Below are 144,179 nucleotides of genomic sequence, written 5' to 3'. Positions count from 1 at the left end.
CCTCTTCATGAACTGAATCATCTGTAAACTTTTCAGTTGTTTTGGACGGAAAAATCTTTTTGATTCAATTTGATTCCTTATTGGAACTTTTGGACAGAGGCCATTTTCATTTATTTGCACATTATATTTTCATTTTAAAAAATGTTATTCACTTTAATATACATTGTTTATTTGATATTTATTGTGATGGCAACATTAAAGTTAAAAATACATTTGATTAGTTTCAAACTTATATTTTTATGGGTGATTTTAATTTTTTAATTGTGAGAAGAGAAAACAAGGTGATATTAACAGGTGGGCAGGCTTGAACAGGTGAGGTAAGATTGAAATAATCGTTGACTAATTGATAAAATAATTTACAGATTATTCGACTATCAAAATAATCTTTAGTTGCAGCCCTACTAGCCACAGGCTAATTTGCAGCCCCCATCTCTGGTTAGACTTTTGAATCCAAGCAAACAAATTAATACAAGTTAATAATATAAATAAAAGGTGTTCCAATTTAGTACTAGTAAGGTATACCTAATAAAGTATCCGGTGAGTGTACGTTGCACCTATAAAACAAATGTTATCATTTAGGTTAAAGCACTGCACCTTTGCATGCCTGTAGACCTTCAGTCGTTTTAATTAATGTTCTTGTGACCTTTCATTCTAACATGAACACTTAAGGTTGTAATAGTCCACTGCACACATTTTAAATATTTTTCCTGGATTTTTAAATCTGTAAAAGTTACTGCCAGAGCACCAGGCTTCATAGTAAGGCAGATATGTAGACATCAGTTAATGAACTGATCACAGAAATGGCAAGCAGTGTTTCTGTAACCCCGTGTCATAAAATCTGTTCCTCTGGGTTCATTTAAATGTATTTATATATCCTCCAAAACAGGTTCTGCCAAAGTCTGTGTTTATGTGAAGTCATTTTCTGCAGCTGTAATTCTTTAATAGACCTGCGGATGTGAATCATGATACAGAAATACTGCTGTGCTTCACAGAGATTCATAAATCTTTAAAGGTTTTATGCATGGTAATCATTCATACACCGGGGAGTCTGCAAAGCTAGCAGTGCTATGTATTCCACCAAACAAATGTACAGGGTCATGCTCTGTCTGTATGCTAGCTTGTGGGAGGATGCTTATTCTAATTGCCCTTTGGAGGCCTTGTTTCTGGCCTGTAGTTTAATCAGTGCAAAGAGCTTCAGATACTCCTGATGCCTCTTAAGCAAGTGAACGAATTCATTGGCTTGCAAAGAAGGTATTGTGTCACAGCAGCTAGTACCACATAGCTGCAGATTTCTCAGCATTCTGTAAGACCAGAAGAACTGGAGGAAACTTCAAAGAAGTAATTCAATTTGAAATCACCTTGTAGTCAAATATTCACAGTGAATGTAAAATAGGAGTAGAAACTCGATATTTATAATTAATTAATTAGATTCAGATTATTTTTAAGCGTACAAGAGTCAGTAGTCTGATTTGTAACAATCTTGTGGACAAATGATTCAGAAAATTATATTTGGTGAACATGATCAATATAAGGTTAAAAGTAATTCTTATGCACTCATGATAATGATGGTAACGTATATTATTATGACTAATCTATAATAACATAATCCACATGAGGAACTAAGAAGCTCTCAGTGTTGTGAATCATCTTATCTGCTGCACAGGCAATCTGTGCTGAAAAAACAGAATCAGCATATCAGTTATTCAGTCTTCCACTTTGAAAACACTGATGATTAAAAGACTTCCAAACCTAGTTAATGCTATATATATATATATATATATATATATATATATATATATATATATATATATATATATATATATATATATATATATAATATCTGTGCACAGAGACATGGTGTTCAGATTTCTGTTTAAATTTCTATGGGTATTTTTGCTGATCTTTGTTCCTGTGTGTGTGTGTAAAAGCTAATCTGGCAGCCTCACTTATATCATGGTAAATATTGCATGTCATAAATGTGTAAAGAGATGTTTTTCTTGAGCTGGAGCCATAACATAAGCATGCAGGTTTGATTTTCAGTTTGCACAGCAGGAGTACCTAATACATTAATACATGCAGAGGAATGTGCTTCCCAGGCACAGGTTAGCACTGTAGCTATTCCAAGTCCACCAGTGAACCTCCTGTTTCACCTATCAGCATAGCCTATATAGGATATCCTGGCCTACAGCAGGGAATATGGTAATCTACCAATGACTCATTCTAAAGGAGATTATTGCAAATCCCTAGCGGAGGCAGGAGGAAACCCCCCATAATACCTATCCGTCACCATTGCTTATTGCATGCTCAGACCTGGAGGGTGGGACTCTGCACTTCCTCCAGCTCCTGACTCCAAAATATAATGATTTATTTCACAACTAGTGTTACTACAAAAAGGTCATGTTACCAGGTATTCTGTAATCCTGAAACAAAATGCAGAGGCAGTGAGCACATATCACAGCTACTGGTGCAATTACATCTCATGCCAAGAATCCGGTGTGTCATTATTTTTGTTATTCTGTGAACTCTGGCTTTTTTACTCATTAAACTAGATCATGTCTGCCCTGCAGCAGGAAACGGGCACATATGGGAATAGTTTAGTGCTGCAGGGCAGATTGGGGCTGGTTGAATGTTGGTTCAGTGGAGTCACATTAGATGGTGCTGTGCAATGAGGTTTATACCAAGCATACACCATCTGGTGTAAGGGTCATTTCTTTGATAAACACTGAAGCTGTGAGGGAAATGTCTCTGTTGTTGTTGTTGTTGTTTTTGTTTGTTTCATAGCTTTAATTATTTTTTTACTAGAGATTCTGACTCACACATAGCCAGGCTACCTGATGTTGCAACCTGCAAATGCTTGGCTATTCATAGTGGCCCAAATTCATAGTCCATGAATAATGAATAAATCAGGAGCTGCAAAGTAATTTTAGGGTTATCTATGGGATTAACAGGATAGTATACAATAATGGTGTTAGACGTTTTTTTCCCAGTCTTCACATTTTATGTATAGTTTGATATACAAAACCATGTAAGTCTAATGGCAAAAGTCTTGAGCCACCCCTCATTTCTTTATATTTTGCTGTGAAACAAGGGGGTAGATGCATCAATTTATTGAAACGTGCAAACATCCATGGAAATAAAGTATGTACAATGCTAACAAGCTTGACAGTCAGTATTTGGTGCAAACACCTTTATTCTTCAACACTGCCTGAACTCTCTTTTGTAAGCTTTCTTATAATTTCTTTAAGTAGTCTTCAGGAATAGTTCTCCAGGCTTCTTTAAGGACATTCAAAGCTCTTCTTTGGATGTTGGCTGCCTTTGGTTCAGTTCTCTGTCAGGATGATCCCACACTGCTTTAATAATGTTGAGTTACAGGCTCTGGGGAAGCTAATCTATGACTGATTGAGTACCATTGTCTGTTTTTGGCAGTGTCTTTGTGATCATTGTCGTACTGGAAAAATAAAGCCTTTGTCAATCAGATGTTTTCCAGATGGTATTGCATGATGGATCAAAATCTGAAGGTATTTTTCTGCATTCATAATTCCAACAATTTTGACAAGATCTCCAACACCACTGGCTTTATATTGTAGGGTTTTACCTTACAATACAAAGCGTCTTCAAGCGACTGTTTGTTGTGATTTGGCGCTATATAAATAGAATTTAACTGAATTCAACTGAATTGAAATGCAGCACCAAACCATGACAGAGCCTCCACTGTGTTTTACAGTTGGCTGTATACACTCACTGTTGTACCTCTCTCCTGACCTCCTCCACACAATTTGAATTCAACTTTTCAAATCTGGATTCATCACACCATATGACCTGTTGCTACTGATTTTCAGTCCAGTTCTTGTGTAACTTGGCATAACTCAGCCTTTTCTCCCTGTTTCCCTTCATTAAGAATGGCTTCTTGACAGCCACCCTTCCACTGAGACAGTTTCTGTTGAAGCTTCAGTGAACAGTAGATGGATCAACTAAAGGCCCAGATGCATCTCTCAGCAATAAATAAACACACAACATGCAACAGGATTTGAGTACTTTGTTGTATTTGAAGGGGTTTATTAATGATTTCCTAAACAGACAAGAATTCTGAGGCAGCTAACCTGTTGGTGTCCCTTTTTATCTGAAAGGAAACTTTAAACGTGTTGCACACAACAGAAATGATCATTCATCTCAGTATAATTTAAAAATGAGCACAAAGATGGCAGATTTTTCTTTTACTTCCTACATCATCAGTAGCAGATGAAGTTACTCCATTGTGTTGTTCTTGTGCCCTTTTCTATATTGCTTACACAACTGAGACAGTTACTGAGTTCTGATGCTGTTGCAGCTCTCATTGCTTTCATTACTCCAGCTGACAAGTGATGGTATTGTAGAAGCTCTGGCCTTTCCTGATCAATGCTAAACTTATCAAAGCTTCCCTATCGGCTGTAAGTTGATTAACAGCACTTAAGTGCAATTCATAAACATCCTGTGAACTCCCTTCAGGGGAACACAGAAGCCGGTCATTTTCCTGCTGATCAAATTGACTCTCACCTTTTCAGTTTTGCCCTGCAGCTCATCCACCTGTTAAGATTACACTGACTTCTTCGCATTACAGCACATCACTGCTTACTATTTATATTTCCTCTAGAGTGGAGTGGAGTCAAAACTGATTGGAGAGATACCAGGAGAACTTTTTGAATCCCTCTGTGACCCCATCGAAGTTTAGAAAACTATTAACGCTAGAGAATGACAGCTTAAGAAATGACAAACAGCGACTTTACTAACTGGACTATTTTTAAAAAAAAATAGTCCTTGCAGCATATGTCTGTTTGTATACTTATGGACACATTTTGTCTGTAATATGTTACAACTGTGCAAAATATAGCACGCCTGTAAACTCCTGAAACACACAGACATGGAACTGCACTCAGACTGAAAGTCAAATTTGACTGAAGACTCATTCTGAAGAACTGAGTAAAGAATGCCCTGTCCTGCATTTTTATAATGTAATAATTGAACTCCCAAAATAAGGCATCTTTTTGTGGTGTATGAACATAATAAACAATATAACAAAATACATACAAAATTATACAAATCAATACTCAAAAGTTTGGGGTCGCTCGTCTCCTTTTTGAAAGAATACACCATTCATCATAAATTATTTATCATGAGTGATTCTGTTTGTTCTTAATTTTTATTAACATATTTCTGATTTCTCTCTCTAAATCAATCAAACAAACAAATCTTCAAAGTGACCCTAAAGATTTGCACAGTAGTGTAGATAATACATTGAAAGGCCTATTTGTGTATCTTATCTCCATCACTGAACATTGGAGACACTTACAGTTAACATTCACTCTGCTGTCTGGCTGCAAGACACATCACAAATAAACTGAGGAGTCAGAGTGGATTCTGGTACTTCACCTGCTTCCACGATGTACCCAGAAGAAGATAAGATCTGAAGAAGTTTTCAGATATTTTATTTACATATAAATTATTTTTTTAATTACAAAGCTATATGCATTTTAAGGTATTTATTTATAATAATTTATTTTTTATTTTTTATAAAGCATCTTTTGAGTAAATTGAGTGGATTTATTTGACATCAGGTGGGGGGAAAAACTCAAAAACCAGCCCTGCTCATGGCTGTATAAACCACATAATCATAACCCCTGCCCGTCCTTGTTGGATGTATTTGGTTGATGTTTTGTTTTTGTTTTATGAAACTGAGATGATGGCCACAAGCTGAGATAAAAATTTGTTCTGTATGCTCAAATTGGTGCTGGAGCGTTTACTTCTTAAAATCAAGCTTACAGTGCTGCGTGTTCATGGCCAGACAGCTCTTCATTCATCAGACCAAAAGACCAAGATAGTTGTTCAGCTGTGCTGTCTCAAAGACAGTTCCCTCACAGTTCTGTTTTCACACAGACACCATCAGGTCCAAGAGCTTACGTTAGACACCACTGTTCCTTTTCTAATTATGATCAGTCAGCCAGGCACCTTTGAGCTAAAGTTACACAAGCATCACAAAGACCAGTCATAGAAGTACAATGTGCCAGAGATCAACTGTAAGTGTGTCAGAAAAGGATTTGAATGCCTTCTTCTTTAAAATATATAACAAAACACAACAAACATTAAAAGAAAATGAAAAATCAGCAGTCTGAAGGATAATAAGTGTGGGAAACTCGTAAGGGTCTGATAATCTTCTGAATCTACTGTTTTTTTTACTGGTGAGCTGCAAAATTTCCAAGGGTTCCCTGGTATTTTCTTTCTTTTTCTGCCTTTGCTGCTCTTGGATAGTGCAGGTTATTAAATTTTAATGCATGTCATCCTTATTAAATGTTAATTATCTGTCAGTCACTGGTATTTCCTGCTGACACTCACACACTCACATATTGTACAGTTAGTACAGTCGTACAATAATTGATTTTCACGTCATAAAACACAGACACGAGACAGAAACATGATATAATCACTTAAAAAATATGATACCTTTAACTTCCATCTGCCTTAGTCATAGCTTTCCTTTTAGATGCATTTGAGCAAAGAAAATTAAATCATGTAACGATATACATACATACAAATATTTAGCCTTTACTTTTTAAATTTTGTATAATTTTAAAAACCTCAAACCATATAAAATCATAGTAATATTAGCTTTTTATAGTGTTAAAATGACTCTTAAGTGCTCTGAAAATGTTTTATTCATGGTGCATTTTTAGCCTCAAGTGAACACAGATGTTGTGCACAAATAGCCACAAGATGGCGCCTGAAACTTACGGCTGGGGTTTGACATCTGCCTTTGAGATGACAGGGCAAATGAAGTGATAAAAAATTGTTTCCAAACTGGTGGGATGGGGTAGAAATTATGGATAATATGTTTCACTCTTACAGTCTTTGGATATTAGAGGCTCTGCAGCATGACTGGTTATTTATCTTGCATGGGTTAGCATTTGACTGAGTGAGTAAGTGCTGTAAAAGGCGATGCTGATAATTCTCTTTGATTTCTCTTACCAAAATAGAAACTAAGTAGTTGTTTAAACTTGACAAAATCACATTTTCTCTGTTTGTCTTTCTGAGCTGAGGGGCTGTCTTTTGTGATGTGTTGCTCATGTTTTCTTAATGTCATTGTACTTTTATAGCCCATTAAATATTCCTTATATTGATTAAATTAAAAGTTTTTTTTTTCCTTTGCTCAATATATATATGGTATAACAATACTGTGTAGATCAGTGGCTTTTTGCTTCTAACACCTGCCTAATTAGCAATCATTTCTTTTATACTGATCATTTTCTGCTCTCTTCTTTCTGACATGTAGAAAACAACACATCACTCCTATTTTCAGAGAGCAGCGCTTAGGCAGAGAGTAGAAGTCCATCATCATCTCCTCATTTCCTGCAGCTATTTAAGACTGTGCCTCTCCAAAATAGGTGCCCAATGACCGCAGTCAGAGCTATCTGGGGATGTGCTTCCAAAATAATTCAAGGATATTAGGATGTCTCCGTTTTGTTTTGACATTTCTATACCTTCGTCGGCCGTTGTGTGCGCAAAGCGTGTGCCATCTGACTTAATGCCATTTCAGAAGTCATCTCAGATGCTTTTCGGTTTCCATAACTATATATTGTACATCTTGAGTGCTTTATAATTTCTGTGCTGCACATTGTTATTTTGGAAATGTACTCAAAACCCAAAGTAAGGTTTAACTGACAGACAGGTCACACACACACACACACACACACACACACACACACACACACACACACACACACACACACACACACAGAGTGCAACTCAGTGAGTCCAGTCCTATGACATCCCGCCCAAAGGTTATATTCTCTCTGAAATGTTGGGTGTGTAGTAAAATACATGCTCCACACTGTCTGGCTCTACTAATGAAGGGGTTTATGAGTGGCAGTCCTGTGTTTGTACCATGTATCATGCACTGCCCTATCACTGGATACAAGGTCAGATCACATCTCATCTTATATATGTCAGCTATCCCTGATCTCAGTCTATGCAACACTTGGACATATATCCAGGACACAAAATAACTATTTTTAATGTGATTTTGATATATCTTAAGACATGGGAGTAGATTTTAATACAGTTTGGAGGCTTTTTCTGCTCTTATTGTTGGTAAATTTGGAACCAGTACATAATGGAGTTTTAACAAAAAAAGTCTCTCTTTTGTTATTGTGAATCAGACACATTTGCATGTGGCTAACCTTGTCAGACTGCGAGCTTTCAGCACCCACAGTGTTAATGTATAATGTCAACGCAGGAGGGAGCCTTGTTAAAAAGCAATTAAGCCAAAATGATTTAAACATTGTGCGGTTTGGCCACTGGCGAGCCTTGAGGTACACACTGTGTTGTTGTCTTAAAATGAGAATTTCACTGTCTGCTCACACAGAAAACCGCTATTTGTGTGAGTGTAGCTCTAACCACACTTTCCCACACCCGCCAAACCATACCAAACCACAGACTTCAGATCAGCACGCACACACACACACACACACACACGCACACACACACACACACATGCGCACACACACGAAGAGTAATTGAGGGGTTTGAATAGTTTTTGGTGCATTAAAACAGTAGCTGTCTTAAATGACAGGGGCTGAGACATACTTGCATTGATGTCTGCAAGGCTGGTAAAGATGGCTGATTACTCAAAGAGGACGTGGCATTCAGTAACTCTTGTTATATTCCTTTTTTATTCAGTGGAGTTTGACTGAATCGCATCATTTAAGCTGTTCCTGACAGTAATACATTCTTAATCCATGGCTTTCTCGCTCAGTACATTCATTTCTTGAGTGATTTCAGCCACAAGCCTTTCTGCAAACAGTGTTATACTTGGTCTTATTTCTGATGATCAAAACATTGCTGCTGAGAGTCTTCAGCAGGCATACATGAGGTATTAAGTTGTTCGCCCTGTTTCCAAAGCAACAGCTCATCCCGTATTCCATGTGATAATTTGCCATTATATGTGAGTGTCTCCCAGTAAGTCTACCAGAATTACGTAAGCAGCTTCAATTTTAGTTCCAGTGGCCGTTGTCTTAGACAAAGATTAGTGCTAGGACACATTTTAGCTGTTGGCAGATTGTTAGCTTACACTATGTGTGCAAATGTGCTCATCACAGCCAGACTGCTTGGATGTGGTTTGGAACATCTGTGTGGTCCTCACTCTAGAAGAAGACAGACAGGGGAGAGGGTGAAGAACAGGAGATGGGGAGGGGTTGTGGGACCCCAGGGCTGTTCAGAAAGAAGCCCTCAGTTTTTCCATCACTGCTGTCGCCACCACCATGGTGGTAGGGTTGTCTCTGAGTAGAGCCCGGGGACAGTGTGCGGCAGATGCAAGATGTGTGCGTGGGAGAAGAAGAGAAAGAAAGATGTAGGAGAGAAAGCAAGACTGGGACAAAGCAACTGTGTGGGGAGCTGTCAGTCTAGTCGATGACTTATGAAGTTGAAGGTTACGTCTGGCAATCGTGGAGCTGCTGGCGGGGGTGGGGAGAGGGGCGTTGAAAAGAGTTTTGGTCCAAACCTGCGGTCAACTCCCCCACTACTAGCAGCAGCAGCAGCACCACAGCTCAGCTCCCTGCCTGTATGCCTGTGGTGTTTATTTACGAGCCCGTTTAACCACGGCGCGGTCCCTGTGGTGGACTGACACAAGATGACAGCAGCCTAAATGTCTTGCCCTTTAAATCCAGCCTAATGGTCGCTTAGTGCTGTGGAGACAGGCACTGGGATAGGCGCCTGGGGTCTTTTCACAGGGGCCCTCTGAGTAACACATCAGCTAACACATCTATGGGCCACCATCCAGAGCCTTATTACTACCTGCTTCTGTGGCTGTGGCGCCACTGATTTAGCTATGGCTGTGTGTGGAGGGACAATGCGAATATGGCATTATGCCCCTATTTCATGCTGCTCTAACAATGATTCGGGATGTTGATGTCTTTTTAATATCTGCATATGTCGCCACTGGACGGCCAGTTATATATAGAGTTAACAAAAACAACTGTTTAATATGATGTTTTGGACGTCTGCATTCCAGAGGAACTGAATTTTATAATTCTAAACCTACAATTGAAAATTTTGGGCACAAAAACTGCAGTGTTTTGTTGTTGTTGTTTTTGCTGTCCAGACTAGAACACAAAGCGTTAAGCCCTTGTGTTTTCGCCTGAAGTAACTCTGTGGTAAGTTAATAGCAGACGTGAGTGTTATTGGGCAAATTATATGCAATATGAGAGCAAACATACACTTCACATAAAAACGACCTGCGTAAACACACCATTCATAACTGCACACCATTCTGTGTGGGCTTACCAGCCAATGCAATTAGATGCTTTCTGAGAGGAAGAAAAGATTATCATCCAAAACCTTGTGCCTTGCTCAATTCATGTGAAAAAGGGAGAGATGTTTATTGTGAGTCAGATTCTGCCTGTCAATAATCCACAACAGATCTTAGTTAAAGTCATTCTGATCACACCTCTGGGATCTGAGAGAGGAAATAGGCAGAGGGGAAAAAAGTTGGCCACAAATCCCATGGGAATCCACTTCTGCAGAAGTGTCTGCTCAATCACCTGTTGCCCTGAATTTCTGTTGGTACACTAACCTCAGCTTGTTGCTCAACACACACACACACACACACATAAAGGTTGTGGTGGTGGTGGTGGTGGGGAGCTTTGAGCTTCAATCTGCATGTTTCGGTCCTGTGCAAACACAGACCAGACCGTACTCATTGGGCCGTGTCTCTGGCACTCATCAGGCTGTTTGTACTGCAATTTCCTCCCTGCTCTTATCCGTGTTTTGTCCACTGCCATTCCAGCGGGATTATGGGATGCTTTCATCATGCAGGAACATCAACTGAGGCAGTGAGAGAAATGCAAAGGAAGCATCTTGTTTTGCGCCTCTCATCAAGCATAGTGTTATCATCACATGCCATAATGAATGCTGCAGTCTGGAGTTATCCGTGGAGTTAATTATTATTTTGTAGCTGCTCTCCTGTCCATCTAAACAAGTACTGTATTTAAACTGGTATTCATTCCACTTCTTATAACCACTGAAAATATTGCAAATATTGTACATATCATATGACAGATGTAGCAACAGAATGTTTTGGCCACATAGCATTTGCATACACTGCTCCAAATGACTGCAACTTGTTACAGAGAACACTGAAAGTGACTACCCTCATCTCAGTATTCACCTTTAAGAGACAGATAAAAAATGTTCTTAAGGATGTTTGTAGCTGTTTTACGTAATGTGGCTAGATTCATTTTATGATTGTTATTGTTGTACGCTGTCTTGTAATTTTACTGTTACTATTTTTTTTTTTTAAATTCTTTTATTCCTTTCCCTTCAAAAGGCTTCCCCTTTTGCCAGGCCACAGTTGTAAATAAGAATTTGTTCTTAATCTGTTCGCCTGGTTAAATAACAGTTTAAATAAAAATAAAAAAATAAAATGTGAAAATACTGTAGTAATATTGTGATCCCCACAATTAGGCCTTATTTATTGCAATATATTACATAGATTTTAATATTTTGTGGGATTTCAATGTGCAGGACTGGAGATCACTGCAAACCTGCAAATGTTAAACAGTGTTTTTAAATTATCATTATTACAGCTGCTCCTGAGTTTTTAATTTATTTGTTTAGTTATACATTTTGCATGTCTCATTATAACCCCCCCCCCCCCCCCCCCCCCCCCCCCCCCCCATTATATAGAGTCTATTTCCTTTTGCCTAGTTGAGTTATTTATGAACAAATCTAAGATAAATCTAATAATAATAATATATTATTTTGCCAACTATACTTTATGTCACCTATTAAATTTAATAATTCTAATGCTGTGTATAGTAGGCCCTTGATGATGTGCTTAATCAAAAAATTCATTATGCAACCTAGATATTTGTAATTGTTTGAAACTAGCTGTCAGTTATGGAAAATCATTGCACCATTGGCTCAGTTTAAAATTTATTTTACTGCTTTGAGGTTTGTGTAGTTCTGACACATTCCATACTGCAAAGCTTGAGTGGCACACCTTTAATAGCCACTAGATTTACAACTACACATAATCTCTCCTGCATGTCTCTTAAATTAACTGCTTGCAGAGCACAAATCTGAATTATGTTTGTCACTAAAAAACAGCTTAAAACCAGCAGGCCTTTGGGAAACAATCGATGTGTTTTTACTTTACTGTCACCATTTGTTTTTATTGTCAGCTGGCGTGTTTATTTCTGTACTTGTGTAACTATGTTTAACTGTGGGGGTGCAAATAAACATTGTTTTTTTTTTCCATTCAAGCATATGCATGCCTCTCTGCGTAATATACTTTCTAAACTGGACCCAGTGATGTCAATACACTCATTTGCAAGTCTTTAGAATAAGTCATCAGAGTAGATTAAGGCTCTGTCTAGACACAATCTGTGGTTAGTTTAGTGTTTTCTCTTCTTATTAGTTGAGGTTAAGATTATCCTATTGCTTTGAGGCTTCAGCCGCTCGTGGTTCTAATCTGTGGGGGGACACTTTAGTTGATTTAGTCTTTGATGAGGTGGCCTCCGTCTCCAATACTGATGAGCTGTTAGTCGTCACCACTGCCCAGCCTTGCTGATGTGGTCTGGGGCTGCCGCCTCCCTTCCATCCAAGAGCCTCATTCATCCCAAGACAAATACAGTCATTACAATTAAGCAGTGCTATTAATGGGACAGGCTACTGGCAGATTAAGAGAGGAGAAATGAAGTGGCTCCTTGTGTTATTGCAAGCAGTTGACTCATTAATGACTGGGAGTTTTGTTTGTTGTCCATGCATCTTAATATACTTATTAGCTTGCATGTGTAAATTTATGCACAAAACCACACTCATGGAAAAAAAAAAAAGCAAAAGCTTTACAACCAAAGAAGTTTTTCTAAGTTGAAATTGTGTCACTTTTGCAGCTTAGTGTCTGAAGAGCAAATGAAAACAAACCAGACACTGAGGGCTCAGACTCAGTCCTTAAGGGGCCTTGAGACTTGAAGGATTAAGATTATGGGGGAGGTACTTTAAATGACTGATAGCACAAAGTGAGCGAGCGAGCAAGGCAGGGCAGGACAGGAGTCTGTGTGGCGGACCAGCAGCAGCTTTACTCTTCAATCAGTGAGATGAAAATTGCCACTCGTCTCAAAGTAGAGGTGTTTACTGAAAGGAGGATAAGGGAGAAAAAGAGATGGAGATAGAAATCTCAAGAGAGAGAGTTATGCAACCTGTATGGTCTATTTTCCCCTGGAGCACGGCTACTAAATTTGACCAATCAACCTCTCCAAGTGTGCAGGCAGAAATAGGAGAGGTGTTGAGGAGCACGATTTAATATTATCCTGAAATTATGTTTATTGATACAAAACCAAATTGCAGATCTCTGAGCTGTAGTTTTCCCAGGAATAAAAGTGGGATTTCAAAGTGTTGGGCAGGTAAGACTTACTCTGGATCTCTTGGAGAAAGTAATTCTACAAGACAGCAGTAACAGTGAGCACGTGAATCACCAGAAAACTGCTGAAGGCTAGGCTGCTGACAGGTATAATGTCACTCGTGAGCTCAGCTTTTAATCATTTAAAGGAGTACTCAGGAGTAGCTTAGTATGGTTTGGTAGCATGGTGGTCTCAGTAGTAATTTATGATACAGTAGGACATTGTGGCAATGCTGCCCATTGTGCATTCTGTACAGTGTCTTTCGAGATTTCATTGATTGCTGTTGAGATGGAGATGCTGCAGTCAGGCGTGTTTGTCAGAGCTGGGATGTCGTTGTTTGGGACTTCAAGCAGCAATGATGATTCATAAAGTTTTATGACCTCCGTGGCCTTTGTTGTTTGTAAAATGTATATTTAAATGTGAGTTCCTCTCAAATTTAAGCTTTCCTGCTTATTAAAGAATGCTGTGGCCACCATAATTCAGAGCAATTTGCAATTTGATGTCACCAAGAAAGGCCGCTACATTAAATGCTCATCCATTCAGCTTTTTAGCGAACGCGGATCAAATTTTTGTGGAGTGCATTTTGACATTTTCATAAATCAGCCTAATCACAGGGCTGTGGTACACTCCTGCCTTGTTTATGTCTTTGTTAATGCCATTCACATGTGACCAATGACATGCTTGCATAGGTAAGTGAGGGCAAGCGCACCATCTGAGCCAGTAATATGTGAGGATCATGCCAGACATTGTTTGGATGTGAGGGGGTTTGGAATAAAGCAAAAATGTTTTAGTTCATCTTTCATTTGATCACCTGACAAAGCCATTTTCTTTCCTTTGCACATTACACATTATACATTGGCTGTTTTAATCTTGAGTGTTGTGTAGATTTTACTCTGTCAATTTACACAGCAGAATGTGAGTTTGTCCTGATAGAAGAACTCTAGGAATACCTTATTGCAGTAATATATATTTCCAGGAAAATCTTGACTTGCTTCAGGCTAAACACAGCTGTGCGCCATATGCCTCATATCTGTGTTCCCTGAACCATTCAGAGACAAGATATTGCTCCCCACTCAAATTCACTTCACTGACCAGTCCAGACTGCAAGTATTTGGATATTTCCACTTTTTTTGTGTGTGTGTGTGTGTGTGTGTGTGTGCGCGCGCGTGTCTGGCTATGTGCTTCAGTAAATTTAGTTTGAAATACTTTGTCAGGAGTATGTTTATGTGAGTGCTGACAGAATTGCTTGAAACATTTTGGCATTTTTACACACAGTGGTCAAATGGCAAATTAAAATATGCAATGTTAGTGTTAGATTTTGTTCAAAGAGAAGTCCCACATCGCTCAGTGTTTACTGAAACTTGCTGTTTAGATTAAGGTGCAGTTGGCTGTCATTATGATGAGGTAAAAGGAGACCATGTCGGAGAACAAGATAATAATGATGTTCGTAGCAAAACACAACTGAGAAAGGGCAAACTCATTTGTAGACTGAGGAGCAGGAGTCATGTGAATGACCAGACCAGAAATGAATTAATTTGCACTGTGAAGAAGAAGGAGGAAAAAAAAGAATTTGTGATCCTTCAGGCTTACCAGAACCTTAGAGGATTCGCGACAAGCTGCAAACCACTGATAAGCCTAAAAAACAGAAAGGCCAAGCACCAGTTGGCAAAACATACCAAGAAGAAACAGGTAGAGTTCTGCAACTAAGTTCTGGGACTGGTGTAACAAAACTCAATCTCCATAAAGATGATGGAAAGAACAAAGTATGGGGAAAAGACTGGAGCTCAAAACCCTAAGCACCACCTCATCTGTCAAATATATGATTCTTTTACATAGGTGGAAGTGTAGGGTGAACGCTGCCATTCAATGAAGACCTCACTGCTGACAGAAGTGACAATGAATGGAGCGATGTAAGTGTGTTTTGAGATTTGGGAAAATTTGTCAAAAAGATGGAGTACATTTCAGCATTCAGCCGGACAATGATGATGAACAAACAGCAAAGTAGCTAGATGAAATATTGACTGGTTGAGTCAGCCGCCTTACCCAAAACTTGCTGAAAAGCAGATGAAGAAAGAACAACTCCACAGGCGGCTGCAGTGAAAGCCTAGTCCAGTGTGCCCTATCTTTCTGTCATGAAAGACAAAAAGCTTCCGCTGTTGAAAAATATGATGACACTTTAATGTGAACGTGCCTTTCCATAAAATGTCTAATAAGTGAAGTGCTTTTATCTAGACCGTATTTGTGCCGCTCACTCTTATCCTGAGACTGACATTACTCGCTGTATCTCAGGCTGCGCCCATCATCAGACACTGCATTTAAGTTCTATGTCTCTTTAAAGAGATGCATGCTGTCTAAAGTAGAGACAGGCCTTGTTCAGATAGCAGCTGATGAATGCTGGAATGCTTTTGGTCTTATCATGTTTTCATCAAGATCCAACCACAGCCGACCAAGTTCAGGATGCAGGAGCGAGACGGGATGTCTTCTTGAAGAGTTTACTGTATGTGAAGTCAGGCTATATATATATAAACACATCACATGCGAGAAGCCCTTGTGAGAACAACTATGTCACTTCTTTCATAATTGGATGTAGATTCCTCTTTTATTTATGGGGATAAAATGGTTTCTAACCCAGTATGTGAAATATCTATTGCATTTAATAGGGAAAGTTTCTATAATTGCTGACAATATAGTTTACTGAAAAAACAACAAAATTAAAAGAAAAAAAAATCCAGTGGGTGGATACACTCAAACACATACATCAGCCCAGTCACTGAAGTATGTCTAGTGCTTTTTGCACGCTCAAAGCTTTGGCGGCTCAGGCGACAACAGTACGACTGGCTGGCTGTCAACGTTTCCAGCAGTTTGTTGAAGTCTACGGTGAGCGCAGATCTGGTTGTGATTACTATAACGGAGACAGTAAATCATGATGCAGCATGAAACTAATTTGTGGTGGGAAAAAAAAGAGAGCTGGCCGTCCTTTATGGAGTCACAGTCAACTACAAAAGACACATTAACATGTGCAGAAGAACAGTAGTGGCACCAAGGCAGATTAAAGCAGGCATGAAAATGAGAAGAAAATTTGCTATTGTTTGTGTTTATGAAATAAGGGCAACAAATTAGGGCAAGCAGCTCCATAAGGTCACTTCGTTGGGTAGTTTGGCTGTTTGAGTTGCAGTATTTTCTTCAGCTTCTATAGTTCCTGAAAGAAACATTACTCTTCTAAAATATCTACTCTTATTTGATGTATTTATGCAAGTGGTGGAGACTGATTTCAACCTGGATTATCAGTCACTTTAAGAGTTGAGCCCTGTTTTGTGCCAGCAAAGATGCAACATGTATGGTTTAGTCCAGTCTGGGACTGTTGTTACATATCATACTTTCCTCTAGCTCTACCTGTATCCTGTCTTCCTTTTTACTGTCAACTGTTCAATTAAGGTGAAAAAGGCAAAACCCTGCACAAATAATGCTCCCAACTTTGTGGGAACAGTTTGGGGATGGCCCCTTCCTGTTCCAACATGACTGCACACCAGTGCATAAAGCAAGGACTATAAAGACATGGATGAGCGAGTTTGGTGTGGAAGAACTTGACTGGCCTGCACAGAGCCCTGACCTTAACCCGATAGAAAACCTTTGGGATGAATTAGAGCCGAGACTGTGAGCCAGAGCTTCTCATCTAACATCAGTATCTGACCTCACAAATGTGCTTCTGGTCAAGAATTCCCATAAACACACTCCTAAACCTTAAAGATAATTTGTCTTTTATTGAAGCATCTTCTTTTGTTATGTTCCACCACTCATTTATGGAGGAACATAAGCTTTCCTTTAATTTGTGTGTCACTGCAAAAAGTCATGACCCATTACTTGGCCACGTCTACTTAATTACACTAAATTCGACAAGAAAAATTGGAAAAATGCAAATGTCCTCCTGTTTCTGAAGCATGTCAAATAGCATTCAAGTCAGAAATTTCCATTCTGGTTGGAGACCATGTGAGTCAGCATCAATAAAGGAAATCATGTCCTCTGTGAGCTGAACCCCAGTGCTACAAGCAGCAGGCAGATATGGTGGGATTGCCTTGAATATCATCTTTCTAGGACAGCCTGAATGGACCACTGGGTCACTTACTCTTGATTTTGTTTGTTTTGGAGCAAAATGCATTTTCTTTTCTGTCAAACCACAAAATGTTTGACATGACCCAAAGAGCATCCTTCCAGAGAGGCTACAAAGGTAGGGGGGAAACTAATAGTTGTAAAGACTCCTTATTTTTCATGTCTCTCATGCAAGACAAATAATGTTTAAAAAAGTGCTTGGTCTGTCCCTTAATCTTTGCTGTTGAGATGTTTTTGTTTCCACTGGCCTGCTTTTCAGTTTAACTCCTTTGAATCTACCTCTCTGGGTCAAACGATTCCCTGGCTTCACAGCAGTTCTGTGGTGGCTCCACTAATGGCGCTGTAATTTTGCATCTCTTTGAAGTCCTCCCCGACCGTTGTGTTACCTGAAGTCTGCACTTCTCTGAGGTTTTGGGATGGGGCAGGCTAGCTACCCTCTGCAGCCTAATTAAATGTAATTGCTCCATTTTGTAGTGGTGCCCGTGTGGAGAGGGGAAGCCTTGTAATAAGGGAGATTGCGTGAAGGGTCCGAGGATCACAGACGCCAAAGAGGAGCCACGAGGAGACGATCGGAGACGCTTCCCCCTCTGCCGCCTCCTCTGTCCTGAGCAGACCTAGTCATTACCCCTCCACTCATCTCACTCTGGCTCTGTCTCTTCTTTTCTCTGTTGCTCTCCCTGCCTCTGTTTCTCCTTCATCCTCTCTGTCATCATCACTCTTCCTTCCATTCACTGTCATGCACGTGCACAGCAAGAATGTTTTATACAGTAATCCAATCAGCTTCAAGTGCAATTACTTTCTTTTCACCCCTGATCTTAAATTCTGTTAGCTGAAGATGAAATTACCAGTATTTACAGGAAGTGTCTGGTATGATCTGTATGGCATTCCCTCAGGTAGCGTCACAGTTGTGGGTGCAAAAGCAGGAATTCTTGGAATGCTTCGGGCACTTCTGAGACTCTGGAACTGAGTCAGACACTGACATGGGTTGTTTTGCCCCCGACACTAACTGGTAGAGGAACAGGAGACACATTCTTTCCGGGAAAGAGGAGAGGGGAAAAAAAAAAGGAAATTACAGAGCAGGAGAGAGACAACATGACACACAGAGATGGAGCGCCAGCTTGACCGTGACCCTGCGGGATGACAGGCTGACAGGGGATGTGTGATGATGTGTGTGCTGTGGGTACAAAGGTGACTTAGATCTAGGGATAAGCATCATTCTCCCCCTCTCTTGTGTCTTTGTTTGGGGAGGTGCCAGAAAACCTTCCAGTGTGGATGATGACATTCCTTCCTGCTGCATAAGCTCCGTATAGTCCCCCTGCATCAGACCATTGGCCCGTTGGCCTCCCTCATCTTCCTCTGAGTCCTCCTCCTCCACCCGTCTTCTCCACTCTGTGGTGCCAGTGCGTCTGCCACACGGCCCGTTAAGGCTAATGCGACACAGGCTCCATATCACATTTCAGCCTCTCATGAACACCCCCCTTCTTCATTTCCCCTATCCTTGTCCTACACCCCCCCATTTCCTCTCCTCAAAGCTGACTAGGCTTGGCCCAGGATATATATATATATATATATATATATATATATATATATATATATATATATATATATATATATATATATATATTTGATCACAGATCACAGATCAATAAAAGCTAAGAATCCCAAAGCCATCATTTGGTCTTTTATGATCCAGGAAAGTGTCCGCTAAATGATTTCTATGCTTGTTAAAATAGTTGTGTGAAGCTGGAAATGGGTGGCAGTAGCCAAGCTTCTGCTTAGATGGAGAAGGGGCAGAGGGAATGTGTGTGTGTGCGTGTGTGTCTGCTTTCATTGACAGTGAGAGTAGGGGTCTCTCGTGGAGCAATGATAAAAGTTGAGGAGAGAAACATCAAAAGTGTGGTGGAGAACGAGTGTGGTGGGATCACACACAGCGCTGGGCCTGCTGTCTTTCTCATGACCTCCCTGTCATGTGGCTTCCATGAGAACCAAACATCCAGCCACAGTTGTTTCCATACAAAACCAAGCTGCTTTGGTGATCCCAATGCTTTCTCTCTCTTTTTTCGCTACCACAAAGCTAATCGTTTGGATGCTTCTGCAAGGCTGCTTTTTTTTTTTTTTTTTTTTTTTTTTTATCTTATCACGTGTGAAAGTCTCAGTATTACACAAACAGTGGCAGATGTCACATCCCCATTTGTTTTAAGGGCAAGATCACATGTGCTCCGTGCAAACAAATCTATCTGTTCAGCCTCTGTAATACACACTACTCACACATATTCTGGTAAATGCAGTTGAAGGATTGCCCAAAAAAAATACTTCTCCAAAACATCAGTGTTGTGTAGTACCGCTCCATAAATCTGCCAACCTGATCACACTCCCATTCTAAACAGGGGGCATAACCAATTAACGAGGCCTACACAGTAATTAGCTGTCTGCATGTTGAATAACTCCACACTCCCAGTTCCCATTAGTGGCTTATAGCTGCAGAGGTTCATAATTATACCATGAATTGTATATGCGCTTGATTCATAATTATACCATCTATATAATTATAGATTCATGCTTCCTCTGCAACCTGTTTTGACACATATTTTGTGAACTCTTGTGATCAGAGCTATTGGTGTGTAAATGTTATTGAGTCAGGGATTGCAGTAGATCTTTTGGCAAATGTTTGTGTTGTTTCCAAACATTCTTAAAAACTGTTTTGGTATTAAAAAGTGGAAACCCTTCAATCCCTTGTCTCCGAGGAGACTATCCGTGCATGTGATAAAATCAAATAGTTCTCACTCATAAAGAGGCCAATTTGTTTCGTGTATTTTGCTATTCTTAACAAGTACAACATGTTTTTTTTCTTCTCTTCTGAGTTGATGCAACGAGAAGTATTCATAACATGAAACTGCATATTTTCTAACCAAGTGTCTGGTCTATGATTAGAGCCTTTTCATCCACAAAGTATAGTAGGTGCCCTGGAATTAATGTAATTGTTTGAAGTGTAAAGCATCAGATGGTGTTCATCTATGGTCTTATCAAATCCAGATGGAGCTATATTTTATTCAGCATGATTCAAATATCCATCTCTTTGAGTCTGCTTGCAATTAAACCATTCAGTGAATGTTCAACAGCCTGGGAAAAATCTGGTCTTTTGGAATCAGCGGGACAAAAAGCAGGGTGAGCTGTTAACACCAGGAAAGACCACCCCTGATTTTGACTGTTAATGATATTAAACGTCCGTCAGGGCTCAAATCCTACATCAAAGGAAAGGAAACAATGCAATTGTGACTGGTTTTTGCCCTGTGTGAGAAAATCAGGAGTGTTTTGAGTGCTGAAGAGTTAATCTCATCTTTGGATACACAACAGTGATGGCATTCCTCGGGAGATACACTGTAAGAAACATAGCCAATCAGGTGAAAAATGGAGATTGAGCTGGAGGACCAATAAAAAGTGCGTTATGGGAAACTCCAGATGTTTGGTTAGATCCAGAATAACAAGTCCCTGTCAGAAATTGCCCTCTGGCAACAAGGGGTTGTAATTTCAACCCCATTAAGATGCATTACTGTTAATTTGTTTAAAGACAAGGAGCTGTTGTTTTGTGAGAAGAAGGCCTATTGTGTTAAGAACGGGGTGTGGGCAGGGCAAATTAGATTTATCTGCAAATGTTGGCAGATGAAAACATCAGTTCATAATGAATGGAAAAAATATCCGCACACAGCTGATTAAAAGAGAGCAAACGCACAGATAGAAATGATTACAAATGCTGTGGCTAAAGAGAAGAAAAGCAAAGAAATATGTGCAATTTTAATATTAAAGAATAACTGGCTGACAGAATGGGGACAGCCTGTGATACAAATGCACGGGTTAACCACATAATGAGATGGTTTAAATGTTTCTTTGAGGAAGACATGGCTAATCCTAATGACAGCAAATCTATTGTGTATCTTTCTCATGAAGTTCAAAAGGTAATGCTCCTGATCAGGTGATAGTTCCCTCGGAAGCCTGTGCTGAAATCTCTCTTTTATTTTCTTTCAAATACTTTATTTACTCTCCCAAAAGTAGAAAAAAAGCATGATTTACTACTGTATGCATGAATGCATAAAAAACAGAGGAAAATTGCAGTGCAGTTTAATTCTCCTGTTTTTATCCATTGGCATGATTAAAGAGAAAATAATTTAAAAAAATAAAATTATGATAATAGAACCATCTGAGAGATTTGAAGGGAGTAAGTTTTACACAGGGACAGAGGTGGACACTGGAAGACTGGATATCTTCACTTTGGTCAAAAGGGCAACATCTAAATGAAATAAATAAATAAAATGTGTTCTGACCTCTTTCATTAGAGTGCAGTGCACCGTGCGGACTTCCTGGGTTAATAACTGGGATGAGGTTTGCAGTACTTTGTGTCTCAGCAGCAGGAGAGGAACACAACCCTTTAATATAGCAGCTTCAATTACACCACATCAGGAGAATGATGTCCCTTTAGATCCTATTAACAAAAATAATATTCAAACAGTTGTGCATGTGTGCATGTGTTTGATGCTCTGTGTGCGTTTGTGCATGCACGAACTTTAAGTATCTTTTGGAGAGTTGATCTTCCTCTCAGATTGCTCCTGGGTTTAGAATTTTGTTAGAAGCGTCCTTTAGCCTGTGCTGGAAAGACTGATGTGTTTAAAAGCTCTAACTGTGCACCACCATCTGTTAAATTGCTGCCATTGATAATCATCACAACTACTGGCAAATTGCTGCATCTTATCAGGGGCAATTAACAAAATACAGAACTTCTAAAACACCCCCTGGCTGTCTTTTCTCTTCCTGAAATTCTCTCGTTCTTTCTCTGTCCCTCTGTCAGCTGCTCAGACATATGTGGCCTCGTATCAAGGGATGCTTCTTCTAGTGAATGCCCATTGAAGGAAGCTATTTTGTCAAATGCCAAAGCCATTGGGTTGCTTCATATCCTGTCAGATAAGCGACCACAAAGAGCTCCCTTTTTTTCCTGACTTCTAAACTGCTCCCAACATCTTGACATCCTTCTCTCTTCCTCCCCACTCTCCTCCTACTCCTCTTGTTAGTTGATAAAGAGTGTTGTAATGTCAGGAAGGACACACATTCCTGACAATGTACTCAGGGATCTCTGAGGAGCTGGGGTTCACTTCCTTGCAATTTCTGTGACAGATCAGAGGGAAGGCGAGGGAGAAGAAGAAAAGGAAAAGACAGCGAGCGATGAGAGGAACAACTCAACATTTACTTTTTTTTTTTTTAATGACTGAACAGCAAAGTAGATGTGGTAAAATGAAGGACAGAAACTTGTATAAGTTTCAGAGACCAGTCTCTTGTATAAATATAAGAGACTGGTCTCTCCTAATAAGAAAGTAAGTATGACTGGAGCAAATTAGGAAGAGTAAGTGTTTGTATGGAGGAGGTCAATCAGTCTGTTGACGTCACATTTTCTGTTCGACTCCGCTCACTTGGAACACCAGCTAAGTAGGCAATACAAAAGTACCTGGTACCAGATATTACTACCTAATGGAAAACTCTAAAAACTGAGCAGAATCGAGTTGAACCAAGTGGGTGCTAGTAGAAAAGAAGCTCTTGTTATTGTATCCAAGCTATTTCTTTGTGTAAAGCTTTTTTCACAAATGCACTGCACTCCATTTGCAACCTATCTCAACATTCAGTTCGGTCCATACATATTTGGATAATAACACACTGACTGCTTATAAGTTGTATATTAAAGATTTTGAGTTGATTCAAAGTATCGAACTGGTTGGCGGCTGTTTGCTGGAGCTGTCAGCATGAGGTCCAAAGAGCTGTTGATGCAAGTGAAGGTGTCCATCATTAGGCTGAAAAACCAAAATAAACCTACTAGAGAGACAGCAAAAACTCTCTAATCAAATCAACAATCTAGTACATTCTTAAAAAGGAGAATGCACTGGCTGACTCAGTAACATCAAAAATCTTGGAGGAACTTGTAAGACAACTAAAGTGGATGTTCACCGAATTCTTACCTTGGTCAAGAAAAAAATCCCTTTACAGCTGACAAAAAAAAAAAAAAAATCGACAGATGAAACCAAGATAAACTTGTACCAGAATGATGGGAACAGAAAAGTACAACTCAAAGCATACCACATGATCTATCAAAGGAGGCAATGTTATGGCATGGGCATGTATGGCTGCCAGTGGAACCAGGTTAGTAGTGTTCCTTGATGATGTGACTGCTGATAGAAGTAACAGGAATTCTGTAGTGTACAGGGCTATGCTCTCTGCTCAGATTCAGCCAAATGCTGCAAAGCTGATTAGAAAGTGCTTCACAATGCAAATGGATAATGACCCAAAGGACACTGCAAAAGCAACTCAAGACTATCTGAAGGCAAAGAATTGGGATATTCTTCAATGGCCAAGTCAGCCACCTAATTTCAACCAAAGAGAGCATGCTTTTCAGCTGAAAAGACAGAACTGAAGGCAGAGAAACCCAGAAATAAGCAACAACTGAAGGCAGCTGCAATAACGCTCTGGCAGAGCATCTCAAGGGAGGAAACTCAGCATTTGTGATGTCCATGGGTTTTGACTTCAAAGTATTAAAAGCAATACTTTATTCCATTTAAAATTATCTTAGTTTGTCCAAATACTTGTGAGCCTCTGAAATGGGGAAGGGGGGGGGGGGGGGGGTATAAAAATGAAACAGTTAATACTTTTGTTAAACTCCTTATTAAAGCTGAAACTCTGCACTTCAATCCCATCTTTGTTGTTTGATTTAAAATCCGCTGTGGTGGTGCAGCGAAGCAAAATTACAAAAACCGTGTCATTGTCCATATACCTATGATTCTGTAGGCCATGTCATTCAGATCGGAGGACTTGTTGCCAAGTCAAAAATAAGAAACTAAATGAAAAGAAAAATAAACTTTATGTGACTGCCCTGCAGGAGTCAACAGTAGCACATTTTCTTAGTGTATCAGCTTGATTGTAAATTACACGTACAGCACAACAAAAATGCCTCTTGTCTCCAACAAGCCAAAGTTTCCACACCTCCCTTGAGGCAAAATTTGGATGCTTCTCAAGCAGAAGGCTCAATAAAAAGCAGGCTTGGTACTTGGCCCCAAACCATTAGTAGTGAGCTGAGGCGCTCCACGCAGTACACAGGCGTTAACTGCCTCGTCGCTTGTAACTTTGAATCCTTTTTTTTTTTTTTTTTTTTTTCATGCTGGTGTTTTTGTAAACAAGGTTGTTTGAAAACGATCGTTAACACCTGTGTGCTGGGAAATATTGTATGGGATCAGGACACTTGATGCTGAAGAGTCTGTCCTTGGCTGATAAGTGTAATGCTGCCCATGTGTTTGCTCACAGACTAGTGATCTGTGTTATCTCACAAAAGCTCGCGGTTCTTAATGTCCATTTGAAGATCTTTCATCACTTAATACTCTTTCATCTTGGTCACAAGGCTTTAGTTTCTTACTCATCCTCTCTTCCAAACTTGAAACTGGTCTGGAAACTTTCTTCAGCTGTTGTCAGTGAAAACAGGAAGACTACAGGAAACTGTCCAATAATGATGACAAATATAACAATGACAAATTGAATATATTCCCTTAAAGTGGACAAAAACTGAGCTTTTAATTTTGTTTTTCTTTTCTTGCACAAGAAAACTAAAGCTTGTTTAGTAGAATTACTTTTTCATACTATTTTAATTTGAATTGAGTTTATTTTCCTTTTATTTACACATTTTCAGTTTGTCAACAGGAACTATTTCAATTTAGCTGCCCTGCTGATTCTGCAGAAAAGGCTGCTATATGTAGGATGAACAAACACAGCATTACATATGAAGCCTACCCAGTTTGGCTCCTATCAAAATGGTTGAAATGCTTGTGGCTTTGTGATTAAGCTGCTGCAAACCACACAGCCCAGGGAGAGTAAACCCAACATTTAAACCAAAAACCCAGATACAGGCAGCCTGGGCAACAACAGTGGCATATTAGTAATTACCCCAAGACAAAATGTCCGTCATTTGTGTGTAACCCACATTCAGGCAATTCAGCTTCTCAGCACATGGAATTAAGTCTGGGAGGCTTGGAGGGGAGGGTTGAGGTAGTATTATGCAGCCATTTGACAGCCCTGGATTGTCTGGAGGAATTAAGATGACTTGTTGTAAAACATGCGCCTGTGATTAATGTTAGAAGTTCCAGCTGGGTTGCTGCAATGACATTTTTTGTGTTTTTTCTTTGTGTGTGTGTGTGTGTGTGTGTGTGTGTGTGTGTGTGTGTGTGTGTGTGTGTGTGTGTGTGTGTGTCACTGCTCTCTCGCTTCCTGTCTACCCATCTGTCGTTCTATCTCTCATCAATGATCAAATACAGATCACCTGGTAGTTGGACTTCAAAGAGAACAACAATTGGATATCAACAACACCGTTACTTACCAAGTCTCTGTGAATCCCTTTCTGACCAGTGGGACCTTGTCTGGAGGGGAAAATACCCCATCTGTCCAGCAAATGCTTCCATATGGACACAAAGAGCGGGGCACATTCTTGTGGAAATGAAAGCAGCTCCTTTAATCTAAGAGACATAATCAATAATTGATAAGGCCTGTAGCCACAGGGCAAAGTGGTAGTTTGAAGATATCCTAAGACAAGATTGGTGATGGGACAAAATGGGGTGATGGGGGTTATGTTGAATTAAAACATTATGCATGGGGAACTGGCTTGGTAATCATGGGTTCCTATCAGCTCTTTAGATCACTTCCTGCAACCTTAGCTTAGTTGTAGTCCAGTGATCATTGTTTAATCTGGAAAGAATGCTAATTAGTGTGGTAGAGAAGCCAGCCCTTGCCGACATCACCAAAATACACTATGTGGTCAGCTTAAATGAGACACAATGGGATGCCTTCACAACAGCTATTATGCAAAGAAGTACCAATTCAGAATGCAATATCTGTCTAGCAAATATTTACCAACACCCAAAGAAAAGCAGAAAGCAAGCCAAACAGGCAGCTAGAATGGCAAATACTGAGGATAGAGAAGGGCTGAAATGTACATTTCTGAAGCAGGAGGTTAGACTGAGGCTTCTGAGCATAATTCAAGCCCCTTGGGAATGTGCTGATTTGGACCTGTGATGCCTAAGATAACCAACTAATCCTGGTGTCAACCCGAATTTTAGTAGAGATTCAAAAATAACACCAAGGATGGAGGGAGGTTTTAGGTTTGGTTTTGATTTCATGGTACTATAGAGTTAAAAAGCTGAATTATATTGGAGTGCCAGGAGAATTTGTTAATCCCTGGAACTCTTTCTAATGATATGGAATGACCCAGCAGGGTGCCAGTGGTCTTAAAGGCTCTAAAAATAAAGATGCTTATTTGCAATCCTGCATATGGGCCATGCACACAGAGAGTGGCAAACTGCGATACCAAGCAAGGAGAGTGTGTGTGTGTGTGTATATATATATATATATATATATATATATATATATATATATATATATTCGTATTTTTCAATGTTCCCTGTTTATCAAATTAGGGAAAAGCTGTCACGCGTCATAAATTTAACTCTTCGTCTCTAGCTGTGGCTGCGAGTGGGGTGTTTGTATGTCTATGATTTATACCTTTCCCTTCAGTCAGCTGTGAGAGTGACAGTAATATGATGTTTCCCACCCACAATGGAGGAACACACACAGTCAGCAACCTCAACATGGCTGTTTGCTATATCTATAGGCTGTTCCCAATCATTTCCTTACCCACAACATAGACAATGAGCATGCTGTACTATTAAGATTTGGTTCTGTGGATTGAAGGTCCAGGCAGTACATAGCAAAATAAAGCAGATTTGAGGCAGGGTGTAATTCATGGAAATTTTAATGAGTAGAATAAACTTGAGTCTTTTTGATTCCTACACTTTGGACAGATTTAATAGTAAAACCTTGCAATTTGGAGAGGAAGAATCGCCACATATACAGAGCAAAGTGTACTTAACCAGTTTGCTCATTTACATTTGTTTGGTGTTTCCTTTTGTCAGACCATTTAGGTGTCCTTAGATGTTGGTGTAAACAAATCAACATTTAGATAGTGTACTAATGTGTTGCTGAGAAGACTGTCTGAAGATAACTACCTTTGATATGACCCCCTGCCACTCACACTGTCACCAGCTTAGCCCCACCAGCAGAGAGGCAAGACAATCCAATCCATTTGCCCCCTGGAGAGATCAAAGTCTGTACCTCCTCCTCATCTTTAACTATTACCAAGGACTCCACCTTTGAAAAGTCTCTACACAAATTAAATTGTGTGTCAGCCTTTGTCTTTGGTGGGGTTGAAGACAGAGTTTTTCAAATGATGGCGAACAAGCAGGTACATTAAAGAGTTCAGGTGTTGAAGCAAATGAGATTTACTGGGGAGGCAGAGTGGTATGGAAGGAGGTGGCGAGTGGCAAAAAGCTCTGATTAAGGCCTGGTGACTGTTAAGGGACAATGGTTGAACCACTGGGGTCATAACTGTGCCTTTTTCTGATGTTTCCCTGTTGAGCAAAAGCTACATATTACACAACAACTGAGGCTTTTGCTTAGGTCCAGAGATATTTGTTCATGACTCATAAAGAAACACTGTTCCCTGGTTGAAGATGTTTTATGGAATGAACTAAGGGATACGAGACATCTATTTCCTGCCCCTCATAAATGTTTGTCTGCTGTCAGCATACAGGATTAGACACGGTAACTAGCAATACCTACGGATGCCCTAATACTTTTGTTTGCCAGTCACTGGTTAAGCTGTCTCTCCTCAGTACTGTAACTCATTTTTCAAAGTATAGGGTTTCTGTGGTCACCTTTATTCAATCAGCTGTGCTAATTGACTGTGACTCCATAAGCCTGCCATATTTCAGTGTTATATAACTGGATATAATTTTAATTTTTTTACTGAATAGCAACTCAGTCTGCATTAATTTTCCACCAACTCACTCAGCTGCAGTATTTTTTTTTCTGAATTCTTTAAAAACTTTGTAAATAATGAGTAAATTATATGTGTGAAGCAGCTTTGCGCAGTGTGGTTGTGACTGAGGCAGACTGTACATAGCAGCCAGGAGCTGAGCCAGCTCTTGCCCTGGCCCTTGTCCTAGTCCCAGCCCCAGGCCGCCAGCAGCAAGCCTCTGGACCAACCATAATGAAGAGTAGGCATTTTTATCCACAGCTGCAATTCTGCCCCCCTCCTGGTGCATCTGTTCACTGCCTGCTCGTCTGGCAAAGTGGGTATGTATTACATATTGGGATATAATTTGTAAAAACAATGGGCAGATTATTTGTTTACACTGAAGTGGTCACAGCTGTGTGAGCAAAGGATATGTTGCACATGGAGAGAATAGAGAGAGAGAGAAAATCCATCTGAAAGAGACAGGTGGTCGAGGAATCACTGTTTTTTATTAAACAGCCAGCAGCAAAGGGAAAATAAACACGTGTGTAAGTCCAGAAGGCAACAGAGCGTGGCAAAAACACTGGGTGTTGTGGTCAGGTATCTCTTTACTTGAATTCACTCTTTCATATAGTGTTACAGTAACAGGCAGCAATATAACACAGCCACTTGTTTCTGGTTCAGCCCAACATCGACAGATTTTAGGCCTTTATAACGGAAGTCAGAGCACAGAGGTTACCTTCATGTGGTAAATGATGGACTCAGAAGTAGTATGACTTCATCACAGAGGGACCTGAGACCACAGCAGCAGTAACAGATGGAAGGAACACCAGGATGGATCAAACTAGTCATCCATTAGCCTCCCTGGTGAGCGGTGTGTGTCACAGCAGCAAGAAACAGGGGCCTCAGTGTCACCACATGCACATGCCTACACAGATCTCTGAATAAGTGAAAATAAGCATGACACTGACATTACAAATGAATAGTTTAAACTAAAAATATGGTCCTACCCTAAGAGAACCTTGTTTCAAAACTTCTTTCTGAAAGACTGTAACTATGTGGCTAGCTTATGTAAGACCAACATAGGGAAGCAGCTAGTAGGCAGGTATCTAAAGAGCAAGCTATATCATGTTTGTTACATAGGAGTGAAATGTATCTTTTCATCTATATCACTGGGGGAAACTAATAAGCATATTTCAGAAAATGTGAAATTGTATATTTGAGCAAAGAGCTTGGATTTAGCCTAGCTTAGCATAAAGACTGAAAGCAGTGAAGGTTAGGGTGTCACTCTTTAAAGTGAAAATACCCCCCAAAGCTTCTGTAGCTGTGTACTTAACTCTTTTTTTTTCTGCTTGAACAAAAAAACCCCAAAAAACTCAACTGTACCTTTGTTCTTTTTTGTTTTTCTCACTGCTGTATGCCCTCTGTGCAGAACATCATGAAGTCATCATACTACCAAATTTGGCCCCATGGCACTTTTACAAAGACCAGAAAAAAATCTGTGTCATGTCTGGAAAATTATACTACCAAGAACAGCTGAATGAATAGACTATTAAAATTTGGATGAATACATAACTGTTCCGAAATCTGTAGGCAGAGGCAGCCTAACTACAGTGTATCACAAAAGTGAGTACACCCCTCACATGTCTGCATATATTTAAGTATATCTTTTCATGGGACAACACTGACAAAATGACACTTTGACACAATGAAAAATAGTCTGTGTGCAGCTTATATAACAAGTCTTCACGTAGAGCAACAATTCGTCTTTTGAGATCCTCAGAGAGTTCTTTGCCATGAGGTGCCATGTTGGAACTTTCAGTGACCAGTATGAGAGAGTGTGAGAGCTGTACTACAAAGCTGAACACACCTGCTCCCTATGCACACCTGAGACCTAGTAACACTAACGAGTCACATGACATTTTGGAGGGGAAATGACAAGCAGTGCTCAATTTGGACATTTACGGGTGTAGTCTCTTAGGGGTGTACTCACTTTTGTTGCCGCTGGTTTAGACATTAATGGCTGCATATTGAGTTATTTTGAGGGAAGAATAAATTTACACTGTTATATAAGTTGCACACAGACTACTTTTCATTGTGTCAAAGTGTCATTTTGTCAGTGTTGTCCCATGAAAAGATATACTTAAATATATGCAGAAACGTGAGGGGTGTACTTACTTTTGTGATACACTGTGAACATAGTTGGATACCGTTGTGACTGTGAGCAAAGAACTTGTGATCTTGTTGATTTTGAAAGGGTTGCTTTAAAGACAGGGACCAGGCCTGGAACCACTTGCAGTCAGTTGCTGTCTTCATCGCAACTCAGGTGTGTCAAGACAGCGATAAAATGCCAGCAAGCTGGAGTCAGTCTGCTATGAGTTTGCAATTGAATTGCATGAAGCTTATATGCACGTTAAATCTGCTTGAGTTGATATGGCAATTAGCTGTGATAAATCAGCAAAAATTGCAAATTTATTGCCATCTATTGCAAATCTATTGCTGTTTACACACACAGAAATTTAAATTCACTACTTATATTCAGAGTCCAGCCAGAACCTCATAGATTTAAAACTAAATTCAAAATTTCCTCCACAAATAGTGACTTAGTTGCTGCAGGATGGCAATTTAACTGCAAAAAGACATAGACACACTGCAACTTTGCTATTATACAGGAATATAACCAGAATACAACCTGTTTGCAGTCAGGTAAGTTGAGTCTCCTGCTGCAAAGAGATACACACATATTGCAGATGAGTTGCGCTCATGTGCAACAGATTAAGATTAACATTGATTGCAATGTCCTGGCAATCTGTGTTTATAAATTAAATGGTAAATGGACTGGTACTTATATAGCACTTTTCTACTTAATTTGAGCACTTAAAGTGCTTTCTTACTAAAAGCCTCATTCACCCACAAATTTGATAGTGGTCATTTGCAAACCTTCACCAATCTGTCTTGGCATGCTTGCAGTCAGCCTGAGTTGGACCGCAATTGTTTGGAGACAGATCTCCTCCTACCAGGTGACCTTTGCGGTTGCCTTGTGATTGAAAGTGGTTGCCCAGGGGTTGAGGGTGTTGCACACTCAACTTCTGGCTGACCAGCTGGTTGCCAGAACTGCTTGCAGTTGGTCTTTCACAGCAAAAAGAAGTCTGCATTCATCAGGGAACCACTAATTTTTCCTAAGGAGTTTTTGTAAGGAAGCTGCTGTCCTATTTTTTCTCTAGTGTGACTTAGTCATTATACAGAACTGAACTCATTGGATCCTGACTCCGGATCAACACAGCATTGTGTGTAATGTTGACCTTTTCATCTCACTCTTGGAAACAATGCTTATGCTTTTAAATTGGGTTCAAATTCATGCCACGAGCAAGATAGGCAAAGATAAGTGAAACACAATATATAAATAAGTGAGTGAGAACAATTGTCTCTGGTAAATGACCTGGAACGTAACCTGAAACCCAATCATGTCATCAACTCACTCTGTGAAAACCCTTGTTTCCCCTGTTGTGTTGACATCACCTAAGTGTTAAATAAGTGGAACAAACCTGTTCTCCACCTGCATTCACACACTCAACACATTGTGCAGAATGAGTTGTCTTTTGTTTAATTATTATTTCCCAAGGACAGGGAGATTTCCACTTATTGCTCAACTAGGCTGATTGTCATCCCACAAAGATGAATAGTGAGCATTGTACTTCTCTTCTATGAAGCGATCAGTGCCAGCACCCAGAGGTTTGACACCTCCCTGTGAAATGTTGTTTACATAAGAGCTTGGGTTTGATCCGAATGCTCATTCCAGAAGTATGCCATCTTTTTCATCTGACAAAATAACGTGCATTGCGTCTGTGTACTCTGCTTCATTTCTTTACCCTTTCATCTCTTGACGGTTCACTCATGGATTTGTTAACTCAGGGATGTCTGTCAGTGGTGTTTGGCAGCAAAGCTAGAATAACAATGGTTGATATACCAGATATTCAGGCAGATAAAAGCTTTTCTAACTTTTAGATTGTGAAGGTAGATAAGCAAATAATTTCTGTTTTTATTGCCCATTAAGTCTTATTAAAATACTTGAAGAATATCTCTCCGTCTAGATCGGAATCTAGTTTGTTTCATGTTTGAGTTGTGCAAATACACAGGAATGCATAAACAGAAAAGAGAAGTGTTAATCAGTATTTTCATGAATTGCAGTATGCATGTGTGCTGTTAAGATAAGTGTTTGCAGTAGTTACATGTTTCCAGTTTTTGGATGCCTACAGTAGCATGAAAATGCATGCCAGTGGATGTGCTGATTCATTCTTGTGGTATGACAACAGCAAATGTGGGCGAGTATGCTGTTACTCCAAATGTCTCACACCCCAAATTTCACCCCTACAAGAGCTTGCGAATGTGTGTTTGTGCGTGTGCATTGCTGTACATGTGTACAAACTTTTTGGTTGCATGTGGGGACATGACTGTGTCTCTCTCTCTCTCCCTCTCCCTCTCCCTCTCCCTCTCTCTCTCTCTCCCTCTCTCTCTCTCTCTCACTCTCCCTCTCCCTCTCCCTCTCTCTCTCTCTCTCCCTCTCTCTCTCTGTGTGTGTGTGTGTGTGTGTGTGTGTGTGTGTGTGTGTGTGTGTGTGTGTGTGTGTGTGTGTGTGTGTGTGTGTGTGTGTGTGTCTCAGTGCTGTTAGTGTTGAGTTTCTTTCTCTGGACTCCACTAAATGTTCCTTAGCTGCCTGTGTAGAGTGCGCACACACACACAAACAAACACACACAACCTGGCCTTCCTTGAGTTAGGGCACATGCCTGTGGCCTGTGTAAGTCTGTGGTTGGTGTAATGATGACAGGCGCACACACACATACTCACAGATTCCAGGACCCCCACAAACATGACTTGGCTGAGCCTGCATGGTATATTGTGCTGCTGACAATGCTACCATTATTCTTAATTACTCTCAAGAATAGACGCTAAATTATTTAAATGGAGTGTGTCTCTCTGAATGTCTGGCTGCCTCTTGGTCAATGTGCCTATCCTCAGCAGTGGTGGAACAAATACCCAGATCCTTTATTTCAGCAGAATGGCAATACCACAACATTACTATGCCCTAATCATAGAAAATGTGAGTAGTGCAGTTAGTAGGTAGAATTATAAGTACTGTACTCATTATGCTGGGAAAATGGCTCCTGGCTGTGTTTTCTTGTCATATACACTATCTTGATATTATTACTGGTGCATTTACATCTAAATGAGAGCTTTCTTGGATTGTTTAATTTTTTTTTTTATATATATTTTTTTAAAAAAGTTTCAAAACTGGAGAGCCATATGAATGGCTTTGTGCAAGATTTGAGCTGATGTTTTTGTTTTTCCACCACTGATATTCAATGACAGCCAGAGTAAACCTCACCTTGTCTTCCTTGGACAAACTTCAAGCTAATGTCTCTGGATGTAAACAGATGAAGGGGTTATCTGGCTCGGTCAGATATCAAGAGTGTCTTGTGCTCCTTTTGATCTGACAAGAGAATCAAGCAAAAAGTATAGTAATTTCCTCACCGTCTTCTAATCTAAACATGTCTAATTACAGGCACCAAGGCCTATTTGAGTGGATTCATAGCCTACATATTAGAGCACATCAATTGCACAACAGCCAGGAAATGGGGTGTGCTGTGCAATTGGAGAGACTGAGAACCAAGATCCTTTTTTTTTTTTTTTTTGGGTTGCATCACAGAAAAATTGCTGTGGTGCACCTCATTTCATGAACCCTTGTGTAGATTGAGTAAGATGAAATAATTAGAGGCTTTAGCTTGGATAGCTAGCTATCTGCTCTGCTGCACATGAAGGCAGGAGCATCATAATTAGAAACTAGTCAACACCAAAGGTTTAGGTGGCAAACACGTTCGTCAGGACATAGATACTTTGTTATTACTGCTTTGCAGGCATCATTTGATATGGTGGCTTGCCTTCATCTGATGACATAGCTGTGATTGACCATTCTCTGCTTCCACAGCAGGACCTGACGGGTTGAGTCTCCAGCAGTGACTCATTACAGTTGTATGTTTGTTGTAAGTTTGTGAGTGTGTGTGTGTGTGTGTTTGTGTCTTCCTGTAACAACTGTGTTTAGTGAGTCTGCACCAGGTTAAGCACCACAGTGATCGTTTAAACAACTTTTGCTTTTCAGAAGGGGACAGTTGTTGTTTACATTAAACATTTGTGTGTGTGTGTGTGTGTGTGTGTGTGTGTGTGTGTGTGTGTGTGTGTGTGTGTGTGTGTGTGTGTGTGTGTGTGTGTGTGTGCCAGCTATTACATATTAAGACTAAATTATTTAGTCTCTTACTTTTGCCTTCTTAAGCCTTCTTCTTGTGTGTTTTTGCTACAGTAGATTCAAAATGTTTACCAAAAAATGAGCATTAGAAAGAATGAGTTAAGATTATCACATGGCATTTAATAAAACAAATATATTCAAATTTTCAATAGATAACATTTCTTATAAAACATTATATATAACACATTTACAATGCATGCAGCACCATATGTTTATAATACTGGTGTTGACAGAATGTAATAGCTCATTTAAGTGCCACATCCAGGAAAATATATACAATACAGTAATTTACTGCAATAATAATTGTGGCATTTAGTTCCATAAAAAGAGAAACAAAGCAGCTCTGCCATTCCCAACGACATGCATTGATCTTCCTAATACTTCTGAAATGTCACTTCCTAACTTTGGACTCCTCATCTGCTGAGAGGGAACTGGATCAGTCCATCTTGCACTCTTGTATCCCTCTGGGTGTATCACTTTTCCAGGAATCATGTCTATCCTTCCGGGTGATGTGTTTGTGTCAGCAAGTTTGGCAGGAAAGAATGTCTTAGGTGTCTGTGTGTGTATGTGTGTCAGCATCTCCTATGTATGCAAGTGTTTGTCAGTGTCTGTGACTGATTTGTGGGTTTTGCTGGGTGTGTGAGTGTGTATTTTTCTCTTTCTGTATGCATCCGCTCATTCATGTCAGCGTCTCTGACAGGTGTGTAGGTTCCGGGCTGCAGTCCTGCTGACAGTGTGATCTCCTTTCTCTCCTTTCTCCGGTCGGCAGGCCAGGCCTTCGCCACAGTCACAGCGCTGGAACAGCTCCAAGCCATGGTTGCCTTTCCTACGGTGGCGTGTGCACACCTGGCCCACTGTCAGAACAGGCTTACAAATGCGAGACCAGAAGTGTCTGGCACAGCAAAGACCCTCTGAGCAGTCTGCAGATCTCAGGCAGGCATCCCCCTCTTGGCCTAGAGATGGGGAACAAAGTGAAAATATGTTACATGGAACAGACCTCCCTGAAAACTTCCTACTGCTGTTAGATGAACCCAACAGCTAAGACTGGTGATTTTTAACAGCACACTTACCTTTGTCAGCATGAAGCTGGTTGCTATGGGCACTGGGAGGCTTCTTGGCTTGATGTGCCATGGTGTTGTTGTGTGTGTGCCAGGAAGTGGTGAGGGATGCATCTGTACCATCTATGTCACTTGCCTGACAAACACCTGGATAAGTCAAAGGGCAAAATTAACAGTTGCATTTAAGGTTTGTAATTCCCACTGCAGAAAAAAATAAACCCTTAGTTATTTAAGATGTAAATAAATAAAAACAGATACAAGATGACTAAAGAAAACCATTATTTCAGATGAGCTTACCGTTGCTGCAGCGGTTTCCTGCACAACACATTGAGTCCCTTGCGCAACGCTTTCGGTTCTTACGGCAGGGCAGGCAGGCGCCCCGAGCATCGTTGCAGAATTCATCACCTCCGCAGTCTTCATCATCCGTACAAACACCTGAGTTCTATATTATGATTAAAAATGAAAGCAATCTGTCAGGAAGTATATTGCCATATACGACAACTTATATGAGTGCAACATTGTCGTGGCGCACAGACTTGACTTTTACGCACGGCTTAATTAATTACCTGCAAGGTGTCTACGGGTAATTTGTGTCCCACGCTACCGGAAGGTGAGGTGCGAGGACTTGGACTAACACTGTCGGCACCTTTGCCAACCGGAGCACCGGGCAGGTTTTTGATAGCGTTGGAGTTCGTCAGGACTGTACCCGCGTTAACGTCCCCAAGGTATCCAAACAGCGTGAGATACACAGCCAAGAAGCGGCGGGCTGAAGGCATCTTCATGATTCTTTTCTTAAATTGTCCTGCAAACGCACGATAAAATGTCCCTTCTGTTTCGTTAAGAAGATATCTGTGAGCGGCAAAGTCCAAAACGGCCTTGAATCCCGAATCCTAAAGTTTCCAGAGAGTTTCGGAACGATGCTTGGAAGTCTCCTGACTCGCAGTCCTGGGATGATCTCTCTTTATACATGTGGACCTGTTTGTCTTCCCGCCCCTCGCTGTGCACTACAAAGGCGGAGGGGTGGAATTTCAAACAGGGACCCAGTGTACGGAAATGGCCATCTATTCTCCCTGCACAGGACAACGTTTCAGTGTTTGTGATGATAATGACCTGCAAAGTCTGCCTGAATACCCATCACCCACTGGTACACACGGACGCCCCCCCAGTCAGTACGTAACGTACTCTATTTAGTCAGTATAAAATATATACATGAAAAATACTGATTACAAATAAATTCTTCTTTAACATTTTATTTTATCAAGGTTTTTTTTATTATTATTCATTTAAACCCTTACTCAGGAACACGAGTAATAATGCCTTGGGTGCCTTCTTCCTTTGATAGAACTCTAACATGATTTTTATTATATTTCAACACAGAAAATAGAAAATGACAGAGTTTTTCCTTTTTTAATGATCAAATATTTAGATTTTTCAGAATTCATGTGAATTTACCAAACTAAATAGCTAGCTGTTATGATTTTTTTTAATGATTTCCAAAATATTATGGGTGAAATTTTATACATTCAGAACGTTTTATTTTTCTCTTAATGTTGTAGCATATTTCATTTCTGAAATCATTTTGATTTCTAACTGTAGTAGGACAGCATTTCTGGTTATGTCTTAACTGCACATCTTTATAAAAGCCGTTTGCTTATTCCAGTTTCTTTGACATCCTTTGACTGCCCTTTGGCTTTGTGAAGCCAGCGATTGAAGTTACTTAAGTCGATTAACTACTTCATTTGATCCCTCTGATTGCAAAGGGGGCAATTATCCCCCAACGTGTGCTTGATTACACCAGTGGCGGACATCAATGTGTAGGATATGCAGACCATTAAGGGGTGTGAAAACTTTGCCGAATTAATGGACTTCCGTGGAGAGGCCTTTCAGGCTTGACTGGCACTTTGAGATTAAAGGCGACTCTGATCTACCCTGCTCTTTGACCCTGTAGGCTCCACCACTTCAAGAAGGAGAAATGTATTTAAGAATATTCAAATTAAGTCTCAGTGGGCGCTGATGACGCCCCATCACAGTTTCTATGTTATCTTTAAGTTTGGATCTCCAGCCATGCTGCCCCTAAAAATTCCTTCTGATTTATTTTTATTTTTAACTTTAAACCTTTAGTGACACTGATTTCAAGTGAAGTGCGTGATAGAAATAAGAACTTTAGTTTCTCCTTGAAGATAGGTTTGCACTTAGACGTCATCTGCTGGCCACGCATCCTTTATCCGAAGTTTGAGTGTGAGAACGCGTGTACCAGCGATGCGCCGTAGACACCTGACAAACACACTGGCACTTTGCGCATTTGAATTGCTGCATATCTTTTGAAGTAGAGCTTTTATCTCCACTTTACTAAATGTCAGTGCTGGTAAGGTGAGCTCCTTTGATGCACTTTTATCCCCTTTGATCTCGCAGAAGTGTCACCCTGTTGTTATGGCTGAAGCCATTCCCCTGTGCCCCAAACAGATTTGTTGTGCGAACAACACGGAGCCCAGAAAAGCTGAATCATCCGCACTTACCACTAAGTGGATGACATTAACTCTAGGAGTGATTATTAGATATCTGGGAACCGTAAGCAGTTCACATGAGGATGAGGCTCTTGGGTGTCGGGACATTTTTAGTCTTACCAGCAGCTCCCTCGTGTGGCAACTACGGCAAACTCTGCAAAGCACAAGTTTTCCCTTAACCACCCTGAGCTCTTCAAAAGAACACAACAAACACGACTCAAAAGTATTGTTTTTACTCTATAATTTTAAAAATCGTACACGTGGCACTCTGCAAAATAATTTACAGCAGAAAAATAACAACACAAGGCAAATATCAGGTAACTTTGCAGAAGGCAGTCAATAAAAACTCAAAACCAGTTGTTTGGTAAGTTATGACATACATAAGGCTTTGTGAAAACATAACCCGCCCTTAACAAAATAAAACACTTATGGTTTATCTGAAGAATTAAGATTTCTCCTGGTTTACAGTTCTTCATCAATAGATTTATATAACGTGTGTGTTTGACTTCCTGGGGTGAATGAACATGGGAGAATTTTGCCTACAGGACTTCCTCCCTAGACAGACTTTGCAAAACATAGTTAATATTGTCAAAAGGATCATTTTTTACCTTTGTTTCTTTCAAGCCTAACCAAGTTGATTTGTTGCCTAGACAAAACCAAACAACAACTGTAAACTGCAACGCACAAGACAGCGTTTGAAAGGCAAACTTCTCCTCCTAGAGGGGCGAATGAAATATGACTCGAGCTTTTTGAGTTCTATTTAAACCAAACGGTGAAATGAGAATTTTAATCACGACGCATTATGATTAATGCTGTCCAAGATTGTCAAGAGTGGTAAACAAAAGATATTTTCATATTTGTACTGGCAAAATATTAAAAACTGCAAATCATTCTTGCCATCTCTAAAAGCTCTAATGACTGAAACAGGTGATGGATGGTCCTTCTGAGCTATGATTAATGCTCACTGGTGTTTTATATCAGGCCAGTAGTGACTGACTTCAAAAGACCACATTAGATATGTAGAGAAAAGCATGTCATTGCAGCCATATCAGGTATGATAGCTTTTAATCATTTTAAATGTTCCTGTGACATAAATCACAGCCGTAAGCAGGAAATTTATTTCATATATTTTGGCAGCCATCAAATGATTAGAAATTCTCTGTGGTGATTAATGTATTTATTAGCTATAAGAAAGGATGAAAAGCAGCAGACACGTACGTTTTTGAGGTGTATATGTGTTCATGCAGCATTGAGAAGGTCTTGTGATGTAAATTTTGTATGCCATTGACTTAAGGCACTTACATTCCTTTTGACTTTATGCTCTGATTTTTTGGATGTGAGAGGTGACGAGCTGGGCGAGAGATCGTGGTGCTAGTGTTCAACGTTGAGATTTCACAAAATATAATCTTAATTTCTTCCGCTTCTTTCTGTCTCTAGGAGACATTTTAAGATTTCCACATGATCATGTGAAGTCGAGATAGTCTTGCGATAATGCAAATGTGGTAAATCTGAGTTCCAAATGAAGATGAATGAATTGTTGGATTGATGAATTGTTATGGGCAAACTCGACATGGCGGAACCTGTTTAAAAACCTTGACAATACCACAAGTGATTAATCATTGATCAAGTTCACAAATTTATACAAGTCTCCAATTTTCTAAAGAATGCCGTCAAGTACGTTACAAAGTAATCAAGCACAAAAGAAATCACAATACAAAAACAAATAACCAGTACTGTCATCTCAACATCGCTTATTATAATTTATCAACAGCACCAAAGACACCGAAACCATGTTCACAGTTATGTCAGTACTATACAGGAGAGGACGTCCGGTTTGGGTGGCTTGGAGGTGTGACTGAAAAACAAACTGAAGACGGATGTAGGCAGAGGAGCATTCATATGTGTGAATTAAAAAAAAAAAAAAAAAAAGCCTATTACAGAACAGAAAAGTGTGACCTCTACTCAAGCTTAAAAATGAGCTATAACTGTGGATTTTCTCAGTTAATGGTCTTAAGTGCATAAGGACACATTGCTTCATGGAAATACTAGCTGACATTTCATGTGTGCCGATATGTGAGTCATTAAATTTTTAAGCAGGGCACTTTAAGAGTCACGTCTATTTCCACTGAATGCACAGTGTTTGTGCTTTTCAAGGTAGATTAATCTCATAAATTGTACTAAGTATTTGATTTTAGCCCAGAAGTGTTCACGTGTGACAATATATCTCGTAAATTCAAATACTATGTACCATAGATACTGTGTTTTCAATAAGAAGAACCATCTGTGACATTCAGGTTAGTCTTGAGCACTTGGTACCAGTTGTACATGCCATCTGTAATGTGTAGACGTCTACAAAGTATTACAGATTGCAGCAAGCAGCTGCATGTCGATAACCAGGGAGCAACTGCAGTAACATCAAATCCCCTCCCAGAGTCCACCAAATATTTCACTAAAGATTGCAGAAAAACAAATCTATTAAAAAAAAAAAAAATCAATAACCCTCCTCTTCCTCTTTTGAGTGGTTGTCAAAAGAGGAATGTTCACACAGTTTGTTTGTTTTTTAAATTATAGACGCAAAACAAAATTTAAAACATTCATCCATCCACTAAACATCTTTTCACGTTACACTGGGAAAACCTGGCTCCATTATCAGCCTCTGTTGTGTTGTGTTTGTGTGTGTGTGTGTGTTTGTATCCCTGCACTTTCTCTGCCTTTTAGACCCAAGTGTAAAACAACACTGGAGAAGTGCTACAGCAGTCCCATTATAAATGCTTGATCCAGAGCCACAGTGAAATAAAGGCATATTGGTGACCCAGAGGGTTTGCCATCCATCTGTTTATCTTCTTTTCCATATCTTCTCTTTCTTTTTTAATGCAGTTTTTTTTTTTTTTTTTTTTTTTTTTTTAACATTGCACCCATGTCCTCCAATAATGACCAAACCATTAAAAGCCAACAAATAAAGAGTTTCTTCTGGTTTCAAGAGGTGAGGAGGACTTCAAAAATCAACGTCCCAGCCAGAGTTGTCATCAGGAGGTGGGTCTTCATTGTCCTCTGGGAAGCTGTCGAAGTTACTTGTGTCAACTGCTGATGTGACCTGATAAAGACACAAAATAATCTTTCACACACAGAATAAACAACAACAGCGAATGATGAATTTTGAGAGCGAGTGACCGTAAAACAAAAACAACAGTGTGCACTTACGTTAGGGATGATAGGCGGTGTCAGTGTCCCCTTCTTCAAACCTTCCCAGTTAAAGCCCTCAAACCATCTAACAGAAAAATAGCATAAATTCATCATTATACAGAAAACAAATGTCTAAAAATGTTTGGATTAAGTAAAAACATTTTCTCACTTGTGCTTTTGGATGTCTTTGACACCATTTTTCAAGTTTCCCAGTCTTTCAGAAGGATTATCCCTGAAGTAGAAAAAAAAGTATGATTCAACACGCAGGCCACTTAAATGAATTACTATGTGTAAATGTCTACAGGCACAAACACTTACCTGCATAGCTTTTTGATTAGGTTGGCAGCATTTTTGGTAATTTTCTTTGGAAACTCAATCATGTCGATTCCTCTCAAGATGATGTTGTAGGTTTTCATAGGATCGGGGCCAGAGAAAGGAGGACTACACAACAGAGGCCAATGTATTACTTTGAAGTTAAAAGTGCTTAAGTGTGGACAATTTTGTAATCAAGTACTATCAAACTGTTCTGTGTAAATTGTGTATTGAACTGACACATTTTCATTTTCACCAGGTGAATCAACATTTCCAAAATGTTTTGTACAGTGTGTACCATTATTGCAAAAAAAAAAGAAAAGAACAACTTTATAAACAAGTTTGTTAAGGACAAGCCCAGGCCTGTGAGTACCTGCCAGTTAAGAGCTCAAACATAAGGATTCCTAGAGACCAGTAGTCAGCGGAGATGTCGTGGCCCTTGTTCAGAATGATCTCTGGTGCTACATACTCTGGGGTCCCACAGAAGGTCCACGTTTTCTTCCCAAACCCAATCTTCTTGGCAAAGCCAAAGTCCACCTAAAGAAAACAAAGATTTTGTTGTCAGATTTTGGTCATTAGACAAAGAGGAATTTGACTTAAAATCCTCCTCATGCTATTTGGGTTCCTATCAGATCGTGTTCACTCTTATGCACGATGATAATGATGGAAATAGTGGCATCAGTGGGTTTGGAGCTGAGCTGAGTAGCTGGTGGCTGCTCTGCCAAAACAGACAAACTGGTTTCTCCACAAGGAGAAAAGGGAATGGTGGTGTACCTCAAAAAACAGAATCTAAAATAACCTTAGTTGTACTTTTCTTCACACTGTGATTATTCTTTTATTTAAAGCCATTGTATGGCAGTATTCAAAATGATTTTTGACATTTCACTGTACATGAGAGGAAGATGGCATTTCTCTTCTTTTGCATCATTGTATCCATCTCAAAAACACACAAATAGTTTCCATGTTGAGCTCTTACCAGTTTGGCATAACCCCTGTGGTCCAATATAAGGTTCTCTGGCTTAAGGTCTCTGTAGATAATGCCTTTGGAATGCAGGTAAGCAAAAGCCTCCACTACACAGGCTGTGTAAAACCTGGTGGTTGAGTCCTCAAATGAACCCCTGAACAGAGCAGGAGATTAACATTGGATATACATATGGAACTGTAATTTATATCAAATAGTAAAATGTGATACAATGTCAATAATGTAGGTATAAAATCACTAGAAATATTACTTAGAGCAGGACTCAAATATTGTCTTACCAAAATTACCATAACTGCTACACTTTTCTTTGCCATATAATTGTGTGTGTATGACACTAATCAGTTATGTCTGATGTGGGGAAGATGAGCTTACCGGTCTCTAAGAATGGTCCACAGTTCTCCGCCTAAACAGGCTTCCATCAGCATGTAGAGGTATTTGCTGTCCTTGAAGGTTCTATACAGTCTGAAAACACACAGAAGTGTTTGCTGTAAAATGCGTAAACGTGCAACTATAAATGGGCTGAAGAAAAGCAATGAGTTCATTAACCGCTTATCCAATTAGTCAAAATCAAAATTCCTATTATCTATTTTGAACATATGGTAATAATGAAATAAAGCAATCTGTTACAATCTGATACAATTCAGTATATAAAATGTTTGTTAAAATATACATTCACTCTGGACTTGCACTGAGATGAATTTGTAATGCAAATAATTTTGGTAAACCTCAACACTGTACAACAAAACACTCCCAAAGTGTTTTATTAGATTCAAGTCAGGGAACATACTTGGCAGGCCAAGTGTTTACTTTTCGCTTGTTAAAAAAAAATTGTCATATTGCCAAATGTTTCTCCAGCCACGCAGCTTAAGACTGGCTTATGTTGTCATTCAGTATTCCAGTACACAAACTAGCATTCATGATGCCATCTTTATTTAAACTTTCCTTTCTTTCTGTTTGTATCCCCTTATCAGCACTCTCCCACCTTTGTGTTTTATAGTCAGTCACCAGGATGCTCCTGGCCACAAACACGCCAAGGAAGCTGAACCTAAATTATTATAAACTAATTTATTTCACTTGACTCAAGAACGTCAAGCCAGTAGTTGTCATGCTCCTTCTCGTGTTCTTTGCTGTATTTTAACCATGCAGTTCCATCCCACTTCATCAGCAAAGGATTTCTGAAACACTGTTTTCCACAGATAATCACTGTGCCAAGTCAGAAGTACTTAATGGAAAGCAAATTGTGCGTACCTTCATTATTCAAGGGTGACTATTGAACCATCTGTTATTAGTAGCATGGTTTGCCTAAATCTCTTAACCACTGCTGCAGCTGTGTTTTGTTAGCCTGCTGATGCTTGCATCTCCCATCTTAATGAAGTCACACTATCTGGTTTCTTTCTTGTTTAGGCAGTTCTTTATTATTGTTAAGCCATTTTAAATTACATACAACCCAAGCCAAAACTGAGAACACTGTGGTGATGGCAGACTCTTTTTGTAACCATGTTCATTAAATTATCCCTAATAGGAAATGTTGTTTTCAATAGCTTTTACTTTGATCATCATTGAAAATTTGTGTAATACTGTATGCACAGTTTTAATGTGGGATCAAATATTTATTAAGATGAACACTTATTGCCATTATCTATGTTGCATTTTAAGGAAGCTGATGTTAGGAAGCTACCTAACAATGAAGTCAGAGTGGGCCTCTTGCATGATGAGTTTTTCTGAGCGAATGTGCTCTTGCTGTCTTGTGTCGACGATGTGTCGCTTCTTCAGGATTTTCATTGCAAAGGTTTTGTTCTCATCACTCTTGAGCTGAACCTGCAGAGATTGGGAAAGAAAGAGGTTCGGATATGAACGTCGGGCTGTAAATGAACGTGTGCAGCTTGTCAGACAATTCAAGAAATGGGTAAAGATTTTTTCAAATTCATGTTAATGTCACAGTGCAGTGCCTCGTACCAGCTCAACACGTCCAAATCCACCAACCCCCAGAGTGTCAATGATGTTAAAGTCAGCTAGGTTCAGATTGAAGAAAAACGCATTCTCTGCTTCATACCTGTGGGGCCAGGAAAAAAGGGAGGAAAGAACGAAGGGGAACAGGATTAGAGATGAGATGAAGGATGAAAGAAAACATAATCCACTTTCAACAACCTGAGACAAAATATCCGTCTTTCCTTGAGCTCATTTGTTTGCAAATCTTAGAGGATTTAACTCATAGTAATCTATCAAGGATGTTATTGAGGATGTGGAGAATATAAATATGAGCACATGAAAAGGATGTTTTTGAGTTTAAGTATTCTGGCAAATTACTTTGACCTATCTTTGATCACAGACTAACTGTCCCCAGCTTGTCCCAGTTCTTTATAGGAAAGAACAAAGATGGGACATCCGTCACACGAGCTACTCACTACTCAGTTGGCTCAGAAGACATGCCTTGGCTCTGCCAGTGAACTCCACAACATGCCGGCATGCTGGCAGTGGAGATTGTTTCCACGTGTCCACCCCTTATCCCCAGATGCCCCGTGTCTTCTCTGGTTATTGTTTGATCCAGACAGAGTTTCATCAGCTCAGTTTCTGGATCAGTGGGCTTAGGACAGATCCAAGCCCGAATTGGCCTTTCTGGGTCACTCAGAACAGACTACCTCCTCAACGTCAGGCCTCTTCTCTTTCAAAAATATTTTAGCTGTATGTTTATGTAGGCAGCAACTTATCAAAAAATACCTGCACAGAAGACGTGTTTAGATAAGTCAGCAGCCTTCTTTCATGGAGCTGCAGGGATTAAGGTTATTTACATAAAAGTAAGTTAAACACTTTTATGTAAACTGTTGCAGGTCTGAATGTAGGAACTAAAATGCCAAACTGTGTTTGCCTTTCATTCTGGCTTATCTGCCTATTTCAAGTGTAAAAAAGGGAATTGTACTCGTTTCAGATCAGTTACACTGGGAACCTTTTCCCTAAGCTACATGGCAGTGGGCACTTTGGTGGCACGTGTTGGCAGGTTACAGAGCACGATGTTTCTCGGAAACACATCAGGTTACCAGGACACTCATGGTTTATTTGTGTGTATGTATACACTATTACTATCATGGGAGATTTACAGGTTATCCTTTCATCTTTCCTCCCCTACCCTGACCTGGATGCAGGCCCAGGAAACACTTCAAATCCCCAAATAAGCTCTGCTTAAGAAAAGGATGGAGACAAGTAACCAAGAGTACTTGACATACTGTGTGTGGAGCAGTATTATTAAAAAGTCAGTGTGACTGATGCAGGTGTAAACGTGGGCTTTGAGTGTGCACACATGAAAAATATGAGATGTGTACAAGGATGTGTCTGGGCTTTTACAAATTCTGCCAAGATACAGAAGGATGGGAATGAGGAGAGAATTTTACATTGTAAAGGAGCAAAAACTGTTATGTAGCAATAGCAATATACAGCCAGCAGATGGAGGCGTTGCTTCATTATAAGGCATCAGTATCAAAGAGCTGATGAACTCTGTGCAATTCACAGCTGAAGCACAAAATTAATCTTTTTCTATTAGACAAGCAATGAAAGAAGAAATCTGCATCTTCTGTTGTCTACAAAAGATGAACACTTCTTTAGGCGAGTAACAATATAAAACCATTAAGTTGCTTTGCAGTGTAATGAATAATTTTGTCACAGGCAAAACACAATGTCTTAATCAAGGACACAGTCTCTGTAGGAATTAATGAATAATGGAGATATTCACTAAGGCAGCTATACACAATACAGTTTTTTTTTTGTCCAGATAAGCAGAAAACTACACTTGTCTCTATCCATGACTGAGCCATGATATGCCAGAAACTGGAATATGATACCAGGGAGAAGATCCTGTGGGACTGAAAGCACACATCCACCTTAAATAGATGTCTAAACCATGACCTTGAATTAAAGTGAACACAGAGCTCAGCAGCATCTCTCACAATGTGCTGGGCAGCATATGTATTATAAGTTTGAAGTAAGATGTTACTTACAATTGCCATCTTGAAAATCCATTACAAGCTCAGCATTGCAAAGTGTGCCTATGCAGGTCAAGTAGCACCCCAGTGGGTGATAAACTATATCACTGCACGAATGAGGTCATAAAAATGATGCAATCCCCATGTGTCTAAAGTGTGTGTCAGTATTTGTGCAGGAGTGTGTGTGCCATTATCCTCATTTACTTTGCTCCAGTTCTTCTTCATGTGTCTGACTCAAGGGAGTAGAAAGAGGAGAAGAAAGCGCTTCTGACCTTAAACCAGACTTAAATGCCACTTTTATTTATAAGAAATTCCTCACTCTCTCAAAAGATGCAGGACCTGCTGAGTCATAGTGGGTCATATTTTCTCATTAATTTTTAGTTATTAAAGGTTTTCTCGCTGGAAGGGCCTAAACTGCTGATTAACAGTAAGTGGAAATGGCTGCTTGAAAGGACAATTAGAACATTTTAATCACAAAGAGTAGGGAATAAAAACTGGTATTAACCTATTCGAGGGCCATCTAAATGACTTTTTTTTTTTAATTTGCGCTTCGAGAAGCAAAAGATTATTTTTAGGTCATTTTATACCTTTGAAAGAAAGGGTAAGCATAACGCTTCAGGATATATGGGTAACATAATTTCAGATTTCTCGATAAAATATTTAATCTTACGATAAGTCTGCATTGCCAGAGAAATGTTTTTTCTTTTACCTTGTCTTATCTTTAGATTCTCCCTTTGCCTCTGAATATATATATATATATATATATATATATATATATATATATATATATATATATATATATATATATATATGTGGAATAAAGTGAAGTGGCAGCATTGTGTAGTATGTGTGCATACAGCACGTGGCAGGGCTCTAGTCTTTGAAGAAAAGACCTGTGAACCCCACAGAGAGCAGCTGTAATTTCCTGTACAGCAACGGCACAACTGAAATATGCTTATCCACTGTGACCAATCAGAGACAGTTTCTATCACCGTGGGATCCTAACTCAGGCTTTCCTCACCGAGAAGCAAACGTGCTCTGTTGAGTGGGGAGTACCAGCAAGAGACGACACAGCACGCAGCAGGGAAAACTGCCTTAATCAGAGTGATAAGTCAGATTTGAGGAAGCAGAGAAGGTGAGTGGGTCTAATTTGAGGGAACATATTGGCTTGATGATGATGATAAACATTTGTCATGCAAAAGTACAACTTGTTACTCGTTTGCATAAAATTTGCATTGCATAAAACTTGTTTCAGCATATATATATAGATATATATCTATATATATATATATCTATATGTGTGTGTGTGTGTGCGCATGTGCGTGTGTGTGTGTGATGTACTCCTTCTTGGTGGCTCATTATAAAGGCTCAAATTATAGAACCAAGGCTTCTGCTAATACAACACAACAATATTGTGTTGATCATCATTTCATGTTGACAGCCACTGGCTATTATATTATCATATTATCATAGATCTACTGTCTGGCCAAACAATCAACAGTGGAGCCATAGAGGGGATCTAGTCAGGGCTGAAAGCCAGAGGTAAGACACTACACCCCCCCACAGCCCTTATTGCCTCCTTCCAGCTCTGGTGTTATGTTCTGCTGTTGACTGCTCTGCTGACTAAATGGCACTGACTTGCAAAAGATCACTGGCACTTTCAGCTAGAAATCCACAGCATCAGGCAGACGTCTAGTCTGTTTTGTCACCCTCTTGTTCTCTCTCCGTCTCTCTAAATCTATCTACATATGGGATAAGCTGTTCCTGCTCTCTTGCTCCCCGTAAACTGTCATTACTAGGTTCTTGTTTCTACTCACCTTGACTCTCAACATAGCGCTGAATCAGTGGGGTATCAAATTATGCCAAGAGATGGCTGAATGAACCTCTAGATTCCCACCTCAATGCCAAAGTGCCTTCTACAGAGCCATTCTCTTGTTTCCATAGTGAAGACAAATAGAGTACATATTAATTCCTCCAGAAATAGAGGTGAAGGTCATAGCCTATGCTTTCTGTTTCCCACTGGGTGTTGCATTGTTACGTAACGGACCTAAAGGCACAAAGCATTAACAGCTGGCCTGCATGTTTCTTCACGAAACACTGCAGCTGTGTAAAATTCTTAAAATGAAACGTGAGAAAAACAAAACTCAATTTCCAAGTAAAAAGTACTACAATTTGTTTGCATGATTAGTATTTTAATTATTTATGCACAGCGTTATTTTTTCTTTGTCTTACTTGGCTTTGGCATCAGCGTCCTCATGGCCTTTGCTGGATACATCCTCCAAACTGCCAATCAGGTGCTTGAATGAACTGAAACACAGGCAGTAAATGTTAAAACAGCACTTGGTGAAGTATTTCAGAGCATTTAAAATCTACAGTCGATCCAGGTCCAAGTAACAGATACAAATATTCTTATTCATTCTTATTCATTCTAGGTAATGTATACATAGCTTATGTTACAGGGAATAAATCAGTTTATATCTGTATGAGAAGCTGGTGCAAAGTATGACCAGTCTGCCACACACACTCCCAGTTAGTATTAAATATTCATCAGTCTGCTTTTACAGACAAGCCTCTAAAATTGCAGATGAAGACACAGATGAGAAGACAGAGGTACCCAAAGAGGTGTAAAATAGTGTGATGGCAGATGGTGGGTGAGAGGGATTTTTGAGACAAAAGTAGACACTTTGCATAAATATTTAGGGAATAAATTAAAAATTAAAAACACACTGTGCTGAGTGATGAAGAAATCACTGGAAATTATGCAAGTTATTAGTAGGCATGAATGCCCATGACAATATTGTATATCTTTTACAGTACTAAGTAAAGTCCATTAAGTTATTTAGCGGAAAGAAGCAGAGCAACATCTTTTTATCCCTTTATATTTCAAATTATGATAAGAAAAAAGTGTAAATTCTGGAAATTAAAGCATGATATAGAATGTATTAGATGGACCTACAGAACAGTAAGCTGCACATTATAGTTGCTGAAATAATATACTTGCATTTCTTGAAAGAATTGGTACATGAAAAATAACTCCTATGCTTTGGCTCATTTCTCCCTGAAATATGACTCTATGCAAAAAATAAATAAATAAATCCAAACATCCAGGAAGAACAACTGCAGTAGCTGAGACACTTTCCAAGCAGGGCTCTTCAAGCTGTCAGCAAGAAGATGCACTGCATCTGGTGTTTTCTCCTGTTGAGACCATAATGCCTACTAGCTTGGGCTGTTTCTGAGCTGAGCTTTTCTCTAAATGTTTGGCTGCTTATAGTGTCTATTGGACTGAGCCAGTAAATCCCTGCTGCTTCTTTTTTTATTCTCTCTTGCTTTCCCACGGCTCCTGTAATTATCCTTATTTTACCTCTTAACGTGCACACTGTTTCCTTTTTAAGCGACACGCGTGCACGGATATTAAGAAAATAAATAAATGGGCCCAGAAGACCCAAAGGTTCAAAAACAAATATTCTGCACCAAACACAGTCTGGCTGGGTGACACATAAACACACAGACTGAAGCACTTTTGTGGGCTGTGGCAGCATTAGCTGCTTGTATGAAAGGCAGCAGTAATCACCTGCACTGGATGACTCACTCGCTATCCCCTCTGCTAGCTTTGAGGATGGCCCATTTGTGCCTGCTGTGTTCCCTAAGGCCACAGGGAGCCCCTTGGAAAGCTGATTTCCTCTCCCCACCAAACCTCTTTTTAATGCTCGAGACAGAGATGCTAAGAGACTGAATGTTTCCTTACACAGTAAACAGTTATGAACTTTTTCAGCTCTACAAAACTTTTCAACAGCACAATCTTACTATAAAACATGACATCGTAATTAAATGTCAAGTAATATTACTGTAATTAGAGGAAAATAGCAAATGTTTGAGCTCAGACTTGCAGAAAAAAAGATACCGTGAGTTGAAAAAACACCGTTATGCTCTGGGGTAATGTCCTAAAAATCAGTGAAGAAAATAGCAGCTGTTAGCCATTTCTTTGTAAATCTAGCATATATTTAAATTCTTTACTGAAATTGGATTTTGGACATGTTACACCTGGCTTTCTGGCGTAACTTAAAGCAAGTGCAAATAAGTTCATTTCTTTCATTTTTGCATGGAAAATATTAATATGACAATCAAGGAACATAGAAACTGGACAAATTTAGATGATGGTTTGATTACATTTATAACTTTTATCATTTACAAACTTTGATTTAGAGCAGGACTGTTTAACATCGGCTCACAGGCAGTGTCTAAGTGACAAAAATTATACAGTTTTAAATGGAGTGTAATACTAAAACAAGAAAGGAAGACTCATGAAGACAGCAATCTTAAGCAATAACATTTGTATTACAGAAATAAGTGTCAAAGTTTTTCTTTCATTCTAACAACGGCAACCATAAACTGGTCACGCCAGATGAAACAGGGCTCTAAGAGAACACCCTCTGAATGTATTAAAATGAGTAATGTGTAGTTTGATGTTTTTCTTTTAAATCCAGCTTTGAAACTATAATATAAAAAGGATATGCCAATTAACTTGAAACATGCCTCATTACAGAACATTTTTTCACATTTACTGGACTTGTTGAATTTTACTTTAATTTTAGATCTATTTGAAATTTTTATGACAGCTTTGATGTTTTGAGCCAAATGACAACTAAATGTGCCGTGGCCACTTGCAAAGGTGCATGTGCCTTTTTCTTTGTGTATTATGTGTTAATTACCACAAGGAAATTGATTTAGACTTCCGCAGTGAATCTAAATCACTGCATAAAGTAATTATGCACCACACACAGCCATGAATGCTGGCAGCCATGTTGGCCACTTACATAGGTTGTGTTGTTGGCTCTACAGAGATTTCATTGCTGCTCATAACAGACATTTATTCATTGTAAATATTGCAACATCCATTTCTTTTCATGTAGATGAGCACTGACATTGCAGAGGAGTCATTATGTTCTCTGAGGATCAACTTTATTGATACTCACTCTCGATCGATGACTAGACAGGTGACCGCGCCTGCAGCAATAACACTCGCTGTCCTGATGTCCTCCCTGGAGAAAATGAACATACACCACAGTCAGGCACAACTAAAAAACTAGAACTTTGATCAAATACTGTGTTGCCATTATAAAAATACATTTTTATTCATTTTATATCACTTCATATGCAAGCTTGACACAATAAAACATCACTATCAACAGGCAACACACATCACAGCAGAATTTGTATTACTCTTTATCATATTTGACATCACGTTCATCTTCCTCTGATGACAATCCTTCTTCAGAGGAGTCACCCCAATCGCAGGAATCCTCTGAGTCCGAATCCCAATTCTCCATCCTCCAATTTTTTCTCCGCACAGAGTCCCACAGAGATAAGCTCTAAATCTGAACCAGCACACTGCCCAGGGCACCCCCCCAACAAAGGACACCTGTGTAGTACTTCTGTATATGTCTCCAATCCGAGGGTAGTGTTATCCACTTCAATACAAACTAAAAAATGTAAAAAAGACAAGAAATTCTTCGGGAGGTGTCCCATAAGCAAATTATTTCAGGTTGTACCCTTTCAAAAAAGTAAAAAAATAAAATAATAGATTATTTTACTATCCCGAAAGGGAGCAAATCAAAAGCTAAAACGGACTGCTTTCAAGATTTAAAAAGAGTCAACTGAATTCAGCTGAGGCACTAACAGTAACTAGCCTTGAACAAACACCGTCTGTGTCTGGTCTGAACTCAAAGACATATGGCAACCTATTTCAATGAAGTGAGGTGACAATTCCTCCTCATGCCATGTCAGCTCCCTCTGCCTTCCCTCGTCCAAACACACACATGCACAAAACCCCCACACACACTCACGCACATGTTCATACACAATCTGCCTCACTCTTGCTACTGACCCCTTTGAATAAAGGTCACAGCTGGTGGAAGAACAAAAAAACATTGAAAGGTGAGGACTGCAGACGAGAAGGGAGGATAGGGGTATATTAACAGTGGACTACTGAGCCCCTCAAGCTAGCAATGTTACAAAATTTCATTCACCTCTGATAAGCTCCAAGGACCTCTATCCATGCTCTTAATGCAATACCCTGGCCCGCACTCCCCCACCTGTTCTCCAGCTTGGCCTCGATAGTTTTCAAAACAATTGACATAGACATACTTACAGTATTAGCAAGCAGTTTAATGGGTAAAAGAACAGTGGTCTGCAACTCAAAACGCCAGTGATTTAAACACCTTGCAAGTGCACCTATTGTCATCTTTCTCCAGCTGCTCCCTTTAGAGGTCACCACAGCGGATCATCTACTACCATTTCACCCTATCCCTAGCATTCTCTTCTGTCACACCAACGCTCTGCATGTCTTCCTTCATTACATCCGTGAATGTCCTTTGTGGGTCCTCTTTTCCACCTGCCTGGCAGCTCCATATTCAACAACCTTTGTCCAATATATCTACTATCCCTCCTCTGCACATGTCCAAACCATCTCAGCCTTGCCTCTCTAACTTTGTCTCCAAAACAATCAACCTTTCTGTCACAGCATTAAAAAGCTTGATGCTAATATTAAACATGACCAAAGTTTCAAATAATGAGGTCAGCGTCTATGCAAATAGTCCCTGTGAGCAAGTTCAGACTTCAAATTACGCTAAATGCAGAAACCCCACCCACCTAGTGTTCAAAACCTTCTGTTTGAGAGGGCGAGCCAATCTGAAGCAGTTTAACGTGACGATGGCCTAAAAGGAAGTTGCTTGTTTCAGACAGTAGATGAATGGTGTACCAAGGAGCACTAAGGCCCAGTTTAAAATAGATGAGGATTATTTTGAACTGTGAATCATGCAAAGACAGTAAAGTCCAAGAATAACAATATGGAGAAAAGTCATCTCATTACGAACACACACATTACACATATAGCAACACACATAGCAGTAATAATGAGCATCAGTGACATACACAATGTGTTACAAAAGTTAATTTGTCTCATAAAAGGAAGTGTACAATGCATGCGTCATTCACTAACCATGGTGATACAACCAAACAACATAACAGCTTGGGCTATACTGAAATAGTGCTTATGTAAGCATGAATCATCCTTAAGAGACCTCAAGGGTTTCATATTAGACGAAGCCTTTTACACCTGTCCCCTGCTGCTTGACTGTAGCTGAGGAAAACAACTTTGTGTGCCATGGCAGTGATACTGGCGATGTTCTATTTGAAATACAATCCCTAAACAATATTTGTCAGTGTGATTCATTTGCACACTGCTGCGCCTAAGTCATCCACTAAACCAAAGATGGCTCAGTACTTGTTAATTGTGGCACAAGAAGAAATGCACTGGAAAGCAGCCACACACACACTTGCACAAGCACTGTCACACTAAAAACAGCTGCATGCTGTGTCTGGAATGTCCTTTGGACTTACACAGGAGCCTGTGGTGTTGATTTCCAGTAGAGGGCTGAAATGAACATGGTAATTGGACAGTGATCTGGTGTCCAGGGAAGGGGGTTATGAAAATAATATATGCTTGGAATCAAAGAGTGGGGCAGTAGCTATGGGCAGGAGGGAGGGAAGTAAAGCCGGGGTTAAGACTGGGTCAAGATGCACACATTGCTTTGTGCATAATTTCTGTGACTGAGACATTTTCAGGTGTGTTGACTTTCACAAAGTCAGTTTCTTACATACATATTGCATATGATGCCAGCAGCCAGTTTCAAATATATATTGTCTAAATGAGACTTTATTCAAATAGTAAAAAGTCTCATTGAGATTAAAGTTGTCATTTCTGTTGCAACAGCCTCAGGTAGTACAAGCAGCAACCCATTTTAACTAAATACAGCATGCATCCATCTTCTACCTCTAATCTGGGTCTAAGTCTAGGGGGCAGAAATCTAGATGGTCAGAGCTCCCTCTCCTCTGCCAACTCCCCCACCCTTTCATGGGTATTCCCTGGCAGGGTGGTCCTGGGGCTTCCTCCCGATTTGACATGCACAAAAACCTTGGAGGCATCCAGGAGACATCCCGGTCAGGTGCCCAAATCGCTTCAGGTGGTTCTTTTGATGTGAAAAGTGGCTCTACTCTGTGCCCCTAACAAAAGATCAAGCTTGTCACCCTGGAGGAAGCTCCATAGGGTATCTGCCAGCTGTACTGTCAAATCTAATTCTTTCGGTCACTTCCCATTACTCGTGGCTTTAAGAGAGGGGAGGAAGGTGGGTTGATAAATAAATCGACAGCCTCGCCTTTGCGCTCAGCTGTCTTTGCCACAACGGCTAGGTACAAGCATCTATACCAATTTACGTTAAAAAATAGACTTGAAAATGAACAATTCATAAAATTACAACAATATCTGTATCAGTGGTCAAGTGTGTGCATATGAATGTGTCTCCTTCCAAATCAACTACATATACTAGGCAGAACAAAAGCTTTGTTTGAATAGTGTTTCTTTTGCTACATTTATTATGGGATAAGACAATGCTGTAAGTGACCTGCATGTTGATTTCTTGAAACAGGCCTCTGGAAAGCTTTGCATTAAACTCCAGAATCTATTTTAATTTTAAAAACCTTTAGCAAATGACTCTGACAGCATTCGTGCAGCTTTTTAAAATGAAGCACAAATAAAAAAAAAAGTATACCTACTTTCAATGCATGCCACACATTTTTTTGCAGTCATGAATATATTTTCCTAGTATTCCAGGAAGCCGCTCCTCAGTTAAGTCTGAAACACTTCCTTATTGGTACATTAATGGTCTTGTTTGAAGTTATATTTCAGTCATGAGCTACACTATGTTGTTACAAAAACAAAACAGGGACCACACAGCTCATGTTTGGTTATTCTAACAAAGATAATGTGGGAAGTCTCAGATGTCTGAGCTTGCCACGAACACACTAACTCAGCTTGCATTTCTCATGCGGAGCATTTATTTTTGTGGCCGGCACAAAAATAAACCTTTTGTGGTTGGCTTTCTATTTATTATTTCACACGTCAAATCTCTGCTTGGACACACAGTTGACACATCAGTCTGCCAGACTGGTACATACTTAAATATTTAGTCATTTAGCTGTCAGTGCAGGGCTCCAGCAGCAGCCAAGTGTTTCCTCACCTGCACCCAAAATAAAATCTTTGGCCCATGGGAAAAACAAAAGGAGCTGTACTTTTTTTCTTTTTTTTTTTTTTTTTAATATATAACTGCACTGCTACACAATAAAGGTGCATGTTTCCAAAATAATGATTAAAAAAAAAAAAGAATTGTGGAGTTTACGTTGACAAATTGCTTCTAAAGCAGTCTCACAAAGTTTCAAATCTTGGTGAGAACAGTAGCAACATGATGCCTTCAACAACAAAAACTATCTTATAGTTACAAAAAAATGTGAAATATACAGAGAATGCAGGCACAGGAACACAGAAATGTAAAACATACAGAATTATAGTTAATACTAAATGACAGAAGCTAAAGCTATGACTCGGGGAGATCTATTAATAGACGATGGGTATGGCTTGGAGTGAAGGGAAAGTGATGATTCTGTGAAGTAGTGGCAACATATCCGCACTATTACAAACTCTCAAAGTGAATTATCAGCACGCTATTGTTGGCGTGAAGGTGTTCTGACACTGATACCAATCACATTTCTCTCAGTTACATCAGACAGTCTTTTTTTAAACAGCACCTCAAGTCCTTCAGCTGGAACATCCCTACAAACATACCCACACAAAATACACTCAGGATTTGGAGGTCAGATCACACATTGTCTATGCAAGTGACAGTTCAGCTCCTTGACTTAAAGTTCGCACTTCGCAGCGACGGGAAGAATGTGACATCAGATATGCTGCCATTACACACATTACACACATATCATCCTCGAAGTGCATCTCTTCCTGGAACATCCACCTACAGGGATGAGCTACATATATACTGTATTCATTCAGGGCTACACATGTGCAACCCCCTAAGATAAAACTTGTAATCTGATAGTCCTTTCACTGCTTTAACGTACACACATTTCACGCCAGCACTCACACAAGCTCTTACAAACCATTATAGCTGGCAGGGGAACAGACTTTGATTTGTAAATATGCTGTTCTCACAGATCAAAGGCAACGTCTTCAGATGGACAGAGTAGCCTTTGAGTAGGGCCTATTGAGTTTCATGAGCAAGGACATGCACAGTTAACTCCTAATTAGAAAGATGGCCCAGCAGAAGAGCCCTCTGATCAAAAGCCTAGTTCCAAGATGGCCAGCATCTCCATCATTTCAATTTGCGAGACACCCTTGACCATCAAAGGTGTAGTTAAATAAGCTTCTCCAGCTCAAGACACTCCAAGACAAAAGCTGTTTATAACAAGAGACAGTGAGCTAGGGAAAGCAGTTTGTTGAACAAAAGTGTTTTTCTTGATTAAACAAAGCACAAAATGCTCTTAAGCATCCTTTGAAGAGGAGCTGCACACCACTGACTGTATATATTCTGGGAGCCACTGACTATATAGCCTAGTGTATATAGTATGTATGTGCAAAAACCTGATGTAACTATCAAATGTAAGGATATAAGTGAAACATCAGGCATTGCACTAATGTTAAGGCTCATGCTGCACACACTGTCATCAGTGCGTCAAAAAAAAAAAAAAAACTTTTTTTCCTTTAAGTAATTTCAACAGCACTCAACAGAAATCAGTGAATTCCCGGAAATTTCAAACGGTTAAACACAAAAGTATCAGAGCTGCTACACTGCTGCATTCATTAAACCGCAATTTTTTTCTTTCTTTCCTTTTTTTTTTTTTTTACCACATATATGTAAAAGATTCAAATTTTTACTTAAAAACAACAACAGACATCTCTCTCCTCTAAGAAATCAAGCTTTCCACGCCTAACATGCCCCACATGCATTTTAATGCTCTGTCATCTTTTATCCTTTAGTCATTAGCTTTTACATTTAGGGAAAGCCCAACCATCTGTGCAATTCAAGCTGTTGCCTGAACATCATTTAGCAGCTAGAGTTCTCAAAGTGCAGCCCGGAGGCCAGCAGCAGCCCTTGTTAACCTTTCATGTGACAAGAAAGAAGGAATTGCACTGCTTTACATTTAACTGATCTCCAGTTCATGTCAAACTTTGATAAAGTAGAGGACCAAGACAGCATTTCTCTTTAGCTTCAACTCCTCTGTTTAGCATCATAGCAGAATAAACCTTCATAAAACTGAGAAACATAAGACAAGATGTATGCAGCCAAAAAAAATTAACAACCACTTTATGGTATGTGAGTCAACTAACACACAGCATAAAAATCTCTATTACCAACATAAACTACCATCTACTGATAAGGCACACTACAAATACTTAAAGTGTTTGGTGCATGCATTTTTCCTGTGCGGCTCTCAGCAACAGATTAGTGCTTTAAATGTTGGCACTCAGCCATCAAAACTGTAACCCTAAGTATTCCTTTTGAAAATAAACATTATAATCTATTGTTTGACAGGACATAAGCTTAAATATATTTTCCACAGCATGCTGCTTTGAATCGGTCTCTCTGTCTTGAAGTGCTGAAGGGTTTGAGAGCTGATTTGATGTGGACTTTCACATTCGGCAGCCACAAGATGGCGACATCTTCATTATTTTTCATGCTTGCACTGCTGGCTGTATGTATGCACACACTCAAATGTGCATGCATGAGTGCATATCTTCAATGTTTCTACTTAACCCATCCATCCATCCATCCATCCATCCATGTCCACTTATCCTTTTCAGGGTTGCGCAAGAGGCTGGAGCCTATCCCAGCTGTCACAGGGCGAGAGGCACGGTACACTCTGGACAGGTTGCCAGTCTGTCGAAGGGCTAACACAAACAGACAGACAACCATTCACACTCACATTCACAGCTATGGGCAATTTGGAATCACCAGTTAACCTAACCCCACTAACTGCATGTCTCTGGACCATGGGAGGAAATTGGGGTACCCGGAGAAACTACTACTTAATCCCCACAGCCATAATACACTTCAGACTGTTTTCTCTCTCTTCACTCCCTGAGGTTAAATAATACATTGTCCATGGAGAGGCACAGTCCTGACAAGAAAAAACAAACAGCAAGGGTAAAAATATCACTTCAGTGCAATAATCTTGATGCCAGGTTTATAGAATACTGTACACTAAAGTATCTACAGTGAAAGTATTTGAGCACTTAGATCAAGCCAGCTGTTAGAAACAGATATGACTCATTTAATCCACACAAAAAATATTGTACAGTTGCTTAAAACTGGCTTGTGGTGCATCTTCATAGCTAGAATCCACATGGCTGGTTCAGGCCTTTCAAGTACAGAGGTGTGTAATGTTGGAAGTGTGTAATCTTGTTTTATATCTGACTGCTCCAAGTAGACATACACTGCTGCTAGCAACAGTAATTACTTTCCTATAATTCACACAAATGTTCATGAAAGAGAGCAGAAATTCATTAATACAGTCAAGGACAGCGTGAAGATGTCCTTGATATCACAATCAAGACGAACAGAATCTAAGAAGTACGCAGATAATGCTGTTTAAATGAAATAAGACTTGAGCTGGTAACACACTCTGTGACAAACACCAAACTCATAGTCACAATAAATTTTTTTTTCACAGCAGTTTTTTTGTCTGAGTGATGTAGACATGTGCAAAATAGCACAGACGACTTGTCACTTGGTGTTGTTGTGAGGGATCTCCACAGTCACTTAAACATAAACACTTTTTTTCCCTCCCTCTAGATTCAGGTGAAAATAGAACTTGAGAAACATGAATGTGCCACAGTCATTGCATGTGATCTTATTTATACTGTCTTCAACAAAAAGGGGGGGCTGGAGGTGAAATAGCTGCATTTGCAGATAGTTGTTGCTGTTTACGCAGATGGGAAAATTATTACATAACCAAACAAATTAAAATGCTCACTGTGGCAACTTTAGATCAAAATGTGCCTTAATATAGATTGAGATGCATGAAAAAAAAAACACATTTGGATTCAGTGACAGTTTTCATATTATTTTTAACAAGCTTCCATCGATTCGGAGAAATAATTATTGTTTCACATGTTAAAAATTTGCCTTGAACAGCCACAGTAAATCATTTAATATAATGCGCACCCAGCTTTAAGCAATTCTAAACATTTACCAAGTTATCATGGCTGTCCAGAAGAGTGACTTGTAGAAAGGAAGGAGATTGATTAGAGATGGAGGCTAAGATCCACGTTAACACTAAGAGGTAGGGATATAAAATGCTGGGAGTGAAAATTAGAAGGAAAGAGGTGAAAGAATGGAAGACAGGAGATTTAAATTGGAAGAGGCAGAGTTATTAGGAAGACTCTCACCCTTGCAATGCTTTCTCTCCAAACCAGTCTCCTTTTCCGAGACTGCGGAGGTAGACAGGCTCTCCGTTGGGCAAGTCTTCTCTGGTGACATTAACCTGGCAAAAGTAAGGAAATGTAGGAGAAAAGTGAAAGAGAAGAATAGTGAGAGGGAAGGCATATGTGTAGTGAGTAACAAAGATGGATAACATATAATTTAAAGACAAGACTCAATCATCTTTTAAAATGTCAGGTTAATCACGCTGTTACAAACAAGAAAGAAGCACTGCAGTGACATAAGTCTGTTTCAAACAGGTAACTGTCATCGCCATGAAGGATCTGGGAGGCGCCATGAGCCAGATGACACATGAGTGATGGCGCTCTGCTGTGCCGGAAGACTTTACAAATCAAAGTGATGGCAGCTGAGTAGATCTTAGAGGAAGTGAACAGAGGCGATTGTTTTGTCAAATGAAGGATCTTGTCTTCATCCATTAGTCAGCACAGATGTAGCAGCGTATCCAGCACCAGCGTACTGTCTACACCTGAGTGACAGTGTAATTATTCATGTGGGAGCAGACACGAAACAAAGAAAGGAAGTACAGGAGGTACACAGTGTAGGCCAACAGGGCGATTGCGTGCATGCTGGGTGACGTCCAATCTGGTGGAATGTCGTCTGCGCAAAGTAGACTACGTAGAGACAAAGTGAGAGATTTGGAAACAACTAAGCAGAAAGCATTGACAAGGTCAGGTGTGTATATGTGTGTATGTATGTTTATCCCTGCACCTACACGTCCACGGCTGTACTGTTGTGCAGTGTAAGTTTGCTGACCTTGTGAAATTTACAACTTTTGTTTAGTGACAAGTAAAAACCAAAAAAAAAAGACACAAAACATAATATGACAAATATGCTTACATCTCAGATATGTGAACTACTGGAAAATATTAACATAGCAACCACAAAAGAATTGTCAACACATTCTTTTTACTGCATTACAAATGAGGGTTAGAGGGAGCAAACTGTTGGAAAGGCATTATAAAACCATGCCAGGTGTCACTGATTGATCAATTTATCATCATACCTGTTGAAAACAAACATCATGCGAGCTTGTGGATGTAACAGAGAGGAAACAAGCTATGAAGGAAGTACAGGAAATGAATGGAGAAGATGAAGATAACAAGCAGAGAGAAAATGAGGAGGGAGACTTGCAGTCATCCTGGCATCAAAACATGTTCACAAAAAGTATGTGAAAGCCCTCCAACAGTGTTGAAGCCAGACAGGACTGTGTGCAGTGTGAAAGTCAGTGCTGATTACTGAAAAGTGGAGTCAAAATGACTCCATTCTCCTTCCAAGATACTCCCGTCGCTGCTGAAAGAGATGATGAAAGAGGCAGCGCTTCTTTCTGACTTCTCCTTTAACCTATGGTGATTGATGACAACCAACTTCCACCCAAAAGTACCACCCCCTTCCCTCAAAGATAGGTGTCTTTTGCTTCGTGTGCCATGATACCCTGCACTGCGATGTCAGCTTATGATTGTTTTGGTGGTAGACTGGAGGCATTGCCCTTACCTTTCCTTTACTGATGATGAAGAAGGTGTCTCCTCTGGCCCCCTGTCTGATGATGTACTCTCCGTCTTCATAATGTGTCTGTCAGAAGAGAAGAGAAGAGAAGAGAAGAGAAGAGAAGAGAAGAGAAGAGAAGAGAAGAGAAGAGAAGAGAAGAGAAGAGAAGAGAAGAGAAGAGAAGAGAAGAGAAGAGAAGAGAAGAGAAGAGAAGAGAAGAGAAGAGAAGAGAAGAGAAGAGAAGTTATTCAGGCTCACTCTAATTAGTTTGTCTCCTTTCTTATATTGGAAGTGAGACACTCTCACGGGCAACAAAAAGTACTCTACAGAGGAAGAAAACCTGAATTGGGTGCGGTGATACAAATCACAATTCGAATTTTTTTTTTTCTTGTTCAAAATCACAGATTGGCAAACTATCCTGGGTGTTTTGCTTCCTTCCACCCACTGCTTGCTCGGATATGCTCTGTGACCTTGAATATGAATAAGCAGGTAAAGAAAATGAACGAATAAATGAATGCTGCTGCATCAAATATGAAGGGAAATCACAGCTCCTTCCGAAGAGAAAAATTAATACAGGATATCCATCCATCAATCAGTATTTTCTACACCTAGCAATCCTATTCAGGGTTGTAGGTGCCGGAATGGTTGCAGCATGCACTGAGTAGGCTCCATCTCACACATGCAGATGAAGACATTCACACTCACATTCAGGGCTTGTGTTGAAAATAACCTCTAGAGCTAGATAATGCATTTGCTCCAAGGCCAGTTTCTCAGGTTATAGTGAATAACTTATGTAACAGTTTGTACAATGGAAATAATTGAATATCAAATTATGCTATAGTTACATTATGATCCAGAACAATAGCACAAGGACAACAGGCTAACCTTTATCCATTTTTGTTTCGCCGGCACAACACAAAATACTGCACCTCTGGCCACAATTCTAGACAAAAGGCAGAGCTCAATATTTCCTGTTAGATCATAAATAGATTCCACAGAGGGGCTGACATTTGCCAGATTTTTATTCTCACACAATTTCACCCAGGAAAGGTGCCTAATACTTTACACTAAGCAGTGACATGCCTGTCTCCTGTGTGTCATTCAAAAGCAGTTTGTACTTAACAGCATGTTGCAGTGGTGGTGTGTAGTTCAGGTTTAATTATTAATGTGAATAAATGCTTTTTCAAAACCATAATTTTAAGGGGATTAAAAAGAAATTGTAGATCTAAATAACTAAAACTCAAGTCGCAAACCAAAATGATATTTCAGGATCTAGTATAGCACCAGACACAGCACAGGGCAGCGTAATGGATTTAATCAAATGTGAACCAGTGAAATATTATATCTGGTTTGCCCTGAATGGGCCAAATGAAATATGACACATAATTTAAACTGCTAGCTAGATAGTTTGTGCCTGTTAAATGGCTCTGATTTGATCAAGGGGGTGGGAAGGATGTTTGATTGGACTGTGTGGATCACCACAGATGTACTGCCTATCACCACATAGGCTTGTTTATAAATGTAAAAATACTTCAGAATAGTTATTCTTGATGATATCATCAAGAGTAACTCACACCGACAGCAGCTTGAAATTCCAAAATTTCAGCCTACAGTCTATAGCATTAATATTTTGTTCCTTTTATAGTCTGTACGTTGCAATAAGGCAGAATATAAAAAGGAGGCGCAGTGGTTAGCACTGTTGCCTCATAGCTAGATGGTCTGGGCCTTTCTGTGTGGAGTTTGCATGTTCTCCCCGTGTTTGCTTGAGTTTTCTCTGGGTACGCCTGTTTCCTCCCACAGTCCAAAGACATGCAGTTAGTGGAGGTAGGTTCATTGGTGTGAGCGTGAATGGTTGTCTGTCTCTCTGTGTTAGCCCTGTGACAGACTGGCGATGTGTACAGGGCGTACCCTGCCTTTTGTCCTATGACAGCTGGGATAGGCTCCAGCCTCCAACCCTCACAAGGATAAAGAGAAGAGAATAGAATAAAAACCCTCAAAATATTTCCTCAACACAATTCAATAAATCTTTGAGTTTTCTTAATTTCTGACTGTCGTTGCTTACTTTACACGAGTTCTGACAACTTGAATTTTCTTGTTCACCTAATTACAATATTTCTGTGAGGTTAACAATAAAATTCTAGCTTCACTGGCATGCAAAACATTTCAGTACCAGTGAGATGAAACCTTCTCTTTGTGCTCCTTTATTTCCAGCAGCCAATTGATCTGCATATTTGGTTTGGCACAGCTTTTTACATCATATGAAACCCTCCCATTTATCCAGGTTTGGGACCAGCAGGGGTTGTACACTAACTTGTGCTGCACAAAGTTGGCTTTGTGTTTCCTGCCAGTTGCAAACCAGGGATCTTTCACTTATAAGGTGAATGTGTTAACTCCCTACACCAGTGGTTCCCAACGTCAAGAGTGCTGCGGCCCACTTAAAAAAACAGAAAATCCCATGGGCCCCCCTCCCCCTGTGAAATTGTCCTGGCTAGAAACCTGTCTTCACTCTCATCAAAATACAAGAGAAAGTGATGTTTTTCCTTGAAATTTTTATTTTAAAAACATAAACAACACAGGCTGTTGGCTATGAATTGCAAATACTACCCAGTCATATGTAAAGTGCTAATCCCACTTGTGACCCACTTGCCACTAGGACACAAACTTCAATACAAGAGTAAAAGTAATGAGTAATATCACAAACTAACCACCTCCTATTGCCAGTTTTAATTCACTTTTTATATATATAAAAAAATACATTTATGTAAATATGTAACTATGCTTAATATGAGTAATTTCAAACTGAGTTTCTGTTATTACTGCCCCCCACCCCCGCAGTACCTCAGGCGGCCCACCAGGGGGCCATGGCCCACACTTTGGGAACCCCTGCCCTACACTGTGGAAGCACATAATGTTTTTGTTAACTTTCACCAGTGTTCTCATTATTTAATTTATTCCACATTCCTTAGATACATATCATAAAGCAACATAAATATCCTTGAAAGTTTAAAGTATTTTGATAGTGTAGCGGTTAGCATGTTTGCCTAACACATGAAAAGTCCCCAGTTCACAACTAGGGGGAAACACAACCCCATGCAGGTAAAGTCAACAAAAAGAGAAAACTCAAAAACCTTATTGAATCACGTTGACTTGATATTTTGAGTTTTCTCAACTTTTTCTTTTTGATGTGTACATTATAAATTGATGCAATATTTTAACTGACTTTGCTGTTGTAGAAAAACTGTCTCCTTACTCTTTATTACAGTTTAATTTATCCCTACCTTTCATATTGTAATATAGTTTGGGTGAGTACTTACTACTGTCCACAGATTTCTGAACCTCAAGAAATATTTTCTTAGGACTGAAATCCATTCGGAGTCATATATCCCATCTGCTCCTTTATTTTGGAAACTCAAGATTCTTACTATTTATTTCATGAATATCTATCAAATATGTTTTGTTTTTCATTAATGAGATATATTCCTGTGAAGGAAATATCACTGAACAGCTCAAGACTTAATTTAATGTTAACTCAGAGGTACATTCTCAACTCACATCTTTATTTTCCTAAATTCCCCACTTGTACAGGTCGGTTTTAGATTTAGGGGATGTAAATTATAGAACATTTTTTTTCCCATCTGTTATCATTTAACTGCAGGTTTGCAACAGCTTTTTCTGAGGATATCGACTCAGGTGCATTAATATTCCCTTAATTATAACATGCGCTTACTTACAGTACGTACACAGATTCACACACTGCATTTTTTTTATTTTTTTTTATTTTGATGATTGTTATTGCTGCTATAGATTTTAAAAAATTCATTATTCTTAGCTTGCCATTACATTTGTGAAGACATTTTATTTACTGTATGCTAATTTTGTGTTTTTGCATAATCTTTTGACATCTTTACATTTTAAATCATAATAATGACTATAATTAAGCGGAGGCTTCAAAATAAGTCCACTGGATTTTCTGCCACATCCTGCACTGTTTCTTTGTTATGTTGGTCTTTTTTTTTTTTTTTTTTTGCATCATTTAAGTGGTGCAAAATAATAAATTGACATTGCCATTAAAAGTGCACTATATTGCCAAAAGTATTCACTCATCTGCCTTCATGAACTTGAGTGACATCCCATTCGTAATCCAAAATTTGATGTCAGCCCACCCTTTTGCAGCTATAACAACTTCAACACTTCTAGGATGGCTTTCCACAAAGATTAGGAGTGTTTATGGGATTTTGTGACCATTCCTGCCAAAGCGCATTTGTGAGGTCAGACACTGATGTTGGATGAGAAGGCCTGGCTCACAGTCTCCACTCTAATTCATCCCAAAGGTGTTCTATCTGGTTGAGGTCAAGACTCTGTGCAGGTGTACAGCAACTGACTCTGCAGAAAGTTGGCGACCTGTATGCACTTTGTACCTCAGCATCCACTAACCCCACTCTGTGATTTTATGTGGCCTACCACTTCATGGCTGAGTTGCTTTCATTCCTAATCGCTTCTACTTCATTATTTTACCACTAACAGTTGACTAGAATATGTAGCAATGAGGAAATTTCACAACTGAACTTGTTGCACAGGTGGCATCCTATCACAGTGCCACACTGGAATTCACTGAGCACTTGAGAGAAATGTTTGCAGAGGCAGTCTGCATGCCTAGGTGATTGGTTTTATACACCTGTGGCCATGGAAGTGATTGGAACACCTGAATTCAATGATTTGGATGGCTGAGTGAATACTTGTAGTAATATAGTGTAGTTCGGTGTTTGACAGCATTTAAATGTAGGTTTAAAATGTGTCTGTGTGCAGCTTCTACATGGATGATTGCTTGTCAGCTAATTTGTGTTCATTTTATGAAACTAATTTCTAGAACTATTTAGAAAAAAAGTATAGTTTTAAAATGTGTATGCTTGTCTTAACATGTAAGAATGTCCATCCATCCATTTATCAATTTTCTTCTACTTATCCAATTCAGGGTCGCAAGAGAGCTGGAGCCTATCCCAACTGCCATAGAACAAGTTGCCAGTCTGTTGTAGGGCTAACCCAGAGAGACAGACAGCCATTCACACTCACATTCACACCTATGAGCGTATGGGCCTAAAAAAATAATGAAAAGTTCACAAATTCAAACTAATGAAAAGATCACATGTAAATGCAACTCAATACACTGAAAGTCTCAAAATTAGCAGCATCATATGTTTAAATGAGAAAGTGTAACACCTGCAGTTAACATGAACATCAGTGATTTCATGTGCCTTGTCCCAATTAGCAGACTCCAAGTTCCGTTTTGTTAATCCATCACAGTTAACAATGATTCAGCGATAATGCAGTAAAATCTTTTAACAATCAATAAATCTGCTGTTAAATTGTGTTACCAAATACAAAACTGGATTTATTTCTATTTTGGTGGATATTACATTTCGAGCAATGCAAGCGCTAATTTTTTTGTCGTGGGAATGACTGGAAAGTAATGAATGCCACAAAGAAAATATATGGAAAATGCATATCAATATCATATCAATACATGTTATCTTGTATCTGTAGCTTATCTTGCATAGATTGTTTGACCTCATTTGAAAGCTTAAATGGGTTCTACTGAACTGATTTCCTAAAATTCTTCCCTCGGTGAGCCGAAAATTCAGTTTATCATCACACTACCAAACAGATGCCGAAGAGCAACATTTGCTCTGGAGTTCCAATTGTGCACAGCTTGTCCCACCTAACAGCCAAAAATAATCTCTAGGGCGCACATCACCTAGAATCATCTTCATTCCCCTGCCAGCTCCTTTATCTCACCACAATAAATGAATGTGAATGTATGAAAATCATTTTAAATGTCTGAAGTAGGCTGCAGATGTCAGACACAACAAGGTACTTACCTCCTCAAGGACATCAGCGAGCTTGCTCAGAATATCTTCCTGTAGGCCATGGAATGAGGGGACGCTGCAGAAGAAAAAAAGGAGGACTTTTATACAGAATACATAGATTTCTGCATAGTGAAAATATTACTAATTAAGCCCTTTGGTTTTTTTTTTTTTGTTTTTAGATAAAAAAAAAAAAATATGTAGGAAGTAGTGCAGCTGGGGGCTTGGTATACAGCTGAGGGGGAAAAAGCATATACTTTGGAAACTGTAAGCAAAAAAAAAACTTGATCCTCTGAAATAAAACTGAAAAATTATTTTCATATTTTACAGGTCTTTAAAAATGGCAAGAACTTCAAGAAAATAATTTCATGACAGTCTCTGCAGGCAACTCCTACAACCGTTGGTGTCAAAATGCACGTGCCTGTAATCAGAATGAGCCTGCATAAATTTGCATTAACATAAATAACATTAGAGCAAAAATACAGTTCTATGTGTGTCAGAGAAAAGTCACTTTTGTGTTCCTGTTCCTCAAAGCTTCATTCAGACATGCCAAGACAGTGAGGAAGAGCAGCAAGGAATTCCTATAAGGACATTATTTGCTCTGGGCACAAAAGACAAGTTGCACTTGCAGCCATGAGCAAAAACAAATCTCTTAATTTTATTGCAAATTACAAACACTTTGAACAATCACATTACAGAGCTTAGCAACTCACAAAGATGCACAAGAGGATTGTGCAGTTCATTGATCAGGTAATGTGACTACATGCTGTTCAGACACACTGAAAGTATGAAAGAAGTTGAACTGTTGTCATTGACTTTTACTGAAAAGTGGTCAGGGTGCTCGTTCAGACATGAAGGTGACACACTGTAAGATTATTGGAAAGGAGTGGAGGTGTTAGAGGGCATTTGAAGTAGTTTGGCCACAGTGGATACGTGTGATGCAGACCCAAAATGTCTTGGCTTTGAAGCATAGTGTTGGAATTGTTGCTTAGCTGCTCCAGGAGCCGATCCACTGATTCAGTTGTAAAAGAGTGCTTTAAGATAATGTGCTAGGCCATCTGTCCAAAAGTAGAAGCTGAACTGAAACTGGCCCTTTCAAGAGGATGATTATCCTAAGCACACTAGCAAATCCACCAAAGAAAAGCTCAAAAAGAAGAAAAGATGAGTTATGGAGAGGCTCAGTAAAAGATCAGTTACGGGAGACTTGATCGTGGTACGAGCAAAGAAAGCAACTACTGAAATGAGTTATTTCTGTTTACGAACACAATATTGTAATAATCCTCAGGCCAAGCGTGTACTTCCACCAGCACAGTATTACATACTACAAGCATATTTGTTAACAAAGCTTCTTTTAGTGTTGTTCAAGTATATCAGTTTCATCTGTAGGCACTGTATCAAATATTTGTTTTCCAAACATGTCACGTTTTTCCATTAGTGAATATCAGCTGTTAAACTGTTAAATTTGAGCAGGAGTGCTTTCTGGATTCAAATGGTTTTTGCTTGAGGCGCTCTTTGGATGGGATACATATAAGAAATCAAAGAGCTCTTTCAAATAACCTTTGAAATGTCTTTATTCTCATGGCATGGTCATTTTTAACATTAAAAAAAAAGTTTTTCCATGTAAGTCCTCATCTAGGAGTTAAAGAACAACTCTTTTCTAGTCCTTTTCTACCAGAAGGAGTCTTCCACTTCAAAGCAAAAATATGTAATAGCTGCGTTGGTCCACATCACAAAGTATGTACACAAATAAAGGCTCTATAATTGTAAGTTGTTGGTATATTTTTGGCATATTCTGTTTTATTGGCCAATTGCTATCATGTGACTGTCACATTGTTTTTTTCATTGCATCCTGTGTGGTATTTTTATCCTTTCATGTTATTTTTAAACATAGTTTGTTCAATCAAAGCATGACTGTGATCTGAGAACCAACAATTCAGATACAGGCAGCAGAAACACTCAAAATCAATATTTTTCTATGGGAGGCCTGTATTATAGTACTATACGTATAAATTTTCCAGCACAAAAGGGCAACATGAGTAGTTACACAGCTGGGCATCAGATCCTACGGTTGAATACACCAGTACAAGCCTGTAGTATTTGTTCCATTACTTCCCGGCAGCCTGAATGAATGCCGCCTGCTATCAACCCTGCTAAATAAAACTAGCCTAATGTTTATCAAGGAGGAGAGAAAATAACCCCGCGTTGGTGAACAAAGGGCTTATCTCCCCGTATCATCTCACTCTCTCGCTCTCACTCCCCGTTTCTCCATCTCCCCTCCCCCTTAATTTTCCATGTTTTATTACAGTAATCTGAACCATCTTGTCACAGCCAGCGTGCTGATCCTTGTGTTACTGCTTTCTCAACAAAGGCACTAGTTAACCAGCTAGGCAATGAACACGTGACACTTACTGTACATGAAACAGAGTTTCAATCGCGTGAGCTGAGGAGCTGTTGACACAAACAAAAGGCGTCTGTGGCAGCACATTTCTGATTCAACAGCTTAATTATGTTACAGCTGAGTAATTACACAAAGCCAGCGGGGAAGTGTGGTTTTGTTATTCTTCAGGCATTGTTCAATTATACCTGTAATTTTAAAAAATATTCTACTGTAATCCTGTAAACACCGACAAAAACCTATTTTTAAAAAGTGTTTATTTGATAATGTTTGATTATTCCCTCTATGAAAATCTGTGGGCAGATCTTCATTTTTATATGTCTTATAGCTAGATTTTTATCTGAAGTGGAAGGCGGCAGAGGTCTGAATAAAAGCCCACTATTTAAAAAAAAAAAATCTGTTCATAGAAATGTGCATTTTCTAAACCTGGGTGCATTTGTCAGAAAGCTACCTTTGAAATTACTTTTCCCGGAGCAATGCAACGAGAGACTTAAAATACAGACAGCTAACGAATGAAAGGAAAATCCTGAACTTTACCCCTACAGTGACGGGATCGGGTGGTTAGGTGACAAACTCACCTACGTATAGAAATACTAAAACACCAAATGGTTCGATAGGAATGAAAAAGATGTGAATCACATGCTATGGCCTTCATAGTCACCTGATTATCCAAATGAATCCAAATGACACCGACATGTTAAACAATGCTCTCTATACCATCGTTATCAAAGCATCAAACGGGGGATTATCTTCTGAAAGAATGGAGTTCATCCCTCCAGTAAAGTGCCAGAGACTCAGAGTTGTTGAATCAATGTCTAGACAGATTTAAGCTGTTCTACCAGAATATTTTAGCTCATCACTTTACTTAGACATATCATCTTATTTTTCCTTTGATTTGTCACCTGTCTGTACATACTAGGAAGAGATAATAGAAGAGGCACACTTAATTCCCCCATGCACAACGTGGGACTTTTTTTGCCAGTTTTTCATCTTCACTATTTGCCAGAATAAATATATAATTTTATATAACAGAGGGTGGGCAGAAGACTCACAGGGACCACTATGTGTTTGTTATTACTTTTATTAGATCTGTTTCTAGGAAATTAATCCGGAATATAATTATCTATGTACTGTGAGTTGACAAACACTGTTATAAATCTCAGATTTCCCCCAGACATCCCTTTACAAACCAAACACACCGAGGGAGCCCAAAACAAGCAGTATGTCTATTAAATATTTACTTAGTTTATCAGTTGGACTGTTACATAAGACCTCCTGACAGGCAAGAGCTGTTACACTGAACAGTGTGTGCTCATATGTGCTCTTTTTTAGTAAAAGATATTACTAAAATAAGTTACGTCTTACATGAAATACTAATAGGGCTCTCTATGTGGTTAAAATAAAGTCTGGCTTCACTGTGAAGTTGTACTCCGGATAAAGAAATGACTGAAGTGACTTTGTTCTGGGTAAATGTAGGAAGACTGTCCTACAACAAATATGGTATAATGTTCAAAAGCTTCAAAGAACCCATGTGTAAGCTTTGCTGACTTTGTGACTTTGGGCATAATAATTAGTAAGTAAGTAAAGTTTATTTATATAGTGCTTTTCACAGACAGAAGGTCAGAAAGTGCTGTACAATAATTAAAACAACAATTAAAACATTAATAATTGTCCTATTGCAGTAGGGAAAAAAAGCAGAAGTAGTTACAGTTAAACTGCAAAAAGTTTTGGATTTAATTGAAGCTATGAAAGCAACTTGCTGTATGTATAAAGGTTTTGACTTTGACATCATAAATTACATCCTATGTTCTTTGAAAGGTGGTTTTATTTTACCCATAACAAGTGAGACTTAGATAAAAATTATTTTTAATGCAACTCCACTTACTTTACTGTATACTGTAAATGTGCACAACCATAAGGCCAAAGTCTACAACAGCAGAATGGATTGCTTTTGAATGTGCTGACATACAGCTTGCTTTGCACTTGTTGGAAATGCCTGGTAAAAAGCTTCCTTCCTGCGCGCTGTACCTATTACTTAAAAATAGCTCCTACTGCATCTCTCTCAGGACTGACAGAACCTGATCATGATCACAGTGATTCATGATGTTTCCTCAGGAGAAATGTCTTTTAGGCAAAACATGTGCCTAAATGATTTGGAAAAAATGTACACAAAATTGTGCTGGAGTGAGTCAGTGAGAGGACATAGATCAACTACTAAGCTTGGCCATGCCATAAAGTCATTATAAAAAAAAAAAAAATGGTGTGGGGTGCATGCATTAGAGTGAAGGTATGATGTAATTTTCATAATTGGCTTGATGAAGCTGAAAGTGGATGATAGTTTAAAAAAGAAGTTGAACACAGAGAGCGAGTGAGAGATGTTTATAAGGCAATTGCATCTCATGCATTTTGATCACCACTGGCTGCTCTCCGTCTGTCGTTTGATGCCGCTTCCTTTTACCTCATGCAGGACCCCAAAAAAGGATCTGCAGGTCTTTTAAGTGTTAATAGGTTCATCTATAGAGAAGTGATTATTGGTTCAGGCCCTCTGATACAGATAATGACATTAAAAACAAGGATACAGGTACAAGGTATTTTTCCATTGGGTTGAATGATGCACCAGAAATAATTGCTGAGTTATATAATTTATTGGCAAAATGGAAGCGTAAGGAATCATCTGAGAAACAGCTCACACACATTTTCCTGAATTCATTTTGGTAATTCATTCATTGCTTTTCAGATCAAAGACCTATTCCACTCTTCTGTCACTGCTGGAAAATTTGCCTTGCTTCCTTACCTTTTCAGAAACTCCATATACTCTGTGTGCTTGATTAAACCCGTCCTCATCATGATCGTCTGAAAACACTGTCGGTCAATGGCCCACAATTTCACATTTGTTAGAGCTGGAAAGAAGAATACACATGATTAAATTGAACATTAGCAGTGTCGTGACAGGCAGATTTCATCCTCCAGCAATTAGAATAACAAAACAGCACATAAAGTGCAAACCCTGCAACAGCTTCATGCTCTGTGCATGCAATATGAATATAGTGAAATGAGATAGCAACTGTAGGTGTATCAAGGTATGTGCCAATGAATTTAAACTATAATCCTCCTCAAAATGTTAAAATGTGCCAGTCTTAAACCATAGTTACTCCTAATGGAAATAATCTTCATCCAAATATTTTATCTAGCCTCTAATCTGGAAACAGCAAATAGCAGCTATTCTGGACAATTACTCTTTATTCAGCAATTTGGAGTTAATTGTTATTTTTGAAATACCTCACATGCATGGTTTGCTTGAAGTCATGCTGCAGCATTTTAATTGGTTTAAGGTCAGGAATCTGACTAGACTATGCGCCCCCTTTATTTTTTTTTTTTACTTTAAGCCCCCAAGTTACTGATTGCTCTTTGCGTTAAGGGCAATTTTCAAACTGCACAACAAAAGTTAACTTTGAAATCACAAACAGTTATCCTGATACTATCCTTCCTGGAACAGTTTAGAATTAGTTGTTCTCACAATGATTGCAATCTGCACAAGCCCTGAGGCAACAATGCATGGAGTGGAGGTGAAGTGTTGACATGCAGGGTTTTTTTTTCTTCTTAAATCTAGAAATCTGCCTCATTTGACCATGGAGCTTTGTTCTGCTGAGCATCCAGCTGATCTGAGACCAGCATAAGATGAACTAGATTGGTTTGTCTTTAGAGAGCAGTGGCTTTGGCTGCATTACCTTTCCATGGACACTTTGATGTTTATTGGTTGGAATTTAGCGAGTGCAGGAGATGCAATGAATGCAATGCTGTAATGCAATACTTTTTGACACTTTCTTGAAAAATGCATGGGTTCTTACAGCACTCTTTGCAGAATACTCAGACCTTCAAAGAGCAAAAATAGTGTCAAATCTCATTTTTTACCCACTTTTTCCATGTTTATTTCTGGCTGTTGATCGATTGAGGGCTGGGTCTTTGACATTTTCAGTGCTTTGCACCTTAACACTTCTTTCTCTGATGTTCTTTTGATCTGAATATGTTTTACTTCAACAGATGCCTGTCATGAAGAGGAGTCTCTGTTGAAATCCAGGCCATGAGGGATTTCATCAGAGCATTGGGCCCCTAACCCACAGCTGAATGTCATTATATTTCCCCATTCAGACCTGTTTCACAGAAGAAAATGGGTTGTTGGGGCAGAAAATTAATAGAAAAACATATAAAGCCTCCCGATTTCATCTAGCTTGGCCACATTGTACAGTGACTCTCAGAATTCAATACTTCATTTTGTAAATAACAGTTCATGATAATTACTTCACAACTGGTTTCTCATGGATTGCAAGTATCATTATCTTCTGCTAGAAAAGACTCTTATTTCAACTTCAGCGCTTCGACTGTGCAGCTGTACAATTGATTCTGAGGAGTACAGAGAAAGAAATCTACAATCTGACCCATCCAGAAATAGTGCAAATCTCCAGGGAGCCCTCTGGCCACAGGGACATGTGGTAACATTAAAAAAGAATACATCAGATAACAGTCGGCTTAGCATTTTGTCAAAGTGTGTATATGTGTTCACTAGAAGTGTGCAGTCTATCATTTTGCAGTGTAACGCTTCTGTACAGAGATTTAAAGATATATAGATCAAACTTTGTTAATAAGAGTGTGTTTTTTATTGATTAGGGAAGAAATATTTTTCACTCAGTGGCACTAACAGGGAAGTCAGCATACAGGCTTAGCTGCAGAACAGCACGTCTGCAGCTAATGGGGGATCAACGTGTCACTTCAGGAGGAGCAGTTTAACAGGTACAGTGTATGTCTGACACCTAATAAATGGGAAACACATTCACTCACATACACATACACACACACAAACACAAAACCAACTTTTTGTTATGTCAACAATACAGTGTGTTTATTACAGAAAGATCATTCTATACAGGCATTTCTTTGAGGGAATATTAGTTATTATAGTTTGAGGTTTGGGTGAAGACAGTGACTGAGATAGATGTCGTGGGCTGAGTAAAAACTGCTGAGGTTATTAAGATGGTGAAACCTTAAAATTTTAATATACATGCAGTTGTTGCACCAGGTTTGCACTGTTACACAGATAGATAGATAGATAGATAGATAGATAGATAGATAGATAGATAGATAGATAGATAGATAGATAGATAGATAGATAGATAGATAGATAGATAGATAGATAGATAGATAGATAGATAGATAGATAGATAGATAGATCAGTATCAGTCCATTTATTATTTACCATATGCACACAAATGTATAAACTGTCATAGTCACCACCAATGTTCAAACCAGGAGTTTAGCAGCCATTTAAAATCGGGCCAAACCACAGGAGAGGTGCCCTCGTTACAGAGACTGACACTGTTTTACTTAGAGACTTTCTAGAGTTTCTACAAGTAGAACCCCCACCCTCCAAAACACACAGCATGACATAAAACTATATACAAACACAGATGTGTGGATACAGATATGTAGGCGTTCTGTGCAAGCACAAAGAGATAACAAAGACACACATACACACACCCAGGATGTATATACTGAGAGATGCACACAAGTATGTCTATTTATCAGTAAAGATACACAAATCCATCTCTGTTCAGATACACAGAGAGGCACTCACACACACACGTACACCGTGATATTTTTATGGCATCATGGATTAAATCACTGATGGCAAAATCCAAACACAAATTTTCCACAGGATTACAATTCTCTTCCTGTAAGCTGTAAAGCTGTGAGCTTTACAAAGGTGAAATTTTACATTTCAATCACATTTGGAAGAAGCTCTGTCTTACCCTTAAAAAAAACATTTAAAAAGTTATTTTGTAGGGAGTAATGTAGCTAAGAGGTGGGGACAAATTACTCCAAGGCAGACTGCAAACTGGTCAAATCTGGGATATGGAAATAGGTCGAAAGAGAAATGATTAGAATAGCCCTCTAATCTGACCCATAAGCAGCAAGAGTGGGAAGTTAGACATCATTGCCCACTGACTGTGCAATAGAGTGGTTTTGCAGTAAGTGGGAGTATAGGGCACTGGGAAATAAGATATGTAAGGAGCCTGCAGCAGACTGCAGTAGGTAAACTTATTATTCGGAGGCTTGGCTAAATTGCGGTGAGACTGGGGGAGCTAGTTATCCTGTACTCAGGGAGAAGATGAATGTCTTAATGCTCATGGGTTGTCGACCATTAGCTTCACCACTTTCTGGTTGCACAAAGCTCCCCAGGCTGTACTGGAAAAATGCAAGGATGTTATTTGGGAAATGGTTTGAAGGATTCAGCATTGTGATGTTCCACTGATCACTTCAGCATGGTTTAGCGTTTATTCGGGAGCTGCACAATTGAATTCAGTTCAGTTCTCAGACCTGACAATATAGATTGCCTATAGGTAAATTTATGTTGTATGAAAACCTGTTGCTACAGACTGTAATTGTATTGTCGCTGTTGCCCACTTGCTGTAATCACAGTCTTTGAACACAGTCATCTACATTTGTCCAATTCCAGTCTATTCTCTTTAGTTTGAATGAATATAGTTGTATAAGCATCCATTCACTTCCAAAAGGTTAAAAAAAACCCCACTAAAAACAATGTTTTTACTACACCACAAAGGCAGTGTTTGTGGAGCACTGAGGTATTTGATGTGTGTCTGTTGACAGCACACACACACCATGATGCAGACAGAGGAGGCAGTGAAGACACAGTTTCCAGGATATGTGGATGTGGGGATCAAGTGTGGTAAAACTGCTCCTTTTGTGAAAAACTGAGTCCTGTCAACACCGTGAAAGTGGCCTCTCAACATGCACAAACCTGCAATCTGCCAGTGTGTGGGTTGACACAGGGGAAAAAAAGCTTGCTGGTGTAGGCCACATATATGTAACATGCAGGTGATCTATGTTGCACTGCATCTCAAACTACATAACAGCTGGTCTTTGTATGTGTGCATAAAGTGTGTAAAATGATAATTATTTGAATTTTATATTCTAGATTTTTCATGATTAAATTAAAGTCCTGCTAACTTCAGTATAACATATTGCTGAATATTACTGAACATGTATCTCTTTTTGGCCTTCAAAGCTCCTCTAAACTGAATACAATCTAACCTCAGAATAATAGATGGCCATTTATACCCCTGCTGGTGAACAGCTGAGTATGTTATCATCTGGTCATGCTCCTCCTTTTCCTTCCTTTTCTTTGATGGTGTGATTGTAATTCCACACCCTTCAATTATTTGTAATAACCAATGAACAGGTTTGATTGTGAAGCCCTGCAAAACTGGCCAACTACCTCCCTTGGTGTGCACAATCCCAAAAAAAAGAGGCTCTGTGCTTGAAAACTGGGAAACTGTGAGAGACAACAAAGATAGAAGAGAAAGCACGTAAGCAGCGGAGAGACCCATTCATTTGGCACAGTCATAATTCAATGTAACTGAATTTCAGCCTGGGGCATTATGCAAATGCTCCATGTGTGTTTGTTTGGGTAATCATATTTTTTTTTCTCCTCATTAAATTATACATAAACATATGATGTGAAATCTGGTCATGAATCTGGACAATCTATATCCAGTCTAGGGCTTGGAAACATCAAAACGCTGCATGTCTATGAATGTAGTCTTGATTTTTTTTTTTTTTTTTTGTGAGTTTTAATGATTTTGAAATGACTCAAAACAGGTTACATCTTGCGCATGGTGATTCAGCTCAAGTATAAAGCATTTATACATTGGCGCTGCAGAAAATCCACATTTCTGTCCAAAAGCACCTCAGGGCTATATGAAAGTGGTACTTAAAGATTAGACCAGAGTCTCAAGCAGTGAAGTGTGACAGGAAATATATCTGCAGAAAGCACTACTCGACATACATGCCCATGTAAACGGTATTGGACAGAAAAGAGCTAAAATTAACTTTCTTTCTTTCTTGGTGCACATTCACTTTTCAAATCTGCATTTATAATCTGCTTACTGTTGTGCCAGCATATATACCTTGTAACCATATTAAGAACAGGACAAATTATGATGATGATGTTCATGTATACACAGATTTGTTTTCTTGTCCTTTTCACACTATTCCAATGCTAACATACCTGTAATCAAATTTTTGTCACGCGTCAAAGAAACTGGGAGATGATAATCTTAATGTGGTTTTGGTTCCATGTGGGATATTAAGACGTGCTTGCCTGTGATTTATCACTTTAGTACTTGTAGATAATCAACCTGGGGTTATACCACTCTGAGAGAATAAGTGGTGTCTCCAAACTAATTAGGGAGTGCACCCACCATAAGAATTTCCATGCAGGAATATTGTGGTAATGTTTGGGTTTGAGGGCAATCGAATTGGTTTTCACCATCAGTCAAAAAATGCTTCCCACTGTTGATTCTGTGACTTGCCTGCTCCTCACACCTTAATTTCTGTCATTAACATTTTAACCTTAATTCCCTATTCTTGCTTCCCAGAACATGAGAAAATTAACCATTTTCTTCTCACTGGCTCTGAAACACACACACACACAATCACATACACACTTACAATCACAACATGACGTAAGGTCTACTCCTTATGGTTTCCTACATGTCTTATGAGAGTAATGCTGTTAGGGCTTCAGGGTGGAAGAGTGTAATCTCTTTTCCCCCTAAGTCATTAATAACATCAGCCGAGTCTGATTACATCTAGATGAGCTCTTTAGAGCGTGAGAAAACAGGACAGGTCATTTACACCAGACAATGTCACAGAGCCCAAGGAAAGAGAAAACATTAGAGGAATTCTACTCATAATTATGGCTAAAATCATAATTATTTTTACAGAGGATTAAAGGAACACAACAGTGCAGGAAAAACAGGAGTACTGCGTGTCTGTGCTGCAGGGTGACATTGCGTCTTCAATGAATCTCAGCACAGAAAACTAGCTGGCTTAATCAGAAGCGACCTACAGCTGCCAATTCTGCCAATAGTCGCATCACGTGGGAGTCTATAGACTTGGAGCAGCAGCTGCTTGAGAAATATTGAGCTCATTCCACCTGCTCACTCACACCATGCTGTATAGAAACCAGGGGACACCACATCTTTTTTTTTCTTTTTTTTTTTAGAATGATACATTTATTTTCTCTTATCTCTGTCCAACTATGTCTGTTATTATGATAAAAAAGATCTCTGAACATGTGGGAGTCATGATACTGAAGAGCAGTATTCTTAAAAGCATGCATTTATCTTTTTCTGTTTTAAAGTCTCCAAAATTAAATAATTTACCACTCATCTTTGTAACAGACCTCATCTCCAAGCTTTATTCATCCAAGCTTTATTCAGCTGATCACATTTGTTTATCATTAACATTTATTAAATGGCTGGATCTCCTTCACTTAAAGTATTCTCTTACATTATTCCAAATACCTGAAGCAAAGCAGTAAATATCCCAATTTATAGATTAAATACTTTGATCACTTATGCAGGGAGCCTGTGATCTTATATATGCAAAAGCGTTACTATTTAAAAAGTCAAACCATGCTGTCAAAAGTGCAACTCATCACACTCTTTGATAGAAGCTACTAAAAATATTCAATAACAGCTTCTAGATGGGCTGTGCTGTGTATGTGGACAGCCAGTCATGATGACACTGTCACTCTTTACTCTTTTTTCAAAACTATGTTATCAGAGGAAAAGAGGAACAGAGGAAAAGTCTATGCAGTAGCTGTTCTAGGAACAGAGGAAAAGTCTGTTCTGGCTGTTCTAGCAGCTGTTTGAGCACTTGAGTAAAATGCTCAGAAAAAAAATACCATCTGGCAACTATATTATTTCACTGATTTTAAGGGTTTTCGGTAATAAAGCAAATATTTCACATTGGCCAGTGCAAACTTTAACCACATGATAGCGCTAGATAAAATGTTAAGAGAAAAGGTTTTTGCAGTGCTTCCTTGTCAGAAACATATAAAGCATAAATGTTTGTAGTAAGAAAAGATTAGAGGATCACTGAAGGCACTGGGACACATCAGCTAGTCACCATGGGTAGCTGTACATGAATTTGTGCCATTACTTATGGTTGTCTGTAGTTTGCATGTTCTCCCTGTGCCTGCATGGGTTCTTTCCAGGTGCTCTGACTTTCTCCCACAGTCCAAAGACATGCATGTCCGGTTAACTGGTGATTCTAAATTGGTGAAAGTGAGTGTGAATGGCTGTCTGTCTCTGTGTTAGCCTTGCGAGCATTGCACCCCCGGATGGATGGATGGATGGATGGATGGGTTAAGTAGAAATAGTAGATAAAAAAAAACAGCCAATTTAACATTGTTCTGTCTGCCGTCTTATATACATTTTCTTTAAAATATATTCATCCACAGAAGTGCCATTGCATAGCTGTCACTGCAAACATATTTATTTCCATTCCCTCACTCTGAACACTGATAAAAGAAAAAACCTTTTCTGTGCAAATTGCTTTGTAGTTGCTTTGTGAGATAAATTTTAATTGTTTGTTGTCCTCGTCATTACAGACAATCAACCATAAATTATTTGCCGCAGAGGAAATCAGTTTGAATAACCTGATAAATTTCAGTCAGGCTCGCTGTAGAAAATCAAATGGAGGAAATGAAGTGTGTTTGCAATTCATCAGCAAGTTATTTTTAGGCGGTGGTCCAGGTTGTATCAGACACTTTTCTCTATATAGTGAGCTCTATGAACTCCACGCTGGATTATCTTTTTTTTTTTTCTTTCTTAATATTTCAGGCAGCAAAATATCCTGAGAGAAAAGCATAACAATAACTATTTTAGTCATTTTACATTCCATTATTTTTTCCTACTGAATGAGTTACAATTTTAACATCGACACAAAAATTATCACAAACATGAGCTTCGCTTTTTTCGGCTCTAACAACAAAAAGGAATTGCTTGTCGTGTCTCTGCTTAAATTCACAAGCCTTTCTGTCAGTCAAGCCTGATGTTTTGCATCCCACTGAGGCAGGAACATCAACTCCCTGCACCCAAAAATATCAAGCAAAACCCAAGTGATAATCCCCACTCCCACCCCCCCCCACCCCCCCCTTACTACTTTGCCTGAATGTGATGAATACATGTACGTGTGAGAGACTGTCTGAATGACAGAAAGTGCGTGCACAGTCTGCCTTTTATATTTGTGAAACCAATCGTGTTTCTTTTTTTTGATGAAACTGCAATTATTGTGACAACCAGAGTCTTTACTCTGCGGGAGTCTCACATTCAGCTCACATCCTGTAAAATCTCTGAAGAAGTTCTTGAATTATAGGACGAAAAGTATAATCATACAAACATTAGCCAAACTAATGAACCGCCCAAAGATTCTTTCTCTGTTTGGGCAACCTATCTGAAAAAAACAATTATCTTTTTTTTTAACTGTTACAACATCTAAACATGTAAATTATAGCTTCACTATCTGAAAGTCTGTGTCTCTTAGTATTTGCCCTTAATCCTTTGCACACTCCATTTGCTCTGCTATTAAAAAAAATGTGCTGGTAAACTCAGAAGCTGTATTATCATTCGACCTCTGGTTAGTTTTATTGTGATGCTAGCAGCAAGCACTACTGGTGCATCCATGGCTGCTTTAATTCTTACAGTCACCATTTTGTTGAATTTCTGAGTAACTGCTCTCTCTGAACGCCCTTGTTTAACTGTCATTGAAAAATCAGCAAGCTCTGTTACAGACAGACAGGTATCTGTGATACCTGTTAACCACCTGTTGCCTGGGATAGGCTCCAAAAGTATGATTACTTTTCATCTTTTAACATATGTTAGGAAAGTGCATTTGCTACAAATCTCTGCTCGTCTTTCTTCCATCTCTTCTTACAATGTACAAATTGTTTGCAGAAATGTAAATGGTGTATGATTTTCAGTGTAAGAAAGGAAAATTTATTTCTCCGGTAACTCTTTCAGTCATGTTACAACCAGAGACCAACTTTCATGAATATATAAAGAACTTTAATTTTGGTTTAATAATGTTTTTACTATCCATCCATTTTCTTAACTGCCGATTCAGCTCAGTGTGGAGTGGCTGCAGCTTATCCCAGATTATAGGTCGAGAGGTGGGGAACAGCCCGGACAAGCTGGGAGGCCAACACAGAGAGACATACACACCTGCACCCAAATTAGAATCATCAGTTAGTCTTTGGACTGTGGAAGGATAATGTAGCACCCAAGGGAAACCCACGTAGTTCAGCTCTGTAAACCCCACAGGCTGCCAGTCCATAAGAGGGCTAACAGATGCTTCCTCCCTTTTTGATGGTTACATTTCATCTGGGCAAACAAATAAAATTCAGGTCATTCCCTGTTGCCCATATAAAGGACCCCCCAACAGTTCACATCAACATCAATTGCATTTGGTGAGATTTACTTGAAAACTGTGGAATGACAGAGTTTATATTACTAGCTAGAAAATGTTCCACCTGTCTTTGCTGATTTTTCCCAAACTACTCTAAAAACAACAACTCTTACTTCAACCAGATAAAAACTCAGGCCCACCTTCTTGCTTGTAGTAGTGAGTGTAGCTCTTTGGCTACAGATAACTGATGTACACTGGCAGGTTTCTTAGATTGGTGGACAACATATAGCTGATCTTGGCACTGAGTGCTACTGCCACCTTTAACTCTCTAACCAGTGTTTTGGCTCCACTGGCTTTTATTTTGTAGGCTACATCTGTTTTTTTTTGTTTTTGTTTGTTTGTTTGCTTGTTTTGTCTTTCTGCACTGTTGCTTTTAGAATTAATGTTCCATAGACAGAGCAACAAGTCCCTAAAACCACTTAGTCCATAAAATAACCAAGGGCATGAATCATATGCTCCAGTTTGTTCTGAGAAACATTAGCTTTAATGTTTCTCTCAAGCCACAGGTTTGAATGATCAGGTCATAGTTACACTTATTTTGGGCTGTTTTGTATCCAGATACTGTAAATAAAAGCGGCTGCTTATACATCTGCTCTGTTTTCTGTGCCGCTCCAGACTGCGGTGCAACTTCACTGGCAAATAACTTATTTGATGAAGCAAATGAGTCATTTATATTATAAAGGGAAGCAATGCAAATGTGCACCAGATAATGCAAAACAAGTAGAAGCTGTCTTCAGTGACCCAAGATTTCCTATGTTTAAATTAGCCCGCCTATGCTGCCATATGAGACCATTAGGATAAAAATGTTCAAGAAAAGCAGCCGTCTGAAGTCGCACCTGCTGAGCTGTTTTCTTTCTGACTAAATGCTGCTGTCTAAAGTTTCCTCTCTGGGCGTTTTAACCTTTTAAGCCATCTAGAACCCATGAAGAGCATCTTGCTCTGGGCTCACACCTGTGCTCTAACAGAGAGTCAGGAAAACAAGAACAGCAGGGGCCCATAATCAAAACACAACCACAAACTCCAGGGCATCCATTAACACACTGTACATCAAAGATTTTGAGGCCTTCATTCAAATAAAAGAAGTCATGCTGTCAAGTTGTGGTTGCAGACGTCAGACAAAAATACATCCAGCGCCTGTCACAGCAGCTGTGACTCCAAACAGTTAGGTGGGGACTTCCCAGCCACCCTCATCATTTCACCATCACATTTCTTGCTGCGCTCTGGCAACAGTGTTACCATGGCAGCCAAGGAAACGGAGAAGATTTTTTTTTTTTTCCCCCACACAGTCTCACAGGAATTTTATCTGCCAAAGCCATTCTTTCCGTCTTCTTCTCACTGTCCCTGTTTCTCCCTTTTCTTTCCGTTATCCAGTGAAATGCTTTATCCCAGCACAGTGTAGCCCCTCTGAACCGCTGCATCCATCAGCATGAGATGATGGTGCCTTAACTTTTACAGCAAAATTTCTTGACGTCATTATGAACATGTTAGTTATAACATAAGTTTGGGTTTTTTTGGGGGGGGTTTGTTTTGTTTTGTTTTTTTTGATTATTTGGGTTTTTTTGCATTACTTTTACTTTTTTTTCTGCCTAATTGCTTCATCACCTGTACTGGCCATTTGCCATTTCTGACATTTTCACGTTTATCTTTTGATTGATATGCCTTTGTCAGTGGATGCACCCATAATTAGTACTCTGAAGACAGGAAGACACAGAAAAACAACAGCACAATAGATGGCACCTCTGTGTTCATTGTTAAGAGTATACTCACTTGCTTTCCTGATTCAAAGGGCCCTCGTCATCGATCCTTCACCACCCAGCCCTGCCTAATGATGGTGCTCAGGCTCACCACCCTCCCAGTTTGTTGTACCTCATAAGAGGTGTAGCAGTTCTTCACATTATAGATTAAATGCATATAAACATACTTCTGTTACTCGCTGAGGTCATCTCTGTATTCAGCGCAGCGTGTAACATCTTCAGCAAATGTGGGTCTCTCCTCACTTTCCAATTTCAAATACCAAAGTGTGAAATAACTTGGCAGTGGACCGGGTCCATATTTTACTCCATATTTTTGGTGCACTATAGGGTGCATTGCCTCAAAGCAACACTCTACCTCAGACAACAATGTGGAGCAGCATATTTTAACAAACTTTACAACAACCCATCTAATCTAAGCCTCTCCAAAACAAGATAAGTCACATTTAACTAACTGAGCATTTGTGTTCCATTTAAAGTGTGCCTATAATTTTATTAATTTCCTGATTTTCTGTCAAATATATGCACAGTTATGATGGTGGATGCTTATATTAAACATGGCCAAAAGGCTAAAATACCAAGGCATATGTATGAGTAATCCCTATGAGCCAAAAACGGGAAATTCACACTGCTCCAAACAAACAGTTTCAAACTGTCTTTTTTTTCTACTCTTGGATCTGTTTGATGCATGTGAGAGCCAGCTGTGGCTATGAGCATTGCAACCCACCCCACCTGCTGTTCAAACCTTCAGTTTCAGAAGAAAGTAGCCTCAAAGGGAAGGCGTCCTTACAGGGAGAGAAGCTAAAACTGCTTGTTTCAGACAGTGGATAAATGGAGGGGCTGCACCAAGGCCTAGTATAAGGCAAAAGTATTGTTTCAAACCTTGAATCATGAAAAGCTACTATAGCAGATGCTAAGAATAAATTGAAAATGATTAAAACCTCATATTTGGTTTTAGTTTCCTGATGTCTGCCACCATTTAAACATGGAGAGGACTCGCAAAGCGCATTATTCTACTAGAACATATCGTTTAACACCCCGACTTTTATTGTAACTCTTATTATTATTATTTGGCTGTTCCCTTTAGGGGTCACCATAGCAAATCATCTGCCTCCATCTCACTCTATCCCTTCTGTCACACCAAGCCTCTGCATGTCCTCCTTCACTACAGCCATGAACCTCCACTGAGGTTCTGCTCTTTTCCTCCTGTCTGGCAGCTCCATCCTCAACATCCTTTGCTCAATATATCCACTATCTCTCCTTCTGCACATGTCCAAACTATTTCAGCCTTGCCTCTCTAACTTTATCTCCAAACTGCTCGACCTGAGCTGTCCCTCTGATATATTCATTTCTCCCAACAAAAATCTTAACATCTTCACCCGTGCAACCTCCAACTCCACCTCCTGCCTTTTTGTTATTGCCACCATCTCCAAACCATACATCACAGCAGGGCTCACTATCATCCTGTAAACCTTCTCTTTCACTCTTGCTGCTATCCTTCTCACAAATCACCCCTGACACATGTCTCCATCCACTCCACTCCACCCTGCCTTCACTCTCTTCTTCATATCTCTTGCGCACTGTCCATTGTTTTAGATGGTTGACCCCAGGTATTTAAACTCATACAATTTCAATACCTCTACTCTTTGCAACTTCTAAAATTTTATTTCAACTGATATCATTATATTATCATATTTATCTGGGACACTCTGTAGAGAACAAAAAGAAAACTACGATGACCGTTTAGGAGCAGTCTATGAAAACATCTCATGTTGGGAAATCTTAAAGGTACAGTAGGGGCAATATTTTTATTTTAACAATTTTTACAACTACAACAATCAGGTTTCATAATGATTAAACTAAATCACATGAGAAAGTTTAAAAAAAAAAAAAAAAAAAGATGGGGCAACACAGTCTCCAGAGAGTCATTGACAAATAAAAATACTTCTTTCGGTCTTTTTAGGGCCCTGACTCTTTTTAGTACGGCATCATTAGTATCGTGTGAGTTACAGCTGGTTACTAGATACAGGCAACTACTAGAATTCGGCAGTTCCCAAGAAGACAGCCCCAAGACTATAACAGCCTGCTGTTTCAAAACATCGACACAGATGACTGTTTTTATAGTAGCACTTGTATCTGACATATAAACATTTGGGAAGGAAAAGCAGTGAGGAGCTGACACACACAGTGAACTATGTGCTTCTAAGTGTTTCTACAAACTAATGTCTATGCTTGTAATATATCCCCAGAAAGACAAAGCTGTTCACTTAGATGCCAAATATGGCTAATGCTGTTAACAGTCTGAAGAATTAATGAAATACAGGGCTAACACTTCCTCCAACATCATCTCTGTATTAGCATGCAAAAATACTTGCCAAATCGACTGCTCACAGCTGTGTCAGTGTTTTAATGTAAAAGGGACTTATAGCAAATTAGCATATGTGAAAGCACTCACTCTTGCTTTCAAAAAGCACAGTCACACCAGTAATGACTTTTGTTGCAGTGGTGCTTTTAAATCCTACATCCAGTTGATTGTAATCACAATGAAAACACGTTGAATGAACATGAAATGAAAACAAATGATGCCATGTTTGGCATTCTGTGCCACGTGTAGAGTAAACTTGTGAAATCCCACTGCCGAGCCAAAGAAAGGCTGTTTAATGAAAAATGTTAGAATGAAGCAAAAGCTTTTTTTTTTTTTTTTTGTACTGATGAAGAAGACATGTAGAAATATGAGAAGAAAAACCCAGGAAATGATTACAGAAGAATCAAAATACTCACACACTGTAACTTGTCTTAAACAAGATTTGCTTGCTATGGACAGGGTGATTCCTGACACTGTGCAGATGCAGTCTAATAAACACACACACTCACACACATATTTCCCTTACTCAGACTGATTAGAAGGACAACTGTTTGTTCACCCCCAGCGGAAGGAAGGACTGTTATATAGCTAAGCTATCACTCTTTTACAAGAGCCCATTCTCAGAAGTCTCCAGAAAAATGTTCCTTAATATTTTATCTGTAATTCTATTATGATGCGCTGTTTTTAGCACTACATATAAAACTGTGACACATAAATTGATAATTATTAGTCCCCTGCTGACTGTTGCGTTTTATCTATATCGTGCACAGAAAGCTTGACCTCTAAAGCAGCGCCTGTCAAACTGCAGACTAGAATGCGAACATCACCGGGAACACCATTATGCAAGTCTGTGCTTTTTATGTGTTCAAAGTGGCTTTCACACAGAGAGGAATCCCATAAAGTGAAATCCAGGCACTTGTTGTAGAAAAATAAAATTAACAAGGACATGTAAACAGGCTCGATCACCTAGCAGTAAGCTAGCTGGAGTTCTATATTTATAAGTTAATGGTAAAAAAAATTTAAAGACCCACAAACCAACACACATACATGTGAAAAACTAAGCCTTTAATCTTAAAGGACAGATTCAGGGCTAGGTTTGGCTGTCATTCATGAGGAATGGAAATCTTTTATCATATTATGACTTGTGCTTTCATATTTTTTTTTCAAGTCCATATTAGCTGGGAAGAGAAAGAAATCTCAACTAATAAAGATTAAGAGAAAGGAAATGTCAGTTTGAGATGAATATCTGAAGCCCACCATATAATCTACACATATGCATGTAATACATTTATACATTAGAGTGCATCAGAGGTTATTAATCCTTTTAGTCTAATGTGCACCCACAGCTGTGTTAGATGAGCCCTTCAGTATAACTCTTTATTATGTGTTCTTTTGAAATGCTAATAAACAATATTATCTTAAAGTTATTAGATTTTCTTGCAATATTTTTTGTAAATGTGGTAGAGTAAAAGCAAAAAGCAGAAATAACATGGGAATACTTAAGAAAAGTACAAGTACATTAAACCTGAGTAAGGCAGTAGTTATATTCCTATTGGCCCCATCCATGGTCTTATCTAATGATGTTGGGGATTGTAAGATTAAAGGTGTAAGAGCCATTTTCTTTTTGTTTTGTGTTATGTGTTTGGAAACCAGGGGGTACTTAGTTTGTGAAGGGGTTTGCTCATTTGGCTGGCGTTAATGGTGGAGGCTTAACAGTTTTTGACCGTGCAATCTGTGTCAATCAGGTATGCCAGCATTTACACTGTTTAGTTAGGCTGCCTATACTGTTCTGGACCTGCCCCTGTGGACACATTTTAACAGCTTTTAACCTGTATGTAAACTGAATAAGCTTAGCCACCATCAGAAGAATAAATATCAGTTATGCAAGACATAACTAAGGCCTCCTGTTAAAAGGAAGCTCAACTAAGTGGTTGCTCATAAGTGACATCTGATCATTGGGGTTCCCGCTCCAATACTGTAGGCTCTCTACCTTACAATATAAAGCGCCTTATTATTTAATTAAAGTGAAATGACAGGATTGAGTTGCCAAAAGATGGCAATTTTACCTTCAGGGATTTGTCACGAAGAAAAAAATAAATAAGACATCAGTTTTATGTGTCAACCTCGAAGGAAGTGATGTCTCAGCCTCATCACCTCTATAAAAATTGTCATGCCACAGCAATGCCTGGAGTTATTGATGTCCATCCTCTGTTTCAAATTAATGCTTACACTACAAGCACTTGAAGTGGTAGCAGCTGAGTGTTTCAAAAGAGTACTCACTTTTTCTTCTGGCTGTTTATTTTTAACTTTGCACACTTGTTGTATTATGTTCCCAAATGCAATATGTAGAGGTATGGGGCCGCAGCTCACAACTCTGATGCCTTATCATAGCGGCTAGTTTACTGGCTACTGTGGATAAATAGACTCACGTTTCCCTGTTTATTTATATATACATAGATTAGATTTCAGTTAGTTAGTTAGTTAGCATTAATTTGCAAAATAAATTCAATCTTTTCAAAGTACTGCCTTGCATATGCAAAAGAATCCACTGGGGTACATATACCCCTTGCTGACAATCACTGCAGTACAATGAAAAATAACAGTACTCATACCTTTTAACAATACCAAAGAAGAGTGAATTACTGCTCTGAAGTTTCCCATACTTATGTAATAATCTTAGTCATCTTCAGAGCTATAACCTTAATCTGTGGATCATTATTCCAGTATTCAGTCTCAACCTCACACCACATATGCAGATAACTTCTTTGACAAACCCTGATTCTGATTCTGACATTTAGTTTACCTTTAAATTATTATTTGGTTTGCCGTGCCTGTTTGTCCAAATATCTACCTAATTCTCTAACATTAATAGAAGCAAAAAGGAAGGTAGAGCCAGTGTAAAAATGGCAAATGCATATTTGATATGGGTGAAATCAAAATGTTTGTATGAGGTAACTTTGAAAAACAGATGCTATGGTGGCAAATACTTACCAGTGACCTTATTGTTCCTCGCAAGCATGCATTTCTACGGCACTGCACCTGGCTCTCCCTTTAAAGGCTTTATGCACCCTGTTACTTTTCAAGATGAATTATTATATAATTATTCTTTGAAATGAATTATATTATCCAGTGTTATGCCAAAGCATTCATGTACATTATGACTGTAAACGAGAGCACAGCTGGGTTTCTGAGATGACGTCTGATACCGCTTTTTCCACCACTGTCATTAAGATGGAGCATACAGATAATCAGTCACACTGATTATGTTAGTAGTGACTGGCAGTGACCTCACTCTTTGAGATGACTGGTCCAAAACAATGTCAAGATTCCCAATAGTCTTTAAGAGCCTAAACGTGGAGCTTGTTTGGCTTTTTTTTTTCTTATTAAAAAAACAACAACAAAACAAATAAGCATTAACTCAACAAATCCTGAAGTCATGATAAACATTTTCCTATGAAAATCTGAAGCTTTTTTCTGTTTCATATCATTGCAAACTGAATTCTTTGGGTCTTTAACTTCTGGTCATACACAGAAAAATATACAATATGTCACCTTGAACTCTCCAAATGACTGAGAAATAACAGATTAATCAGTCCTAAGCATAACTTTTAGTTTCAGAATCAGAATCAATTTATTTTCATTACATGTCAAACATATAACGGACTAAGTAATAGGACTGTGTTTCCATTCTATTACCAACCTAACCTTCTGACATCACTTTTAGACATCTAATTTTGGAATCCACTGATTAAATACGCATTTTCATTAAACAGATAGAATCAGAACAATTTTCCTTCTCAGTTTGCTTCCTCTTCTTTTTTAAGCAGTTCTGTTGTGCAGTACAAATTGCTCTCAATTGCTGGCCTGTTTTATGCCCGACCATGCTTAATGGTATCCTGTTATGCTGTCCGAATCTTCAAGAAACACTTCGTTGTTATGCTATAAACATTTTTTTTCTATTCCTCTCTCTTGTCTGCAGACACAGAATGTGATTTTTGTCTCGCCCTCTTGAAATGGCTCTCTCATTTTACTGTCACTGCTGCCCTGTGTTCATCACCTCTCTATTCTCTCACTCCTAACCCTTTTGTCCTCTCTTTCTTTGTCAGCCAGCATCTTTCCAGCTGCTGTTATATATATATATATATTTTTTTAAAAAAAGTGATATAGATTTGATGGCAAGGGGACTTTTAATAAAGAAAATTCTCAGGCAACAGTTTTTCTCTCATGCAGCATGTGAAATCCCACCTCATTTGTCCTGACTGGCAGAGCCAAACCCCAAATGTAGCCATAGCGCTACACTTAAATGTCTGTATCCTGAAAGTATACATAACATATCGATTGGAGCAGCTTGTTGAGGGCACTGCACAGCCTGAGAGTAAGTGCTACTTGAAATGCTTACTTTAAAGGATCCTTTTTTTTTTTTGAGGGGAAGAGTGCAGAATCAGAAATTAAATCACCTACAGATAAAAAGGAGGATTGATGGAAATATCCTCATTGGCCCTTCCAGAAAAATGCAATCATGCATATGCAGCAATAAAAACAAAATAAACAATCCTTCTATTACTTGGATGAGCTTGAAATTTTGTCTAATCTCCTCAATAAATCCAGATAATTATGCATAACTGCACAAATGGCTGCCAATTAACACCACTTCCCCTCATAAATGTTTTCTCTTTGCATAAAAGACCAGGAATAAAACCTGTCCTATTTGATTTGAGTATTATTGATTTGCTCCCCAAACATGTTGTTTAGCACCAGCAATATCCAAATAATTTTAGTTCACTGGAAACAAACAGCCCAATTTAATCTTGAGCAGGACCTGATGCAAGTGCATTCCGTACATTCCCAGTGCTTTGCACCACAGCAGGAATAGAAGACTGCACCCTTTGGAGGGCCAGTTCTGAGCAGCAGGCCACATGTTTGACACCCCTGTTTTAGATATTGTACATAAATAACAGATACTGGTCATTCTGTTGCTGCCAACTTCTTACCAAATTCTGTTATTTTTTCCATCCAGGTGACAGCTGGTTCCTTTAATATTGCTGTTCAAGTTGTTAAAAACGCATACTGCATAGGAATAAAAATTAGCATGTAATCTACTGCAATTAAAATTATCAGTGTTTTTATTGTTACCAAAGTCCTGTTTGCTGTGGAAAGCTACCAGGCACAGTCCTCAAGCAATTAACTGCCGAAACCAGCCCAGTTTTCCCTCTGTGATTCCCTAAAATGAACAAAGAATGCTCTTTTTTGCATTTTTGGAACTAATTCAAAATAAATGCAATTTAAATGCTACCCTACGTCGAGTGCATAACGTAAAACTTATAAAACCTTACTCTTAACTCTTGACCTGAAATTCAAGTAAAATTTAAACACGTGTAAGTTTCATTGCAAAGTAATGCAAAATTTTGTAAATGCACCACAATTCTTGAAATAAAAAGACACACTAAACTTAAACAGGCCCGGGGTTGTTCTTGACAAGTCTGACTGTGTTGAAAGAACTGTCATAATTACACACATTTTCTGTAAATGGATCATTGCACACAATGGGTCTTAATTGTTTCTGAGACTCTTAATAGGTGACAGACTCTGGGAATCTCTTCATTATCACAGTTGGCAATGGTGTCATTATTTTAGTGAGTTAGCACCACAGTAAAAGGAAAGAGGAGGGAAAGTGTAGACAGTTCATGGATGAGCTCCCATGAGTCGACATTAACAGGTTCCTCAGCTAAATTCTGTTAAGAAGTAATTAATCATGCATATGACTTAGGAGACCAAGCAATGTAAACTGAAATTACTTTAAGGATTTATCCTCCTACAAGGTTCCATGCACTGATGAAATTAAATCTAGTGATTGGAAGCTGAATCTCCACGCACACTAGCAGGTGAATGATTTCCAGTTGAGTTTGTCTACTCTAACAGCCAGTGTGGCAGCTGAATTCCTTGGTACATTCATGTGTAACGACATATGTTAAAACAAAGACAGCCATTCTCAGAGACAGTACCAATGACCCTGTTAGACTGTAAACACACTTCTGCCTATGTAGACAATTACATCATTTGTTCCAAGTGTGAGTTTTTATTGAGTAGCGCTGACGTACATGTCTTAAGATCGTGGCAGGAAGTACAGGCCGGTGGGCAAGAGAATATACACAAAAGAAAAAAAGCAGACACTCTGTCGCCAGTGGGAAGGGGAATATTTTAACCCGTAAGAGTTGGCTCATCTTGCTGTGGGCACTTGTTCCCATAGCAACAGGAGCTGGGAGTTTCATCAGGTTGGTTGGTTAGAGATAGGGGATCACGGGACATAAGAGGGGTCAGCACAGGGCATTCAACCTGGTAGCCACCATTGTCAACCCTCTTTCCTTCACACTTGAACTCATCCTCAAATACAAGCCTGAGTGAGCCCCTGTATTCATACATTCATTCATACATGCATAGATTTTCATCACAAGCAGGGAAACATCAATAAGCTCACAATTTATGGAACTGCCACATTTTCAAGGTAAATGGAATTATTTACGGTATCATGGTGCAGTAATCATACTGAACTGTAATTCGGTACATTCTTTATTGCCGACTACAGAAATCAGACACTGCCTTGTATTTATTTATTTAAATTTGAACTGCCTTTACGCCAGCATTAACCTTCACCTACCAGACCCATAAAGCATATATGCAGTTATAAGTACGTATTAAGCATTTAGATAATGTCACCACTTTTGTAATTTTGCCTCTACCACAGTGGCTTTTAAATCAAACTTTCAAAATCTGATGGAAGTGCTGACTTTCAGCTTTAATTCAAGGGGTTTAACACAATTACTGCATTAGCTGTTTAAGAATGACAGACATTTTTATGCGCAGTTCCTCATTTTCAGAGTAATTGCAAAATTGACTGACAAGCAGTTTCGTGGCTAAGTGAGGCCTGTTCCCTCATTATTCCGTGACAAATTAAGCTCTTATCATCCTATTTGCTTTGCCTTGAGATACTCTTGGGTTGCTTTTGCAGTACGCTTTGGGTCATTATCCATTTTCACTATGAAGTGCTGTCTCATTGGTTTTGCAGCATTTGGCTGAATCTGAGCAGAGAGTATAGCCCTGTACGTTTCAGAATTCATCCTGCTATTTCTATCAGCAGTCACATTATCAATAAACACTAGTGAGGTGGTTCTACTGGCAGCCATATACAGTATGCCCATGCCATAAGATGGCCTCCACCATGTTTGACAGATAGTGCGGCATGCTTTGAATCATGAGCTGTTTCCCTCTTTTTCCATACTTTTCTCTTCCCATCATTCTGCAATCATCTACTTTAGCTGTCTTCTGTGGTCTTCCAGGTCTTTTGGTGTAGCTGAGCTGTCCACTGCATTCATTCTTTTTAAGACTATATTGATTTGGCCACTCCTACACTTTTGCTGTTTCTCTGATAGGTTTATTATAGGTTTTCAGCCTAATGATAACCTCCTTCACTTGCATCAACATATCTTTGGACCTCATATTGAAAGTTCCAGTGGACAGTTACCAAATACTAGTTCAACACTTGGAATAAACCCCAGATCTTTTAACGGCTTAAATTGTCATGGAATAATGAGGGAACAGGCCTGTGGGACTATGTATGAAAATGGCTGCAATTCCTAAATGTAGATGTTTTTTGTTGTTGTATTTTTTTAAACCAGACGTCATGAGTAAGAAGTGTGGATCTGACTAAGAAACTGAGAACACTCCATGCTCAAGTAGTAGCACCTTGTCAAAATCAAGATGGCACGCCTGAAAGCATACACTGCTTTGTTGCCTGTTTTAGTCTAGTCTTTGAACTACTATAGAGACCAGAAACTCATTAGGAAACTGTTTCCTGAGGTCACAGATTAAGTGAGCAGTAGGACTGTTTTCTCATAAGTACTTTTTTACACATTAACACCGGACGATGCCGGTGGAATCAAGTCTTGGCACTGTCTAAAGTTACCCTTTTCACAGGTAACCCACAAAAGGAGATTGATTTCATTAAACATGTTTACACAACTGGAAATACCCCAGTATACACCAGTATTTCCAGCGGTGTGAACTACTTTAGGGCGCAACCTGGACAGAATGTGCTGTGATTCAGCTGATGATTGCCTGTGGTATTCTCTCATGTGTGCAATCTGACATCAAAAGGACTTTGTACTAAGGAGCCAGCAAGTTAAAGACCTTTAAAGTTTAATTCAACTGTGTCGGACATTTGCATTTCACCCACACTGGGAAATGCCTAGAAAAGTTTAGGGCTGCAGAATTATATTTCCAACTAGAAGAGACAGCCCCTGTTGGCAATGAGAAAGAATCAAGGTTTAAGGATTGGGTTAATTTTTCAGCCTCAGAGGCTAAGCCCATCATTTAAATACAATTTATAACAAGACCGTATATCATCTCAAATCTTCTTTTAATAAACTAAGCAACAACAACAACAACAACAACAAAAAACCCATTCAAACTATTTTTTATTTCCTACCCTTCCTAAACACACATTTCATCTTGAAACACTCTTATAACACACTAACTCTAAAATGTGAGTATACATCTATCCTGTCTTCTCTCAGGCTCCTCTTGTTACTCTATTAGACTGTTCAGTCGCCAGTCTGACAGACCACCTACTCACCCCCTGTGCATCCTTCATAGCTGGAGCTTTGACACATGAAAGAGCAGGCTCACTAAACCTTATTTCACTCACTGGGGCTCTTGCAAGAAACTTAACTATATTATGAAAAAAAAAAAGCAACTAGTGATGTTTCACTGTAAACAAGGAACAAGGCTCTATTGCTGTGTTTCAAACACTCATTCATACCGTGACAGTGCAGTGTGATCCATGTCTCTATTTCAACAGAGGCGTGATAACATGGAAGCAGAAAGACCCCTAATCCTCTACAACAAGCAAACAGATTTCAGTGGATGTGAGTAGACGTGTGTGTTTGTGTGAGAACATGGGATATTATTTGTCACCTGGGTAACAGCTGTACATTGGACACAGACATGTTCAAGCACTTTGGCTGTTTTTCCAGGTGTCTGTGGAGACTCACTCTTGACAGTAGCAGTCCTGGTGCAGTTGTACAGAATAGCCAGCTCTCCAAAAACCTTTCCTGGACCCATGGTGCAGAGCTTCAGGCTCTCCTTTGTCACCTCTACCTTCCCATCTGAAACATGCACAAAAATAGAAATCAGCCATTAGTCAAATTGTGCATTTATTTTCTTGCCTTATTATCAAAATATACAAGTCCACTGCAACATCAAATGTGTGCTGCATACAAAGTTTTGGTGATGAAATGGAGTGGCTGATAGATGTCTGAGGGCTTTTGTCACTTTTTTTTTTTTTTTTTTTTTTGGGGGGGGGGGGGGGGGGGGGGGGGGTGGCATCCAGCCTGCATGCTCACTGGACTAGAAAAAAAAATCTAAGATTATTTTGCAGTGTGTGAGTCTCAAACTGCTCCTGGGCTCTTACCAAGGCCTTTGCAAGAACAGAAAGAAACAACTCAAAGAAAAATGCTCTATGGCCCAGTGAGCTTATGTTAACAGCAAAGAATCCTGTAATTATTATTAGAGAATGTAAGGATCATTTTTCAAACCAGTTAAAAAAAAAGGATTCCATTTTAGTCATATACTGTATGTCATATAGTTTAGCTTAGTACTGCCACAAGTGTTCTGCCAGAGCAAAGGAAACAAATCATCAAACATAATATTGCTGCCCACCTCGCTACTGTCTCATTCTCTAACCTAATAAAGACTGATGATAAAGATAACTGAGATTCAATCAAGTTTGTTTCAGATGCAGCTGTTTGTTTAAACTGTTACGATAAAATCTATTTCAATTTCCTGATTTCTTTTCCTTTTCTGTATACTGAGGTTTGCTAAACGTGATTCTGCTTTCTAGTTCCTGCATTGATTTGTTTTAGTAATAATCACATGACAGCTGTATCTAAAAATTGTTTTGAAATTGCGTTTGGTAATTTTTTGTGAACACATAGACTTTGTATATGAGGAGCACCAGACTCATGGAGAGACCTACAAAGTCACTTTATTGTCACTGTTTGCAAGACAAAAGGACCCAAGTGCAAAGATTCTAAAACAGGCAAGATAAACTAACATAAACACACAAAAGGCAAACTGGGGCTATATATACACATGAGGTAATCAAGGGAAATGGAAACATCAGGGTAACAAGACACAGCTCAATCAAAGACAATAAAACAGGGAAATGTAAAACTAAATACAAGAGACAACAGTGTCAAAATAAAACAGGAAGTAACATAATAGGGAATCATCTAACACTCAGATGAAGAGTTGAAGACAAGATACAAGGAAACTATGGGGAGGCTAGACTAAATCTGTGTGCAAAGAAATAGATATAAATAACTCTAAATGCCAACAAAAACCAGAATGCAAAAGTAACAAGACTAAGCATAGAAGCATATTATGATTAGAGAAGAAAACCCTTAAAACCAAAAAGAGAATACTTAATAACAAACCAGAAGTCATAGTCCAAAAACCACAAAACTCTGGGTCCAAAACCCAGGACCATGACATTTCCAAACCCCAAGACACTTTCCTTGGTATCTTAACAGCTCTGTTTAAAATTTAAAATTGGACAGTTGCTAATGCTTTCATCCACACCATTACTCCATGACCCACCTCGCCACTCAAAAGTTCCTTAGTTGACAGGTCCTATTTAAGAGGGCAGTTCATGTGACACCAGTGAGCTTCAGGTTTTTTCCAACCACTCAATAAAAAAAAGCTGTGCTGGGCAAGGATCCAAACTGGTGAAAGTGCAAACTCACAAACTTTAATTCCACATTTGAGGCTATACATGGGAAGCCAAAGATCAAGAGAAACAATTCAGACAAGGAGCATGTCAAGAAGCAAAGTCCAAAAATATCCATGTACAAAGAAAAATCATAAACTTCTAGCGAGCTGGAACATTCAACTGCAAAGAGTAACAAAATGAAGGGGAGAAGGGGAGAATATTTACACAGAGCAATGGTTGAATTGTCATGAATTTCAAAATAAAACAAGAATGCCAAACCATGGCAGTTACAAAACAAACAGTTTCTTTTTTTTTTAAATTAAACCTACATTAAAATAAAATTTAAAAATGGAGATTAACAGCACATTATGGCTTTAACAGTATCAAATTAGGCTAAAGAGTTGTGTTTCAGCATATCTTGTTGGAGATATATGGTAATATAAATACATTTAATGTTAAGTCTTCTATCCCTGCAAATGTGGGGTTATTTTATGTAAGCCCAACCACCCCTACAGGCCCCGTCTCCACTTTCCCCATCCTACCCCAACTAGCTCCGTCCACCCTCAAAACTGCACCCACGAATATATGAAGATTTCTAGACAACAGGAGGCATAACTACCAGCTTCAAATAAGTAAATGGATTTCTTTCACACTGTAAGCAGCTCTTTGTCCCTGTGACTGGAGCGGTTTTCTCCTGCTTCTGTGTTTAGACAAGCCTCATCAAGGATGTATGCTTTCCTGAAAAAACACAGCATTCCAGCAGGACCATAACTCTGATTCACAGAGCAAAAGCCCAAAGAAAACATTTAAAGTCTGCTCTGGGCAACTGATGAAATACAGCAAGATGATGAGAGCAGGCTCAAAGAAAACAATTTGACACATTATCTTGTTAGAGGGGCATGACCGCATTTGACAAAAGCCCTCCAAAAAAAACTTGCATTGTTTCAGAGCTCATTCTTTTTTTCCACTTTCTACTTATTTCTCTCTTATTGGTACTATAGCATATTTTCACCATGGCCAACAATACATTATCCATTAACACCCAGCATGAAATTACATGGAGAAAAATCTTTAGCTCTTAAAATGTGTCACAGTCTTACTGCATGCTCCCCTGCTATTTCCACTGTCCCTGTTTAACAGCCCTGTCAGAGCCTTCCTGTGGCACCCTCCTTGTTTTCCACTCAAAAGAAGAAACAGCTGGAGATGGGGGGAAAAAATGACGTCTTTCTTTTAAAGCCACGTTTAGATTTTTTAACAGTGCAATGCTTCATTATCAACAGCTTAAGGATTCATAAGAGGATTCTGAGACTGACTGAAAAACAAATGTGCAAAGAGTCTCTTTTTCAGAGTAAGTGTGTAATCTATTTGCTGTACTCCAGAATTTTCTAAACTACTAAACTGTGAATCTGAAAAAGAGAGTGGCAGGCACAATGTTTTAAATAAAGCCAACGACCTCATCAAATAACTGCTTGAATTTATTTTAAAATGTGTTGTACAAATGGTGTTAAAGTAATATTGCTTACTGTCAGACTTTTGAAATCTGATTCTCAATACATATTCATCCATTCTGTTAGCCACCCAGGCCCTCCGTGACTCAGGGCCACAGAGGGGCTGGACCCTATCCCAGCTAACACTGGGCAAGAGGTGAGATACGCTCTGGACAGGTTGCCAGTCCATCACAGGTCTAACACACAGAAACAGGCAATCAGCCTCACATGCATGTCTTTGGACTGTGAGAGGAAACTGGAACACCCAGAGAAAGCATGGAGAAAAAAAAGCGTTTTGAACTCAGAACTTCCTTTTTGTGAAACTGTTGTGAGGTGATAGTGCTAGCTGCCGCACAAACTGTGCTGCCCTTTCAACACACATAAAAACATGAAAAGACTTCTTCTAAAGCACTGTGCAAACGTCTTTAAATATCCCTCATTTCTCTATATTTTGCTGGGAAAATGGAACATAGGTACAGGGATTTATTCAAACATGCAAGCATAAATACAAATACGAGTTTGTAAAACTCTACAAACTTGAAAGTTAATATTCAGTATGACCACCTTTATTGGTCAGCATAGTCTGAACTCTCTTAGGCAAGCTTTCTTGTAATTTCTTTAATTAGTCTTCAGGAACAGGTCTCCATTTTTATTATTCAACTAAAGACCAAAACTAAACAAAATGCCTATTTTGTAACAATGGTTCAATGATTCCTCAACTTAGTTGCCTTTTTTAGTGCTTGAATGATTCATAGGTCTGTGTTAAGTGGAATAATAAACAAAAAACATTGCTCTGAAAATGGTCAGGTACAATGGTCAGGACTGGACTGAAAATGAGTGAAAAAGCAGCCAATGTCAAAAGAAAAATTTTGAAAGTGCTTCAGAAAGCCTGAAAAACTGTTGCTCGAGACAACTGTAAAAAGTTACAAGAAAATTTGGCTCCTTGTAAACAAAATATAAAGAAACAAGTGGTGTCAACAAATCCCACCCCCGACAAACGTTTTAGCTGATTTGAACGTTACCCGTCTCATAAACATGCCCTAATTTTCTTCGGGATCAATAAAGTATCTATCTCTCTCAAATCACCGAGACAACACATAAGCAGCCTGCAAATCCAGAATCTGGACCGGATCAGTTTCCCTTTTAAACCAAATTGAAGCATGAAAAAGATGCTTTCAATGTGACCTAGCAAATTTGAACATGCTAAGAATGAACATCATTCTTAAGTTGTCACGGTCATAAGATATTCAGAAAACTTGACCTCTGACCTCTGATCTTGCTCCAGTTATGGCAAAAATGTAATCAGGTAATCTAGGAGTCACTGACCATCTTTCTTGCAAATTTGGTATGAATCAGGCAGGTAGTTTTGCTGTAATATTGTTAACAATCAGCCAGACAAACATACCACAAACAATACCCTGTTCCCCCCTCCAGGGCTGAGGTAATGAGGGGTGGATTTTGCACAGTACTTTACATTTATTTCTTTCCATGCCTCCTTCTACTTCTGCTTCTTTGAAACAAGCAGCTGTTTATTGCTTTCATACATATTAAGACGTTCCCTTCCTGTGCACCTCAAGATTTCTCCCAGGAACAAAGTAACTCTGGACACTTGTTTACAACTGCCGTAAACATTTAATAACTTAATGTAGCTGAAATAAGTGTTTGTAGTGACAGTCTAGCCCAGAAGAGTCTATAAAGACCATAATTAGTGTGCTCATTTCTATATGATTTACGTTTGGAAGAAAGCCACTGAAAATCAACTGAGCTTAACAAAACTGTGCCAGACTAATCAGTGAACTGTGCTGAGATAACGATGACTTGTCACCTCTGAGAACTCCTAAGCCCTTATTATACCTGGGTGTCACAGATAAGAAAATAGAAGATGAAAACTTTGTGAGAAATTTGCTAATATTTTCACAGCACCTGCCATGTCTTTCGATGTTGAAAAATGTGAGGGAAGACCAAAGGCAATACTGTGTTCGTTGCCTCTGTCTTATCATATGTAGAAACAGCTTATCTTGGTCTCTGAGTGAAGGAGGGATCTGTCTGTCATTAGCTGCACACCCCATTTGAAGAGTCTATTGAGCCTTGCCGTACCACAGTATGTAAAGCAAAATCCGGCATTTGCCGTCTGATCCATCAGCAGCGGAGGAGGCTAATGGAGTTCAGTGGGAAGATACTCTGTGCTGGAGTGCAAACAAAGAAAGTGTCTGCAGACGTGTGTAGAGAGAAAATTAAGTAATAGGTGCACCTGTACAGATAACTGGTGCCCTGAATAGAAGAACTTTATTAAGTGCAAATATGGGCAGTCTGTGTGTAAGTGTTTTATGAAGGGGTTCATGTAAGGACAAAGACAAACATGTGTCAGGTAGCAAAACCTTCACTATGGATAAATCTAATAATTTCCTGTGGAGAACCATGTAATTAATTCCTAAGAAGGGTGAGCAGTGAAACACCGCTTATTTTGGACAGCTCAGTAAGTGCAGGCTGTGAGGGAACTGCTACGAAATTAGGTAATTCAATTATTTATTTACTGGAAATACACAAATGATCTGTTCTAAGAAACCTTTTATTCCGAGGGTCACATGCATCCCTGCAGACGTGCGCACACACAAGCACACTGCCCAGCTAACTCCCTGTATTTGTGTGTAATCACCTCTCTTATGCAAGTGCCACTCAAATCTCATTCAAATAACACCACATGCAAATAACACTCCCCCACCAGGCGGGCAATATGATATCAATGTCAGTATTATGTCAGCATTCATCCACTGTGCTGTGTAGAAACAATCAAAATATGACAGCATGTGTGGAGAATGAGTTAACTGCCATTAAGATTTCCCCCCACTGTCTGCTGTGCTTTCTTATCTGCATCTCTGTTTGTTTGTGTTTATTTTGTGTCTCTCTCTTACACTAACTTCCTGTTTGAGTTTGTTAATCACTTTCCTTGTGTGTCTCTTTCTATTTATAGCCCCTTTTCTTTGTTAGACGTCAGTAAATCTGCTCTTCAGCCTCCTTCCGTGCACGTCGCCTTACACATCCTTGAGTTTGGGGGGATTAATTTTGCTGTTTTTACATCTGTTGGACATCTGCTTGACTTTCCTGCTTGCACTAGTACTGCAGTTGAAATCACTCAGTTGAAGACTTTGAGTCAGCTGTTTACACGGGGAGCTGATTTAATACGGTCTGGTATTTACATGTGCTAACAAAATGAACTGGAGCAGCACGGCACATAAAAGTGGTGAATATGTGCTTCATCTGTCTTCTTCAACAGTTATCTGTTTCTATTTGGCACACTTTTATTCAAGCTTCCTGGAAATGGATATCTGTTGTCTTATTGTCTTGTTCTTAATTACTTGTATTACAAACAAACTCTGCAGCAGAGGACTTGTTTGGCTTGGAAGTTGCCATTTTTGGAAACAGGAAAAGTGTATGACCAGTGAAGTTGGGTCAAGCTGAATCCAGGGTGCAATTTTTCTTCTGACTGGTTTATGAAAAGTTTGCTTTCAAAACCCTAAAACCAGTTCAGTTTGGACCTGCTTATTCAGTCTGGGGTGTTCCATATAGATGAAGTTCAACTATTTTTTTTTTTTTTGCTTTACCTTCTTGTCTGAGATCTGCATTTAGATCATCATTTTAAACTTACTTTAAGCATAACAATCGATTTATCATAGCATGTATTCTTCCCTTAAGGCTCTGCAGCTGTAGTAATGGCTGTTCATTTGAATGCACACAGCAGTGCGCTCCACATATCAGGGCATGAGGACAGACCTAGGAGCAGACTTCCCTCTGGCTCAAGATCAGATGAGATTCTAGCTGCATTTCAAATTAAAAGGGTGCCATCTTTCAGACTGACTATCTCACTCTGGTGATGAAGACTTCACAGATAAAAAAAAAAAAAAAACGGCGTGAATCTGCTCCTACTAACCCTCTAACAGGAGTAATTTAAATTGTCCCCTGTGGGCTACAAGAATATCTGACTAAATTATAGACCATTTATATTAAGAAATCTGTCTATTGGCGATAGACAAACGCATTTCTGTAATGAGCTAACTTGCTTGTGGACCTGTAGGAAACATATGGCACGAGCGTCTCTATCACCCCATTTACTCCAGTATCCTGGAATAAATGGGGTGATCATTTTCACATGGAGTCTTTCACACCGAGGATAAAAATAAAGTTAGAGTTTAAGGGGTCAGGCACAGGATACCGTTGGATTTTTTATGTTTTCAACATGTACAAAGCAGACATTAAGAAACAGGATGTGAGGGAGTTCAAATCCCAGGGAGAGTAGCATACAACCACCATCCCATCATCATGGGCCTTGTTCTTCCGGCATTGCTCATGGGTCAAGTTACCCAGTGCTTGACTATCCATTAGAGCAATATAGGAACACTGAGACTGCATCAAGAGTGTTGTTTTATCTTGCTCCTGCTGGTCAAAGAAATGTGCTTTTACCACTGAAAGTTTTAGGTGGTATAACACTCAAGTTGACACTTCTGTCTTCAGCTCAGGAATAATGAAAAACAGCCACCTTGTCTCTGACAGTTTGAATGGTCTGGTGAAGAAACAGCCATGGGAGAAACAGGACTAAAGCATAAAACTCTTTTTATTGGTCGCGCGTGGGGCTGAACAGAGACTGAAATGGGTTCAGAAAATTCCAAGTTTTTTTAAAAGACATCACCATCTGCTTTTATTTGGAAAAATCTTTGTAAATTGCGGTTCATTGAAATGGCCTGAAAATATAGCTTTTAATAGCACATCAGCTCTGACTTATTTGTGTTTTCACCTTGTTTTTCCCCCCACCTTAAATCCACAATGTGACATCAAAAAAAAAAAAAAAAGTTTAAGCAAAAGAAAAAAAAACATCCAGCTGGTGAAAAATAAGACAAATGACTCTCATTTTCAGTATCTCAGAAATTAAATAAATGGATCTCAAGATGAAAGCAATGCTCTATTTCAAGAGAAAGGGCTACAAGTTAAAATCATTGTGTTTGTTTTTAAAGCTAATTAACAGCAGACCTTATTAAAAGTAAATTCCTACTGATTGCCAAGCTGAACAATACAATTAAGTTCAGCAACTTTCAACTAGCTGTTTTGCAGCAGTCATGTGAAGTCATGCATTATTTTTCCTCCCCAGTTGAAAAACAAAATTAAAAGAAATTATGGATGTCAGCCAACAGCAAGAAGAAACACAAAGTGAGGCAGTGAGAAAGAAGAGCAAGGGCTTTGCTGTTAATTTGGGAAGAAGGCTCAGAATTAAAAAAAAAAAAAAAAGACTTGTTTTGAGCTCAAAAGAAATAACAGGCATAAGCTTTGTTTCGGAAAATCCCTGCGTGTATAAGTGTAGAATACAAGCAACACGATGATGCAAAGTGAGTGCCAAAAACAATAATACAGGAGGTAGATAAAAAGATGCTCTGAACTGCAGATTGTAAATGCTGAGACGCTTTCTAAAAATGAGTGGTTAACTGTGCCTGCCAACTAATGATGTTGATATTTTGATTAATGAGCAAGCTGCAACCATCGATTCCACCAAACAGAACAATGCTGGAAATATTTGGAAGCTACTTTGACAGGTACATCTACCTATAGGCGCTGCTGCATACCAGAACACCCTCAATGGCAGAAGCTTTCCCTGATGGCAGCAGCCTCCCCCAGTGGGACAATGTGAATAGAGAAACACAATAAAGAGCTCCAGCTGTTGACCCTCCAAATTCATCAGATCCCAATCCAACTGAAAGCTGCAGAATGCGCCAGCACAGGCCTGATTGAGCCCACAGCCCAACAGACCCACAAGGACTGGTGCCATCATCTCATTGCCAGACAACATAGGACATCTTCACAGATCCCATGTCAATGCCAAAATGGGTTCGGAATTGCTTTGGCAGCCGGAGGGGGTGGGGGGGGGCAACACAATATTAGGCAGGCGGTTATAATATTGTGGCTTAGCTGTACATACAGAGTGTAGAACAGATCTGTGTACACCCTTGTACAATATGTCCTAAATTAGAACAGTACTTTAAGTCAAACATAGGATATTTGCCCTAATGTAGAATTTAAAATAGCTTACATTTACTATACCAAAATATGGGATTCACAGTGGAGACTCTACAAAGGTCTTTTTATTTTTCAATACCCTGCACGATCAGCTTTATTTCTGATGACAGACTCAATCCCCCTCAGGATGTAGGACACCACAGATTTCAGGAGGGATGCTCTGCCATTTTTTTCAGCAGCTTCTTTTGAATGGGGTGTGTTACTCTACTATTTCTTTGTAAAATACCAGAGGGTGCTCTATTAGATTCGGCCAGGCGACACACTTGCCAGGTCATATTTTTCACTTTTTTCTTCCTGTTTGATTTTGGCAATCTGTGTTTTTGGATCGTTATCATGCTCGAATATTACTTTCAGCCAGGCTTGTAGAAACTGGGACTCAGCTTGCTTGCCAATATTTTGGAATATCCACAAGTATTCATGCTGCCCTCTATCGATTTCATCTCCCCAGCGCCTTTTCCTCTCATGCAGCCCCGTATCATCATACACCAACCTCTCTGCTTCATTTTAAGGATGATGCATTTACTGTGCTTGCCCTGCCCAGGTTTATACCAGATATTTTTGACTCTGAAAGCAAATACCCACTTAGCATTCTACTTCCTTTCATGTTCTTTTGCAGTTTTGCACCAGCGAGCAAGGTTTTTTTTTTCTTGTATGCCATCAATAGAGGTTGATGTTATGCAGTGTCCTTGGCGCTGTTTGAGTTATCATAGAAACTCCATTTCCATTGATAACTATTGTGCCAAGTCTGAAGCCCTTGCATGTCTGCTTTTCAAAGCTACTTTGTGAAAGTAGCACACTGTGTGTTGACTTATTTTAAGAGGACACCACTGTGACTTTGATTGAAGGTACCATTGCTCGTTCTACCTCACAATGCAAGCATGTTTTCATAAATTTTTAGCTGGTAAGCAATCTTAGTGTACTCCTTTCCATCTCTGTTAATTCTCCCAGTAATTCTTTTACATGTTTGGTTGTGATGCCAACATGCAAAGTGAGAGTATTCTGGTGTTTTATAACCATGTTCATGCAATTAGCCTAACTGTATATCACAGTGCTCAAATTTGCTTCAGTTCAATATGGTTTCTGATTTGTGTGTCACAGATGTATCTACTTTTCTTGCACTTAGTTTCTACTACAGGACCTGAAGTCATCTTTGCCAGTTAGACCCATGACCTATTATATTTGTGTAGCAGGGCAAAGTAGGAGATTGACACTAGTCATTTGGCCTGGTTCTATCTAAGGTTTCATTCTGGTAAAAGGTTTTTTCTCCTAATTGTTGCCAACTACACCTACTTGATCATATGGTGACACTGGACCGTGGTTCTGGATCTAAGCATCTTCACCAACCCTACAAATGAAATTATTCAGTCAGAATATGGTTTATCATGTTTCGGTGGAAACTAGCTCGCTAACTTCTAATGCCACAAAACCTTATAAATCTTTTTTATGGATGCCTGGATGTTAAACTTTATTGTAACACCTGGGAGAATAGCCACTTTGTTCATTTTATTAGAGCTAAAAAGAAAAATTCACAATTTTAACTCTCAGTGGTGCAACAGAGTTTGTTTGATTTTGGGAACTGATAGCGTGTTTGGACCCGGAAATATGTTACAATGTCAAACAGTGTAGTCTTCATCTTATAATGTAAGGTGGCTTGAGACCTCTGTTGTTGATATTTGCTGTTACATAAATAAATCTGAATTGGAAAGTAAATAAACTGAAATGGGATTGAATCCAGTAAGAAAACAAATATTTATTTACTATAAAAAAATTAGGTGATAGTTCAGTTTTAAAAAGTACAATGCATAATTTTTGTAAACAGAGTCATTAAACATGCCAAGAAACAGTAAAATTCTCTGTGGAAAAGCAACTGCCTATTCCACTAACAAAGGATAATGACTGCATGTCAATCACTCTAAAATAAGCAATGTCAATCAGACCAGTCCCCAAACACGTCTCTCTCTGGGACCTAATATTTACCTAATTATGAAAATATACTCAATATTATCATCATCACATGGACAGGGAGTGTATTTATCTAATGATATTATAATCACCTGTGGAAAAATGTATTAAATTAAGCACTTTGTGAGAGAAGATTGCAAAGCATGTTACGACCTTCTACAGTATTGTAATTAAAGGTACGACAGTCAGCCCGACTCAAAGTCTTGTTTCTCGCAGCTTAGATGGACCTTTACATCTGATTTTATTCACATGCACCCTGAGCAACAGGGTAGTGCTCAGATCCACTCCAATCACATCCTGTGGCTAAATAAAGCTGGTTGTAGCTTACGAAATTGTGAATGGCTGGCAGTATAAGGCTATCAGGAGCACTAATATATCATGAAGGAAGCTGAAGACATGCTCAGCACTTTGAAAGCACTTCACACCTGCTACACCATCAGCTTTTGGTTGTATGTTTGCAAAAGGCTTTTACCTAACCACAAACTGTGGTCAATTTAGGAGACAAGGCTTTGCCTTCTTTTTCTTGCTCGCTTACTTGTGTACTTTCACTCCTCATGTTGGTCAGAGAGACATTGGTGGGGATGGAGCCTACCTCAGCTGTGCAGTGTGAGGGATGGGGTATACCCTGAAGAGGTCACCAGTATTTTGCAGGGCTAACATAGAGAGGCAGATAAACATTCATGCTCAGTCACACCTACAAAAAAATTTGGAGTCACCATGAATCTAACATCCATGTCTTTGAACTGTGGAAGAAAGCTGGAGTATCCGTGGGGAACCCACACAAGTACAGGGAGAACCAATGTGCCACCAGCACCACACTGCTGCTTTCTTGGATGCAAATTTTCCCCCTATTTTATTCTAGAGATAGAAAATCAACATTTAAGTCAGGGATAATGTTGCTTTACACACAGAAAAATCATTCCCATTCTTTTTCTCACGGTGAGGAATTCAGCTTATTAATCCTGGCGTCAGATCAATATTTTATCAAATAGAAGCTGGAACTTGACTTGCCACTAAAATTACTATCTGCATTATACTCTTCATTATAATCTTGAACTGTCCAGTAAATTGTAAATGAAGTTCAACCACCATCAACTCCAACAACAGCTGCAAACAGACTCCCAGCTGCCTTCTCTCTGCCCCTGCCTCCAGCTGTCATGTTCAAAAAGCTTGCCCTGAATCCTCCAGTCTTCTTAGGAAGCTGCATCATCTACACAAACTGTGCTTGTTGATTATTATCAGCTTTCTCTCAGCAAACTCGTGCTGCAGTCTCCTTCTGCAGCTTTGGAAGTCTTAGCTTTGGAAGTGGAAGGTGTAGATGGTAGATAGCAATTCTTTTGCTATGCTGCTGGAATCCACTAATGCTGTTGTTGTAGGAGGTGGTGCCAAAATCAGCCCTGATACAAGTTTCTGTGGAAATCACGAACATAGTTGTGTAAGGTGTTGTACCTCAAGACTTCCTTGTTCTCCCTTCTCTCAAAGTTAGTGCACACAAATAGGTGCAATATTCCAGCTAAAGTAAAGTCAAAGATCTGCTGACTAACTCGCAGCTGTTATGGTTGGAGTACATTCAGTTCACCTTTATCGTATTTCATCACCTTCATCAATTTCCACATTAGCTAACAGGGTTTTTTTTTTTTTTTTTTTTTTTTGTTTTTTTTAAATGCACTGCTATTTGGATCGTATCTGGAGAAAACCTATACCATTTTTGCAACAAGAACAAAAAAGGAAATGAAAAATGGATGAGGGGGAGAGAGTTGAGTGAGAATGTATGATGGCAAACACAAAGAGAGAAGAAAATAGAGGCACAGCAGGGGAGAAAGATTAGTGCTAGCTTTTTTTCTCCCATAATATGAAAACATATGGCATCTTTTTGAATGCACAGAAAACTTTGAACAGGAGCAAAAACTTGAATAAAGTTTTTGAAATGTTTCAGACCCCCTACCCCAAATGGAAGCTCCCCTGGAAGATCCCCTGTGCACCAGTGGTAAATCCTATTGGTAACCAGTATCGATACTTAGGAGCATCTTTCTGTAAAATTCCCACTTACTAAGAAATTCCACCAACCATTCAGAGGTATTAGATTGCAAATGTCAAAACATTACGATATAATTTGGGGTGCATTAAGTATTTCTTTGCTGAAAATTACACTGCAATCTTACAGTCGAGAGACCTACAGCTACTAAACAGTGTGTTCCCAGCAGGACACGGAGGACAGTTGGTTTCACCCTTTTTACATCATTTTACCTTGGAGACAGAGATTCAGCAAGAACATACTGTAATACCACATCTACTTTTTTAGTCTTGCAGTCTCACACTGAAAGTTACTTTCATTTAATGGTAGTAATGGGAAATGTGAGGTTAGATATGACAGTTACATCTACTTGTCTGGAGCCCCTTCTGTGTTTTCACTAAAACATAATAGCCTTGGTTCCATCCCTGCTACTCTTGTACTCATCAAGCTGAGATTATTGCTACTATGTTGACAAGCTGATGAAAAGCAGGGGTTAGTGAAAATGATCATTTTGTATTCACACACCAAATCGCTGCCTTGTAATTAGCAGTTAGCATCCTTGCCATGTGAATATACTGTAGCATGTCTTTTATGCAGACTGGACTTAATTAGACAGCTCTGACAGCAGAATACAGATTAATGTGGCAAACTGCAGCAATAATGGGCCCCTTTCATTTCCACAGCATTCTCTCATTTCAGTAGCTTGTTGTATCACCAGACAATCAGTCTCATCTAAGTGTTAGACACACACATACTTACAGTAAATTATTCATAACCCCACAAACATGAGTTGGGAACTTGAACTATATTTTATTTATAAAGACCACATGTCTTTTGCTACAGAGAAGCTCTGCTGTTTTGCAAATATACACCTGAAGTTTCAAAAAAAAAAAAAAAAGTTGGAACACGGGTCTCGCCTCTTCTTTTAACAAAATTCTGCAAGCATTTGGAATCTGAGGAGGCCAATCAATGTTGCTTGATGCACACTTGTTCTTTGAGTTTCATGATGCACCAAAAGTTTTCAGTGGATGACACGTAGAGGTCTTCATGTGTTGTAAAAATTTATGTCTGAATCCAAAACCCCCCCATTACTGAGAGAGAGAAACAATCGCAGACTCAACTGGCATCAATTTCATGGCTCACTGCTATTCAGAATTTAATGTTAATTAACAAGTTGTCAAAAAAAACTTGGATCTGATCCAGTGTAACATAAGTAGTTTTCTCCAGTCTGCCTGGCTGTGATGCAGGCAAGCCCTACTTCTTGCCAAGAAAACTGATAAAACTGTAATCTTTTTGTTATTTAACTCTTTTATTGATGGGAACTGCATGAGTAATACACTCCTTATCTTCTTCTTCTGTCAGCTGTTCCCTTTAGAGGTCGCCACAATAGATCATCTGCCTCCATCTCACCCTTATCACTGGCATCCTCCTTTTACACACCAACCCTCTGCATGTCCTGCTTCATTACATCCATGAATAGTCTCTGTGGTCTCCCTCTTTTCCTCCTGCCTGGAAGCACCCGCTTTATATCAGCCTGTATGTCCAGTTCTTTAACAGTGACAGATTACAAAAACACTGAGAATCTAATTTGCAGTTTTGTTGCATCTAGCATTAAAAAAGATTACTTTAACTGTTGTTAATTTGTCACACTTTCTTTTCCTAAAGTTACAGTGTTGGAAAGTTACAAATACAGAGGCACATTACAGGTGAAGTCTGGTTTCCTTTGGGTTTGAATAGACCAATGAAGTCCTCTTTGATGGGACTGGACTTCAGGTTCAATAAACACTCATATTTTCAAAAAAAAAGAATTTTCTGGCATTTATTTCATGGTTCAGGCATTAAAGGGTTAATGCGGTGCTGCCTGAAAGTCACAGCTATTTAATATTATTTTTCAGCCTTGTGCCTGTCTCCAGATTCTCTGAAAATCTGTGCCCTAGTTCTTTGCAATTCTACAATCATAAATGTTACTCTTTAATTAATCTATTTGCCCGTGATGATCCCATTACTAGTTTTCTAAAAGGCGCAGCCTCTCCAGGATGCTCTTTTTACTCTTAATGTCCAATCATGTGACAAGTTAACAATGTTTTTTGTTGCCTCTCGCCCAACTTCTTCAAAAATAAACACCGATATCAAAGCCGCACATTTTCAGCATTCGATATGTTGGTACTATTTTCAGTTAATTGTGAGGTTTAAATCATTTGCAAATCATTGGATTCTGTTTGTGTTTGCATCTTTACACAGTGCCATAATGTCTATTGGGTTGCACTTACTGAGAGTTTTCTGGACCAAAGTGGTGGATGAACAGATATTTATCTAGTTATTAAAAGATTAAATGGAATTTGATGAGTTGCAAATTGTTTTATCTCATTGGCTGATAAAATACTTTCAAAATCTCTTAGATAATCTACAAACTGCTTTGTATTCAAGATTTTAAAAAAGTCTTTTTTCAGCAACTGCCATTCGCTTCTATCGTATGCTCCATTAAAGCTCACAAACAGAATACACACAAAGCTGGTTTATAACAGTGCTTTGTACCTTGTAGAAACCCACAGAGAATTCCCATGGCGGGGTCGAGGGTAATTGGCAGAGGCAATCAAAGATCAAAAGGAGAACAAAGAGATGAATTTTAACTCAGGGGACTCAATAAAAAAAAAGTTTGCAGTGAACCAAAATTTTTTAATAAACCTTTATCTCTAAGGCCTGCAAACCTTGACTCTACCAATACTGATTGATGAAACTGTCTGTTCCTAAACTCACTGTATTCAGGCTTCTTCATGTAGGTGAGTTAACAGGATAGACAGTGATACCATCCACAGGTAGCAATGATATTAAGAATCTGAGTACATTTTCTCTGAGTACATTTTCTAAGTTTCTATATACTGCACATGCGTGCATGTGCACGTGGACACGTGCGTATACAGAAGTGTTCATGCAAACATTTGTGTGTGGATGCCTGTGTGTCTGTGTGTGTGTCTGTGCTCTGTGCATGTGTTAGTCTTGTGGTGAAGGACAGATTAGTCCGTCACTGTTGCAGAGCAGATTACTGGTGCCCCATCTTGTATCCGCATTCTAAACCACAGCAAACACAACTTATCTTGCCACACTCCAAGTCTGTGACCACCAGTTGTGGAATATAACTAAATATATATACTTAAGTAATGACATATTCATATTTAAATATTTCCATGTTATGCTAATTTCTTCTTCTGCTAAATCACTAATTAATTATGCAGTATCATTAATATTATCGCTGAAGCTGCCCAGAAGTACATAAAGTCATTAAAATTAGCTCCAGCTGCAAAACTGAACTGATATCAACAATTAGAATCCAATATCCAATATGAGGTGTGATCAAAAAGTTAATTGACTCCATCCATTAAAAGCAAAAGCCTTACCTGATTTGATCAGGTAAGATCTGAATTGGCTGCTTCAGGGTGTACCTCTGGACTGCTTCTAGTACTCCTGCTATTTTTAGATGGCTACCTGGAAGTCTGACCCCTTGCACTTGCTCATATAAGATGTGCGCTGGATTTCTGTGACTACAAAAAATGTCAATTCCTGCAAATTGAATTCTCTGTTGGTGAAGACAGCTGCAGGGAGCCAAGTCTAGTAAGTAAAGTGGGTGGAAATTGGTGATTGTTTTGTGTGGCCAAAAGACTGCACTGTGAGTGGGCGCACAATGGAATGAAAGCACACACCAGATGTAGGTTTTGTGGCAAATATTCTCCCTCAGATGCCTAAGCGCATTACAGTAGTACTGTGCACTGTCAATCCATGAATTCATTTTCTTAATAGTTTATCCAGGGCTGCAGCAGGACTTGAGCATGTCTCAGCTTCTGCAGAGTGAGAGGTAGGATACAATTTGGACAGCTTACCAAGCTTACCCTGGGGGCAAATTTATAATGCACAACACCAAAGTTTACTACTACAATAATCCTTTAGATTTTGCTCCTGGGGTGTTGCACTATCTTCAAACTGGGACACTGTAGGCAGTTATACTGAAGACTGCTGTGTTTTCTGCTGTTTGCTATTTGGGAGACCTAGTTCTTATCACCAGTGATAAATGAAGTTTAAAGTTTTAAGTCCACATGAAGTTCGGAGAAGTTTGATACAGAAGTTAATGTGTGTTCTCCGCTGCATCTTTTATATCTATAGTGAAATAGACAATGCACTCCTGCAATTGATCAGAGAAGGACTTCCATAAACAATCCAGTCATAGATGAAAGCAGTCCAGAGGTGCACAGGGAGACAGCCCTGAAGAGGATAGACATTTCCATCCATCCATCCATCCATCCATCCATCCATCCATCCATCCATTCCTTTCTATGACCACCTCCTCCAGCTTATCCTAGGGAACATTGAGGCATTCCCAAAAAAGCTGAGATATAATCTCTCCACCATGTCTTGGATCTGCCCTGGGATCTCTTCCCTGTAGGACAGGGCTCTTCAACTCCAGGCCTCGAGAGCCCCTGTCCTGCACATTTTAGATGTGTCCATGATCCAACACACCTGAATCAAATGGCTGAATTACCTCCTCAGTATGCAGTTCTCCAGAGTCCTGCTAATGACTTCTATATTTGACTCAGGTGTGTTGAAGCAGAGACACATCTGAAACCTGCAGGACAGCGGCTCTCGAGGCCTGGAGTTGAAGAGCCCTGTAGTAGGACACACCTGGAACACCTCACCCAGGAGGCATCCTAGTGAGATGCACGGACCACTGCAACTTCCTCCTTCCAATGTGGAGGATGTGGAGGAGAGCCGCAGCTATAAATCCAGTAAGGTTTTTGCTTCTTTTGGGCAAAGTTTTGGAACTTTTAGATTGCACATGGTACAGTTCTGAAATAGGCAAGTCTGTACATTGGGATGGTAACATTTGATGAAAGCCATTGTTATGCATGCAACCTTTGAAACATTATAAACCTCAATAAGCATCCCAATAAATATTAAATAATTATCAAATCTTACTTGAGGTACTTGATGGTATGAGTTTTATTCAAATAGTATTTTGAATGCATTACTGTTACTTCTAACAATTTTTTCAATTTTATTTAAAGACCAACATGCTTTTTCCATCATTGGTGACCACCTCTTCCCAATACACTCTCAAACATGAACATGCTTTTACAGCAACAGGTTTACAGTAAAGTGCCTTCCTTCGCCAACATGAATGTAATTTCAAGAACTTGCATAATATTCGTCTCATGAGAGGCTTCTGAGCCCTTTTTTTCCCTCCCTGTGTCAGTGCCACCTGGTTCCTTCTCTGCTTCTCTTATGTCACGCACACACACACACACACACACACACACACATGCACGAACACACACGCTCTGCTTTCATCGTCTTTCCAGATGAGGAACACTCACAAGTGGGGTTAGCCACAAAGGGGATAAAGGCTCAGAGATCATTCACAAATTACTCACTAATTCTTTCTGTGAGCTGCATTCATCGGCCTCAGTGGAGTTAAAATGGGGATCAATTCCTATTCTAAATAGGGGGGTAAAAAAACAAGGGCTTTTACACACTAATCGGAAAGAGGAAAAAAACACAGAGACTATAGAGGGAATGGCAGAATGAAAATGAGGTGAGATAGACAGAAAGGTGAAGGGTAGCAAAGAGAAAAAACAGTAAAGGAAAAAGAAGCTGTGGACAAGTGGAGAAGCATAGTGACAAGTGGACAGATTGGGGTCAAAGTTGGTAAAATGTGAGAAGGAGTGATAGAGGGAAACATGCATGTGTCTGGTCTCGTGTAGGGGTATTTTGAATAGATAACTTGTAGCAGTGTGTGTGTCTCTGTGAGAACAAGAATGAAATAAAGTGACAAAGGGAACTACTTAGATGCAGGGGGGGGCAAATGAGAAAAGACACTTGCCAGAGAAAGAGTATTTTCATTTGGTGTTCAGGGCAGATGGTGCCCTGCTCAGCGTAGGTGAGATTATTAGTCTGCAACACACTCATACACACAATTTGCACATAAATTACACATTAGCTGAAGCTGTATTCTTCTTGCTTGAAGTATTTCAGATCATTAGGCTATTATATGTTAGTAAGTGCAGATAGATGTTTGTGCACCTTCTTAAAAAAAAAAGAAAATCAATAAGCCATCTGAATTTCGTGCAGATTTTAAGTAAACTTGATTCCCTGTTGTTGCCTCTTTGCCCCTCTCTTTTCACTGCTTTTCATTTGTGATGTTGTGCTACACTATAGAAAGTTTTGAATCTGCTTTATTCACCATTAAAATCTCAGCTTTTAAATTATGAATAAAATGATGCCGGCAAGAGGAATTCTTTTCTGAAGGCTCTTTCACAGGACTTGATTTTCCATGCCTCGCTATTGCATCAGCAGTGCCGTGTGGTAAGAAACAGAATAATGCATAATAACATAGCACATAATAACACAGCAGCGGCAAAGAATACTGTTATTACACATGTATTGTGCAACATACTTGACTACACTTACTTCTACGCCTGTATTGATGGACAGGGGATTTTGATGGTTTAAATGTGCAGATACAGAGCTGCAGCCCTGATCCTGACAGTTCTTTTGGACATCATTACAAGTACAAACCTCTAACCTTTTCCCCAGATGACACCTTATTAAACCTCCACTGAGAGCCTTACTAAAGTTATGATGAGTGCTGATAGCTCATATATGCAACTCAGTCTCCTGTCAGTAATTGTATTGCATATAATGTTACAAAAAAAAAGGACTGGAGTCGACCTTAAACTCTAGTTCACTCCCAGATAGTTGAATATTGAGTTTTGTAAGATGTCTTTTCAGCAGGCTGGCTGGGTATGCCCCTTAGCAGTGTGTTATGTTTTCAGTGTAGCAGTTGTTCCATCGAATATTGGCTACATGCTGTATTCTCAGGGGGCAATCAAAGCAAAATTTGTGATCCTCAGCGTTTTACTTTGTTGAGCTTTTTACCAAGATACACCAACAGCCACAGCAGCTACAATTTCAAGTCTGCATTATTTAAGTTGCCAGGCAACAATGCAGTGGGTTTGTGCACTCTCATTTCTGTAACCAAATGCGTTTGCTATTTTCACATTACCTCATTAACATGCAAATAATCACAAAGACCAGAAGTAGCTTCTTTTGGTCACAACTGAAGGTATTAGTAGTTCTAACAGAAGCAGTAACAATACTTAAAGTATTTGCTTTACACCTTGTCTCATACCTATGACACTGGTGCCCCTAGTGATTACATCTCTAAACCCTGCACATAATGAAAGGAGTTCATCTCCCTTTATTCTGCCTCATTGGCCAGTTAGAATAGAGAGCATCTTCTCTGAGGACTTTCGCACAAACAGGAGGATAAAGTCATTTAAACCGTAACACCTGTCTTTAATTCAGACAGGGATATTAAAGTTACAGTGTGTAAAATCTCACCACTGCATGTCAGTAGATTGCAGACAGTCAGCTTAAGCTGGAGCCTGATTGGAATCATTTTAAAATTTAACTGAAACAGTTTTTAAAGATTAACCAGTCATACAGCCATGAATAATTTACTGTTTTGTTATGGTACTATAGCTTGTGCCCTGTGGCATTTTGTTGTGTTTGATGTTTTTGTTTGTTTGTTTTAATGTGTGCATGTACTGTATAGATTGTGTATGTTATTGATTTTTTTGTGTTTTAAAGGCCCAACTGGGGACAGGCATTGCAAACTAGCTTAGACTAAATACTGTGGTGCATTGCCTGGTTCATGTAACAAACTTGTCTTTATGTAAAAATAGAATAATCTTGAAATGAATTGTGTTTTCTTACCAATGCAAGTGCATAATCTTAGCTATAGTGGCCACTGTAGGGCAAACAATTCATCTGTGGAGTCTAGGCTGTCAGTCCACTAATTACTTCAGATGGTCCGTGTCTATTTACTCTGGGAGGCCGTAAAACTTTGTGAAAGGAGCCCAATACGAGTTGATGAGTCAGTGAAGCTCACGTCTGTCCAATGACAGCGATACTGAAGTGAGTAGTTGAGGATATCCTAAACTTTTCTCTCAGTAAGCGCTGCTGTTTGTGCTGCTGTTAGCTAGCATTAGTGAATTTTTCTTTAAAGTGGATCTAACATTGTTGGACTCAGAAGCTCATAATATGAGAGAAAGTAATCAAATTGTTTATCAGAGAGAGTGTGATTTTTAGGACACTCAAGCCTAACATTAGCTGGCAAAATGTTAGGGTATAACCAGCTGTTGTTGTTTAGCCAGCTTATTGTCAGCTGTCTGGAGATGGGAGACTTGCATGCCAAATCTGCTGAAAATCAGTAAATATGAATATCGAGTAATTATGAATATTGGGAATAAATGAGCATGTTTATGCATGTTTTGTGAGCCCTGACTTCAGTTCTGGAGATGAGGCTTGAGGGGAGGATGACATTTTATCCAGATGCCGGTCATGTTGTCTCTTTCCTTTGTGTTTTTGCTTCTTTAGTAAAGGGGACCCCTTCTCAGATGATAAAACATAGGTATGACCCTTCATATCTTGAATCTGAAGGTGCAGACATGAATTTAAATTTCCCTAAACACATACATAAAATGCGATTAGGTAGAAATGCGATGTCCATTTTTGCCACTGTATTCAAGATGGCGGGGCTACATGGTGGCTTCCACAAACTGGCACCTGCTCCTGTATATTTTTAACAGATTAATTCTAATTTTATGAGAATGCATCAATTTCCTCGAAGACATCAATACATGCTAATCAATGAATAATTATGAGTACAGTTTTCATTCAATTCAGTTTCAATACATTTAGTCTCCTACAGAAATCAGCCAGCTTGATACCTGGTCAGCTAGTCGGCTGGTTGTTCCTCAGGTCCATTAACTTCTGCTTTCAGGACCCCACACAACTTGCTTGAGCAGACTTGCAGCATCTGTAACTTCTCTTAAATCACTTCTTACTACAGAGTTTCTTATTTTTCTTATTTCTTTTCTTTTTTTTTTTTTTACTGTTTTAATTTGAGCTTAACTCTACCTTAATTTTGCTTTGGTTTGGTCATACTATTTCTTTTGCTTGTCTGTCAAAGCACTTTGATCAATTATTATCACTTTGACGTGTGGTTATCAAGTATCAAACAGATTAAAGAGTGATATGTTTTCATGTCGTGTTTTAAAAACACTGAGCTAGAGCGTGAGCTAGAGCGCAAGGTGCCAGAGAGGTGATAAGGTGCTAGTAGAAGCTGAAGGGAATTAACACAGTATAAAATATGCCATAAAATTAAAATGCAGACAGACACCCGTGCCTCTCATTTTTCTATGCTATTTATGTTTCATTAAAACTACATGTAAACAGGTCGGTTTCTAGTGCCAGACCATCAGATGCTTCTACTGTAGTGAGAAACTAGTGTGTTGTCACAATGGTAAACATTTCTGTTCATTGTTATTCTGAGGTATATCTCAGTAAAAGCAACAGGAAAAGAAATGACTGTCAGAAGTGGTTCGATTTGAGCTTCAAAACAGCACATTCTTTGTTTCTGTCTTATTCAGGCTTTAAAAAACGCCACTTAAACTTTAAACACTTTTTTTTTTCTTGATCTGTCAGGAAATTGTACTTGTCTCACCTAACAGCAGGTCAAATGAAATAATTGGGAGTCCAACCTATTTGTGTAGAGAAAATGTCAAATCCTTGGTGTACTCCTGAACACATCCACCTGAATAAAATGGCATACGGTGCATCAATTGTTGCTTTGAATGTGGTAGCCTGTCAAAGTAGCTGTCAGTGTACCATGAGCACTCTGGGTTTGGAGCTGACTCTACTGTAACATTAGCTCTCCCCTCACTTTCCTCACTTTTCTGTCTGCGCTCCCTTTACACTCAGTAAAACTAATAAAATATACAGCAAGGGCAGTCATCTAGTTGTACCTGAAAGATGACAAATAGAAAAAAAAATCCATAATTCTGATTCTTTGTCACGTATGCTTTGATGTTTCTGGATAGATTTTTTTTTTCCTTGGATATGTTTGGTTCTCAGACAGGGTGAAAGATACAAGACCAAGATGGAATCTTAACTAATATTCAAATATAAATGCAAAGTTGGCAAGGTGAAATTTAGAGGCCTAATATATCTTGTTATCTGAATAAAAGTTGCCAAGCAGAGGAAACATGTTCCAGTTTTTAATTCTTTTCCAAACAGCAGTTATGTGCTGTCAGGGAAGACCGACACAAATGTTTTACATTAAGCACCAAACCACTAAATGTAACCATGTAAAGACTTATATCTAAACTAGTCTAGCTGATCAACAGAGAAGTTATCTACAACAAATCTGCTGCTTAAGTTATCATTCTAGCATTTTTAATTTTTTTTTTTGCAAGTCTTGGGATTTTGGATCTGTGGTCAGATGGACTGTATGTCAACATTTCACTACCTTTTGTAGACCAACTGACAGACTGAGACCAGATCTGGCAGGTTAGTCAATAATGAAAAAAAAAATCATTTCTTGCAGCCTTGGACGTGTCTTTAATCTTACACTCACAGGTACTGTAACCTTCAAATTTGGCAGGTTTGTGACTTGTTGTGATTCATGTGTGTGACCTTTGGTTAACAACACAAAACCATTTACTGTGTCACTTTGAAGAATCCCTTCAAATCCCTGATTGCTGACAATTGCAGCAATCAGTATTCATATTGTAAGCTAATTATGTGATCTTCATAGTGTCGCATTTTTGCTGTGGCCCACTATTCACATGTTTAAATTAATGATTCAGCCCAGTTTTATTCCCATTATATGAAATGCTGCTATTTTATCAAAGCCACTAGCAACTTAAAAACATGCATAAAGAGCCCTTTGGCATTGTTGTCATGAAGTGGTTTAAGTATTGGTGGTATGGGTCTCCTCTTGTCACATAGCGATGCTTGTCAAGGACCCACAGAAGTCATATTTAGACTTCTGTGGGTAAGTATCAGTGTCCAGCATGCAGCATTATCATCTCCTAAACCTAAGCAAATGGCTTTTAATGGCTAAAACAACCCAAGTAGTTGTTGCACCCAATCTTAACAATAATGTTAAAGATGATTCTAAAGCAGTTGTCTGGCTGGCAAACTTGTAATCCAGACTTCTTAAAAGAGGAACTTAATTTCTTTGCATCCAGTGGGATGGCAGCACCGTCTGGCAGTATCTGATAAAATAGGATGAGGGTGCTTTTAATGATGAAATCTCTATCCTTGAAACTAAAGACTAGGCTCTGTTACATTTTGCTTTAGAGGATACATAAAGTCCTTGATCTGCACCTATTTAAAAGGTTCCACCTCTCCACCAAGTAAAAAGACACAAAATGGCAATGCAAGAACCTACTTAACACTTTTTTTTCCTGCTGCAGCAAACACACGGTCATTAGATTAAGCTGAATGAAATCTATGAAAGAACTTAAAGGGTTCTTTCCTCTCAAGTAAATACTTCATAGTAATTGGATGTGATTGTGCGAGTTATTATCATTACTATCCACCTGTGTGGGTCTTTGCGGGTGACACAGCCAATCAAAAATCTATCCCATCTCCATGGAAACGCGAGCTTTTGTCTCTCTCTCTGTTGTAATCACTATTTTATAAAAGAACTGATGTCATTTAGAGTCCGGTGGATTCGAGCTAGACGCAACAAACATTCATGAAGGCAGCCATTGCTAAGCAGGCAAACTCATCACAGCAACAAGCCAATGCCAGGACTCATTCTGTGTCTGCAGCCCCTTTTTTTGTCTGATCTCCAATTATCAGGTGCATCTGCAACAATAGGTAGCTGTCCTGTTATTGTTTCATCAGGGGAGCTGTGAAATTGCCTGAAATATCAATGTGTAACTAGGGGAAAATAAATTATGCGCTTTCATTTTTAAAGCAATCCTGAAGTAAGAGTGACGATTTAATGCATCATTCATTATTATGATTGTTATTATTGGTGTAAATGTTGTTTACGTGTGCCTCGTATGCCTACATGATGCATAATGGATATGTCAACCCTATGGTAAAATGTTAATGACTAACCTGCCAAGTTTCAATAATAAATGACACAGCTGCCTGAGCAGCGAACCCTTCATTTGCCAGGAAAATGATGTACAATGTTGAGTTGATGCCCTGTGTGTTTGACATTGCATGGCAACATCCTGTCAGCGTGGATTAGAATGTCACGACTGTTCCGGGCTGCCACAGACCTTGGTACAAAGTCGTCCCCCTTGGGCTATTGGTTTCAACATTTGCTTTTATGCAAAATAGATCAAGGCCAGGGACAGTTCGGGTGAAAACCGCTGGCAAAGGAGTCGCTGGGACACGAGAGAGGAACAAAAAAGGAGACGATCACAGAGCGGAACAGAAGTTAGTGGAAACCAGAGAGAGCCAATAATGTTCACTAAAGATAAATATGTTAAGCCTACCCTAAGGATTCGAAAATGGAAAATAATTAACCAAACATGTGATATCAGTGGCGTGTGACCACTGCTGATTTGAAGCCCTACTACCAATTACATCACAGTTCTTGCTTCTATCACTGTCAAAGAGGAACCCACAGAGCCCCTCAACAATTACTTCCCTTACAGATTTGTATCTTTCATTTCTTTCTTTCAGTTGTGCTTGAGAAGAACCTATTCATCATGTCAGTGTGGCACTTACTCATTTGTGACCTCACACCTTTGGCACAATCGTCCTGTCAGAGCATTCGTCAGGGATTGACTGAAATCTACTGACTGCGGGCACAGACTTTTGCAGGCCTGCTTTCTGCAAGGCCACAGTGGTCTATTAATGGCACATATAGTTTCCTGTTCCTTTCATTAGTAGTCAGAGAGATTAAAAAAATACAATTCCTGATTTTCTTACTGTGCCAGTTTTATCTCTGGTTACCAGTGTACAGTCCACTGTTGGGTTTTGCATATGATTTGCATGACTCTCTACATAGCTGAGATACAGATAATGGCAACAAGTGGTGTTTTCTTTAACCGAAATTATAATCATCTCCTAAACCTAACCAAGCAGCATTTAATGCCTAAAACAATCCAAGTAGTTGTTGCGTCCAGTCTTAACCAATAATGTAAAAGGTGAATGAAACGCAAGCGGAACAAAGTTCCACAACAAGAAACAAGCTGCAGTTGTCTGGCTGGCAAAGAGGACTGCCACCTCTTTTTATCCGGAGGGACGTCAGCACCATCTGACAGTATCTGACAGTGGTCTGTTAATCACACACATAGTTTCCAGTTTCATTAGTGGTCAGAGATAAAAATACAATTCCACAACACCCCACACCTTCTCCCTGTGCCAGTTTTAACTCTGGTTACCAGTGTACAGTCCACTGTTGGGTTTTGCATATAATTTGTATGACTCTTTACATATCTGAGATACCGATAAGGGTAACAAGTGGTGTTTTTGTTTTCTTTCAGGGACGTGAACCAGTGTAGAGGAAGTAGTGAGATTATTTATATAGGCAGAAGCATCAAAAGTACAGTGAAAAACCACTCCAGTTCATGTTAAAGTCAGCGTATAAAACCTACCTGAGTGCAGAGCTATTGTCAGTAAACTGTAGGTACATCTACAAAGACTAATATATAGTTTGAGTACAGTAAGTAGGATTTTATTTGTGGAAATCAGAAGGAAACTTAAAGTATTATGGAAGTTGAGGATTTCTTTCTGATATGCCACATAACAGCTACCTGAGTATTAAGACAAACAAGTAAGCAGAATTATAGATTTTTGGTATAATTTAATTCTTTTCCATAATTCCCTCTTAGAAATACCGTCTCCTAATTTTAGTCCTCCTTTCCCACAAATCTATTTTTAACAATGTTTGGCTGAATGGGGCATCCGGGAAATGTTTCTCCAACACAATTATAAAAGTCAGTAGCCCACAATAGAGTAAAGAATCAATTTTCTTGATTCATTCTTCCTAGTTACATATTATCCTTTAAATGCCACAGTGTCTGCACCAGCCTGCAAGATTCAAGCTCGCTGCTCCTCAGTTACTGCCTCTCTTTGGTTCACACTGCTCAGCCAAGTTATGAAGTGAAAGTTATGAGGAGTCGAGTCGTTAAATACTAATTCATTCATTCTATACTTCAGTATTTGAATGTCCAGATTCACCTCTGTATTGTGATGAATTGTATGGTGACTGAGGCCATTTTCCCTGAGGTCAATTCTATTGTAAAGGCTGATGGCTCGCTGAACGTTTCACTGCTGAATCGCTTGCCCTTTCACAAATCCCTTTAGCAGCACAGTGAATGTTGTGTTGCTGTTGTCGTCATCAGAGGTTTCACACTCTTGGTTTTATAAAAGAAAGGAAAAAAAGAAAGAAATGAATCACATGCTGGTCAGTAAAAAAAAAAGACCCAAAGCATAACGGACTCAGTGGGCACACAGGATCACACAAAATGAAATAAATTTGTGTCCTTTAAGAATGCCTATTTTAGCAGCATGCAGGTGTGCTTTTACCTTCCATGACGTACACCAGCGAGCCAACGTCGCCCTCCTTAATGATACAGCTGTCCTTTCCATACTCTACAGGATACATGCAGTCCACGATCTCTTGGATCTGTGACAGCTCCAGGTTCTTCATGAAGTCGTTGTCCAAGATGGCCTCCTTGATCAGTTCCTTGGACCTGGAGGCAAAGTGAAGCAACATGAGACAGTCACTGTACAAGCACTGACTTGTAATAAGACACTGATGTCACTTTATTCCAGAATGACAAAATGAGATACAATAACAGGTTTCACAAACGCACATCTCAAACAAAAAGTCTTGTCAAAATATTGTCTAAACTCCAGCGAGGGATGCTGAGCAGTTCAGCGTGTTTCTTATTTTCAAGGCAACTATACTCTAGCTTTTCAAAAACATATCCTCAATTCAAAGATGTCAAGGTGAAACCTTTTCATTCCCTCTCTAAATTCTGGAGGAAGTCAATAAATAGCAAAAATCAATGCCTAATGGAAGCAGGTTGTTTCCATTCGGGGGGTACTTCTGAAAGCCAACTCGGCCCTTCAGATTGCAGAGTCATTACGGCATTCCACAGGTAAATACTTTCTGCATTAAGTATGCAGCGGAAGGGAGAAAATGTAATTAAGTGTCAAGCTAACGCGTGGTTGTCAAGGTGCGAGAGTGTTTGTCAGGCAGGTGACATTATGAAAGAGGACCTGATAAATTATCTTCTAAATCTAGCAGTGTGCACTGGGTGCAGCGCCAGAGGAGAGAGGGGATATTTGTTCAACAGGTGATAGCGAGTCTGAAACCTCAAAGCAAGCATCAGTGTGACTGTCTGAGAAAGAAAGACAAGTTAAAAGAAGTCTGATCCTGAACAATGAGTCAAGATCACGCATTCACTGAAGCATTGCCGCAGTTTGATTTGCTCAGCTGCATGCTGTGTAGGTGCTTCTGTGGCAGCTAAGTGAATGAGGTTATGTACCAGGGTTAATCCACTAAGGAGACCCCTCCCACTGAGAAGGGAGGTCAATATCCTAATTCATAAAATCCCCAAAAGCAGCCCACTATCCCCTGCTAGTAGGATTCAAAAGCACTGGGGAACTGCATCTTGCCTTTTTGTGCTCAGTGCCCTTTTCAGAAACGGATTTCTTGGTGCATTGTTGATCACCTGGTGAGCTTATAGCTAAAAGGGCAAATAACCTAGAAGGCATTTTATGAAGCAGTACTCCCACAACACACAGGCTTCTCTTCCCTGCTGCCATCCTGGAGCAAAGTCCTCTACAAGCCACATAATTGCATAAACAAAACTTCAAGCTACAATATCAACAGTGCCCAAGCGTGTGTGTGTGTGTGTGTTTTTCCCCTTTCAAATTTATGTCTTAAAACCTGTCTGTTATTCTAAAACAGCAAGCTCTACAAACCTCTGCACATTCGTGTGTATATGAGGTGATGTTTCACGGAGTGTTTTACTTCTTTTCACGATGAACTTTTAAGGTCACTCGAATGCTTCTTCAATAAATCTTGAGACCCGTTATTGAATCTGGGATGAGGCAGCGCTGTTTGGAATGTTTTTAAAAATGCCAAAACACTTATAAGAGAGATGCCAGTCTCTTCTGAGAAATAGATACCATTTCATCTTTCACCAGCACCTGCACATTTTATTACACTGTTTTTGCAGTAGCAGCTGAATTATTAGCAAGGCTCTAATAAATTGTGCTTTTCATTCATAGCCATGAATACTAAATTAGGGTCTGAAGCCTGTGGATCCCAACCGGCAGTGCTTTTCACACTTGCATATAAAAGTGGGAAACTAAATTACTGAAGAACAATGTCAGCTGTTTGTCTTGTTCCTCTGGAAAACCCAAATAACTTGTTTTTTAAAAGCACACAAAAGCTGAAGAACCTTAATTAATTTCTCACAGCTGATTTCTGGATTTCTGTCATCTCAGAGACAGATTAGGTTCCTTTTTCCATCAAAGGTTATGCACATGCCTTCCCGTGGATATTTCATGATCCCTGTACCTGTTCCTATGCCTGTCATGTCTTCTCAAATTTTAGAGAGTTTGCAGAAAAACAAGAAAGACTGTGAGCAAGAGCACGGGAGGCTTTGAGGTAACAGGCATCCAAATCCACTGGATTTTTTTAATTGGCTTGAACCTTTACATGGAGCTGCTCTAACTGAGCAACCTGGATTATCCAGAAGTTGTTTTTGCCCTTGAGAGTCTAAACATGCTGCTGTGGGAATTTTAAAAAGGGAGGTGTTTGAGGTGTTGCACCTATATTTAATTACCGCTCCAAAATCTGTGTTCAGATTTGATTCCTTCCTCCTTCAGTTTTTTTTTTCTTTCTAGAGGAGAAGTTGGTTTTTTTTACAGCTCTCATTAGTTCAAGAGGATAAACTTTAGTAAAGGTGTTAAGTGCTGTCTTTTTTAGACTGACTGAGATGGTGTTCCGTCATAATAGATTTCCTTTTATGAAAAGCCAGCACACTCTACACTTAATTAACCAGAGCTATTTTCACAAATGAACTTAATTTTGGGAAAATCAGGATGGGACATTGTCCAGCACACATGTATCATACAACAGGAGAAAATCTGCTTCTCACAGCTGGAAATACTCCCTCGTTTTAGGTGAGAGTGCTGCGTGCATAGAGCGCGCAGGTGGCAGGACATATGACATATGAGAGCGGTTTCACCCGACTATGACCTGAGCTATTCTCATTTGGGAGCAATTAGCCATTACATGGCCTTTGCGACCTGATGCTGCAGAGACCACTTAAGGTCTGATCCGACTGAACCTGACGTTTTCATTCACACATCAACTCTGTCAATAAGATCTCCAAAAATCCAGGGCTGTGGTGTATGTGTGAAAATTGCTCAACAGGAACAAGCTGGAAATCTGTTCTTTTCCCAAAGTTGCCCTCTAGCCCTCTGGAAATGTGCCTCATTGACCCTGTTTTTGTTATATTTACACCCATAAGATTTATAGCGTTTTCAGACATGATCGTGACCATCATTGAGCAACATCTTCCAAACCCAACCCTTATGAAAACATCTGCCTCCATCTCCTTTGTGAGAACGGTATATTTTCTTTCATCCACTACAGAAGTTTAGGCTGAGCAAGTTCAGCCTTCCTTAAAAGGAGAAAATATGCTCTTTTAGGAGGAAAAACACAAGAGCGGTGGCAGAAAAGTGGGAGAGGCTAACAAAAATAAAAGTCAGACCGAGGGAGAAGAATGGATAGTGTATGTGTAAAGAATGCTCTATGGGCCTTGTAAAGAAGATAAAGGGGAGAGAATAAAAGAAAAACATAAACACTTAGCCAAATCCAGCAGGTAGTACCACTAAATTTGAGTAACAAAGCAAATAAAAAGTTAATGGTGCTGTTTCAGCCCAGAGTATAAATCAGTGTGCGAACGAAAAAGAATGAACTTGTTTTCTAGAAAAAAAGCATGAACTCCTCCAAATTACTCAGGCAAACACATCCAACCAGTTTAAAGATAATAACAGTGCTCAACTAATGAGAGAACAAGTGCCAAAACACGCTCCAGTCATTTGCATTCAACACTGGCTGTTTTTCAATTAATTTTTTTTTCATCTATATGCTTATTAGAAGAGCAATATTAGTGAAAATGCCATTCTCTAACAAATGAGGAGTGTGAAAAGGTGTGGCAGATGCTCAGCAGAAAATTGAAGCTGTCGTTGAGAGAGGGGCTTGATGGAAGTTCAAACAGCCTCTCGGGAATTGGTTAATTTTTAGGTTCCCTTTGAGGATCATCATCAGAAATTATTTAAGAAACCACTGCCACTCATCTTTTTCTTATGATAAGCCAAATCTTAAAATAACCTTTTCCCATCATAACTGATAGTTTATTAAATTGAGGCACTTTATATCGTGTTCAAATATTAAATTGGAGGGTAATGAAGCATTTTTTTTTATTTTGATAAGAGTCTCAGGGAAATCACTTAATGAAAGTAGAAATATTTAATAAAGGTCTCAGGATGATAACAGTTATCAAAAGAATTGGTCACTCTGGTGTTTTCTTCATCCGACCCAAGCCAGCACTCAGGATCTCACAGACAAAAATCAGACAAACAAAAATAAAACCATACACGTACACTTACACACATACAAAAAAAGAGCGTTTTGTGTGTTTTCACACAGGAAGCTGACAGGTATAACAAAGACTAATGGCTTTTTGCTGCTCAGATAAATAAACCCCTTCATTTTTGAATCTTCTTTGATGAAATCTTTGTTGCCATGTTTGTTTGCATGTCAGTAGAATAATGACATTCATATCTGACATGTCTGATCTCACTGCAAAATCTGAAGGCTGTATTTTTTCCCTCTTAATCTTAAAGCATCAGAATAAGAGTAGAAATGGATCATTTTATGCTAGAACTAATAATATTCCAATCACTTCCATATGAACACTCAGTTTTATTTACTTTTTTGGGAGTGTGAGAATCCTGCAAAGCATTTTAAGGCCATATTTACTTTTTATTAAAATTTAATATGTGCAGTTGTAAATGTGTTTAAAGAAATGTTAGGTAAATACTCTCCCTGCCAACCAGGGGAGTGCTGATTCATAATAGCTCAACCTTTAAACCAACAGAGAGCTGGATCACTTCACAACAGAAGGCAAATTTAGTGCCATCCTCAGTTGAAGATCCAGACCTCCTGTTTCAGGCCAAGTTGAGCAGGAGAGAGGTATTTGCTTGAGAGTTTGAAAAGAGGGAGAGAGAGGAATCGTAAGATAAACATGCACAGAGAGCCTGTTAAGACTGCCTGTCACAGAATCACAGCTTGTATAAAACAGGCACTGGTACATTACACAGAGCTCCAACCACCAGTTCTCTAAAACTGGATGACATTCAAATTCTCGTTTGTGTTTGTCTATGATCAAGTTTAAATATACTCGACTTTTGATCGTTATGCTGCTTATAACCCTATTGATAACTGTTACTAGTGACAGCTTCCTGAGATTATTATATTTCTTTCATTTTGATAGTTGAAGATATGTCATATTTTAGGAATATCCGCCGTGTGTGTGTGTGTGTGTGTCGGCGGGGGGGGGGGGGGGGGGGGGGGGGTTGGGGGATGTGTGCGTTGGTACGCGCGCGAGTGCCTGCGCACTGTGAGTGTGTGGAGAGCACCACCTCATTATCCCACTGTGCGCTACAGGTGAAGTACCTGCTGCGCCACACGCATCATTACGCACAGGACACTAAATTCATACGGAAGCACAACAGGGAATGCAGAAATATTCATCATATTAAATGTAAATACTCTGTGGTTAGAATTTGGACACCTACTGTTGGCTTTTGGGGTAGAACGGTAGAGTGACATGGCTAAGATCCTGGATGTCGAAAGCAGTGGGTTCGGCCGAAATTGCCTGCCTCTTCGTTCGCTGCTGCTCTTGCAAATCGTTCTGCTTGTGGACCTGCTGGGTCGCCGGTTTGATGACGGAGCGGTATTTGTCCAGCTCGTTCTGTAGTCTCTGTATAAGCTCGTCTTTCTGATCGAGCTCCAGCTCCAGTTCGTCGATGAGCGCATCCCTTTGGCGCAGCTCCTCAATCTTCTCCTGGAGCGCGTACTGGAGGTCGCGCAAGGTGCCCATTTCAATCGGCGACGATGAGCGACTTCCCAGGAAGTTTATCAAAAGGTATGCAGTCACGTATTTATCCTTTCTGCTCTACCACGCGGCTCACAAACTTTATTCGGCATGAAAAGCTTCAGAGGAAGGGACCCCTGTCTCTGCTGTGGCTGATTCCCCGCCGTTGTCCGTCAGAAGCAGATGTTGGGGATTTAAAAGAACGTGATACGCGATTACCAAGGTGAGCACATAAAGCGTCTCAGCCACAATCATGCAAAGTTTACTGTCTCTCTTTCTGTCTCTCTCCCTCTCTCGGCGCTGTGACAGCGGAGGACCGTCCTCCCTGAGTGCGTCAGGCTGCGACCCGGTGAGAGCGCATGGCGAGAAGGGCGCCTACAGGAATCTGAGGCACAGTGCAGTCTGCCACTCCAGAGAGAGAGAGAGATGCGCTCGTCTCACATGAATAATGGAGTCAGTGAGAAAGCCACTGCTCTAAGAACCATGTCATCATACCTCAGTAACTCACCCTGAGGCTGCAAGTGACAAATAGATGAGCAGAGGAGCCTTAATAGAAGTTGAAGGTGATGGAAAACCTAATGAACCTCAGTGTAAAAATAAACAGCGAGGTTTTCAATTAAGGATGGAGGCGTGTATTGTGTTGGAGTCCTTTTTGTCTACGAGGACAAAAGTGCATGTATAAGAGAATGTATGAAGATGTGTCCAATGTTAAACTTGAACCTAAATATTTTTATGTTGCGTTGGACGTGAATAATTAAACTTTTCACAAATACTTTTCTGGCCACTGTGATCTTAATTTTGTTGCAAAATGAAGCAAGTAAACATGCTAAAGACGAACCATTATATTTCCCCCCAAAAAAGTGTCAAACAGCAACAGCTGAGATAAAAATGCCAAAGCTAATGAGACTCACGACTCCTCACAGGAGCTCCACATTTCTCATCTAATTTGGTGTTGTGTGCACTCCGAGCGCCGCTGGTGCCTGTCTACATTATCCCAATGATTCATCTGAAGCTCGGCGAACAGCATTTGGCCTCATGCTCTCTGGACAAATTCAGAACAGGATAAACTGCCAAGGACAATCTGATAGGATGAGGACTTACTGAGGCTGAAATCGCAATTACTGTGCTGCGAGGATGGGGGGTCACGGGCTCACAGTGAAGACAAAAACGGTGAGATTTCTCGGACTGTGGAGATAGGTGTTTTTGGTGTGGCGGTTTAAGGCATATTTTTCCCGACAAAACGCATGTAAACAAACCGAAATGGAGACAGATGGTCTAATAAAAGATCTCAGCTGCCCTCTTGTGGTGGTTTGAAGGATGAACGCGGGCAATGAAGAATCAGGCATGTCTCTGCTCTCCAAGCTCAGGATGATTATGAATGTTAAATCATCGTGTAGAGTGATATTGGATCATCTGAGCATTAAAATGTAGGATTTGGGGGATGTATGCGATTAATCAGAGGAAATTATATTAGTTATATCACTCAAAGTAATAACATATATATAAATGGGAAAGGCGGGTTTACACAGATCAAATACAAATGCATCAAAAATGTACAGCAGCATGGAAATTTTTAATCAGACTGCGCTTACATTGCTAGCCAGTGACTGGAGCTGCATGGCCGAGTGCCCGCTTGCCGTGAAGAGCAACTTTGGGTTCCATGCTTTGCCCAAGGACACTTCGGATGCTCAATATGAAAAGCCAGGGAGTGAGCCGTCAACTCTGCTCTTTCTGTTCTACCATCTGAGCCACAGCAAGAAAACAAGCTTCAAAGCACAAACCTGTTTCCCGGTAATCTGTGAAACCTAAAGCACGTGAGGAACATCTGTTTAACAAACAGCACACATTTTCTGTTTAAGCCATTCATTCAAACACTTCAGAACAATTTTTCCCGAAAGATCTGTCTGCGCCTCTATGGGTTAAAAACAAAACACCCAATTAACATATACACCAGTGTGGCGCGTTGTCCTCTGAGCTAATTAAAAAAAATATATCATAATTTATTTTATCTTTGTCAAGGGAGGGGCACAAAGCACAGTGCTTAAGCAGCAGCAAAGTTTACTTCACAACAACTGCAACTGTAGGCGCCCGGAGAGTTCAGGCTCAGTGTTGTAGCCCCACATCTTCCCATCAACAAAAAGCCCTCCCACTGTCCTTCAAAGCACCTCTGCGCTTTCAATTTCACCTCTCCAGCCATTCAAGTGAGCCCCTTTCCTATGCAGATCAATAGAAATAGGATCCGTAGGTCCATGCTGCAGTAATCTGAGGAGCGGGGCGGGCCGCCGCCTGGTGCCACGTCCTGATTCTAATGTGGGTGTGTGTGTATGTGTGTGTGGGGGGTGGGGGGTCCACACCGTCTCTGACCCTTTGGCGGCCCAGTGAGCAGCTTAAGTGGACGCAGTCTTCCAGACGCCGGTAGCACAGAGGCGTCATGTCACCGGTAGTTTACTTCCGGCTTACTCCCCAGAGCGCATGGTCACAGGCCCGTTTGTCAACTGCTGCAGCCTCACTGTGGCACTTATTGTTCCTCAGCAGCTGAAAATAAACTCATAATTTGATCACTTTCAGAACGAACCCTGCTTCCACTGAAACGTTGACAATTTGATGAAGACACTTTATTTTTAACTTTAATGTATCTCATCCACGCATCCTTCTAAAGTTGTGTTGTCTTCTGTTTGTTCGTCTGAGGGTCTCTTTCTGTGGTTGTTTGTGTTTGTTTGAAAGCACAATGAGCATCAGTTAATGACTGCAAATGAGGACTTTCCTGCCTGCAGTTTATTAATGTAAATTAAGATTGGAAATCGTCTAGCCATGTTAATAATATTAACCCCATTGTCTCTTGCACTGAGTGAGTCGACAGGGTGATGTCGGCTTGTGTGTGTGTGTGTGTGTGTGTGTGTGTGTGTGTGTGTGTGTGTGTGTGTGTGTGTGTGTGTGTGTGTGTGTGTGTGTGATATCAATGTAATAAGTAATGTATTCTGATGGGATTCTTGTGATGAAAATGAGATGAGAATAAATCAAAAGATAAAGGGGAAAGTCTTTGGCAAACTTTTGTTCTGCGAGTAAACACAGCAAAACCAAACTGAATAGAGTGGGACTAAATGAAAGCCAGTTTCTTTTATCTATACAGGAATCATACCTCAGATGAAACCCTCAAAATAAGGATTGTTAACCTAAAACGAGCACCTGAAGGTGATGAAGGAAGCATATGGCCAAACAAAGCGTTTCCTAATGGAGTATTAAATATCCTCAGACATGCACTTCGGGTCCTCAGCGTCCAGCTACTAAAAGCCAATAATGCATCGCACTTCCTCCTGTCTGTGTCCCGTGGGGCTGCCATGATGGATCTGATCAATTAGGAGCTCTTTCTAAAGCTCGCCTTGGAGCTGCGTCATCGGCCCGCAAGAATGGAAGTGCTCGTCCATTCATGGCAAAACTCTGAGTCGCTCATTTAGAAAAAAAAAAAAATCATAAAGAGACAGAAACACTATGTGGAGACAAAGCACAGACGAGCCACAATACGCCGTGCATATTTGAGCGTGTAGTTTTTGTTGGTTTTTTGTTTTTGTTTTTTTGTGCCGACGCATTTATTTTTCTCTTGAAACAGAGTTGCAATTCCTCATAACCAAATGGTGAGGAACAGTTTTCACTAGACACACACTGAGAAAATGTTTTAAGGCGTGACGCAAAGCAGACACATGGGCGTAATAAGAGAGCTATAAAGTACAACTGCCTGCAAAAACTGTCTTACCAGTCGGACTTGGCATATTTCCGAAACGCCTGCCTTGACAGGTCCTGGTGCGTTTGAGGTTCCGCGGAGATGCCCTGCGCCCTGCGGGTCCTGGGTCCAATAAGTTGAGCGCTTGGCAGAACAGACTGACATTTGTGTAATTTTCTCTTTAGTTCTTGAATCTCGTCTTCCCGGTCGGCAAGACGCCTCTCCAAGTCCCGTATTCTCTCCTCCTTTAGCAGCAAGATCTTGGCAAAGTCGTCCTCCAGATCACTCATGGTGAAAATCTACGTTAAACTTTGCCGCGATTCTTCGCGAGACGGACTGAACGATTAACTCCCAGTACTCGCTCAGCAGGTTTTTGGGGGGATAAAAAGATCACAAATCCCCGTCTAGATGTGCGCAGGGTGATGATGCTCCGATAGTCCCCTTCACTGCGCACTTGTTTATTTCAGAAGAAAAGAGCAAAGCAGCGTTCAAAGCCGGGAAGCGGACGATTGATGAAGCAGCGCTACGCTACAGTCCACCAAGCCTCCGGGGAGCTGCTTATGATCCTTCATTGAGAAACCAATTACAGCAGCTCTTCCTCTCAGAGGACGCAGAACTGGGCATCGAAGAGCCGAGACAACTCCTGTATAGTTCAGCTCTCTCACCCTGCAAACACACCACAGAGGAAGCCCAGTGCTGCTGCTGGCTGCTGTCAAATATTTGTTTACCATCTATCTGCACAACCCCGACCCTCCCTCTGAGCGACAAAAGCGCACACATCACCTTCCTGACCTAACCTATTTGAAAAATCAATTGTCCCACACTCGTTTCATGGGACAGTGGACTCGACATTATCTTGCTTGCAATCGTCAGGGGACACCTTTCTATCTATCTATCTATCTATCTATCTATCTATCTATCTATCTATCTATCTATCTATCTATCTATCTATCTATCTATCTATCTATCTATCTATCTATCTATCTATCTATCTATCTATCTGATATGTCACATAATGATGGCAAATAACAGAGATTTCTCTTGTGTATATGCACATATATCAATATATATGAACTCTTTATGCCAAAGACAGCCTGAACTCAAAAAATAGCTGATTTATTGTTAGATATGAATAAAGACTTTTTAACGAGCTTGCACCCAAAATAAAGTTAATTACAACATACATTTCCAAGAGGGTTATCCTAATGACTAGAGTAATCTGTAATTACTCACTGTGGCACCACTGCTTATCACTTTCATCCTCAATGTGCTGTGAAGACTGAGAGTTCAATAATAGATCATCACTACTTTCACTCTAATATTAATCACTGAAGCTGGCCAGTCATTGCTAAGCACCGTTTTTCATCTTACTTGCCTGAATGTGTTTCAACTGAATGGATTCATTGAGTGGGAAAGAAGAGGGGAGCTCATGGGTGCTAGGGGGTTGTTTCATTAAGATTCTGAGTTAAAAATAGCGCGAACAGATCTTCACTTTGCCGGTGCAGTTCAGCATGTCTCACCCTTGACTATTGCTTGCCTTCTTATTAATCCATCCGGCTCTTAAGGGCTAAACCAGAGTGCTTGTTGCTGGAAAGTGTGGCTCTGCAGAACCTTTTGAAGAGTTTTATTGCACATTATTTAAAATTGATCTCCCATCTAACCTGCACCTCTTCAAATGCGTCTCAGAGCAGAGTAGCACCACATTAACATGCTGTAAAATCTTATGCATCCACATGAGACTTGGGATAACCCACTTGAGTCTTTCCTGGCTTGATAACTGTGCTGAAAGTTACCAAGACTGCTTCTAACCATGAAGTACATATGATGCATTTCTTTAATGCTGATTCTGAGTCTCTGCAAGCGTGTCACATGTTTCAGAGCAATTGTGAGCAGCAACGCGAACACAACCAGCGCTCAAAGACGAGATGAGGACCGGGGTCATGCTGGTATCAATGTGGAAAACAGTGATCAATTAATTATGTATGCAGCAGACACTGTGTCCATTATGACAGTGGTAAATTAAGTGTTACCTTTTGTGACCTTCAACGGAGAATATGACTGCACTGAAAGACCGCTGCTGACCTTCTGTTCACAAAAAAGGGCATTCATGCATTTGAAAAAAAAAAAACATGCAGTGAATCATCAATTAGTTTTTCATTTAAAGTGTCTTTGATCTAATACTGCTGCTACAGCCCAGTATGTATAGACATCATCAGCCTGAATTGCGTAGGTTATCTTGGTTGTCCCCATGCCAATATTTCCATGTTTACACAGAGAAAGCCATGCTGCATTACCAGTTTGAGCTTGTGTTGTCTGAGCACTACATGGGTCATCTCCCTTGGATGCTGTGGCTTAGGTAATGGAGGCCAAGTTGACCTTAAGGCACTCGGAGATGGATGCTCTTACTGCACATGAGAACGCTCATGGTCTTCACTGAGTTCTGAGTGTGCCTGCGCAGTAATAAAGGGTTCAGTTCATGGGCTTCTGTCTTTGCAGCGTTTCTAAAGCGTCTCTGGGAAGAGAAAATCCGGTGCCCTCTTGTCCGCCTCAGGGACAGATCAGCTTACGGAAGAGAGGAGGGCAGACATTAGTCACTGTTTTCCTGTAATACACTCATACACACACACACACAAACACACACACACACACACACACACACACACACACACACACACACACACACACACACACACACACACACACACACACACACAGCCTGTACATAGAAGAACGGAAGAAAATAGGTATCTTGGGTATATCCAGACATATGCTTGCACATCATTATCACCCACACACACACGTTTGCACACAAAGATTGATGTAACCATTCACAAAGCTAAAATCCCTGCAGACACACAAACACGATCATGCCAGCAGCCTGTATGGAAACCTTAGAAGTGATTACTAAGTGCAATGGTAGGCACAATATGTTGTTACATGGAGCGCCTTTCCCCTTGAGCCCCTGACGTTGTTCGTGTCTCTCCTGGTGGTCCCACCGAGACGCCACCAGCTGGCCGCCTGCCTGGGCTTGGCGTCCCATGAGAGAGCTCCAAGAGAGGATAAAAGACAGTGAGATATCATGGGATGAGGACAGGGAAGATGCTTTAGCCTGGAGCAATCCTTTTCTGAGCCTCTCCAGTCCTGTAAAATATCCCACCAAATCTTACGCTTCAGCAGCAATATGCCAACTTCTCACTGCATTCAGCGTAGTATACATTGTAACATGATATCATGTCCAGAGTTGCAGATTGATCACTCAGCTTACACTGGAAATGGATTAAACCAGAGCGCAGGAAATTGGTGTAGCAAACACAATAATAATAATACTTCCTTCCTGCCTTCCTGTATTAGTGTTGTCAAAATCAGATAGGTGAGAAGTAAGTGTACCTCATGTTTTTTTTTTTAATCACTGCTAGGTCATTAATTAATTATTACTTTTAATGCTGATCAGTGTGTCAGTTCATTCTCAATCAGGTGGAGGGGATTGTTTAAGAAGATGTTAAAGATGGTACAATCAATCAATGGGACTTTATATTGATTGTACCATTGTATTGGATCACTACTTGTGTGTGTGGTGAACTCACAGAGAAATAGCACCAGACAGGAGCATTTTAGTATCTAGCAGCTAACTCTTTCAGCGTTTTGGTTCAGCATCACCGTTCTCATCCATCCACAAACATTGGGAAACAGTTCTTTGGACTACTGTCACTGTTAGTAGATTTCTTGCACTTAACTGCAGATCTGTCCAGACAAACACTTCCCACAGAGTTTACAGAGAGAGAAAACTCGGTTTACATTCAGCATTCAACCTCTCCATGCAGGTTGTGCCCCACCTTCAGGCTTCAGGCTTCAAATTGGAGTACATAAAATCTGTATTTGGTATTTTGCTTCATAAATGAGTTAAGCAATTGAGCTTTAACAAGTTAATACATACTGTGACATCTTTCTACAGTGCTGTGCCACCCCTCATTTTTTTATATTTCCAAGGAAAATGGGAAATGAGCAAACATGTGAGCAAAAAAAAAACAGAGTTTGGACATTCAAAGCTCTTCTTTGGATCACTGTCAAGATGATCCCACACTGCTTGAGTAATGTTGAGGTCCAGACTCTGGGAAGGCCAATCCATGACTGATAGTGGTCCATCGTGTGTTTTTCTATACAGGTATGACTTTACTTCTTTGGCAGTGCGTTTGGGATCACCATCATGGTGAAAAATGAAGCTGTTGCCAATCAGACATTTTCCAGATGGTATTACACGGTGGATCAAAAGCACTTTTCTGCATTCATAATTCCATCATCTTTGACAAGATCTCAAACACCACTGACTGAAATGCAGCCCCAAACCATTTCAGAGTCTCCACCATGTTTTACAGATGGCTTTGCACTCACTGTTGGACCTCTCCCCTGATCTACTCCGTACATATTGACGACAGTTTGAACCAAAAATTTCAAATTGGGATTCATCCCTCCATCAGACCTGTTGCCACTGATTTTTGTGTAATTCTTGTGTAATTCAGTTCTTGTGTAATTTGACATACCTCAGCCTTTTCTCCCTGTTTCCCTTCTTTAAGAATGGCTTCTTGACATGGCTTCTTCTGATGAGGCTTCAGTGAACAGAAGACGGATCAGCTGAAGGGCCAGATGCAGCGTTCAGGTCCTGTGTCAGGTCTTTGCTTGATATTTCTTAAGAACATGAATTTGAGATCAGTTCATCTGCTATAGATTGTTTTTTTGGCCTGCCACCTCATTTTTTATCTTCCACTTGGCTAGTTTCCTTTTCCTTTACATTTTTTAAAATAAAAACCAATAGCTGACATCTGGAGAAACTCATAGGAGGTAAAAACAGGAGAGTATACATCAAAAGGGCAAAACATTGGCGGCAGAAAAGTTTAGGAACGAGAGTGAGAGCGGCTGTGACGAGTGCACGCCATGGTGAGATATGCCAATTTTTTATACCTGTCAATCTGTGTTATCTTTGACATTATTCACAGACTAAACCAAAGAAATGGGGACAAATTATGTGTTTGCAACCAGCCCTTACTAACAAAGTACAATTTAAAATTGGTTCTTTGCCAAGTATTCTTTAATGTGTAGACACAACACTGGTTCATTCCTCAGGTTAGGTGCCTTTTTTATCCTTGGATGATTCATAGGTCAGTCTTAAGTGTCTTAACAAACAAAAAAAAAAAAATGGCCAGGTCCAAGGATTGGCCCCTTGGAAGCAATATATAAAGAAACAAGGGATGGTTTAAGACTTCTGCACACTTGTGTACATTCTTACATTAATTTGGTTCTGAGCACTGCTTCACTTTGCCAGTAAAGTCTGACCATAAGAAAGATCTGTGTTGTTAAAAGAGGTAAATGAAGTGGTGACATGAAGACAGTCACAGCGTGCAGGGTGTGGTACCCGGACAGAAGAAATGTGTATGAGAGGTGAACAAAAGGTCAGGAGTCAATGACTGGAATGCTGCATTCCCAAGAGCTTCCAGGTGTGCTGGGTGACTAACACTGCAAATGTTAATGACCCCCAGAACCATTTACACAGAGTTTAAATAACTGTGACAAACAGACAGATGAAGAAAACATCATTTCCTGTTTGAAAATGCAGAGAAGAAGCTTTCGACGAAACATTAACTTCTATTTATCATTGCAAGAATCACAGTTCAGGTGCTGTAAACCTAAAGTACCTATTTAGACCTAAGCCACAATCTTTCACAAAGACAAACATATAACTTTGCTGCTACAGTATGAAAAAAAAAAGTCATAGCAGTGATTTGTTACAGTTTTGTCATCATGCTGATAGAGGAGCAAGATCAAAAAGCACTTCTGTGTGATGGTTTCAAGGTCACAAATGAATGAAGTTACCAGCACGATAACACACTCAGCAGCTGTCTTGTAATAAATCTGTTTCCGGTCATTTTGCTTTCTCGCCGTTGAGGCTGATGGGATTCTAAAACTCATTTCTGAGTCACGTATGTTTGCAAAATGTCACCTGAAAATAACACTTGAAAGAAATGGTAATTTTTTTTGTACACAGCGTGGGTATTTCAAATATATGTCAACAGTAGGATGACTCAAAAAAACAAACATTACTTTATGATGTAACAAGAAGGGGCATTAGCAAACATCAAGCTAAAAAAAAAAGACAATTTTGTCTGTTGCAATCTTATTGTATGCTATGTTTTCTACTCATGATAAATAAGAAGCCCTAAAAGTGTTCAATTAAACAGAGTGGACTCATGGTAAGAGGAGAAGACACACAAACCGACATACAACTATTGTCGCTGGCCCGTTCTACCAAATCCACTTGAAATTATTCCTCTGTGAGCCTCTTTCTGCTGTGCTGCTCTGCTCACTCAACCAAAACAGGATTATTTTCTGTTCCTCCAATAAATCTCACTTGTAGCACTGACAGTTCTCTATTCGAAAAAAAAAAATTAACTTATAATAAATGTCCGAGTTTTAGGTGTACTACATGTCTAAAAATACATGTATGTGTCATGCAGTGATTTACTTATGAATGCGGCCCCTTTTGCATTTTTCTCAACCAACATAATTGTGAGCCTTAAGTTTCTACGAGAGCTGCTTTCATGAGTAAATCATACTATGAGACATATAAACCCCATAAAACATATTTACTACTGAGATCAGTTTTATTGTGTCTTTCCCATATTGGTCTTTATGCCTGTCCGACTTTACCATCAATGAGCAGCAAGAGCAGCTCTCGTCTTTACATAAAAATGAACTGTTTACTTTTGAGTTTCTTTTGAGGTCCCTTTATGTGTTTCTTTTAACTGCACCGAGGCATGCGATGGTTTACAGAGCAGACACACAGGTAGTGTCTCTCTAATATAGTGTAAATGAAACTATTTATTCTTGTTTTAAGGTCATATTAGTTACAAATCTAGTGTCATATCTATAAAACCAGAATGACTGAATCCCTGCACTCATCACATTATTGATATCCATCTAGAGTAATGGGCAATGAATTTGCCTGTTAGTGAGGAAAAGGAGACATGTTACGTAAGCTGCTGTTCATGTCTGTAAAACAACAAATGTCCATCAATCCCCCCGGGCTGGCTGTGCAGCCGCTGCACTAAAGCAACAAACTAATATGATCACAGAGGTGGGATGTAATTAATGGCTCTGTGTGAAATAAAATGACCCTGCTGACAGCCCCAGCTTAGCTCACGTACAGAAATGCTGCTTCACTCTATTTACCTTTGCCGGTCTTTTTGAGTGTTTGTGTGAGTCTAAGTATGTGTTTGAAAAGGTCATCACCGCCGTCATATTTGAGGTTGATAAATGCCTGAGTGGATGACTTGCTATGACTTTTCCTTGGAATTCAAAACATGTTTTACAAAGCGTGGTAGTTTGTCTCCAGAGAAGCTTCTTTTTCTTGTGGAGCAAACTGTAAACACACCTGAGTGATGAGTCACATCACTGGAGAACTGGGACCTACTAGTGCTATTATCAGACTGTTTGCGAGGAATGCGCTTAATGGAAACTAGTTTGAGACACAGCACACTCTGCCCCAAGTGTAAACTATAACATATGGGGGGGCTTTGTGTCAAGCTTTAGGCCAAAGCATCTCTGTTATCCTCTGTGAGGGTCAGGAGGGAAATCTGCAGCTGTGTGGACAAAGCTTTCACAAACAGCGAGCTGAATTTACTGTGAAACACCAGAGATTTAAAGCATGGACTTAGCTCCTTAATAGGCCTTTCAACCATTTGTTAGAGCACATTTTGAGCTGTGAGAGCTTGTTGAAAAATGAGGCACACTTCACCCACATTAACCAGACTGATTGTCCCTGTTCCACGAAGCCTGGTGCAGAAAAAGCAACAGTCACTATGTTTGTGTAAAAATGCTAATAATAATTTTATTCTATTTACTTTTTGCTTACAGACTAATGTAATTCAACAGCCCCAGAAATCGGACTACTTTGTAAAGAAATCTCATCTCAATTTTCATTAATAGTAAGAAAAAAGTGCATACTGCTATGAAGCACAAACTCTTCTGCCCACAAATGCACGTCAGTATGATATATCTAATAATATCTCAGGGCAAATGGGCAAAGCTGCATAGCTGTGTTGGGTCCAATTTTCTTCCTCTCTCCTGTCTTTTTTTTTTTCCTCATAATTCTGGAAAAAAAAAAAAGGTCATACCCCCAAGCCCCCCACCCCCCAGATTTTTTTTTTCCTAACCCTCTTCCAAGAAAAAAAGCCTGAATTATTGGGGGTGGGGGCATAACTCTGACATTAAAGTCTTCAATTCTTGGTTTGTTTTATCAGTATATGTTGTGTTGTTTTTTTCTCTAGTTTAACAAAAATCACTACACAAGCAGGCTAAATGAGCTCATCTCAGGTGTAGAAAGTGCAAAAACTTGATTTATGCAAAGCTCCGACAAGACAAAATTACTAATTATCCAGATTCAAGGGACTGCCTGTTCTGTGAAGGAAAATTAGGGGGGGTTTTGTAGCTTGATTGTTTGTTGTGTCTATTTATTAGCGTGAAAATTAAAAGTAGATCGTATATAAATACAGTCTACTTTTAATAAATGAACAGGAGACCAATCTCGGGCCAATGACAGTGTCAGAAAGAGTGTGTCACAGGTTTTCATTGAGATAAAAGGTTTTGTCTGCTCCTATAGATCCATCTTGCTCTAAAAATATTACTGCAGTACTTCAAAGCTTCCTGAGCAGTGTGTGTACCTTCTCAGAATACTTATTAATCCTGACCTGACATGAGCTTGAAAGCAGACATCCTCTGTGATTACAGGAGCATTGCATCAGCATGTTGATAACTTGTATTATGTTTCAATTAGCATGTGAAGAAGGCAAAGGTGTTGGTAGCTGCAGAGGTGGAAAGTAAGTATATGTAGCAATATCACAGTGTAAGAATGATCAAATATATATAAGTACAAATCCTGTATTAGTGTTCTTAATTAAAAGGTGTTGTACTCTATATGTGTATGTGTATTTTAATAATTCTTAATGGTGTGTATATATAATATATAGGAATATGTAAGCAAGAATTACTGTTGTGGTTGGTTATCACTTTTCTTTTTTATCACAAGACTGAGGGCTTTTTGTTTGATCAGTAATATGAAAAATGGCCATCACCAAATCCCCAACAGCCAAAGTGACGTCTTCAAACTGAAAATTTGGTCCAAACGAATATCGAAACCATAAAATTCTGTTATTTGTTTTAGTGAAATATGAGAGAGGGGGAAAAAAAGCAAAAACCTATTTTAATGTCCTTCAGTGATTATCATTTCTGCATGAAAAACATACTAAACAAGAAACAGTTTCCTCTTTAAGCTCTTACATAATATACACAGCATTACACTCCTGATCAGGTAGTTTCCTATTAATACTGCTTCATGTCATCTTTAAGCTCCATTAGCCATTGCTATCAAAGAAATGTGAAGTAACACTTGCAATATTTTTCACTTGATTTGAAATTTGTACATGTTTGATTTGTACAATTAAGTAATTCAAGTAGAAGTACATCAAATTTCTGCTCACATAGAGTACCTGCCTTGAGTACACTTTGTTACATTCCTCCAGTGGGTAGAACAGTAGCATTATTGGCGTTTAAAACAAACATTTTGAATCCCTGAATTCCTCTGGCGCATGCCTATCTCTGCATGGTTCCCAGCCAAGCAACCTTTAGACAAACCTAAGGAAGGAGATAACGTAAAGTCATGATGGTGGAGGTTCAGACAACAGTGCCCCAGCATGCTTTCACGTCAACATGCTCATAAAAGTCAGCGTAGCTAAAGATAGACACAGACAGTCACATTGACAGCAATAAATCAGTAGGAGACCCCCGGGGGCCTCACGAGAAAGGGTCCTCAGATGGTACAGTTTATATTATGTTGATCCTCAGCCTGTCATTGAGTTAAACCCCTTTTGTGACATGTAGTGTGACCTGCAGTCCTGCTGCTGTAGTGTTTTGTTTTGCAGTTTGAGGCTCTGATGCAGACTATAGTCACTGATGCTGTAGACGATGATTTGTCATAGCTTTCTTATAGTGCTGCCAGTAGCCAAAGGGCCTCCACATTCCTGGCTCAGCTGGACATTCAGCAGACCACCATCTGCAGCATGTCAGCACACTGCACAGATTTAACAACAACCCACCACCACCCACCCAAAAACCATTTTCCAACACCCCTAACTGGAAGGTGCTGTAAAAACAGTGTCTGAAATTACTTAAGGGACCTGTTGACGAAGGCATTGAGAAATACATAAGAAAAATAGAAAGAGTAGCAATGAGAGGGCTCCTCAAAGCCTTCCGTTGGGATGTGTCGAAAAGAAAAATGCCCATTAGGCTGGCTTCCTGGTAGGTGTTAAGAGGTTAAACATATTATTTATATCTTTAACCTCTTAACCTTAACACCCACCAGGAACCAACCTAATTATGATTGTCTGTTGTGTGGAGCTTTAACTTATTATTTCAAAGTTAAAGCGCCAAACAAAAGACAGATTTGTTTGACATTTGCCTGTAGCTCTGTGTGTTCACAGTGGGGAGAGTAGAGACATGGTGTCTTGTCTCAGCTGTCACTGCTGAGCATGTGGTGGGAAAACTGCCCACACTCTGCCTCTCAGGCTCATCCACATGCTGAGATTGCTACACCATCTTTCTAAAAACCACATTGGAACATCTTTTGTTTTTCTCCATTGCTTTGTCTCCTTCCTATTGTTGTCATCTTCAGACTGGCATAAGTCGGTGCGTGGCCATAAGTGTTTTCCAAAGTTGCCTTGTTGAAAAGACTGAGTGACTGATTAAAAAAAAAAACATCATCAATTTACTTTGGTTGCTGAATGCACCGATCTGCTTTGATGTCTGATTTAAGAAACCATCCTTCATCAAGAAGGAGCTGGCTCATTGCTCATTATGTACAAATGCAATTTTTATATTTGCATAACAAAGGCAAGACTAATAGATCTTATCTGAGGCTCCTCTTGAGTTTGTTGCTGGTTTGCCCTGCATTGCAGTTGCCTAGTAGCCACAGCGATGCCCTCTTCATTTCTAATTGACATCACATGGTGCCAAAGGAGCTCACCCAGAATAACTGGACAAGCTTCCAGAGGCAACTCCTCGCTAATGTAATGTGCACAAGCCGAGTAGCCATTTATTTCTCAGATGTGTGAGATATTAACAGAAACAGAGGGGCATTTGTTTCTCTTTATGGATGCTTGGATGAATTGGTGCCAACTGTATATTACATAACCGCATGCAGCACCTTCACTCTGCATTTAGTCGAGAGAGGCCTCTGTGACTTTGCACATGCAGTGAAAACCTGACCGTGTTTTTCGGGTGCGAACATACTGTCTATCATTGAAAAAAAAAAAAAAAAAAAGGTGATGACTCAGCCTGATGGAGTGCCTGGATATTTCTACTTGAAAGTCAGACATGGCTGCTGGGAAACCTTCCAAGTTGTCATGTTTCAGGAGTGATCGCTCTTCAGCTGCATGTGCTGCGGTAAATCAACTGTGTAGGTTTCCATTATGGCAACCCTATGAGACCATACATGATCATCAAGACAAACAGCATCATTCAGTAGATCAGGTGTATCACTTTTTTCTACTAATATTGCCTCATACAACATGTGATTTCTCTTTGCCTGATCTCCATTATTTTGTTATGAACCCCTTTCTATTTATTTGGTGTGTGTGTGTGTGTGTGTGTGTGTGTGGGTGTGTGTGTGTGTGTGTGTGTGTGTGTGTGTGTGTGTGTGTGTGTGTGTGTGTGTGTGTGTGTGTGTGTGTGTGTAGCTGAGGAAAAAGCTAAAGTTCCCACAGCCACAAAAGGATGACTCTGTAACACATTGGATCTGAGGGAATTTTTAAATCCCCGAACTGAGCTGTGAAAGAGCATCAAAACGCAGTGTCTTCTTTAATATCAGATGATTTACTTAAACTAGCACAACAACTT

The 144,179-nt window shown here is 39.5% G+C and overlaps 2 protein-coding genes across 4 annotated transcripts; both read right to left on the bottom strand.

Moving 5' to 3' along the window:
- Positions 1-34,937: 34,937 nt before the first annotated feature.
- Positions 34,938-36,718, bottom strand: LOC115793466 (dickkopf-related protein 1-like). The gene is made up of 4 exons (XM_030748480.1): positions 36,318-36,718; positions 36,049-36,193; positions 35,764-35,898; positions 34,938-35,646 (listed from the first exon to the last, which is right to left on the bottom strand). Exons 1-4 carry the CDS (start codon positions 36,531-36,533, stop codon positions 35,378-35,380), a joined length of 765 nt encoding a protein of 254 aa, XP_030604340.1. The 5' UTR covers positions 36,534-36,718; the 3' UTR covers positions 34,938-35,377.
- Positions 36,719-38,521: 1,803 nt separating this feature from the next.
- LOC115793117 (cGMP-dependent protein kinase 1) lies at positions 38,522-132,878 on the bottom strand. Of its 3 annotated transcripts, none has more exons than XM_030747901.1 (18): positions 132,273-132,878; positions 122,922-123,088; positions 95,287-95,400; positions 72,588-72,693; positions 67,414-67,477; positions 61,544-61,621; positions 60,001-60,095; positions 51,680-51,745; positions 48,939-49,013; positions 44,689-44,785; positions 44,411-44,550; positions 43,105-43,194; positions 42,727-42,868; positions 42,124-42,287; positions 41,757-41,879; positions 41,608-41,670; positions 41,457-41,523; positions 38,522-41,349 (listed from the first exon to the last, which is right to left on the bottom strand). In XM_030747901.1, exons 1-18 carry the CDS (start codon positions 132,527-132,529, stop codon positions 41,251-41,253), a joined length of 2,007 nt encoding a protein of 668 aa, XP_030603761.1. In that variant the 5' UTR covers positions 132,530-132,878; the 3' UTR covers positions 38,522-41,250. The 3 variants fall into 3 exon arrangements, with proteins under 3 accessions (XP_030603761.1, XP_030603759.1, XP_030603760.1); XM_030747899.1 differs by lacking the exon at positions 132,273-132,878 and adding an exon at positions 128,223-128,610; XM_030747900.1 differs by lacking the exons at positions 60,001-60,095; positions 61,544-61,621; positions 67,414-67,477; ... (2 more) ...; positions 122,922-123,088; positions 132,273-132,878 and adding an exon at positions 51,927-52,059.
- Between the last annotated feature and the right edge of the window lie 11,301 nt (positions 132,879-144,179).

This window comes from Archocentrus centrarchus, chromosome 15 (assembly GCF_007364275.1).
Source record: "Archocentrus centrarchus isolate MPI-CPG fArcCen1 chromosome 15, fArcCen1, whole genome shotgun sequence".
Classification (NCBI taxonomy): domain Eukaryota; kingdom Metazoa; phylum Chordata; class Actinopteri; order Cichliformes; family Cichlidae; genus Archocentrus; species Archocentrus centrarchus.
Note: the sequence above shows the minus strand (reverse complement) of the source record. Positions and strands in the feature narration are given on the sequence as shown.

Excerpts from the sequence above, each read along its gene's own strand:
- LOC115793117 (XM_030747899.1), bottom strand. The coding sequence starts at position 128,527 with ATGGGCACCTTGCGCGACCTCCAGTACGCGCTCCAGGAGAAGATTGAG. Across the intron at positions 51,746-60,000 it reads GGAGAGAAAGCATTGCAAGG|GGAGGACATCAGGACAGCGA; the intron begins GTGAGAGTCTTC and ends CATTTTCTCCAG. Across the intron at positions 41,350-41,456 it reads CACCGCCTATCATCCCTAAC|GTCACATCAGCAGTTGACAC; the intron begins GTAAGTGCACAC and ends TGTCTTTATCAG.
- LOC115793466 (XM_030748480.1), bottom strand. The coding sequence starts at position 36,533 with ATGAAGATGCCTTCAGCCCGCCGCTTCTTGGCTGTGTATCTCACGCTG. Across the intron at positions 36,194-36,317 it reads TACCCGTAGACACCTTGCAG|AACTCAGGTGTTTGTACGGA; the intron begins GTAATTAATTAA and ends ATCATAATATAG. Across the intron at positions 35,647-35,763 it reads CCAGCTTCATGCTGACAAAG|GCCAAGAGGGGGATGCCTGC; the intron begins GTAAGTGTGCTG and ends CCCCATCTCTAG.